At 33.5% G+C, this 135,253-nt stretch overlaps 33 protein-coding genes across 33 annotated transcripts in view; 13 read left to right on the forward strand and 20 right to left on the reverse strand.

Moving 5' to 3' along the window:
• Positions 1-943, reverse strand: part of Tsp_07718 (hypothetical protein) — a 1,094-nt gene extending 151 nt beyond the window's left edge. The window contains 6 exon segments of the mRNA XM_003381099.1: positions 259-297; positions 425-499; positions 548-592; positions 690-818; positions 839-927; positions 938-943. Coding sequence (XP_003381147.1) covers positions 259-297; positions 425-499; positions 548-592; positions 690-818; positions 839-927; positions 938-943 — 383 coding nt within the window.
• A 139-nt stretch (positions 944-1,082) lies between these two features.
• Tsp_07717 (conserved hypothetical protein) lies at positions 1,083-1,627 on the forward strand. The gene is made up of 2 exons (XM_003381100.1): positions 1,083-1,203; positions 1,269-1,627. The coding sequence occupies exons 1-2, from the start codon at positions 1,083-1,085 to the stop codon at positions 1,625-1,627; spliced, it is 480 nt and encodes a 159-aa protein (XP_003381148.1).
• Positions 1,628-6,857: 5,230 nt separating this feature from the next.
• Positions 6,858-8,228, reverse strand: Tsp_07716 (conserved hypothetical protein). The gene is made up of 5 exons (XM_003381101.1): positions 8,210-8,228; positions 8,083-8,109; positions 7,829-7,903; positions 7,529-7,611; positions 6,858-6,989 (listed from the first exon to the last, which is right to left on the reverse strand). The coding sequence occupies exons 1-5, from the start codon at positions 8,226-8,228 to the stop codon at positions 6,858-6,860; spliced, it is 336 nt and encodes a 111-aa protein (XP_003381149.1).
• A 38-nt stretch (positions 8,229-8,266) lies between these two features.
• Positions 8,267-9,030, reverse strand: Tsp_07715 (conserved hypothetical protein). The gene is given in 5 exon segments (XM_003381102.1): positions 8,267-8,385; positions 8,404-8,567; positions 8,611-8,758; positions 8,845-8,875; positions 9,001-9,030. 5 exon segments carry the CDS (start codon positions 9,028-9,030, stop codon positions 8,267-8,269), a joined length of 492 nt encoding a protein of 163 aa, XP_003381150.1.
• An 831-nt stretch (positions 9,031-9,861) lies between these two features.
• On the reverse strand, positions 9,862-10,453 carry Tsp_07714 (conserved hypothetical protein). Its single transcript, XM_003381103.1, has 3 exons — positions 10,262-10,453; positions 10,104-10,194; positions 9,862-9,983 (listed from the first exon to the last, which is right to left on the reverse strand). The coding sequence occupies exons 1-3, from the start codon at positions 10,451-10,453 to the stop codon at positions 9,862-9,864; spliced, it is 405 nt and encodes a 134-aa protein (XP_003381151.1).
• A 150-nt stretch (positions 10,454-10,603) lies between these two features.
• On the reverse strand, positions 10,604-11,467 carry Tsp_07713 (hypothetical protein). Its single transcript, XM_003381104.1, has 4 exons — positions 11,461-11,467; positions 11,120-11,204; positions 10,936-11,078; positions 10,604-10,737 (listed from the first exon to the last, which is right to left on the reverse strand). The coding sequence occupies exons 1-4, from the start codon at positions 11,465-11,467 to the stop codon at positions 10,604-10,606; spliced, it is 369 nt and encodes a 122-aa protein (XP_003381152.1).
• Positions 11,468-13,476: 2,009 nt separating this feature from the next.
• On the reverse strand, positions 13,477-26,136 carry Tsp_07712 (putative beige/BEACH domain protein). Its single transcript, XM_003381105.1, has 41 exons — positions 25,930-26,136; positions 25,761-25,866; positions 25,570-25,686; positions 25,342-25,497; positions 23,309-25,257; positions 23,104-23,270; positions 22,953-23,026; positions 22,704-22,894; positions 22,572-22,629; positions 22,385-22,497; positions 22,142-22,308; positions 21,680-22,085; positions 21,413-21,617; positions 20,924-21,348; positions 20,686-20,859; positions 20,385-20,609; positions 20,075-20,273; positions 19,932-20,003; positions 19,776-19,863; positions 19,596-19,714; positions 19,349-19,497; positions 19,109-19,293; positions 18,885-19,038; positions 18,719-18,810; positions 18,335-18,654; positions 17,411-18,270; positions 17,180-17,336; positions 16,503-16,977; positions 16,297-16,425; positions 16,168-16,234; positions 15,960-16,101; positions 15,751-15,891; positions 15,254-15,675; positions 14,978-15,188; positions 14,717-14,898; positions 14,461-14,568; positions 14,214-14,368; positions 14,033-14,139; positions 13,820-13,973; positions 13,694-13,765; positions 13,477-13,621 (listed from the first exon to the last, which is right to left on the reverse strand). The coding sequence occupies exons 1-41, from the start codon at positions 26,134-26,136 to the stop codon at positions 13,477-13,479; spliced, it is 9,645 nt and encodes a 3,214-aa protein (XP_003381153.1).
• Positions 26,137-26,674: 538 nt separating this feature from the next.
• Positions 26,675-28,291, forward strand: Tsp_07711 (u4/U6.U5 tri-snRNP-associated protein 2). The gene has a single exon (XM_003381106.1). It carries the CDS (start codon positions 26,675-26,677, stop codon positions 28,289-28,291), a length of 1,617 nt encoding a protein of 538 aa, XP_003381154.1.
• Positions 28,292-31,695: 3,404 nt separating this feature from the next.
• Tsp_07710 (prestin) lies at positions 31,696-34,562 on the reverse strand. Its single transcript, XM_003381107.1, has 10 exons — positions 34,454-34,562; positions 34,213-34,301; positions 33,774-34,152; positions 33,621-33,703; positions 33,207-33,306; positions 32,585-32,636; positions 32,175-32,379; positions 32,050-32,104; positions 31,858-31,978; positions 31,696-31,771 (listed from the first exon to the last, which is right to left on the reverse strand). The coding sequence occupies exons 1-10, from the start codon at positions 34,560-34,562 to the stop codon at positions 31,696-31,698; spliced, it is 1,269 nt and encodes a 422-aa protein (XP_003381155.1).
• Positions 34,563-36,197: 1,635 nt separating this feature from the next.
• On the reverse strand, positions 36,198-36,761 carry Tsp_07709 (conserved hypothetical protein). The gene has a single exon (XM_003381108.1). The coding sequence runs from the start codon at positions 36,759-36,761 to the stop codon at positions 36,198-36,200; it is 564 nt and encodes a 187-aa protein (XP_003381156.1).
• A 2,087-nt stretch (positions 36,762-38,848) lies between these two features.
• Tsp_07708 (oxoglutarate dehydrogenase) lies at positions 38,849-45,723 on the reverse strand. Its single transcript, XM_003381109.1, is given in 17 exon segments — positions 38,849-38,953; positions 39,090-39,132; positions 40,918-41,344; positions 42,097-42,160; positions 42,382-42,490; positions 42,552-42,706; positions 42,775-43,011; positions 43,089-43,214; positions 43,269-43,407; positions 43,502-43,635; positions 43,695-44,044; positions 44,120-44,222; positions 44,301-44,453; positions 44,529-44,762; positions 44,775-45,298; positions 45,388-45,532; positions 45,598-45,723. 17 exon segments carry the CDS (start codon positions 45,721-45,723, stop codon positions 38,849-38,851), a joined length of 3,174 nt encoding a protein of 1,057 aa, XP_003381157.1.
• A 598-nt stretch (positions 45,724-46,321) lies between these two features.
• Positions 46,322-47,338, reverse strand: Tsp_07707 (conserved hypothetical protein). Its single transcript, XM_003381110.1, has 4 exons — positions 47,120-47,338; positions 46,885-47,046; positions 46,689-46,822; positions 46,322-46,370 (listed from the first exon to the last, which is right to left on the reverse strand). The coding sequence occupies exons 1-4, from the start codon at positions 47,336-47,338 to the stop codon at positions 46,322-46,324; spliced, it is 564 nt and encodes a 187-aa protein (XP_003381158.1).
• Positions 47,339-50,012: 2,674 nt separating this feature from the next.
• Positions 50,013-51,964, forward strand: Tsp_07706 (phosphatidate cytidylyltransferase, photoreceptor-specific). Its single transcript, XM_003381111.1, has 8 exons — positions 50,013-50,126; positions 50,207-50,383; positions 50,444-50,563; positions 50,615-50,697; positions 50,772-50,928; positions 50,997-51,149; positions 51,218-51,453; positions 51,512-51,964. The coding sequence occupies exons 1-8, from the start codon at positions 50,013-50,015 to the stop codon at positions 51,642-51,644; spliced, it is 1,173 nt and encodes a 390-aa protein (XP_003381159.1). The 3' UTR covers positions 51,645-51,964.
• On the reverse strand, positions 51,838-53,348 carry Tsp_07705 (splicing factor 3A subunit 2). The gene is made up of 7 exons (XM_003381112.1): positions 53,294-53,348; positions 52,896-53,023; positions 52,722-52,840; positions 52,547-52,659; positions 52,227-52,486; positions 51,987-52,165; positions 51,838-51,919 (listed from the first exon to the last, which is right to left on the reverse strand). Exons 1-7 carry the CDS (start codon positions 53,346-53,348, stop codon positions 51,838-51,840), a joined length of 936 nt encoding a protein of 311 aa, XP_003381160.1.
• A 500-nt stretch (positions 53,349-53,848) lies between these two features.
• On the forward strand, positions 53,849-58,816 carry Tsp_07704 (putative SacI y domain protein). Its single transcript, XM_003381113.1, is given in 21 exon segments — positions 53,849-53,975; positions 54,026-54,118; positions 54,179-54,333; positions 54,392-54,450; positions 54,897-55,122; positions 55,192-55,337; positions 55,398-55,519; positions 55,562-55,721; positions 55,813-56,047; positions 56,150-56,306; positions 56,349-56,360; positions 56,378-56,557; positions 56,626-56,716; positions 56,778-56,833; positions 56,870-56,918; positions 56,993-57,185; positions 57,244-57,402; positions 57,459-57,670; positions 57,782-58,064; positions 58,139-58,280; positions 58,749-58,816. The coding sequence occupies 21 exon segments, from the start codon at positions 53,849-53,851 to the stop codon at positions 58,814-58,816; spliced, it is 2,925 nt and encodes a 974-aa protein (XP_003381161.1).
• An 825-nt stretch (positions 58,817-59,641) lies between these two features.
• Tsp_07703 (conserved hypothetical protein) lies at positions 59,642-60,454 on the reverse strand. Its single transcript, XM_003381114.1, has 2 exons — positions 59,941-60,454; positions 59,642-59,871 (listed from the first exon to the last, which is right to left on the reverse strand). The coding sequence occupies exons 1-2, from the start codon at positions 60,452-60,454 to the stop codon at positions 59,642-59,644; spliced, it is 744 nt and encodes a 247-aa protein (XP_003381162.1).
• A 2,362-nt stretch (positions 60,455-62,816) lies between these two features.
• Tsp_07702 (hypothetical protein) lies at positions 62,817-63,851 on the reverse strand. Its single transcript, XM_003381115.1, has 3 exons — positions 63,842-63,851; positions 63,499-63,608; positions 62,817-62,996 (listed from the first exon to the last, which is right to left on the reverse strand). Exons 1-3 carry the CDS (start codon positions 63,849-63,851, stop codon positions 62,817-62,819), a joined length of 300 nt encoding a protein of 99 aa, XP_003381163.1.
• Positions 63,852-65,453: 1,602 nt separating this feature from the next.
• Tsp_07701 (hypothetical protein) lies at positions 65,454-66,314 on the reverse strand. The gene is made up of 4 exons (XM_003381116.1): positions 66,276-66,314; positions 66,102-66,214; positions 65,782-65,953; positions 65,454-65,756 (listed from the first exon to the last, which is right to left on the reverse strand). The coding sequence occupies exons 1-4, from the start codon at positions 66,312-66,314 to the stop codon at positions 65,454-65,456; spliced, it is 627 nt and encodes a 208-aa protein (XP_003381164.1).
• A 2,954-nt stretch (positions 66,315-69,268) lies between these two features.
• Tsp_07700 (carboxypeptidase E) lies at positions 69,269-70,648 on the forward strand. Its single transcript, XM_003381117.1, has 6 exons — positions 69,269-69,485; positions 69,656-69,852; positions 69,912-70,067; positions 70,135-70,298; positions 70,351-70,487; positions 70,536-70,648. The coding sequence occupies exons 1-6, from the start codon at positions 69,269-69,271 to the stop codon at positions 70,646-70,648; spliced, it is 984 nt and encodes a 327-aa protein (XP_003381165.1).
• A 1,380-nt stretch (positions 70,649-72,028) lies between these two features.
• On the reverse strand, positions 72,029-76,935 carry Tsp_07699 (metabotropic glutamate receptor 2). The gene is made up of 11 exons (XM_003381118.1): positions 76,381-76,935; positions 76,072-76,288; positions 75,097-75,230; positions 74,856-75,006; positions 74,669-74,782; positions 74,452-74,580; positions 74,183-74,300; positions 73,149-74,073; positions 72,605-72,780; positions 72,456-72,544; positions 72,029-72,417 (listed from the first exon to the last, which is right to left on the reverse strand). The coding sequence occupies exons 1-11, from the start codon at positions 76,933-76,935 to the stop codon at positions 72,029-72,031; spliced, it is 2,997 nt and encodes a 998-aa protein (XP_003381166.1).
• A 165-nt stretch (positions 76,936-77,100) lies between these two features.
• Tsp_07698 (conserved hypothetical protein) lies at positions 77,101-77,711 on the forward strand. The gene is made up of 3 exons (XM_003381119.1): positions 77,101-77,216; positions 77,240-77,376; positions 77,644-77,711. Exons 1-3 carry the CDS (start codon positions 77,101-77,103, stop codon positions 77,709-77,711), a joined length of 321 nt encoding a protein of 106 aa, XP_003381167.1.
• Positions 77,712-79,867: 2,156 nt separating this feature from the next.
• On the forward strand, positions 79,868-80,329 carry Tsp_07697 (hypothetical protein). The gene is made up of 3 exons (XM_003381120.1): positions 79,868-79,911; positions 79,997-80,105; positions 80,174-80,329. The coding sequence occupies exons 1-3, from the start codon at positions 79,868-79,870 to the stop codon at positions 80,327-80,329; spliced, it is 309 nt and encodes a 102-aa protein (XP_003381168.1).
• Positions 80,330-86,949: 6,620 nt separating this feature from the next.
• On the forward strand, positions 86,950-87,321 carry Tsp_07696 (histone H2B, gonadal). Its single transcript, XM_003381121.1, has one exon. It carries the CDS (start codon positions 86,950-86,952, stop codon positions 87,319-87,321), a length of 372 nt encoding a protein of 123 aa, XP_003381169.1.
• A 2,547-nt stretch (positions 87,322-89,868) lies between these two features.
• Positions 89,869-91,372, reverse strand: Tsp_07695 (protein Wnt-4a). Its single transcript, XM_003381122.1, has 7 exons — positions 91,354-91,372; positions 91,220-91,288; positions 90,611-90,891; positions 90,412-90,552; positions 90,159-90,341; positions 89,995-90,107; positions 89,869-89,899 (listed from the first exon to the last, which is right to left on the reverse strand). Exons 1-7 carry the CDS (start codon positions 91,370-91,372, stop codon positions 89,869-89,871), a joined length of 837 nt encoding a protein of 278 aa, XP_003381170.1.
• A 4,818-nt stretch (positions 91,373-96,190) lies between these two features.
• Positions 96,191-97,978, reverse strand: Tsp_07694 (NADPH-dependent diflavin oxidoreductase 1). The gene has a single exon (XM_003381123.1). It carries the CDS (start codon positions 97,976-97,978, stop codon positions 96,191-96,193), a length of 1,788 nt encoding a protein of 595 aa, XP_003381171.1.
• Positions 97,979-98,514: 536 nt separating this feature from the next.
• Tsp_07693 (coatomer subunit gamma-2) lies at positions 98,515-103,005 on the forward strand. Its single transcript, XM_003381124.1, has 19 exons — positions 98,515-98,544; positions 98,852-98,974; positions 99,032-99,264; positions 99,370-99,445; positions 99,622-99,714; positions 99,786-99,872; positions 100,036-100,152; positions 100,224-100,264; positions 100,334-100,538; positions 100,599-100,883; positions 100,948-101,026; positions 101,087-101,251; positions 101,363-101,539; positions 101,608-101,742; positions 101,827-102,041; positions 102,143-102,314; positions 102,419-102,501; positions 102,571-102,709; positions 102,770-103,005. The coding sequence occupies exons 1-19, from the start codon at positions 98,515-98,517 to the stop codon at positions 103,003-103,005; spliced, it is 2,691 nt and encodes an 896-aa protein (XP_003381172.1).
• Positions 103,006-103,360: 355 nt separating this feature from the next.
• Tsp_07692 (conserved hypothetical protein) lies at positions 103,361-103,813 on the forward strand. Its single transcript, XM_003381125.1, has 2 exons — positions 103,361-103,530; positions 103,594-103,813. Exons 1-2 carry the CDS (start codon positions 103,361-103,363, stop codon positions 103,811-103,813), a joined length of 390 nt encoding a protein of 129 aa, XP_003381173.1.
• An 844-nt stretch (positions 103,814-104,657) lies between these two features.
• Positions 104,658-105,017, reverse strand: Tsp_07691 (conserved hypothetical protein). Its single transcript, XM_003381126.1, has one exon. It carries the CDS (start codon positions 105,015-105,017, stop codon positions 104,658-104,660), a length of 360 nt encoding a protein of 119 aa, XP_003381174.1.
• A 3,446-nt stretch (positions 105,018-108,463) lies between these two features.
• Positions 108,464-109,069, reverse strand: Tsp_07690 (putative vesicle transport protein SFT2A (SFT2 domain-containing protein 1)). The gene is made up of 4 exons (XM_003381127.1): positions 109,007-109,069; positions 108,845-108,931; positions 108,691-108,770; positions 108,464-108,545 (listed from the first exon to the last, which is right to left on the reverse strand). The coding sequence occupies exons 1-4, from the start codon at positions 109,067-109,069 to the stop codon at positions 108,464-108,466; spliced, it is 312 nt and encodes a 103-aa protein (XP_003381175.1).
• An 11,355-nt stretch (positions 109,070-120,424) lies between these two features.
• Positions 120,425-121,460, forward strand: Tsp_07689 (conserved hypothetical protein). Its single transcript, XM_003381128.1, has 4 exons — positions 120,425-120,440; positions 120,481-120,590; positions 121,042-121,176; positions 121,404-121,460. The coding sequence occupies exons 1-4, from the start codon at positions 120,425-120,427 to the stop codon at positions 121,458-121,460; spliced, it is 318 nt and encodes a 105-aa protein (XP_003381176.1).
• A 4,660-nt stretch (positions 121,461-126,120) lies between these two features.
• Tsp_07688 (neuromedin-K receptor) lies at positions 126,121-126,595 on the forward strand. Its single transcript, XM_003381129.1, has 2 exons — positions 126,121-126,459; positions 126,494-126,595. Exons 1-2 carry the CDS (start codon positions 126,121-126,123, stop codon positions 126,593-126,595), a joined length of 441 nt encoding a protein of 146 aa, XP_003381177.1.
• A 4,274-nt stretch (positions 126,596-130,869) lies between these two features.
• On the forward strand, positions 130,870-132,514 carry Tsp_07687 (neuromedin-K receptor). The gene is made up of 4 exons (XM_003381130.1): positions 130,870-131,075; positions 131,142-131,286; positions 131,378-131,574; positions 132,244-132,514. The coding sequence occupies exons 1-4, from the start codon at positions 130,870-130,872 to the stop codon at positions 132,512-132,514; spliced, it is 819 nt and encodes a 272-aa protein (XP_003381178.1).
• A 1,160-nt stretch (positions 132,515-133,674) lies between these two features.
• Tsp_07686 (putative globin) lies at positions 133,675-134,517 on the reverse strand. The gene is made up of 2 exons (XM_003381131.1): positions 134,203-134,517; positions 133,675-133,965 (listed from the first exon to the last, which is right to left on the reverse strand). Exons 1-2 carry the CDS (start codon positions 134,515-134,517, stop codon positions 133,675-133,677), a joined length of 606 nt encoding a protein of 201 aa, XP_003381179.1.
• Between the last annotated feature and the right edge of the window lie 736 nt (positions 134,518-135,253).

The raw sequence follows: 135,253 nt of genomic DNA on the forward strand, positions 1-135,253 counted from the left end.
TTTACATAATTCGATACTTACATATTCTCCAATTACCTCACTACTTAACTACGCTTTCCCGTACTCCATTCAGCGTAGAGTTTCACCTCATACTTACCTTTACCTCTCCGCTACGATATATACTTACCTGCACAACTTACCTTTTCATTTTACTCACCTGCACCCTACGTTATCGTACTTACCTGCAATCCAATTACCTGTACGCAATCACATATATCCGCTTCGACTCTACTTACCTGCATTACTTTGTCCACTTACCTTGATGCTACGTACCAGTACTTTACGCTATCTCTACTGCTCTAAATGAAGAATTTAATATAAACATGCCATGATTCTAAAATTCAGTTGAATATAGTTATATACCAAATTACAGCCATATAGAAAGTAAAATTGAAGACGAATAATTATTGAAGATAATAAATACGTTATTCGATGGAGATCATTCAAGATGCGGCTCTCGTCTTCACAGTTACGCACTAGAACATTAAAGACAATTATCCTACAAAAAATAATGCAATTCTTCCTTACCTTGCGTGACCTTCCTTACATCAGAACCGTATTAAACGCAATTTGAGAGTGCCATCGGCTGCGACTAAAAAATTCATAAATTGCTATCAGGAACAAAATGCTGGGATGTACATCGACATACCTGTTCTATTCATTTAGCGTATTTCATTGCTGTCATAAACAATATCGAATTCCTTCTTTGTGAATTTGTGATAAGCAAAGGCACACTGGGACGGCTAGGAAGCGCCTTTACGTCCATGTGAACACGGGTTGCAAACGGTACAAGATTCATGGGATGACGTAATCCACAGCTATTATAAACAAAAACTACTTACTAATTTTTGTCATATCACATGGGAAGCGCACTGACGAAAGATCTATACGGGCACCAGCGCTACTCGACTGTCTCAACGTAGTCTGCTAGAATTACAATCATTTATTTCTTTCAAACTCTTATGATAAGTGAAACCACAGTAGTACCAATGATGAACGTCACTGCGTCAACTTCAACTCAGAGGGCCATCAGAAGAAACATCGAATTCGCTTGATGTTAATGTAATGCTGTCATGGATAAAATGTGTACACTTTACGTATCCAACTGCAATCAGGAGCAAGTTAAATACTTACGGATGTTTGTGATGCCACATTTAGAACAAACTGATGTGAACACGACTAAGCACGGTGTCCAGAGCGAAAGTAATTTGAAAACAGTTCAGCTAATGATGTTATATGTTATTATAAATATTCATATTCATATTCAGATACATATTCAAATTCAATCCATGTAACACTCGCATCTTCCAGCTATCTAATTAATCAAAATCAATACTTACTGATGAACGATACTATTTGTGAAAAGCAAAGGCACACTGGGACGGCTAGGAAATGCCTTTACGTCCATGCGAACACGGGTTGCAACGGTACAAGCTTTTCATCCACAACTATTATAAACAAAAGCTACTCACTAATTTTTGTCATATCACACTGGAAACGCTCTGACAGCAACAAGCACCAATACGTTGTCAGGATTTGTACAAACGCTGCTCGACTGACTCAGGGAATCTGCTACAATTACAATCCAATCCTTCTTACTTTTATGATAAGTGAAACCACACTATAACAACTGCGAAACGTCACCGCACAAAAACACTGTACGATCCAACTGCAATCAGGAGCAAATTCAATACTTACTGATGTTTGTGATGCCAAATATTGAACGAAATGATGTGAACATGACGTATCACGTTACCCAGAGCAAAAGGAACACCATAAAAACTCAGCTAATGACGTAATCTGTAATTACAGAAGTTACCTAATTATACCTATATCTAATACGCCTATCGTCTTGCTATCTAATTAAACAAATTCTACAATTACTGTTTTTTGTCATATGGTTTTTGAACGCTAGGTCATCAACTCCAACAACCACTGTTCAACAGCTTTTACCAGTCTTTACTGATAATAGATTGCATCTGCACATTTTCAAAATTTTCAAATTGCAAGGCAAATGTAATTTTCAATTCTAAAAAGAATTGAATCAAAGGCACATAATCTATGATATCATATACATGATAATTTAATATTAATGCTGCAGTTAGAATGAAAGCAATGCGGCGCTAATAGCACTGCAACCTTCAACCTAAATTTAACAGAAAAATAAAAGTAAAAAGCAAGGCATATTCATCATGATGCATAGTTACCATATTCAGTAAGTTTTCAGATAGTTTGTTTCACATTCATTGATATGAATATCAAATAATGTCAATTCTGAAAGTAAATTATATCACAAAATAAAAAACAAAGAATTCCTTCTTCATCAGCATCTGATGTACCTGAAAGTCAGCAATAACACCAATAGAAAAGAAACCCGTCAGTTTCCATTCACCATATATGTAAAGTAACATGCATGGCATACCACCACCAAAATATCAAATCCAACTTACCAGTTATTCAATATTCATGGATGGTGTTGAAAAGCGGAATTATAGTTGACCACGTGCTAGATTGATAGCATTGCAGTGAACTGAATAACCTAATGTAATCGAAGTTCTCTGATTAGATGTATAATGCTAAGTAAATTATGCAAATGACTATTTACTTTGCTTCACGAAGAACAACCTAATTTTCCATCAGTAATAGCGCAGTAAAATAAACATTATGAGCAACATTATGAAACGAGACGATGAAATTTATTACGTTTCTATTTACACACTTCATATTACTACTACGTAATATGGTATTGTTATGCAAATATTTCCCCTAAAGTTACCTAAAAGGAAATATTATTAACATGAAGCATCGCAGACTACTAAAAATAAACGGAAATGCTATCACTGCGTATTTATGCATGTTGTGTAATTTAGTTGCTTGAAAGTACAAGGTGATTCAATAATTTATATTTTAACAATGTTTTTCATCTAATCAAAATTATATGGATAATAAAAAATAGCTTCCACTGAAAATAGTTTCGAAAATAAAATACGTTTTCAGATTTATGGAAAATTAAACAGTTGACATGAAATTTTATGATGATAACTGCGACAGAAATTATATAATATACAATTCATCTCAGGACAGAATTTAACAAGTGCGCAGCGTAGACATCATGATGGTAAGCGGCTGCACCAGTGGGCATGCCACTTGAAAGCTTATTTACTATTAAAATTTTGTTTTAACTAAACTTTTGTTTACACCTTATGATGATTTATAGTAAGACTGGAAACTTGATTGAGCACTGCATCAGCGCGCCGCATGCAATGTGAGATAATCCTAGATGCAGAAATTAAGTAACTCAACGATTTGCAATGAATTCAAGAAACTTATGCGGGTGACAATTCTGTATTGGATTTTATGAAAAGAATAAAACAAAAGAATCACGAGTAGCCTGGATTTGGTTATATTGTTAGTCGACAACAATTATGAGAAATTAGATTTATATGAATGAGATGAAAACAGCTAAGTGCTGTTCATTCAGCTCGAAATAGGGGTTGGGCAGAATTTTCATTTTAATGCGATCTCTGTTCAGCTTAGTATTATTACGAGCTCAATAATGGGGATCATTAGAAAGGAAAGGAGGGCGGGACAGCATAGCAGGAAGGAATGAGGGAGAAGATGAAGGATGGAGGAGGTGGAAGTTGTCATATGCGTTCTTCTACTCAATCTCCACGTATAATATTCAGGCATTGCTTCATTTATCAATACTGACAACATTTATGGGCATTGAGTTATTCTCTCAAAGACAGAAAATAGGTGCATCTGTATAAGTCAGTGCTATTGGCGGTACAATGACATAATAGAAACTTTAAGGAGTCATTTCATAAATGAAGGGAACGTTACTGCCATTCTGAAAGTATCAAAGGTGGTAGTATAAAAGTGTTCTCTAGCTAACAGCAGCTTTCTTATGTCATGCTAAAACAATCCTGTGCACGATTTGAGTAGTGACAAGCATTTAGGGGCGCGAATGTGCGACTGCAGTATCCCGGTGACAGACATTTCCTTTAAACAACTGGGCAAGTATGTTACCTTAGCAATAAACATTACAGTGGCCAGTAAAGATAATGCGGGAGGGGTTCAACTGCTATGTCAGAGTACTACTTTACAAATGGATTTGTAAGGACTATTGAAAATTATAGCAAAATATACCATTAGTACTATTATATAATGGCTTGGCCGTAATAAAGTCTCGAATATTATTTGAACATCATTACTGAAAAACAACGCGCTAGTTTCCATTCAAAAAGACTAAAATCAAACAACTACGAAAAGCTTAAAAAGCGCGCATGTTTAGTGCAGTGTGCCAAGAGAAAGAAAGAAAACATTGTATGAAAAATAGCAAATATATGAAAATTCATACCTGTCAGCAGACCTGTCAGAGATAACGTCGAATGTAATGTCGAAGGGATAAAGCAAACGTAGATGCATACATTTTGTAACTGATATTCGTGATTTCTTCATATTTTTAGTCTAACAATCACAACGTAATTGTTGCAGTGAAGCATCGAAATGGCCAAATAACGCAATGCAGTAAGTAAATAGACCGCCCTTCAGTAGCGAACATTAATACTATAATGCAGTTCTCTCAATAAACAGAAATTTATATAAGGAACACTGCTACTGCATTTGAATAGCACAAAGTGCACGTAGCAGAATGCCAACGGCAGTGTTTACCATCACATTAGCATAAAGTTATTCTGCTGACCTAGAAAAGCATGTATGCTTTGAAAACGTATAATAACAATGTAATGAGCCAACACCAAAGATTATAATAATCAAAGCCACTATCTATCACAAATAATATTATGGCGTAAATTAAAGAAGTATAAAATAGTGTCTTACGTAAATGGGGCTGTACTGGCACGATAATAATATGTCGCAATATTCAGCAAAATTCATTCATTAATTTAAAGGAACTGATTGTTTAGTGAACATTTCAATCAGACTTTGATCAACCACTTTGAAAAGAAGAAAAATGAATGCCTATAACAGAAGAATGGCAAAACATAACATTTACTTAAAACACAAGCATAATGAATTGATAATTTAATATAATGTACATGCTGGGTTGAAGTACTAAAAATTGTGCATCACGGTTGCCACTTTAGTCAGTGTGGAACCGGCAACATTGTTATCTTATATGCATGGACAAAATACAGAAGCAAATTATTAAAAATTTATAGATTTTGCCCCCTTACACTTTACATCGTGCACTAATGCACATTCATTTACTGATTCCAATGAAAAATATTCTGCAACGGTTTGAAAAAACATCATCAATTTTTCTAAAATAGCAAAAGTTGTTGCATCTGAAAATTCAGACATCGAAGAAGTATCATTTTTGTAGAATTCATTTGATTCAATTAAATTTATAAAACATGGTGAAACCTGACGGCACAATTCCTCCTAGTGAATTCGTCATAAAAGTGATGTTGGTGAATTGGGTTGTAAATGCATGGACAAAATACAGAAGCAAATTATTAAAATTTCTACCTCTTGGCTTCATACTCACTGCCAGTGTAAATGAATTACAACTTCAACCTGCAGTGGAATGAGCATCGTGCCGTCTCTACTGACAATTTCATGAAAGTGCTTATATTCCGATATTTTATTTCCAGCAATAATTCGTTTATAATATATTTATTTGCCTTTTAATAATTTTAATACCTTAATACACTGCTGCTAAACGTAAGCATGAAATTCAACACAAAATATGTCTTCTGCGTAAAGCATAATGTAGTTATGTCAAACTATTATAAATTTAATATCTATTTTGAGATATATTATGATGTCATTCAATTAAAAAATCTAACTTACAAAAATAATTACATTTTCATCATTTGGAAAAACTATTTTGAAGAGTTGCATAACGTGATTTGCCATTTTGAATAAAACTGATGACGCTTGTCAGACGCCCTTTCAAAACGTCTTCCATTCTAATGTTGCTGAAAATCCCCCACCTATAAATATTTGAATTCAACCTCACAAGAAGATTCACAAGTTAAAGCTGCAAAACAAAAAACCGGCAAGACTACGCGTGAAAATTTGCATGCAAATTCTGGTTAACAAGTACAACGCTTACTTAAAATTGCATTCAGCAAACCTGACCTTCGCGTCCGTTGATTTGAAATTACGTTAACAGCAATATATGAGATACAAGTTCACAATATTTATGATTCTATTGCTCTTCACATGCAGATACTATTGAATAGGCCAAATAAAGCAAATCAAATGAAGTTATAAATTTAGTTTCAAATCTGATCAAATATGTATCATAACTATCAGGCGTCGCTCGTTAACATGCAAATTTTTATATCAAATTGCCTTGCCTTGAAAATACTGTTTATTATATTTGTGATGTAATTTTGCATTTCTTTAATTTCAATATAGCTAACTGTATCTTGCTACAATGCTTCATTTGAAAATGATCAAAATGATATGACTGTACAATTTGTATATGGAGAATTGATATGGAGAAGAATATTTTCACATATGAATTTATTAATAAATATGTGGGAATTGTTTTATTGGATAATATAGTTTTATTTTTTGCAATTAGAAAATGCATTTCATGTTATGAAATAATTTGAATTAGTGAAAAAATAGAATAAGTTAAAAAAGTAAGGATCATATTTGCAAAAAAAAGTGGAATAGAAAATCTGATAGGATTGATTAAAGAAGTGATTGGAGAAAAGTTTACAAGCTTGAATTGATAAACTAGCAGGTGCGTCTTTTGTAGTGAAGTTGAAGAGAAGTCGATCGAGCACGATAGTTTGCGCTTGCTTGAACAGTGTTGCTGAGAAACATTCTCAAACAGTGGCTCAATTCACGGATTAAGAAAAATATGTTTACAGAGGTCAATGCTGATCATTGCTTAGAAGCCGACATCTAGTCAACCAGAAGCTGAGTAGAGTAGAAAAATAATCTTCTCTAGCCGAATCAGGTGAACTTGTTTGCCCGCCCCATAGGTGATCACTCAGGTCGAGATACTTTTTCGTTTAATTAAATTTAATCCTCTTCTACACGTATCGTCAGAGACAGAAAAACACGCAGCATTCACATTCAGATACGGACTAATGTACAACTAAATTGTAAAACGTTTGTTCTTGATTAGAAGCAAATTTTTTTTTAAATTTATTCCTTCACATTTTAAAATTTTACTTGAAAAATTACTTTCATTGTGCACCCACCACTACTACGCTGAATCACTGCTGAAGCAAAAAGCTTACTTATCAATTACGCAGTACAATTATTATAAATTGGAAAACAAATCACAGTAATGTTTTTAATAACAGTTGTAGATTTAAATAAATAAATTTTAATTTACAAAATTTTTAGTTTTTTTAAATGTAACAAATTCTTTAAAATAAATATTTAAAAGTGCAAGAACAGCTTTCATTTTGTTCAAAGCTTATGCTATACTGTATGTGGTGAATGCAATAATACATGGTGTATTATTATCAACTTATGATGAACAGTACAATAACATAACAAAATTTTTTTGAAAGGAAAAGAGAAATTCATTTACTTGAAAATTTGAAGCGTTGATAAAACATTGAGAACACAAATACTCTCTTGTAGGTAAAGAAGTAGCACTTTGACAACTTGATCCTGAAATATAAATAAATATCAGTGAGAGATTTGAGGTACAATTCACTGAATTAATTTTCTGTTTCTGAACAAATAAAGTAACTTTCTAACAGACTAATAGGGAGAACTGCATGCTAATTAGGTTAACTGTGAAAGTGGTACATGTAATTAAAGTAATTACAACGAAATTATGCGAGTTCATAAAGGAGAACAACAATTAGTACAATATGTAAATAACCACCACCACGAGAAGAAAATGTATCACTTTCATTTGTTGTTAAAAGTGGGGCAAAAATGTGGCGATATAATTTTGCTAGAATTAATATTTATCAAGAAATATGAACTAGCTGAAATAAATTATTCATGGTTGTTTTTTTTACAGCTAAAAAAGAAAAATCCAACTAATAACATCTGTACTCCTCTGCTAACTTTTTTCCATCTCAGTTGACTAGACACTTAATTGTCAATTAAATCTTTGCAGATGAAACTAACCGAAAAATTTGCATTCAAAGATATGATCTAAAAAAACATTTCAACGATAATAACCGAATTAGACCCTGAAACAACAGAATCATTGTCAGTCAATCATCTTTTAACGAGAAGAATAAATACTTTTTACTTATTGTTCTTTTTTCCATTTCTTAATTATACTTCAGCATATTTGGGCATGGATTGGTCAAAAAAGGTACTTTGAAGCTGGTGCAATCTGAGAACGCAGCTTGTGACCGCTTGTTTGGCCAACAACAATCCCGCTGTAATGGTTTAATGAACTTTCGGTCGGCAAGCGCGTCACGGCTGGAATTCTGCACTAACTTGTGCAAAGCAATTCGACCGACCCTGGCAATGACAATGAGCGGTGGACAAACGAGCTCATCACGGTTCCATTATACGTACAATACAATTGATTGTGCGCACCGCATCCGATACTGAACAGCTGCCAATCGCAGCCGAAGTGGGCAGCAACAAATGTCACGTTACTTGTACAATGAAAAGCAACTAATGGTCAACTTTTTGCATAACCTTTGCCATGAAGCTGATATTGGCGGTCCGAATGGCCGGCCAACAGGCGGTCGAACAACGGGGAGTCTGTCCACTTGCCATTTTGACCATCGTGCACCTGAAAATTTGGCATCCGTTTTCACGCCCAATAAAACGATGGTCAAGGGTTCTCAAAATACAAAGCTCAATGTGGCTGCGTAAATCCGTTGAACAAGTAGCACAACCGTACAATAATGTTATTCTATGTTTTCACACCTACTTTACCAAATCCACTTTTACCCACCAACTTCAAATGTATAGTTTCAATTATTGGGAAACTACATACATACACACACACATATATATATATATACATATACATAGAATGAAGGAAAGCCGTGCGAGCACAATTTAAAAGAAACAAAAACTAACAACACAACGAATATACCAATGCAGATTCATTTTAGTTTCATCTGGTTGGCATATGAGAGAAGAAAAACAAAAAAAAAATTATACCTGCTTGTTAAAATTCTCAGAAAATAGCTCTTGGATAAACATGCAAGTTTCACAAACCTCAGGCTAGAAGTTTTAAATAGAATTTCCATGACATGTGAATGAAGTAGACAGCGGCTAACGAGCTTTTTGAATAGCTAGAGGCGATTTGGAAGTTGAAATTTCGTCAATGATTTCCAACTTGATTGAGAATTTTTACAAATTCCATTATTCATTCATTCAGTTTTCCCGAACATGACGGAAGTCGGTCTGTGTGTATCAACTACGTTCAGTATTATTTGTTTGCTCTATTTTATAATATTTGTTGAAGATTTCAACATTCTGAACAAACAAACGTCATCTATCACACCAATCAGTGTTACTTTCATTTTATTGTTTCTTTTCACAAATTCAACCAACATTCAGAAAAGTGGTGAATCATTCATTCATTCATTCTCTGTTCTTTTATAGATAATTTTCCATTTTCAAACATTACATAAATTCTCTACAATAAACAAAATCCCATGAAATGCTTTAAAATGTTATAGTGTTTTATTAAGAAACAAAATTTGCTCGAATTATTACAAGATTATCAAATTACAAGACAAGTTTTGCTTTTCCAAATCTTTAATTGATAAATAAATAAATAAATATGAATATGGATATATTCGGATATTTTTCAACGGTAATACAACGGCAAAGTTATACAAAAAAATTGAATTTGTTCAATCACAACAGCATTAACAATTGTAGTTGCTGCTGCTGTTACTATTGTTGTTGTTGTTGAAAATAAGATAAAAATCATTCAGAACAGCCGGGTTGAGTCACAACACCAGCAAGCGTTTCCAATTTATGTCTGATCTCCTCAGGAACAGTGTAGTGCTTCAAATGTGTTCGTACAATGTGATTCAACACTGGCACATCTATAATTAATATATATATGCAAGAAAGAATATACAAACGTATAAAGAAAAAAAATGCAAACTAATGTAAACATAAATTAGTCTTTCCAACCGTGCAAACAAACAAACACATATACGTACCTTGAACCTGTAACCCATTGTTTAAGAGCTTTTCCAAAATTTTTGCATGCAATAAATCAATGTATTGCACAGCATCTTTGAGAACTCTCTCCTGTTGAATGGAATAAAATTGTATTTACTGAAAGTAAATTACAAAAAAAGTCAAAAAAACAAATCACCTCAGAAACACGACGTCGTCTGTTGACGCGCTTCGATATTAGCTGATCGAGTTTGCACATTTCTGCCTGTCTTACATGATAGTTGCACAGATTTTTCGAACCACTATTGCACTGGCATCGAAAATATACCTCAACTTCCATTTGCTCTTCTACAGAACACTGGTCGACGGTCATAGTCAAGCTAGCCCGCATTGAAACGTCAAATGAACAGCCAACTGGGTTCAGGAAGCAGACGTTCAGATCAGTTCAAAAATCAGCCAATCAAATTGTTCCGTCACATCCGATTGGATTGGAATCGCGTAGTGGAAAGTGATCACCTTTTCAAGTGACAATTTGCAGTTGTCACGAACTGCCATAACTAGCCAATAATAAGTAGCCGATCTGGGTAGTTAAATAGTCCACAAAAATATTATCGCCATAATTTTTTGTTCTGGTTATGCTGAGGTTCTCCACGCTTCTTCTTTTCACCGTTTCCGCTGAAAATCTTTTTTCCATCTTTTGCCCAGGCTTACATCCGTATGTTTTTCCTTTTGATACTTTTCACAGTTGCTATGTGTGAAATAAGATAAGCTAGAGTTATCTGGTCAACAAGCTGCGAACAATTTTGATAAATGGCACAACTCTGACCGGCCACCAAGAAATTGAACAACAACAACAACAAACCTTTCAGATACCGTGTTTATGCCTAGAATAAATGGCGGCAAATGTGCTTGGGAAAACACGCGTCTGTTTCAAACTGATCGACCAAAGCGTGCCAAACAACAGCAAGTGTTGGTGAACAATTAAAACTTCAATACCGCGCCTATTTTTCTGGAAGCTGCAAAGAAAAAGATATCATCTTCTTTACCATCTACTCACCCTTGCCTACTTGTTTGACACGGCCGTTCAATCTTCAAACACCTACCTCTCTTTACACTTGTTTCACACAACCAAACACCTTTCACTATAAAATGATTAAGATAATTTTTTTAATTGGAAAACATTTTTCCAATTTTTTTCAACAAATAACATTGATATTCATCACTTACTTTGCAAATAAATGTTCTTCAAAAGCACAATAATGAAATTTTACCTACTATTTGTATACGGATATTTATTTTTTTTCATCACACTAATAATGTTGTTCAGAACAAAAGTAAAAAGGTTCAAAGATGATTAAATCATTTGAATTCAATAAATATTCATTTTTTTCATTTTACCAGTCATTCATTTATTGATATATTCCAAATGGAGTGTGCAATTTGAAAAGACACTTTAAAGTAAGAATTAGAAAAAGATACTCATCGTCGAGTGTTGTTGAACTGTGAAAAATACAACGATGACAAAATTTTACAATGAATTTTCTAAAACAGAAAAAAAACTATAGTTCAGATAGATAGATTTCTTCTGCTTGAAAAGTATATATATATATATATATATATATATACTGCTTTGGTTGTTGTTTGAAAACATTAGCAATGGTATTTTTAGGAACGTAAATTTTTATTTCTCATCCATTTGAATGATGATAAATAGAATACAGTTGTCGAAGACGTTCAACGTTTGTGGTCCGGATAATTTGTAAATGGTTGAAACATGGCAACAAATGTGCTAGTTGCTTCGGCGAGGACAGAACACAGCTTTCATGTGAAGCAGCAAATGATAGATGACGGACAGACGCGGTGCAGTGAAACTTTCTCAACAAAGGCGGAAACGAAAGAAAAAATGAGAAGGGAAACAAGGAAAGAAAAAAGTTAAATGCTCGACCAAACTCTGTTGCTAAGCTATATACAACACGGCTAGCTAGCAAATGTTAGCTAGCAAGCCAATATTGTGAAGTTCAACTGAGGATAGTGGTAGTGGTAGCAATGGAAGAAGAAGCAACAACAGCAACAGCAACAGCAGCAGTAGTGGTGCCAGTTTGTATAGAACCGTCAGCAGATAGAAGATCACGTTGCAATTTTGGAATGGCCGATCGTCACCTGTCGCTTACGCATTTACACCTCCCCAATTTGTTGCCTCCGCGGTTCGTGTCCTTAAACTTCCGCGTATCGACCTATTCGCGGTGTTAAATTTCCTCCCACTATCACAGCAGACTGAAGGTCGCGAAAACGCCATCTTAATTATTTTTCACCTCTACCCAATCAATAATATACATATATATATATATATATATATTCGTGCTGTATGCTGTTTTCGTTAATTTTCTATATTCTCCTCCCTCCTGTCTCTATCTTTTTCACATTCGCTGATCAAAGTTGCAAAATTTGCTGGCCAAGAAAACACGAGCTCACAATGTGTTCAGCTGTTCATGCTTTTAGTAGACAAAAACAAATTAAATAAATGGAAACAGCTTTCAAACAAATGGAATAAATAAATGCTTTTCGTTGCAAAAAAGAAAAAGAAATAGTGAAAATGAAAATTTCAAATTTAGCCAAATGCCAGACAGGCAGGCAGACAATTTGATGCATATCAGCAGCGTGCGATGCTTGTTGCCATTTTCAAATTTGCTACTTTCACTAATCGCACAGACACAGTGGCACCGGATAAAAGCACCAAGTGGAAGACAAAAATTAAATTTGTTTCTGCCGCTTGAATTGAAGATTGAAAGAATTTTGAAACATTTCCTCCACCATTGGAACAAGAAAACTTTTCAACTTTATAAAAGACGGAAATTGTAATTACCTTTAGAAAATTGCCAATGACCGGAAATGAAGCAATAAAAGTAATATATTTGAGAAAAAAAAGAAGCAAATTTTAATCGATTTACATAGGATAGCAGCTTTGAAAATGTTTGCTTTAAATCTATTTGAAAAAAGAATTAATTCATTTGGCAAATTTTCCCTCACCTGTTGATCTTCAGCAAACAAACGCAAAATTATTAAACATATATTCAAATATATTATAGATACACACAATTTGTTTCCTGTTGATTTTCATTTCAATCTGATTAGCACCGATTTAATTTACATACAAAATGTCCAATTCAACTGCACATCAAATTGTATATACCCAAATTTTTTTTCTAAAAACAAAATTTAACCAAAGCAGTCAACTAGCCTGTGGTAAGCACTACACACTAGCAGAAACTTTGCTTTTTACGTCAATAAAAAAATGTACACAAATTATGATAGAAAATAAAAATGAAAAAAAAAGAAAGAAAACATCATTACTAGTACAGTAGTGGTAGTAGCAGTAGTATTAAGTGAATGAATGAATGAATAAATTCGTGAAAATTAAGTGATTCTCAAAGCTCTTGACAGACGTTCCTTGAAATGGTTGGTAGCTGATTTTGCCGTATCAGCGTTTTTGTCCCAACAAATGATAGTGTTGTCGTTGAGCAAAGCTACCAGCTGAGAACAATTACAAGTATAAGCCAAACTGAAAACCACAACAACTTCGACAATACAAATGTAACAGAAAACTTAAAATTGCTGCTCGAATCAATTTTACCTGATCACTGGCCGTAATATTTCGTCACTGCGGAGTTCTTGAATCAACGACAACTTCCATCGATCCCAAATTCTATTTCAATATTAATTAAATTAAAATAAATAATAAAGTTGATTACTTGATTACTTGATGACGCCGTTTTGCAATCCCGCAGCGATGCAATTAATTGACACACCTTCAGCCAGAGTGGACAACGCCAGACTGCAAATGGTCACACTCGAATGAACTCGACCAACAAGACGACCGTTGACAGTGTGCAGTATCAGTTCACTTCCAACATCTGACAAAAATATGAAACTACCAACTTTAAAACATGCATTGAAAAAAAACAACACATACCTTCATCAGAAACTGACACAATGTCACACGAGCTACTGCTGCCGGAACTTATTGCACACAACGACAGCTTACCTTCGTGTCCTGTGAGTTTTCTGACGAAACAGAGTCTGTAAAATAAAAATGCATCAAATGATGAAAAAAAAAAGAAAATTTTTCTTATTATTCTTCTTGAATCTTCAACCTGTTCAAATCCCAGACGAACAATTCGCCGGCGGCAGATCCGCTTACGATAATTCCATGCTCAGTCGACTGGGCTACTGTGGATACGGACGCCGAATGACCGTACAACGTTTTCAACACTGTGCAATTTGCTTGCAAATTCTGCGACTGTAAATGCTATAATAAATGAACTGAAATTTCAAACGAACCAAACAACAACAACAACAACAACTTTTAGAACTAACATTGTCGTTTCAGCCTTTTCTTACCTTTACATTTGGAAAACAGTTCCACTTTAAACGAACAACGATCAACGTGCCCAAGTCGGTACCGAAGCAGAATACGGTCGTTTCGACAAAAGACGAATATGCAGTTACCTGTTTGAATTATTTTACAGTATGTTTTTGTTATAAGCAAGTAATGCAACAGAACAGAGCTGAATTGAATTGAATGAAAATATTTGCTATTAAAGCGTGAATTATTGAAGAATGCGTGCAAATGTTGCAATCAAGTGTTAAAATGTACCTGAAAATCATAAGCGAGCATCAGGTCGTTCAATTCGGATAAGTCGGATTCAGAAATGTGCCCGGCTGAAGTTGGCAAATGTTCAGATTTCAGTTTTATAACACAGTCGGCAAAGTCGAAACGCAGCGATACAATCGAAACCAGCGTACGAAAACGAACCTGCTGACGAACACTGGAGAAAACTAAAGAGAATGGAAAAGAAGATTTTGATTGCAAATTCAAATTCGACAAAAATCAAAATCATCAAATGCTTACAAGTACGATTGGGGTATAATTTGCAGGGGTAAACTGCGACAAGTGCCATTTTGTCGGGTACCAAAACCATATTGCCACATGGAAGAATGAAAACATGCGCCAACTGGGATGGTGCATCAATAACAACAGTTGGTGCGCAAATTAACCGTGGTGCCTGACCTTCCGGGGAACCTACATAATTACCCCACCGTAAACCTCGAGCTGGACAAAACGAGTACTGAAAAACCAAAAAAAACCAATGAATTGCATTTTTTGCACACATAATATGCATAATTTATTTACTTCTGACGTCGGTGGTGGTCTTGGAGCCGCTGCTGAAGCAGTGGTGCTATTGGAATCATAGTTGCTTGAAATCATGCGCGGGGGGTGTGGCTTGGTGAAAAGTTGCAAAGGGAGTTGGCCGAACGTTTTCACCATCGCGTGCAAAGCACTCGAGGAAATTTCATCGCCAAGTTCTTCAAAACGAACATTCTTCCACGATGTGCACGGATGATAGACGTTGAACGCTTCAACGGCCGCCTGACCGCTCTGTCTGTAGCCGAAAATCAGATCGATCCAATGAGACAAACGTTTCGAAACTGCGTCTGATTCAAGCGCTTGGCGATGAATCAAAACAAACAGTCGAGGATCTTTCTCTGGACACCAATTTGGCATAATTACATCATGTACCCGTTCACCATTGTGCCGTATTCCCAAATTGAAATCTATAAATAAATAAATAAATACAAAGTGGAAATGATGATTATTGTTTTTGTTTATCGGATGTTTTTGTTGCTAACTTTGCGTATTGATGAACATTTCGGGTAGAGTAAAAAATTCAGGTATCAATTCTTTGTTGTCACCTCGCCAATCCCAACTGGCCATGTTCCACGTAGTGTTGATGCTGTGAAATAGTCGATCAGGCATATCAAAAGTGTTATCTGAGAAGTAATATAAGAAAAACACTATTTATGAGAGAAAAGAAAACGAATAATACAACAAAAAGAACCGTGATATTCAAGCGCCAAATTGCTGAACGGCGGTACACGGATCATGTAGTACAATACTACACCGCTGTTGGAATACAACGCACTGAAATGATATGGTTCACTCAACGGGACATTTTGATCCAATGATGCGCTCGACAAAGCCTGAAATGAACAAAAATATCATTTCACTAATGGAAATGACAGGGACAAATGGACAAATTTTCTCACCTCATATCGTTCACTGTAATAAGTTCGACTTTTACTGTTCTGTACGGCCACCGGCAAACTCAAATCCCTTACAAATATTTATTTATTTACATTTTTTTTGTTTCTAGGAGAAAAAAAATTCATAGATACCTGTACAAAGTAGGTTGCTTCAAATCAATGGTGTAGTTGAGGTAATCGTTCAAAATGAACGGAAACACCGGATACTGAGTAATGTCGTTGAAAGTACGACCGGCCAATTCATTCAACGTTATTATATAGCTTAACAAAGAACGAATATGAAAATTGGAAAATGCCCAAAAAATATTTTTGCAATAATAATAATATTCTCTCCTCACTCGAAATTGGTCATCCGACCAGATCGCCACGCTTCTGTGAACGTGGACAACATTTGCAAAGATGCTTGTTGTTGAAGTGAAGGAGAAAACGTTTTCAAATGACCGACAGCTTCAGCTCGATTTGGCGGTGAATCGAACACGAACAAGCACGATTCGAGCGTGTCAAAGAACATCTCCACCGCAGAGTCGGCGGCGTGGAAGCGCAAGCAGTTCAACGAAATCAACTGTGAATAATTCCAACTGGTGGAAACCTTCTTGTTGAGAGGGATACGTTTTTGCACTGTGCAACAGTTGTTGCTGAGGAAGTGGATTTTGTCACGATAGAGCAACAATGTGCCAGTTGCTTCGAAAAACAACGTCACCATGATTGTGTTAAATGAATGCAATGCACCACCTTCGGTATTGAAGGGCAACAACGTCGACGTGGCGAATAACTTATCCAACCAAAAAGAAGAACAACTCTTTATCGACGACCCTTAACAGATATATATATATATACATATGATAACAAACAAGTAGTGAATGATTGTCAATGCTTCTCATTCCCCCCCCCCCCCCCCATTTGACCCCTCCTTTTTTCAAATTTTAATTTGTCCCATAAATTTCAATTTAAAATTAACATATTGTGACGGTAAAAAATAGCCAAACCTAGTAAGCAAATTAAATTTATAGTATACCAGTTTCTTGTGATCGGTAAAATTCACTGTCGTTGTCCATAACGTCGGGCGTGAATCGTACTCGACTGTATCCCGGCAAATGCAACGGATCAAGAAACCAACGGTTTGGCCACTTTTTCGGTGAATAAAAAATTCCTTGTGGATGACACAAACTTTTCTTAAAAAGGAAAAAAAAACTAAAGTACGTGTATAATAAATAATTCAATTTTCAAAATTCAAAATTTTAATCACTTCGATAAATCTCCAATGCCAGAGGACATTTTCAGCAATACGATTCGATTTGTGCTCAAATGACGCATATTCGGAAGCGATAATGTCGTGCATGTAAACGGTAAAACGATTCACATCCGAAGCTTCTTCATTGGTGCTGTGCAGTCTAGCCTGAGTTCCTTGCAAAACACGCTTATTCCGTTCAAACATACCGGACACCCAGTTGCACGTGAGATGGTAAAATTTCTTCAAACTAGACTTGGCCGGTGCAAGTTCGATCTTGCACTGACCAGAAGATGAAAGTTTGCTGGACATTGGGGACGCTTGTAAAAAATCCAACCGAAGAAACGCTGCCAGTGTGGCTTTGTCGGCTTCGGTCAGCGTTGTGCAGACGCTGAAATCGCAAAAAATATGCAACAGCAAATCTCGATATTCAGGTAGGGTCGACAAGAAAGATTTGAGCACTTCGCGTGCTTTCGGGTTCCGTTGGAGCTGCTCGACCATGACAAACCGTCTGGAACAGTCGCAACAATTTCCGGCCGTTTGTCGAAAATTTCCATGCAGTCGATCCCACAGTTGTCTGAAGGTGAGCAAAATTGACGGATGCACAAGGAAGACGAACAAATTTTTCACCAAAGCAAAAATTGCCAGTCGCTTCTTGGGTCCATTAGGTGGATCTTTGGTCAACAGAAAGCTGTCCGGTATCAGATCGATCAAAAAGCTAAAGTAGCATTGGAAAAGAAGAAGTTCTTCGTCGTTGTCGGGTCCAACGTTGGGCGGCATGAACAATATGAAATTGTTGCACAATTCCAAACATTCGACGAGACGATCTTCGAGTCGACTGGCCATGATTTCCGACTCGCCTGCTTCACCACTGCTACCTGCAAGCATCGCAAACAATACAACATACAGCCAACAGCAAAATGCTTTTATATTTATCCTTACGACGATGACGACGACAACTGGTCGAACTTTTCCGACATTCCCACCGTTTCAGCCACGACACTTGTCGATACGTGGTCAACAGTTCACCGAGCAAATTTACCAGCTCATCCCGGATGAGCTTTTGCTTCGCAACTTTGCCACCAACATACAGTTGCAGATCGGCCAACATGAGCAATTCCAAAAAGCCCACCGCGGCGCTTTTGAACACCTGCTCTTCAGCTGACAGAAGCGCTTTGCGAAACATGCTAACGGCAAATCGTCGCCAAGCTCCACGAACGTCCACCATAACCTGCTGTTGTCGGTCTTCGTCTTTCTCAACACTGTTCAAGTGGTATAAAAAACAAATATGTAAATTTAATTTAATCTAAAATTCAATCCTCTAACTTTAAACGAGACAATTTCATCAAAGCTGCTACTAAACAATCGGTCAAACCAACACGCCAAAGTGTGCTGGCAATTTGATCATTTTTCGAAATCTAAAAAAAAAATTTTTAATTTGTCTGAACAATAAATAATTATGTATTATGAATAATCGAACCAACCAACCAACCTCAGTGAGCAAGTCGATCAATCTGTTGAAAGTTGTGCAGTCGACGATTGAACATTCGAGCTGAGCGACGAGAACGGACAACGCTTCCGTTTGAAATTCATCAATGGTCATTAAATTCGAAATGTGGTCTTGAAACAACTGCTGATCGTCGAATCTGAAGCACAAATACCAACAAATCAGCAGCAATATATGCAAATTTGTAAAATAATTTCCATCCAAAATACTTGTTGTTGTTGTTGTTGGAAAAATAGCTTGTTTGTCCACCAAGCACCAACTGCAACAGACTGTTGATCACTGTAATCGAAGTTGGAAGTTGATAAAGTTGATTTCTCAACAAATCAAAACCTCTGGCATTGAGAAATTGTTCCTTTTGATCATCACTGAACCAGTGCAATGCAACGGCGAGAAGCTGGAAAATTTAAATTGTCAAAATAAATCAAAGAAAACAATTTCAAATATTCCACTTCGACTAAATAGCCGACAGTTTGCTGGTCGACTTGTTGTCTCAGCATCACAATCAAATATTCCCAATGGATGTCACAATTTGGAACATTGGTCAACTGTTCACCCTTTTCTATATTGTTCATGTGAGCGATCAACAAATGAAGGATCTCTAAAAAAACAATTGAATTTTATAAATAAACAGTAAAAGTACAATAATAATAATAATAATTGTGTATTTGTTTTGTACTTTGTAAAAATATTTCTTACCACATTTCAAGCGAACAAATGCAGGAAATGTTTCGATGCCTTTGGATGAAGGTCGAAGCGAAGGTTCTATTAATTCAAAGAACATTTTCCCAGCAGAAGCAAACAGTTGATATTTTGAACTATAAAATTAATTTAAAAAAATAAAAATATAAAATGATAAGCAAAAATTAATCAACTTACAATACATCACTTATGGTAGTGTTGTGTAATTGCTTGGTAATGCTAGCTGCATCATACAAGTGCATGCTGCTCATGAATCCGCAATCATCTGTTCACAAAGTAAACAGTGTACAAATAGCCGAAACAAACAACATCACACACACACACACAAAATACCTTTGATCAGCAATTCATTTTCACATTCATCCCTAATTTTCAACAAACCATTCACAAAAGTTTCAATCAATGCTGAAAAAAAACAGTAAAAAAAAGACAACTATAGCAAAAAGTATTATTCTTGTTGTAACGGATTCATTTACATAAATTGATCCAAGTGAACGCATTGCAAAATGGATATTGAACAGTGACGCGTGATGCATCGTGACAATAGAATAGAAATTCAATCACGACGGACACTTCGGTGAACCAAATTCCAGCACTAAGCACTGCTTGTACAACACGTGTAATTGCACTTATTAGAGAAGATGGAAAATCTTTTCCAGTAATTCGGATGTAGATCTTAAAATAAAAAAAATTAACAATTAACAAACAGAATAAAAAGAAGAAGAAGAAGAAGAAGAAGAGTGTTATTTTCACAAAGATAAAATTTGCAAATTGTAAAAATATTACACAAATCAAATTCAACAGTCGTTTGATGAGGGAAAATTGATTGCAAATGGTGACATTTTCTGAGCTAGCTTCGAGCAAGTTAGCAAGCAACTGAAGAGCTTCCGCAAACTGTTCCAACCCATTACGCCACAGTTGGAAGGATGTTAACATTTGGAATAGAATTTCCACTTCACATATCAACGGACATCCAGAATGAGAACAACTAACGCAGAGATCAAAAAGAGTCTACAAAAGCAAAAAAAAAACTGGTGAGAAATGAAAAACTGAATTATTCATTTTTCAACCAACTAAACAAACAAACCTTCACAAAATCAGAACCAACCGGAAATTGGCTTTCACCCGTAAAATAGCTAAGCATTGCTGGACCGAGCATTTTCACAAATTCATCACGCCAAATCGGATTCCTCTGCACGCAGAGGACAAGAAAACGCAACGCAAAACTTCTGCTTTGTTCATCGATCGGTTTGTGAAGCACCTGAATAAAATCAACAATGATAACAAAAAAGAAATGCATATTCACAAAAAACATATAAACAAACAGGACAATCGATGATCACCTGAATAACAAGATAAAGCAAAATCATTGCTGATCCGCAGGATTGCAAAAAGTTGTACAATTGTGTTGATCCGCTTGGATCGACAATGTCGATCAGCAACGTCTGCTGCTGTCTGTCACTTAGAGTGGTGTCGTCGTGATCAACAACGACATTACACAGGCAATTCAACGCATACCGTTTGCTGGGATATGCGCAAAATTGAATCATCTTCTGACCGGTCATTACCGCAACTAAACGTTCGGACAGTCGAATCAGCGCATCCTCATCGTCGAAAAGAGAATATAATTTTCTCTTCGATGAACAATACAAATTCAAATTCAACAGTTCACCATTTTCATTCAACGCTAAATTACATCTACGCGGACCAAGCTCATACAACAGTGTACAATAATTGTCAGAAAGACATTCTACAAAATCAAAATATTAATGTATTGCATGAATAAAATATTTTTAAAAAAAACAATTAGAAACCATTAAAAACATTTATGCTGGCAACGTGTCCGAAAAGTCGAAACAATTTTCTACGGCTGAATAAAGCGATGGCATAATGACGAAATGCATCAGTACCATCTTCTACGCCTTGTTCTTCTTGTTCTTCTTCTTCATCATCATCATCTTCTTCTTCTGCATTCCAGTGTGTTTCTCGACGAAATATTCTGCTATCATTAAAATTTAGCTATAAAAGACAACACACAAAAAATGACAAACACATATGTATAACAATGAACGAATGAATACTTGAATGAACAATTTTTGATTCGCATATCTCATTTGTAGAAACAACAAACACCAACGATCCGCATGCAATGAACCACATTTATAAGAGACAACTTGTTGACCGTTGAAATTCAAGCTGAGAATCAATTCCAAACCTGGCAAGCCGACATTCACTGAACAGAGCAATTTAGCATTGCCAATGGAAACAATATGCGCTTGTTCACGTCTTTTGCAGGCTTGGTTGAAAAAATTTCCAACGCTACCACAACGCAACCAAATGCCGACCGACAAACCTTGGCGCATGTTGGCCCTTTTCACGTATTTTTTCAAATTGATCATCACCGGTGCGGATGTTTTCATACGGATCATTCGTAACATTGAAGTATAATAAGAAGAACAAGTCGAATTAAACGACAAATCCAACAATCTATAAATGAAAATAAAACATAATTTTCCCCATTATCATACTAAAAGAAAAAAAACTGTTGTCCACTTGACTTTTTTTCACAAGCAACAGCCAATGCAGATGCCGTAGTTGAACAAGATGAATGACTGTGGTCGTCTGGCCATGGAAAATTTAAAGGCAAAAGATATTTCGGATCGAATTTACATTCTTGCAAACTTTGGTCCAATATTCGAAGTAATGTCAGCTGATCAGTAGAATAAGTAAAAATTAATAAAACAAACAAACAAACAAACAAACATATATGCACAGTAATTAATTACAACAGTATGTGATCCGTATTGATCAGCAAGTTGAAAAGCTAGTCGAAGCCCGTTGTGGTCATTGGTGGATAAAAAAATCGTCAACATAGCTTCCAATATTGGTGAAACATGTTCTGAAAAAGATCGAAACAAAAACTTCATGTTCATTTAAATGGAAAAAAACATTTAAACAATTTCTCAAAACTACCGCATGTCCAGCATTGGGGAATAGTTTTCAAAATTGTCGTGAAATTTTCAATTGAAGTCTAAAAAAATGCATAACAATTATTATAATTTTTTTTAAAAACAAATACAAAATAACAATATCCGTTTTATTTACCGGATGTTCGAGTAGAGTTTTCATCATCGTCGGGTAACGAACGCAATAACGCTGTAGGCGTTGGAAAAATTTCCCCACATTTTCAATGCCACGTTTCAACAGACCGGCAACTATGATAATTGACCACTGGCCAATGGCTAGTGAATATTTTTCAATTGAATACGAATTTCCAACAGTTTGCAGTGCTGTTTCTGCAAATTGAATTTTTCATCACAAAATTGTTGAACAGAAACATTAGAAAAAAAGAACCTTTCGCAGATGAATAAGATACACAACTGTACGCAGCTACATCTTCTTCACTTTGCGTACTCATGTCCGAAGAACTGAAAATTAATGATTAATTGTTTAAAGTGAAAAAAAAATATTTTTTTTCATTTAATTTCGTTTCTTTTGCCTGTACCTCCCCGAGTCGACTTTTATTGGATCGAGTAAATTTCCAGATTCAGCTAATTGAACAGCAACAAATGTTCGCAAAAGTATCTCGGCGACTGCCAATAAATTGTTGGGATTTCGTTCCGCTAAATCTCCCATCAATTGATTCCTCACTCGACAAAAAAATGTGTTAGCCTATCAGAAAAAAAACAAATTAAATAATAAAGTAAAACCATGAATACAATGGATCGGTTTACAATTTTCGAATCAGCCGGTGTAATGGAAGCGCAAAATCCGACCGTAATGTAAAGGAGATGTTCAACGTAGGAGAAAAATGTCGCATCCAAGTCGAGCCGACGACGAGTCGAATAGTGAATAACCGATGCAACAAGACCGTGGATTAATTCCACACCGCCACGTTGGCAAAATGAGACGGCAAAGTGGGGCAGGGGCCAAAGTCTGGAACAGAGATACGTGAGACGGGCCGGGGCGCTCCAGAATGTCACTCGGTCGTTGCAGTTGTCCATAGCCAGCAGACGAACGTCGCTGATCACCAAATTCAACACCCGGATCGTCTGCATCAGTATCCGATCAGAAATGGAAACCAAATGGGGTTCTTGAACGTGACGTTCGACTCGAGCAGCTTCGATCAGCAATTCGGCACTGACCAAATCGAGCTCGATCTCACGAAGATGCGATTCGAACAGTTCGAAATGTTCCACCAGAGTGGGATAATTTGAGGCGGTTATTGTCGTCGAACAGAGTCTGTACAACGCCCTGACCAGTCGAACTGGGAAATTGTCGGTCCGGCATGCGTTTAACAGCTGAGGCAGAGCAAAGCCGGCGAACAATTGAGCCTTGTAGTCCGAAGTGAGCTTGCTAGCCGCTTCGGTGAGCAGGTTCAACAAAGGCAACTGTTCGCACAAGTTGAGCTGGTCGAACAATTGACCAAACGAGCTGGCCAAATCGAAACGTTCACAGTCGTTCCACAAAGTGTTGTTGGACCGCTGCTTGAGCAGTTTGCCGAATATGCACCGCCTCAACATGCGACGATCAACTGCGGAACCGCACCGTGGAAGCATTTCGACCAGCAAATCCAAATAGCGCACCACACCAGAGCAAGAGCACGACTGGAATTCGAACAACGCCCGGATCATGTGGAAACGGTCGTCAGGGGTGTTGTCTCGAGTTCGACGAACCAATTCGAACATGATCTCCTCGATTCGGAGAATTACACAACAACTGCCGACCGCAGTGATGCAGTCGGTAGATTCTTCGGCCACCGTCAACAGACCACAGGAGATGTGCTTGGACTTCGAACACCAGCCCTGGTGTTGGGTGAGTCGATTCAACTTGAGCAGACGGTCGACAATGGCCACCAACGCGTCGCGAAAATAGCGGTTCCAAGCGTCTAAGCTGGACAGCAAACGTGGAACGTCAGACGACACCACTTGCGACGGTATGTCGAGCAACATCCGACTGCTCAAACTGCTGTCGATCAGGTCGACCAACGCCGGCATACGGTCGCCAAGGTGGCGTTGGGCGGACATTTGGAAAATCAGAATCAACAAATTGTCCACCACTGCACGGCAAGCTGTAAAAATCACATCCGACAGCAGTTCACTTTGATCAGCGGCTGTCGACGGGATGCAATTGTGCAACTGATCGACCACAATACACTGCAACAATTTCCACACGAAATTGTTCACTTGTTGAGCAATTCGAATCGACGGAAAATAATAATCCCCGCTAACCGGCATCCAGCTGATCAGCTTGCAAACGAACCGCACAAGCCACAGATAACCGTCCATATGGTGCAATTCAGACAATACACCGCACGACTGAAGAATCCACTCTGTACAATCATGAATAATTGTCAACAAAATCGCATCCTCTGCCGAACACCAGTTTATGCATCTAGCCAGCAGGTTCAACAGAATACAACAAGCCGTCTGCTTGTCCAACTGGTCAAACGAACACGACTGAAACTGTCTACATTGCCTTCTCAGCTGCCGACCAATTATATTCGTCAAATCGGCTGCGTGGAATATTACACTGCTGTCCCAGAGAAAACCATCCGAATCTTCGACGAACCAATACCAAAGGTTCGTTTCCAAACATGGCTGACTGGACGAATCATGCTTCGTCCTCGACATACGACTATGTGGTGGTCCTCCTGACTCTGAAAACAAAATCCAGTAAAAATAACCCCAAAACCGAAAGAAATCAATCATCATCTATCTATCTATCTATCTACACTCCTTACCACTGACATCACCGGAACTGGTGGATGTGCAATACAACGGTTTCCAAATGTTGCTTTGTCGTTCGTTTGAAAAATTGCTGTCATCCAAACACATTCGACGAGAACGTTTCCACTTGACGTATGCTCGTCTTTCTTTGATAAAAAAATTCGACTTCTCTGTGATGTTGGAAAAAAAAATTTACATATATATATTAATTGATCATGTTTAATTTTAGACAAATTTATTACTACTGTCTTCAGCTGTACGTCTCACGACAGAACTGTAATCTAAAAGTTTTCGCTTCTGTTCAAGCAAATCCTGATCACCGGCGTAGTGGAACAACAAGTTCAACAATTTCAAATTTGCTGCAATAAAAATTTTCAATCATATTCTTCTTGCAAAACAAATTATGAAAACAATTATTATTTATTTCCTTTACCTTCTGATAAAGGTTCAGAAAAAGTAACCGATTCATCTTCATCAATTAACAATGTTTTTATTACATTCCAAACAATTTCGGCCATGCTATTCGGTTTCTGCACATTCTGAAATCAGAAATTTCAAAAAAAAATAAACAATATGATAATTTTAAAAAAATCACAACTTACTTTCCACTTGCAAAGGCTAAGCACGCAGCACAGTGGCAAATAATCTTCATTCAGAACAGGCCATGCTTGTCGACTAGTAAGTATCCCTTCGTTCAAAACGTACAAATATTCTTCGAACTTTTCCACTAAGAACTGACAAAGGTACGGTTGTGAGATGGCCACTTTTTTCAAAAATGCATTTTCAAATGTCGTGAATTGATCGGACATTTTTCATAAATAACGATACTGTATATCTGAAAGCAGAAAAATAATAACAACAACAATAACTACTACTGCTACTACGATTCATGTCATGTGAACAAACTGCCCAGTTGTAAATTAATACAAAGCACACCAATATGGCTATATTTATATCATGTGATATAATCGACGTATCAGTTTTTAAAATAAACAACACTTCACTCGGCATAGTAAAATGAAATTCAAAATCACGCTTTTCACAAAACCATAAATCCAATGCAATATTATGACAAATTGAATGAAAGATGCAAAAAATTTCATTTTTCTACATCATTTTCAATATTACACAAAAAAAGCAGACGCGCACAGAAGTATATTTTCTATCATTTGATTTACTTTTACAATTAGTTGAATTTAAATTTTCACTAATATAAATTAAAGTTTTTTCTCAGTTGAAAAAATTATTAATTTAATTTATCATTATAATATATTCAAATAATTCACTTTCAACCATTGAAACTTGATTCTTATTTATCCTACTGTAACAGAGCTGCAGTTTTCAACAATGAGCGATACATATCACCACAAAAATTCTCCAGAAGAAGAAGAAGAAAATGGACCAGTGAAAAAGAAGTTCAAAGTAGAAGTTTCAGCTGAAAAGTTGAATGTTTCGAAAAATCCTGATCATGTGAATGAAGTGGACAATCATGTGGATGAAGAAGAATCAACGTTAACGTTGCCCAGTGAGCCACAGTTGAATCTCAGTCGTTCTTGTCCATATTTAGATTCAATAAATCGTCAAGTTTTGGATTTCGATTTTGAAAAATTGTGCTCCGTTTCGCTGTCCCACTTGAATGTCTACGCTTGCCTAGTATGCGGTAAGTATTTCCAAGGACGTGGAAACAATACCCACGCTTATACGCACAGTGTGGATATTGGACATCGGGTGTTTTTAAATCTGCAGACGCTTCGCTTTTACTGCTTACCGGACAATTATGAAATTATCGATTCTTCTCTGGACGATATTAAATATGTGCTCAAACCAACGTATTCGCCGGAGCACATCAGCACTTTGTCGAGCAATACGAAACTGAGTCGCGCTTTTGACGGCACTACCTATTATCCAGGCATGGTTGGTTTGAACATCATCAAAGCCAACGATTACATGAATGTCATTTTGCAAGCGCTTGCGCATGTTCCTCCACTGCGCGACTATTTCCTCTGTGAAGACAACTACAAAAATGTCAAACGACCTCCTGGTGATAAAATGGTACTGTTGTATCAACGTTTTGGTGAATTGATCAGAAAAATGTGGAACCCGAGGAATTTCAAAGCGCACGTCTCACCTCACGAGATGTTACAAGCGGTCGTGCTTTGCAGCAACAAGCGCTTCCAAATCACCGAACAGGGCGATGCAATCGACGTGCTTTCTTGGCTGTTGAATGCACTGCACGTTTCACTGAATGGAACCAACAGGACCGACTCCAGTATTATTTACCGGACTTTTCGTGGCAAAATGCGTACATTCAAGCGCCAAGTGCTGCCAGTCGACGCTAACGAAGAAGAACGTACTCGTCTGTTGCTAACCGAAGAGTACCAAGAACGAGTGCAAAATCTGCCATTCCTATTCCTGACTCTCGACCTACCGCCAGCACCACTTTATAGGGATGAATTTTTTCAAAACATCATACCCCAAGTTCCACTGGCCGCACTGTTGGCCAAGTTCAACGGCATCACAGAGAAAGAGTACAAAACGTACAATGAAAATATTATGAAGCGTTTTGAAATAACTCACCTACCGCCCTATTTAATCATGTTTGTCAAACGTTTCACGAAAAATCATTTTTATGTGGAAAAAAATCCCACTATTGTCAACTTTCCAATTCGCAATGTCGATTTGTACGACTATCTGTCTGAAGACGGGAAGAAACGGCATCCATATACCACTTACGACATGATTGCGAATATTGTTCATGACGGAAAGCCGGATCCTGGAGAAGGCTCTTACAGGATACAATTGGTTCACAAAGGGACCGGGAAATGGTTCGAATTGGAAGATTTGCATGTCAAAGAAATTCTGCCACAAATGATCACACTCACCGAATCCTACATTCAAGTATGGGAGATGAATTTCGAAAAGACCAGAGATCAACGCAGCGGCGAAGAGACTATGGAAGAATGATTCATGTGCTGTTGCTTTAATATTTTTTTATTGGATAGATTAAGTAAATTTTAAATTTCATTTCAAACAACTCTTGACCTCTACCCAATTGCACCGCTTTAACAAATGGTTGAAATGTGCAAATTATTCGCTTAAGTAGTGCATGTCAAAATTCAAATATACACTAGAAAAGTAGCCATTTTGTAGAGATGGAAATTTGAAGGCATAAAAGTAATTATTAGGGTAATTTAGGATAAAAAATTATTTATCACAGTTTAAAACAGATGATATATGTCTGTGTGTAAGGGGAAGATTCAAGTTCAGGATTTTCGTCGCGAAAAAATTCTCTTCAACGAACTATTATTCAACTGTCTCAAAATATTGATGGAAATGTTTTACAAAATTAAATATAGCATATTTAAAAAATATTTCAACTTTGAAAAATTAAAAACAAATTGTTTACTTACATAGTCAGTTTTCAAATACAATTCTCAATGCAAAATTACAATAAGTTAAAATAAGTCACGTACACAAGTTATCTATGCACTTTCATTTTCTACAGTACAAATATGTTAAATGAAGGTGCATATTGTATTAAATTATTCATTGTACTTAAAAATTTACTTTAGTGCTTTCAATTTGAAAAAATACAATGCTACAGAAGATTCATTCAACTCACTAAGCCGATTCCGTCAATGATTAAATTATATACATTAATCAAGATGTTAGAAAAGTTGAAATTATGCACGACAACGTATGAATTCTGATTTAAATTTGAAAGAAAAATTTTATTCAAATTATTTTACAATTTTTCAGTCAATTTTGTAAAATTGCTCAAAACAGAAGAATAAATCGTCTTTTTTTGTTAGTAATCTTTTTATAAAAAATACAATCATGCAAATGCATCGATTTTAACAAAAAATTTGTAAATAAAAAATTTGCATTGACTGATAATTTTATTACTTTCAAAACGCTGTGGTTTTATTACATAAACATTCATTTTTTGAACACAGTACTAGATGTAAAGCAAGTTTAAATTATCTTACTGTATTAAACAAGTGTCACTGTTTAAAATTTAAAAGTGAAACCTGTATAACTTGAAACTTTTATCACTTGCGTATTCTTGTATTAGTTAGTAAAACCTGCGTCGAACGAATGCGTCATGCTGATGCATTAATTTCAAGCTTGTGCATTTTGAACCGATTTTATCCAAGTGAACCGCATGGTATTTGTGGCGTTATTTTGCGCCTATTATTCATGTTGTTCATTCATGTGTGAACCTGTGTTCAGGATACGGTAGTTCTGATACTCTTTTTACATACATTTTTTACTGCTGCTGCCTGCCACCCTTGTTATTCGACGTAAAAGTTTATTGATGAATCGTTCAAAAAAAGTCGAGTTCTTAATGAACTGACTCTAGGGGAGAAAAGGGACGTTTTGGAGAAATTGCGCACAGGGAAAATGTCGATGTGAAAAGTTGCGTCTGAATATGGTATTGCTTTATCAACTGTCAGCAACATACGGATAAATGAAGCTCAAATTCTATCTCAATTAGATGGCAGTTTGTCGAAGTCAAGATGTCGGAGAATGCGCAAAACGGTCAATGCAAAGAAGTTTCAGTTTTTCGTTCGCTGTCGAGCCAAATTGATACCAATATCTGGACAATTGCTTCAAACGAATGCAATCGACATTGCTAGAAAGATGGGCATAAAGCAATGGTTGGCTGGAATCATTTACGCGTCGCCATATAATATAAAATTTTGCATGACTTCCGGTGAAGCAGCTAACAGGTCGAACCGAGTATAATTGAACTTAATGTACACGAATGCACGGAAGAAACTGCTGATCAAACTTTAATCGAAGAGTTGCTTTCAAAATCGAATGCCAACAAAGATGTGTTATCTGTAAAAGTTGAGGATCCCCTTAAGGAGAAATTGACCTATTCGGAAGCAATAACAATCAAAGATATTCGTTTCAAGAGCACCCTGATCTAGCGCCAACACTTCTAAATATTGCAACCATGCTGTTAGAAATGGAAGCATAAAAGCGCATGAAACGCAGCTATCAATCTAGTATTTTCGATTATTTAACAGCTGACGACAAATAAAAGAGTTGCCTATTCGTTCGTTAATTTTTAACGAATTGGCTATTATGAAAAGTAAAACCGTTATTTTGCGGCTAAACCATTGTAAGTTGCAAACTTCTCTGCACGGAGGATGTTCAACTGACACAGGTTTTACTGTACATATATACACTGTACATGAATTTACAGAGTTGAATATTTGAACAATGGTCGCAGAACAGCCGCGCGTCGGTAAGTCTGCAGAACAATTTACCTTTTGATTTCATCATTTGCAATATTTACTATTCTTATTCTTATAAGTACATTCGAATGAAACACTGCTATCAAATAGCAAACTGATAAGTGAATGCCAATTATTTGCACTGTTTATGCTAATTTTGTATTATAGTAAATTTGCAATATAATTCGCAATTAGTGAACGACAAAGCTTGACAAACATTATCATGCAATTAGCAAATTATCACTCTGCATTGTAAAATTTGTTACAAATGTTTATCGACACTTATAATTGAACCAATTTTTTTAAATCTCTACAAAGTAATAATACCAATAATGATGAATACTTGAAAATTGTTTAGAAATAAATTAGAATAAAATTTTACATTTCATACTTACTTGGCTTGATGTATCTTTCGAGAATTTGTTGCAAAGTTCCGGATAAAAAGCAGTGATTTGAGAATAGTGAATTTCAAATATGCAAATCAAAAATAGAAAAGCAACACTGGCAAAATGCATGCGACAAATAGTGACGCTCATTTCCGAAGTAAAATGAAAGAAGACGCGCAATTAATTAATAATGGAACATTTATTTTTACGAAAGATAACAATCATTGTTTGCACAACTTATCACATACATCATCGTGCAGCAATAATTTTCAACACAGAAGATAAGATATAATTTTGTTTATAAAATTTTAATTGCATTCAATCGCTATTTTTCATTATAACCTATAATATCTAATCTAATCTAATCTAAAGTTTCCAATATTTTTAATAAATAGCTAAAGGTATTCAACTAAATTTAATACTTTTTCTCCACGCAAATGCTGAAATATAATTAATTTTACAGAAAAATATATGCGCTGACAAATAATACGCTGTTTTCTTTAATTTCAGTGGACTAATTTTACAATGAACATAACAATCACTGTTTGCTTAAAAATATAAATTCATTCAAGCTAAAATTTATTATAAACTGAAAAAAAGACAAATGTACAGTTGATATAAATAACCTCATATACATATATATATAATAGGTATGTATGTTTATAAGATAATTATTGCGCCTTATTATTATTATTAATATTATTATTAATGCTGGGGTAGATCAGCAAAAGGTTGACTACAGTTTCACTGTATCATCGACTGAGCTTTCTGTAATTGCGTTCACAAGACGTTCCATTTCCACCAATGAACGACTAAATTATAAAACACAACACATAACATATTAAATATAATATGAAACCATTTGCATTGAAAAATAATAATAAATAAATAAACTCACGATGAATGAATGCGATCTAATTTCAGCGCAGCTAAAACGGCGTCGTGCAATGTGACAAAAACATACTCTTTTGGTACAACATCGAAAAAGTTCGCTTTGAATAATATACGTCGAACTGATGCTAAAATGGTAAATGAAATATTTCAATAAAAAAAGCATTTAAATGGAGAGAGAGAGAAAAGTTTTTCCTACGATTGCAATTGGCAAAAAATACAGTAATGCCGAGTTCATGCATCTCATTGTAAACCTGAAAAATAAAGACAGAATAAAAATGCATATGCAAATGGAAATTAAAATACGAAAAGCAAAAGACCTACCTGCTTCATCACATTGACACCCATCAGATCCACATAACTGAATCCTGAACAATCGATGACGATGTGATGCAATTCAATTTCAGGCATTGCTGCTGTTTCAGAGTTGTTCTTCTTATCTGGAGAAGCATTTTTGCCAGCTGCAGCACTTTGTTGCTTTTGTTTGTAACGTTCTATGTCAATTCCACATCGTTTGTACAATTTCGGTCTGAAGTGTTCAACGTTTGCATAGTATAGAGGTGCAGTAAAATGGAACACCCGGATTCCAGGGATAACATGCACCTAATAAATAAATTAAGAAATAATAATAATGAGTGAATGAATGATCGATAGATAACTGTTGCATTATAATAAATTGCAAGAAATCAAAACGAAAAGAAAAACTTTGCTTTTACTTTGTTATATTTAGTTACTTCACCGTATATATCAGAGTGTTCGACAGTGCCAAGTTCTTGAACAGTTGGACTGAAAAAAGTGGAATAAAGTGAAAATCAATTCTCCTCGCTTATTTTCATACAACAACTATTGCTCACCATTGCGTACGATAAATGACAGTAAAAAATGCGTACAAAATGCTCACAGCCAAACCGTACGTTACATCAATCAATACAACCGCGAGAAACGTAACCAAATAGATAGACTAAACATAGAGAAAAATTTGATTATTTTTTTAAACAAACAATAAATGAAAACTAAATATGTAAATTATAATATTACGAATTCAATTTTGCACGTTTTCCACAACGGCTTCAAGTCTTTCAATTGTCTGAGCATAAAAAAGCAAGCTACGACAATCATCGATGCCAAACAGAACTTAACGAAACAACAGCATATGTAGAGAAAATTTTGTTTTCTTCTTTTTGAAACTTTTCTACTTACCACTGGCAATTGTTCCAAATATGGTGCAATGAAAAGTATAGTAATGACGACAATCAACGTTCCAATAATGGCCGCTAACTTAACGTGTGAAAATCAACGAATAAAATTAATAAAACAGCAAACAAAAAATTATTATTATTACTTGACTCGTTCCACCTGCTCCTTCGTAGACCAAAATTCGTGATAGTGAATTGCCAGCCGGCCAACTTTGAAACACTGCACCAATGCAGTTCATTCCACCGTAGGCGAAAAATTCCTACGAATAAAATTTGTAGGAATTGTTTGAAAATTTGCATTGAAAAAAAAACATCAAAATCAAATATACCTGATAGGGATTGATTTTGTAATTGTGCTTTTTTGCGTACAATTTGCAAAGTGAAACGCTCAACGAATAGGCAACGATGGCCAAAATGAGCACATCTATTACGAGCTTTTGCATCAGATCAAAACGTGGAATCACGGGTGTTGGAAAACTGTGAATGTTATGCAAATATGTACATTTTTTTCATGAATGTTAAATAAAGAAGAATAAAACGAAAAAGAGCACAGAAAACATCCTGCACCACTTACCCGGCTGGAATGTTGCCGACAACGCGCAGCTTGTACGTCTTTTGCAAATCTGCATAATACGATACCACCGTACCAACGATAACCTGAAGAAGCAGAGAAGTGGAAAAAATTTTTTGCATAAAAAAACATGATCTAAAAGTGATCATTGCTTACAACGACCAATTCGCTTGGTAGTGGTACACGCAATTTTTGTTTCACAATCGGATCGATGAGCAGTTTGACGACGAGCAGAAAAACGATACACACCGTCGAGCCGACAAACGTTGCCCAGTTGGTCCGGTGGATGATGGAGAAAAATTCCACATAAGTCTACAATGCAAGTGTCCGCGGATAGGCTGTAGTCAGTGGCAAAGTGCAAGTTACCTACCGCAATCAGCTGGCCAGGTCCATGATGACCAGATACTGTGAGGCCGAACAGCGCAGGAAATTGGGATGTGAACACGTGAACCGCGATGCCGGTGGTAAAGCCACCAACCAGCTGGTCGGACAAGTATACAGAAACGAAGCCCAATCTCAGCACACCCATCATGAGCTAATCAATTATGATCTCGATTGTATGATGATGATAATTTTTTTTCAAAAAAACAATTACCAGAAACAAGCCTTCCAACATCGCAGCCGAAACTGCAATATCCAATGCAGTATAATCAACCGGCTCTGACACAACGGTATCATTATTGCCTGGCAAAGGCAAATGTTTGTCAATCATGGTACCCATCAACAGGCTAGATGTAGCCTCTCCACCTTAACAGATCAGGACAGACAAAGTCAAACAAAGAAGAAGAAGAAGAAGAAGAAGAAAGAATGTTCTGGTAAAGAAAAGAAAATCCCACCTATGGATGCATGTCTGGATGTTCCAATGATCGCGTATATCAAAGTTGGTATGAAGTTGATGTATAGTCCATGAATTGGACTGACCCGAGCAAGTCGAGCAAATGCCATACCTGCACAAAATGAATATAAATTAAAGAAAAGAAATGTTGGGTTGTTAGATGAAGTTTCACCTTGTGGAACAGACATCACCCCTACAGTAATACCCGCGAGCAGGTCTGATACAAAATAACGTTTCCATTCGTATTTGGGAAGCCATTGAAATATCGGGAAGAAAGTGTAAAAAATGCCAAGAAGACGTTCACGATTGCAGTAAAAATTTTTTCGAACCTTCTCTTTGACACGTTCTGACAAGCTGACTGTGTTGTTCTCCTCGCAACCGTAGTGATCTTCAAAATGGTGCTATAATAAAATAAAATTAAAAAAAAATATGTCGTTAAATTCGTTATACTGTCCACATCATGCTTAACAATACAAAATATTTTGCGTAAAAACCTCTCCCCACCTACCCCCGCTCTTCCCCAAGTGAAAAATTGTGCAAACAATCAGAAATTGAAATTGTGATAAACAATCCGCTTCAAACTACCATACAATGCCTGCATGCATTTTGATTTTGATATTTGACCGATGAACAAATTTCACAAATTATCAAATAAATATGCGCGCTCGTCCAGGATGCGTGTAATAGTTCTGTCACAGCGAATGAAAATTCCATTACCAGTGGCATGAATTTTTGCGTGTCAAATATGCAAAAGGGAATTTTGAATTGAAAATTTAAATTTAAAGAGAAAAGTTCCATTGAAAAAAAAAATTCAAAATTCACAAACGGAAATACCAATTTGTAAAAAAGCTCATTTCATCTATAATTTCGTCAATCAATTCTAAATTAGAAAATATATTTTTTTCAGCTAATTGAAGTTGAGTTAACAAAAAATAACCGCTGTGATATTAAAATTAAAAAGAGCAAAAAGTAATCTAGTTTCCAACACACGATTTCAGAAAGATCAAAACAATAATTAATATAAAATTTCCTCCAATGCTAATTTGGATTCTTTTCTGTTCCATATTTTTTCACTTCTTTGAAATTTATTGTAGAAAAATTTTAGTTATTATAGATGATAAAAAAACAAATGATACAAAACAACAGCTTTTCCACGTCTGTGTTCGATCACTGCTTCTTGTTGAAGATGAATAAGAGTAAAAATTGCCAGTCGATCATCACAACAACCTGAACGCATTATTGCCCCGAAGCAGAACAATGTTCACAGCACTAATAACATATATGTATATATATGATGCATTATTGCCCTTGATTGACATTTGATTAAAATTGATTGAAAATTTTCGATTAAATTTTCCTTCTTCAATTTTAAATATTATAAAAGTTGGTCGATCAAAAAAAAAAGAATTATATATGTTTCATGATCAGAGAGTATTTTATTACTATTATTATCATTAGTAGTATTCGTTTTGCTTTTTTCACATATAACTATATTCGTGGTAAAAACTGGCCCTATTGCTTTTTTCACAATCATTCATTCACATAGCCGGTTTAAAATATTCAAACTTCAAATGGCAGATTTTACAACAACAAAAAGAATTTAATAAACGAATGAAAATTGCAGCAAGCAAGCAAATTTGATAGGTGAACAAAAATAAATGATAATTCATAAAAGTTATATTCATTTGTTATTATTATTATTATAAAACCGCATGTCAAGTGTTTTTCATCATCATGTCATCCATCTACACCAAATTAGTGATGACACAAGCAAATAATGTCAAACATGTCGTGAGAATGGCAAAACATGAGAAAATGAGAAGAAAAGTGCATAAAAAGCATGTCAAAAGGTGGGAAAGTAATGTCACAGCTACCAAGTGGAGATAGAAAAAAAAATCCCCGAAGAAACATGCACTTATCACTACATCTCCAGCAGCGTGTAACATCTTCATTACACAATGAGGAAGAACGACAACTGCGGATGTTTGAATTTGCATATTTTTCGGTGGGATATTTGCGTGATTTGAAAAGAAAACAAAACTTACCAAACTGTATACTGGACGATCGACGACCACTTTACGTCCTTGGTGATGAAGATGAAGTTGGCTGGATAGTTGCGTGACGCCGGACAATTTGCGTTTGAAAAATGTCACCAAATTGTTCGCCTTGTGGTTTGCAGCACTGTTCTGCATGCCATTCGACTGATGCGACGGAGAAGATGGATCTTCGGCATCACTATTGTTGTTGTTGTCGTGTGGTGGCGTATGTTGATGATTTTCATCATTGTTGAAGCCTGCATTGTCGGGCATCGTATATTTTGGACGAAAGACAAAAATCGAAAAAGCTCAGCAACAAAAATTTGTCTCAATTGAATTCCAGTAGAAAGCTGCTTGTTTTTTGAAATGAAAAAATGAATAAGACGACAACAACGAAGAAGAAGATGTTGATGATGATGATGATGTGAAAAAGTCAACTGGTTGTGATCAACCGCTTCTAAAAATTCCAACAATATAATCACTGACCAGAGAGAATGCAACAGAAATTGAATTAAAATTAAAGAAAAAGCAAATATTTTTTAAATTGCAAACGAATAAAACTCGCATTTCGAGGATGCAATTGAAAAATGACGCGTTGCAGATTGCAAAACCAAAAACAAAAAACAATACATGCATATTCTTAGCAACAGCTGCAAATAGCAAAACAAATCTTTGGTTTGCTTGTTTTGGCTAATCTCTACAAAACAGAACAACTAATTTTAATAATAAGAAGAGCCAACTGATGAATGGGAGAAGATTTGCATATATATATATATATATATATATATATATACGGCCACCGTTAAATATGACAAACCGTCTTCGACGCTTGATCGTTTGTAAAATTGAATAGCTAGAGTAGCAGACGTTGTTGGCAAAAGCAGGTTGGCCGGATCCAGTCGGTCGCTCGGCGTGAGCTCAACAATTTTTCATCGCGAATTATTTGTCACAGCACTTTGCTATTGCTACAACAATTAACTACTCAAGCGCCTCTAGCGGTCATAAATGCATATACACACATACAGATGCGTATTATTAAAAAAAGTCGAACAATTGTACAAAAAATTACATAATTTTGAAAAAACAAAAACATAAACTTTCTTCCATTCAATAGTAAAATCTGTTTTACTGTAATAATTTGAAGTTACCAAAAAAAAAGAGTGCCATTCATCAGTTGATCACTGCACAATATACCATGTACAAAATCTAATAGGCTTCATTGTTACTTTCACTTGAAACAACAAATTTGAACAACTGAACTTATTTCTTTTGAATAAGAAAGAATTATATGAATCAAGTGAATAAGAAAAAATGAAAATGATGAAATTTGAAAAACAACAATTTATGACAATCATTTTCGAAAACATGGAATATTTAGTTGTAATATGATGAACGAATAAATTCCGTCCCTGCATCAAACAGGTTCATCAAGGTTGAAAATCATCCAGGTGGAAAACAACTGACAGTTTTATTAAATACTTGAAAATTCAAGACAACAACACTATTATCACTACAGCTGCTGCTATAACAACTGCTTCTACTGCATACTTGAATTTCTTTCAACAATTCTTAATGTAAAATCTCTTTTTTTTTCTTCGAATTATTCTCCACATTCAAAGTGTTGATTTAACAAGCAGTTTTGAATCAAAATAAATAATACCCTCCACCTCCTCCTCTTCCTCCTCTTATTATAATACCATGGTGATTGAAAATAAAAATAAAAATCATATTATTATTCAGAAATTTTGAATAAATCTAAACAAACAATCGTGAAACTGTATAAGCATGATTAAGATGCTGATATGGTAAAAGTGAAAGAGAAATTCAACTGCTAACATAATAAAAATTTCAACTTTTCCAATTTATACTACATCAACAGGTTAGAAAATTATTATTAATTATTTTCGACAACAACAACAAAAAATACCAATAAATATAAACAAGATATTGAATAAAGCAGCTCAATTCAAACATGTGACATTAAACTGAATGACGTGTCAAGCCTCTTCTGTCTGACACGTTTATTTTGGAACAAAAGCGACAAATCTTTTGAAATGAAAGAATTTTGAACAGTGTTTTGTTTTACAAGAAAAAAACCAGTTTTTCCCAATAAATCATAGTCACAATAAGGCGGAAATAAAAAAAATCATCGTAATAAAAAAAATAAAAGAAAAAAAATTTTTTTAATAATAATCACCAAGCTTAAAACATTACCGAATACAATATTTGATAATTCAGTTGAACAAACAATGAATATCAATTTCCTGTACTGTGAAACAAAAAATTTATTACAATTGATCAGAGCTTTTGTTTTCTTTTTTTTGAAAATATCAAATATGTCAAGAGATTTCCTCTTTCTCTCATGGAACATCAGTTGAACATTCACTAGCCGAAAGAACAAAAGAGAAACTTGGTATTAATTGTGGAAAATTTTCACTACTTTTCAGACGATAAAAACCGAAATACTGTCATAATTTTATCATCAAAAAACACCAAGAAAACGTAAGCAAAAATTCAAATAATAAAATCGTCCGCAATCGTCAATAATTAAAAATTAATTTACATTTAAAAAGAAAATTGACGAATCATTTTTGAAACAACATCATGTGGCACAGTTTGATTATAATGAAACGGAAAGACTTTTCTGCAAATTAAAACCAAATAATTTTTACAAATTTGAACAATTGAACATCACATTCACAAACTGTACATTGTCATGCACAAGATGCAATTAATTGTTTCTTTTTTGTACCGTAATCACACTCATATCACATGATAAATAATTTAAGTGAATTTTTTTGTTTTTCCATTTTTATTTTTCACATTTCATTCGTGTCATTAATTGGAAAATTTCCTATGAAAATAATAATTTAATAATAAATATTAGCTTAGCTCTTCCAAATAGAAAGCATCTAAATTCCAACAAAACAGACAAAATTGCCCAAACTCGAAATCTTGAATTTGTTTACCTTGCTGCCCGAATTTTACCAGTATAACATTCACATTTTGAATATAATATTTGATTTGTAATGAATAAAAATTCATTTTTTATTTAAAAAATACACAAAAAAATTATTACTATACAGCTTAGAAATTTTTCTGCTCAAATATTCTACGCATACAGCTTGTGAAATAACAGTACAAAAATTAGAAATAATTTACCATAATTCATTACGTACTATTTTCAATTCTCATGAATATAAATTTGTAAAATAAACCAAGCACAAGTCAGAGATCAATAAATTATATAATTAATAAAGCACAACATCACGGTGCAAGTAGGAAAATAAATTACAAAAAAAACCATGCCAACAATGCTAAACTTGAAAATTGTAACAATAAAACTATCATCTGCAGAAAATTACAAAAAATAAATACAACATATACCAAATATTTGCTGTGTAATTTAAAGCAAGAACTGACGTCACAATCAAACTAATTTTAGGATAATTTACATTTAATTGGCAATTTGAAAAAATACTAGTTGCTAGCATGGAAAGTTTAACAAAAATAATTAAATCATTCATAAATATTTAAATTGAAAGTGATAATTATGAATACAGATATTCAGTAATGTATCATCTACATTCAGTAATAAGCTTAAAATAAGCGAATGTTGTCAAAAGTTACATTTTCAATTAAACGATTGAAATAACTAGTACATATTAAGGTTCCAGAAAGGTGAAACTGGTGAAATAATTTCACTCTCAATTTATGCAGATACAAAAATTTTTAAGTGATGAAACAACTTTTCACCAGTTTCAAAATTATGCATGTAAAACAGCGCTACTTAATATACTGAATTAAATAATGTTAAAAAAGCTGATATATATACAATTGACATTGACAATTAAAATTCACTTACCACAAATTTTTTCATGATGGTTTTTGCATTCAATAGGCAACAATTGTTTTGTCTTCAAAATTTTATCCTTGAAAAATTTAATTATAAACATAAAATATTATACAAAAAAATCAATCGCATTTAGTGATACAAATTAACCAAATTCTACTATTTACTTTTCAAAACATTTTACAGTAAAAAATCTCATAATAAAATTATCACTTAAAAAGTTTTGAATAAAAAAAAATATTAGAACTTATGCGAGTTATGCTAAATTTTACTGTATCACCATTTAAACGATCAGTTTTGTGTAAGATTGCTTTTTTAAACAAACTGAACTGATACTGTAAAGATTTCGAAAGAGAAATAAATTTGACAAATTACATGTCAAGTAATCAAAAATAAAAAGTTAATTACGATCAATGATCTTGTTCAGTTGTCATTTTTCATATTACAGTTTTATACATAACACTGTTATAGAGCATATCAGGAGAAAAATTTTACAATTGTAGTCAAATGGAAAGAAAACTTACTGCTAAAGAAGAAACGAAGAAGTTCAGTTAAGCCATATAAAACGATTTTAACGTATTCATAATCATAGAACTATCCGATAAGGATGCTTTTGGTAAATCTTTAATCAGATTGTTACGATGATAATTCAAAGTTGCTTTTGCACATGCTCTGATGCTTCCACCAATGAAAAGGCATTTGAGAATTGCCGGAATTCGAGAAATTTGGCGAACAAACGGTGTAGATGTGATTAAAGTTTGCAAATGGGCGTCCAGAACACGAATAACCACAATACCAAGTTCGTCTTCAAAAACTTTGACTTTCAAAAGATGCTTGCACTGTCCTAAACCACATTCACCAAACACACTTTTAATAGCAGCAATGACAGCTCCATAGATGGTAGAACTCGTGACTGATGAATGCGGTAGCTCAACCGATGGATCAAGAATTAGTTGAAATACACAATATCTAAACTTAGCTTTGACCATTTTGTAATGATGAACTTAAATGAAAATTGAATGATAAAATATTTTTCAAACACTTAATAGGTGTTGATTAGTAAATTTTCAATAAAAAACATTTAAATTAACATTCACAACAACTGCATTTAGAAAAAGAAAGTACAACTTCAAAATGCCTGTTGTAATAAAACGCGGTAGGCATTATAACGGATATTCAAGTATGAATATCAAAAATTCTTTTTCTTCACACAAATCAGTAAAGGTATACAACTTCTAATTTAAAGATACAAAAATTGCATTAGTATAGCTAATTAATTTTTTACACAAATTATTAAATTGTATATTACAGTAATAAAAAATATGCACAGGTATTAATATTAAATTGGAATTAAAAGTGAATTATTTTAGCATTAATTTTAACTAAGTTTAAATTTATTGTCTTAAATTTTGCCTATTCATTATTTATATTGTTTTGTAAAGCTGAATTAAATTTTTTTCCAAATTACAGTAAATGACATTTATACTGATAAAAGCATTTTTATCAATATAAAATTGTGTATTGATATTTTCAACTGAACATCTGGATGAATTTTGGAATAATTATCAAAAACATATAATAATTTTTGTGCCCTGCTTTGACGTTGAATCACGCTCCATTTTGCAAATTTTGTCAAAATATTGATTATGCAAAAAAATACTTTCCTTTAAAATGCAACAAAAGCTTTCTTGTACAAAATATCACATCGTTTACTGTTCATATTTAGTTCGTTTTCCTTTATCCAAGCGAACTTACTGAATTGAAATTGAAATGCACAACTGAAGAGATGATATAACTTGCCCGCTTGTTTCTGTTCAATCTTTAAAAGTTGAACAATAAAATTTTGCGCGCAGAAAACAATATTGAATAAGTTTTACCATATTCATCAGATCGTCTCAGAGGACTGGTAAAACAGAATTAAATAAACAGTCGGTTAGAATAAGGAAAATGGAAGAACACATAGCTTGATATATTTAAATAAATAAATAACTGTTGGCAGCATTTGGAGAAAACAATTTTTTTACCAAGTTTTCAATCTACACCCGGCATGGTCACCTCCAACGTGTCAGCAATCACTTTGTTCTGCTCTCGCATATGATGATATTTGTTGCCGGTAGCGGTCGACGCCGAAGGTGCACGTCCAGCATATCTGTTTGTTATATTTAAATAATTTCATTAATCAATCGAACAATTAATTAATTAAAACTCACTTGACTGAACGACCGTTGTTAAGAGCAGTCAACAGTCGCGGATGGACGTACAACCAAGCACCCATGTTCTTGTGCTCTTCTTGTGCCCAAATTAGTTGCGCATTTTTGTACTTTTCCGCTTGCTCTTTCACTAAATCATACGGAAAAGGACTAAGCTAAAACAGGAAGAAAAAAAACAAATTTTAATTAAAAAATATTTAAACCAATATTAACATTGATCTACCTGTTCTACTCGACAAAGAGCCACGTCAGAATCTAATTTTTTGTTATTCCGCTCCTTTTTCAATTCATAATAAAGCTTTCCTGAACAAAACACAAGCCGCTTCACTTGTTCCGGATTCTCACTAGCTGGACCATCTTCTGGAATAAGCCTTTTGAATCGAGTATTTTCCAAATAATCTTCAAATGGTGAACGAGCTTCTGGATGACGTAACAAGCTTTTCGGAGTCATCACTATCAACTAATGAACACAAAGAACAAATTAATTAATTCAATATATTAACATGAATTTTCAGTTTAAAAAATATTAAAAAATACCGGTTTACGAAACGGTAATAACATCTGTCGTCTGAGAAGATGGAAGAAATTTGCAGGGGTTGTACAATTCGCAACAATCATGTTCGTCTCCATCAACTGCCTTCCCTCGAATTCTGGACCGGGTGGCTGAAATACATTTTTTTTAATTTGTCAAAGTGGTAAAATCGACATCTATCTAACTTTCATTCGTTCTTCATCGTCGCAGCAGAGTTGCAAAAATCGTTCCAACCGTGCAGATGAATGCTCCGGACCCATTCCTTCGTAGCCATGAGGCAACAAACAAACAATGCCCGACTGACGAATCCATTTCGCTTGACCACTTAATAATAAAATTTGCAATTTAATTTATTCAAAAAATAATATCAAAACCCATTCCATTTCATCACCTGGAAATAAATTGATCAAATATACACTGCGCGTTGTTGGAAAAATCACCAAACTGCGCTTCCCAAATAACCAAGGCGTTGGGATTGGACAACGAAAAGCCGACCTCAAAACCGAGTACGCCGAATTCAGAAAGTGAACTATTGCATACAGTATATTGTGCCTAGTGGAAAAAAATTGCAATAATAAAATATTAATATTATTTTTGAAATCAAATTTCACCTGTTTCCCTGGCCAAAGTTCATTCAACGGCTCTACGGTATTTTTATCGACATTCTGGTCGTGGAGCACGTGATGACGATGGCTAAAAGTGCCACGTTCCACATCCTGACCACTAAGACGTACGTGAAAACCTTCACCAAGCAGGCTGCCAAAAGCGAACGCTTCGGCCAACGCCCAGTCACTGGTGCCGGATTGTACCATTTGCGCACGGCCACGCAAAACCCTCTCCAACCCGGAGTGCAAGCGAAAATTTTTCGGCACAGCGGAAAAAATATTACCAATATGTTGCAATACTTCTACACTAACACCAGTCGGTTTCAATTTCAAATCCACATCATAAGGGAAAAAAGCTTGAAAACAAAATTAATTAATATCAACAGATATATTTCCGCCGTTATGCGCTTTTCTGTTGTTATTCGAATTACTTTTCCAAGGCGAATCTAGCCAATCGCGATTACGAACAAACATTTCTTTCTGCGAATTCGAATATGCAGTTTCCATTATTTCAACATAATGATCCATCTCCGCCTGCAATTTTATTTTATTTTATTATCAACACTATAAAACTCTTTTATCATTAAAAAAAATAGAAATCTCTCCTTTAACCTGCACATATTCTTGATTTACTACACCGGCGTTGATCAATTTTTGAGCGTACTTGTCCATCACCGGTAGCGCTTTGGCTATTTTCTGATACATCAACGGCTGTGTGAACGATGGTTCATCTTGTTCATTGTGTCCATGCCGTCGATAGCATACCTGAAAAAAGAAAAATCCAAATAAATTTAATGTACTGATAATAATTTAAATGTTTCCATTTACTAAATCAATAACCACGTCTTTTTTGAACTTGTTCCTCCACTGAGAAGCAACAGTACAGACATGCATAACTGCTTCGGGATCGTCGGCGTTGACGTGAAATATCGGTGCATTCACAACCTTAGCTACGTCTGTACAATAAGGTGACGAACGTGAAAAACGTGGATCTGTTGTAAAGCCAATCTGTCGTGCAGAAATAAACGATATTGTCGATATGAAATATGCAAAATTGTAATTATATTTATTTACCTGATTGTTGACAATAAAATGAATAGAACCGTGACAAGTGTAGGCAGGTAGGCCGCTTATGTCGAACGTTTCATACACAATACCTTGGCCTGAAAAGGCGGCATCGCCGTGCAACAAGATGCTCATCACCTTGTCACCTCGGGCATCGTTGCGGTAGAACTGTTCGGCTCGGGTTTTGCCCTGGACCACCGGATCGACCGCTTCCAAATGGGAAGGGTTCGCCACCACGCTGATTTTAATCGGCTTACCAGAGGCACTGTTCAAACGTTCTATACAAACGCCCAGGTGATATTTCACATCGCCACTCCCTTCATCTTCTGGTTGAAGTGTGCTGAATTGGCAGAATATCGCTTCCAATTCTTGCCGGCACACGTTTGCCAGAATGTTCAACCGACCACGGTGTGGCATGCCAATGACAAACGTGTCGACGCCAAGTGCAGCGGTGCAATCGATCACCTGCTTCATTGCCGGTATCAATACCTCACAACCTTCAAGACCGAATCGTTTTTCAGCTGGCCATTTTTTGGCCAAAAATTCTTCAAATCTACAAATTTAAATTACCATTATTAATTGATAATTCAAATTTTAAAAATTCCCATCAAAAATAAAACATGCTTAGTAGAACGAATCAATCGTTTAAAAAGTCTCTTCTGCTCGTCCGGTGTCAATTCCATAATGCTGGGAGTTTCAAAATGCTTTCGAATCCACAGATACTGTTCTCGATTGCTCAAATGCATATATTCCACTCCAATATGATGACAATATATTTTCTGAAAATAAGCAAAATATTAACAACAACAAATAATTAATTTCAAATGACAATCGAAATGCTCACTTTCAATCTTTGCAATATTTCGCCTAAAGTTAACACTGAACGATCACCTCCAATGTAAGTTGTGTTCGGAAGCAGAAATTCACGATTCAAATCTTTTTCAGCTAAAACAACAAACAACAATCTCATTACTTTTCAAAAAAATTTTATCAGTAATGATTTTCATCAACACTCAACAACAACAAACATACCATGCGCAATTAAATATAACAATTATCTTTTAAAATGCATGTTAATTTCTATGTTACAGAATCAAAATTAATTGACTTTTTCAAAATGAATAATTGCAAACTAAAAAACAATTTTTATCACAAATTTAAATAAAATACCAAATCATTTTATAAATATTTTCTTTCTGTACATTTGTTCAAAATATCATGTAGAAAAAATTTTTTGAATATGTATTAAAATAAGCAAAAAAAACAAAAGTACAATGACAATTTTTAAATTTCCACTACACAGTAAGTTAAATTTGATTATTATTACTGTCAATTTGAACTATCACCAAAAAGAGCAGTATACGGAAAATATTTCAATAAATAAAGCAAGTAAATATTTCTCTTCACAAAAGCTGTTCAAAAACGCTTCGATATTTCTCATCTGCCACATAATAATAAATAAATTCAATGAGACAGACCCAATTGTGTCAGTAAAGATAATTTTAAAGTTCACTTGATAATTTATTAATTATGATCTGTTTTACACCTTTGCTACGTTTTTTGTTCCTTTAACAAAGTGTTTCTCCTTCCACTTCACCGAGAGCAATTACACCTAATCTTCAAATCAATTTTAACAAATAATTAAAATTCCATTACTGAAAAAATTGTTTTCAACAAGGTAAAACATTTGCTAACACTAAGCAAACTTGATAGAAGAAAACAAATTTAAAGCAAACTTGAAAGATATGAACCGGATGAAAAACTTTTTTCCTGAAATCGTTACGTCAGAGCAAATAATATAAAAACCAAAAATATTGTTGTTTTCTTTACAATTTCATGATATACTTACATTTTTGCAATCTCATAAATTACAATAAACAAAAAACATTAGAAATATCTGAATTTTTAAATTACTGCCTTACCTTCCATTATTACTGTTTATGAATTGATGAAATAATATTTTTACTCAAATTATAAGTTGATAACTCCAATTCCGGTGCTACCGTATCGTCCAAATCTGCTTTGTTGATGCCCAATGGATCCAAATCGGCAATGTGGTGCCCTCTAGTCTAAAAGTATAATATAAAAAGTTTTATAAAAAATAATAAATCTGAAATACTAAAATCATCACCTGATAACTTTTGATTAATTGCTGCACTTTAGCGTGATCGGATATAGTGTTAGTATCTATAGAAGCCACATGATGACTAAGTGCTGACAAAGATGGTGGAGGATAATAAGCATCGCCAGGTTGCATTCCTGCTTCGACGCTTCGAAAAAACGCATCCCAACTCTTGAAACACATTTTCAAAAATTAATAATAATAACAATAATAATAAATACTAATATCTAATACAAAACCGAACCTTGTGAACAGATTTCGGATCGTTCTTCCACGATTCAAACATCTCTTCAATATAAATGGACGAAGTGCCATTGAGGAACGGCTCGGCGGCCATTCTAGACATCGGTGCCGGAAAATTGGGCGGTGCACCATATCCAGTTGATTGACGGCGTCTAACATTGATAGCTATGCATTGCGAAAGCTGTAACAGCTGCTTAAATCTTGAAGTTCGACTTAGCATGTCTGGAAGCGAAATTTCGAATGCTCGGAAAAACCTTGAGAAGGAAAAAGAGACACCGATTATTCCTACGTCACTTCTCTTTTATGAAATCTAGACGCAAGAAATGTAAACAAGATGCAATTTACGTCGATTCGCGTCAGACAACCTAGCCAACGCTAAAGATAATTGAAGAACAATATGCACTATGAATTAAGATAATGAGCAGTAAGAAGCGAATAAACATGCAAACAATTTCTGATAAATATATATATGCATAAATATAAATACGTACATAAACATTAGATTAACATGCGTAATGTATATTACAAAAATAATTACTGTCCAATTTTCAAAGTAAAAAAATGATAATTTAATAATTCATATAAAAACATTGGAAAGAATTCACAATGCAATATATCACATTTGGAATGTAGACTTAAACTCAAATTAAGCCAAATTTTAAAGTTAAAAATATTTACATTAAATATATCTCAACTCTTCCTAATTGAAAAAAATATCGTAAAATTTTCAAATTTACAGATCATCAAGTGATAATGAGATAAAAATCTAATGAATCATACATATCAAAAGTAGAACAACAATGTATAGTTCATTTCATAGCAATTTTATTATAACTACTTACAAAGTCATTTTTTCTTGCCACAATTTACGTAACAAACAACTAGAAAAGAAAACAACTGCGCAACTTGTAAAGTAGGAGGGAATTAACGACGCATACAGTATAATTATTGATTTCAGGTTACAAATAATGTAAATCAAGAAGCAATAATAATGCTGCAAAAAGAAAGCATTTCAAAACTGCATCTATTGAAAAATATGCGTTAGCTAAGAAAATTTATTATTATTACACATGAATTTTAAAGAAAAATCATTTTTATTGGTTACACAAACATTCTATTTTGCAGAAAAGTGCATGTAAAAATTTAATATTCAAAAATCAAATTTAACTTTACTATTTTTTTATTGTGTAATTATCAGCATAAAATTTATCATTAATTGTTATTTTCGGTTTTAGTTGTTTGATTATTATGCTAAAAATACAAATTTACAATTAAAAATACCAATGACTTGATTGGATGTTGAATACAAATCCCGCGTTTTTGGTAGTTTTTTATGTGTAAAAATGCGTGAAATTAGCGATTTCACATTATGTAATGAAAATACTCATATTATTCAGCAAAAGAGTTTTTTATTTTATAAGTTTCACATCAGAAAGTGCTTCAAACTTGGCTGAATTTTATTGAAGTATTACTGTATTTTTACTCATTAATGAGATTATCAGTGAAGTGAAACGAATATTGAAACGAAAATATAATATCATTCTTATAAACTAGATTTGCAGTTGATAAGTATTTCAACGTTGTGATTTGAAATCATGAAAGAACATTTGTGTCATTATTCGTATTGTTGTGATTTGAGTCAATAATCATCACTGATTTGAAGATGCTGTTGTTTATTTCTGGTGAGAAATGTCTATGCTTGAATTTTCAGAACTTTTCTGGAGCATTTCATACTATTTCATATAGTTGAAAAATGATTGGAGAAGATGAAAATGTGCGTAAAAGGCAATTAAATGCTTCAGACGCTAAAGTTGAGCCTAACCAAGAGGTTGCTCTCTTCATTTTAATGTAGTATGTTAGTGATATTATTCTTTTAATGTTTAGAGTGATTATGACGACAAAAGTGACGGCAGTGATTGCAAGTAATTCAAATTTATTTATGTAATTGTTGTGTACTGAGAATTGTTTATTTGCATATTTAAATACATTTTAATTATCATGTTCATGTCTATGCTAAATAGTTAAAATTCAAGTATTCCGATTTTAATGCAATCCCTGTTTTAATGCAATTTTAATCCCCTGTTTTTACGCATAATTTAAATTTAAAAATTTTACCCATCCTATTTTGCAGTGCTTTGTTCTTTACCTTCATTTTTAATGCAAAGCGCTAAAAATATTGCATTTCACTTCAGCAATAATGTGTTTGTTGCGAAGTGGAAAATTGTTTTGCCTTGCGACTGCAATTGATTTTTTAGCCTTTTCTGCAGTAAAACTGACAAGAGTATCAAATTATATTTTATGCACCAGGCTGTTGACATGTTCTGCTTGACATTTTGATGCTTGATTCAAATTTGTTTTGAAATTACTCGGTTTTTTTAAATGCAATTTATGATCAAATTTAAATTGAAAACTATATTGCAATGCTGTGAATTGTTGTAGGAGAATCTTTAATTAATTTCTGGTCTTGGCATATAAAATCACTTGTAGAAAAGCGAATTTTACTGCTTCTCAAATCATTGATAGTAATATTTATGTATGTATTGACAAGTCACGCCCCTGCTTGATAATTCAGTTTGTGACATTTAAGCATTGAATTCATTGATTTCTATTAATTTGCTCGTTAGTTTTATATTGTAACTGCGAATAAGCAACAGTAATTATTGACGGAAAAAATATGTACCATACGTTCATTTTTTGATTTTCAAGTACAAAGTACAATTGCGATAAAAATGCTCAAATTTTTTAAAATTTGGTAAATAAACTTTTTTGCAGATTTGAAGATGTATGTTCGACTTCGAATTTGGTTACGTCAGAAGGCGGTGCTACATCGATGGAGCAGGCGTTGTCCGGGCTATCGGCCAGGTATTAATTAAACGAATTTCAATTCACAAAAAATGTCTGATTTTTTTAGATGGCGAAATTGGGTAATTCGAGGAGTGTTTTCATTTTTTATGCTTCTTGCATTTTCATTTGTAATCTACCTTGGTCCTTTGGCGTTGATCACAATTGTAATCTTCTTTTTTTTTAAATATGTTAAGAATATTTTTCAAGAATTAAAGTGTTATTTGGAAAAAAATTTTATTTTCAGGTGCTATTGATTCAAATCAAATGTTTCCAAGAAATCATCAGTATTGGCTATGCAATTTATCGAATGCACAAATTACCATGGTTTCGATCATTATCATGGTATTTTCTTATCGCTAGTGATTATTTTTTTTACGGCGAAGCAGTGATTGATTATTTTGGCTTATTTCTGAAACGCGATGTAAGAACGAAATATTATTTTAATTTTTTTACTTTTACTAGTGATTTTTCATTTGTATAGGAATTTCTTCGATTTCTCCTTACGAATCACAGAATGATTTCATTTTTTCTCTACTTGATTGGCTTTATTTGGTTCGTCTTGAGCTTGGTCAAACGTTACTATATGCGACAGTTTTCTTTGGTATAGAAAAAAATTAATTTTTCTGAAACTTTTTGAAATTTGTTTTTACAGTTTGCTTGGACACACGTGACATTGCTGCTGATTGTCGCGCAATCGTATTTGATCATTCAGAACATTTTTGAAGGCACCATTTGGTAACAATTATTATTATTATTATTATTATTATTATTATTATTATTATTAATTTTCTGTTAACTGTTTTCAATAGGTTCATTGTACCAGTATTGTTGATTATCTGCAACGACATGACCGCTTATTTATTTGGCTTCTTTTTCGGCCGGACTCCTCTTATCAAGTTATCGCCAAAGAAGACATGGGAAGGATTTTTGGGCGGCGCCTTTTCGACCATTATCTTCAGCTTACTGGTATGAGGATGATTATTTAATAAAAATTTACATCGTGACAGTGCTGCATTGTTTCTCGTTTTTTGTAGCTTTCTTACGTACTTCTTCAATTTCCACAGTTGGTATGCCCAGCTACTTACAATGAATTGAAAGAAACTTTCACAACAGACTGTCAAGTAGCGGCGACCTTTAAATTACAAAACTACAGTATACCGATTGCTCCAGCTTTTCTCCATTTTCTTGTAAGTTTCCAAATGCAATATATAAGTTGAGGAAAATGGGATAAATAAAATTTATTTTGTGCTTTCAGCTTCCCCGTAGCATCAATTTTCGGGCATATCCGTTCATGTTCCACAGTCTGACGATGTCGTTATTCGCATCACTGATTGGTCCATTTGGTGGTTTTTTTGCGAGCGGTTTCAAGCGGGCTTTCAAAATCAAAGATTTCGGTGCAGTGATACCTGGTCACGGTGGACTGATGGATCGTTTCGACTGTCAACTTCTGATGGGCACATTTGTGCATGTATTTATTCACACTTACGTCAGGTTGGCTTTCTCTCTCGTGCTCTCTTTTAGTTCTGAGTTTCTCTTCTTATTTTCGTAGAGTGTCGGATCCAACCAAAGTGGTGCAACGTATCATGATGCTGAACAACGATGTACAGATAGAAGTGTTTATGCTTCTTTACCAAAAGTTGTCCGCAGCTGGACTGTTAGGCAACTTCACGCTTACAGCATGATCAGCTTACAATGCGCATGTTTCGCATTACTGCACATAGCCGAATTAATTCTTGTCTGACATGAAAAGCTGTATATGCGACCAGTTGATCTCATTCAGACAGTTTACAAGGTAGAAAATTTGGTTTGCAACGTCAATTTCAGGCAAACTAAGCTAAACTTCGCTGACTAAACTATAATGCTGATTTTTTGAACTCACGTTCGCAAAAGACGTCGATTCCGTTGTTGTGTAGTGGTTCTTCGTTCAATCAATAATTTTATTCTGTGATGGTTATTTCTAATGATGTGAATATTGTGAGATTTGAAACGTGCAGTAAAAACAAACGTTCGTTACATTAAATTACATGAATCCAATAGTGAACTGATGTTGCATGCCTGGTGGAAATGTACCTGGCGCCGGAACTGGTGCCGGATGTCTGGGCGCAAAGCTCGGTGGTGGCAGACGAGTAGCTATGACCGCAGATTGCAGTTCGGCAATTCTACTATCTCGTGCTTCCACCCTGAACGCGAATTGTAAAAAAAACTAAAAATAAGACAAAAATATTTTTTTCTGTACAAAATATATATCAAATATCACACCAAACCTGTTTAGTGTCTTTGTTCCAAAGCGTCCAAAATTTCCCTTCGCCTTTGTCCACTTCACGGCTTGGAATTTTGAACGCGATCGTTTCATATGGTTCGGCAGCAAATAACAAATATTGCCAGCGCTTATCGGGCGGTTCAATTTTTTGCTCGTAGGCTGACATGAAACGGTGACGCGGAATTACACTGTCCACCGCTTCTGGATAATCAACTTGAAACAACAAACTTTGCTGACCTGTGTTTGGATCACGCTGTTTCGTTACTAAAAGCAATATGGATGAACTTCTTTTGTAACTTTACAACTATTCAATTAATAAAATACCTTTGTATCCTGGCCGCCCAATTTTGACAAATTTCTTTGGTTCAATTCTTGGCTTGTCAGGCAGAGACAAAGAGCCATTGATATCGAACGCATCTTTTGCAGCTCTTCTCGCTCTAGTAAAATAAACGCTCACTCATAAAATTTATTACCATGTTGTTACAAATCAAAAACGTACAAATTTGCTTGATGCTTCTTGCCTTGCGTATGAGCCAAATAACTGCCTTCATTGTTATGCAAAGTTAAACACAATTTACATTCATAGCCACCAAGATGATTTTTCATAAAATATGGATCCTGAAAGGTAGTTATTGTATAATTATGCAATTGAAATCTATTCTGAACGCATTACTTTGTTCAAGTCAATTGTTTCCAAAGCCAATTGCCTTAAACGCTCGCGTCGGTCTCGGTTAGCTTCCGAAAATGAAGCTACACCGCCGGTGCCGGTCTTACCACCAGCTCTGTGTTGAAAATCCATTTCTAAAATAAAATAAGAAATAAAAGCTAATTAAAATTTAGATAAACTGAAAAATTCCAGATGGCAGTGTTCAACAACTCTAATACTAAAAATCTGTGACATCTTTTTGAAAATGTGAAACAAATCAATCACGCAAATGGAGGTCAAACGCGTGATGATAAATTCAAAACTACTTTAATTTAAATAAAATAAAAATCTGCAATAAAAAACATTCAATAATGACAACCATGCAATTTAATAATATTATAAGATAGTAATGCAACGAAACATACTGTAATACAGTAATCCGCTCAAGTTTGAACCTTGTTGTTTACAGTTTATTTTCATTGCTTCAACTTATAAGCATGCCAGTTGTCAACGGATAACTGTTATTTTATTTCTTTATGATGTTTTTGCTAAAAAATTGAGATCACGATTATTTATTTTCTACACGCCATCAATTCAAATTCAACCCGATCAAAGTTTGGTAATTCATAGCATGAAATATATCTTCTTACAATTATTCATTTTAAAACTTCATTTATCTGATAGGGTAGCATTTATTTAGTACAATGAATTTTACATTTACGTTTAACTTATGCAAAGTTATCGATTCGAAACTTTATGTGTTAGAATAAGTTCACGAAACAGAAAACTACTATTACTATGAATTTTATTTTTATTTTATTGTATTAGTTTTTGATACTTTTATTTTACTGTGATGTTTAATATTTGATTACTGTGAAAGTATTGTATGATAGTAATGAAGTAGTAAAGTTAATATGATACTAGTTTACTTTACAGAACTGTACAGTTGTGGATATTTTTAAAATTATGATGCCAAAGTAATGCCATTTGGAAGAACGTACAGCGTGTATTTAAATGCTGCCGGCAAGGAAAACATCGTTTTGTTGGAAAACACACGCAACAAGGACTGCGTGCTTGGCTTTGCCAATGGTGTCGTATTATCTTTAGGTAAATGCGCAACTGATATTCTTTTTATTTAAATAAAAATAAAATTGTAGATCAAAAGAAATGGTTGATATTGAAGAGTGATTGTAATAAAATATGCGACGTGCACGCTTGTTTGGGTGTTTTATCTCTTCCTGTTGTGGAAAGTAATGCAGTATTATTTTTATTTATTAGAAATTATAATTATTAAACCCATACTTTTTTAGCTGAGGGTTCTTTCGTTCAATACTTAATCGTTGTCAAAAATGCCAGTCTAATTGGTCAACTGTTTAACTGTGAAGCGTATCGCATTACTGATGTAAACTGTTTGCCACTTTGGGGAGATTTAAACCAGAAACCCTCTGATCCTCGTATTATTCAAGTAACTGCATTTGGAAATGTTGTCGTGCATTTTTAAAATGTTTGCCTTGATGTTTTAGATTCAAAAATTACTTTCATGCGGATTATTCTTGTTTGGCTGGTCGAATGCCCAGAACGCGTTTGTCGATATTAGTTTAGCAATGCAACGTCAGTTTCTCAATAATAAAAAAGGCGATACTCGATTTCACTGGTAAGATAATGATGTCTGATGATATTCTGATTGAAAATTGATAAGCTTTATCGTGATAAACTATTTGCACTTTTATTTATTGTGTATTTTGATATGAAATAATGTGATCGACCTTTTGGTGGAAATCGATTACTTTCACATTAATAAATCTGCTTCACATAAAAAGTATCGATTATCATTGATTTTCTCGCAATTTTCAATATTGAATATGTAAACAGTTTGTAACTTTTACGATAATTTATAACTAAAAAAAAGAAAGAAAAAAGCATATTAAAAGTCTTTTATTCTAGAAATTTCATTATATAATAATTATTTTTAATGTAAGATGGGTGATTATTTAATTATGTGAAATTTTAAAAATACTTTCACGTTAGGAATTTAACTTTACGTTCGCATCTGCAACAATTTGGCATTGATGCAGAAGATTGGGTGACGCCTTGCATATGCGGCGTCATTGAAGTGAAAACCGCCTACGTTGGTCACCAACAAGCCAAAGCTTGCATAATATCCAGGATAAGCAGTGAACGGATGGGAACGCGGTTCAATGTTCGTGGTGTTAATGATTTTGGCAATGTTGCTAATTTCATCGAAACCGAACAAGTAGATTGTTTTCAAAGTCATACTTTCCTGTATTTATTGTTGTTGTTGTTATTCTATATTGATTTGCAGGTAATTTTCTATAACGACAATGTGGTATCGCACGTGCAGGTTCGCGGATCGGTGCCACTGTTTTGGGATCAGCCGGGCATTCAAGTTGGCTCGCATAAAATCAAAATCAACCGTAGCTTGGAAGCTAGTTTAGTAGCTTATGAAAAGTGAAACTGCTTGATTGTAAAGTTTTTTTTCTTTAATCTTATTTTTATTGTATGCTTTAGACATTTTCAACAGATGAAAATTTGTTATGGCAGTGCAGCAATTATTAATTTGTTGGGAACAAAAAATGATGAAAATACTCTATCCGAATCATATCAAGTAGACATTTGTTATTTTTTTTGTGGTTATTTGGGTGATTTTGAATTGGTTTAGACGATTCATTCAGATTCGACTTTTGATTCAGTTATTCCATTTATTTCGTTTGATTTGCATTCTGAAGCGAAGGGAAGCAGCAGATCTGAGTGTTTGAAAAAACTTTGGCCGAAATTAGAAACTCTCGTCAGTACTCATGGTTTTTTCCATTGCAGCGGTAGTGAACTGTTGAGGTGATAAATATTACTATTTGAATAACAATAATTTATTTGTTGTTTTATTATAATAAATTGTTTAATTTTAAATAAAACTAATGAATTTCAGGAAGCAAACAGGTGTATTAAGAGTGAATTGTTTGGATTGTTTGGATAGAACAAATTCAGTGCAGTCGTTGGTTGGCTTGAAAATATTGCAACAACAGTTAGCAGCTCTTGGCTTGTCGGACAAGGCGAATATCTGCACGCGTTTTGTGGAATTGTTCAAAGCTTGTTGGACACTGAACGGCGATCACTGCAGCAAATTGTACACTGGAACGGCTGCTCAGGAAGGAAAATCAAAGGTATACTTTAATTTTAAAATAATTTTTTTTGTTTTCATTTTAAAATAAAACTACGTTCAATTGTTGATTTTGCATTATTTGATATTATTTTTTCTATTCAAGTTCAAAGATGCATCCATTTCGGTCACTCGTACAATACAGGGAAATTTGATGGATAAATCCAAGCAGCAAGCGATGAATTTTTTGCTAAGAAATAGCAAACTTGGAACTGATACAGTTGCTCAGATCAACTGCATAGTGCCAAATAGAAATTTTCATGGTATCAATTTGAAGTTGTTTTTTATTTTTGTAATTTTTGTAGATAATCAAGTTCGTTAATTTTTTGTTTAGTGTATCCGTCGATTGGGACTTCACTGATTGAAAAAGTGGAAGAATTTGTCGATCCACTCCAGTTGCGTTTGTTCTGCGGTACGTGGAACGTCAACGGCGGACAATTGGCCAGCAGTGTGGTATTTCGAAATGAGTCCTCTCTGGCTGATTGGTTGATCAATTTGATGCCCAACTTTAACGGTAAACAGTTTCTACAATGCATGCACAAAGTGCGGTGGATAATTTGTGCATTTTATGCTTTTTGTTAGGTGACGCATCCCATCGAAAACTGTATGACATTTATGCTATTGGCTTGCAAGAGATGGTCGATTTGAACGCCTCGAATGTTCTGAACGCGAGGTATCGCGAATTTTATTCTTCATTTTTGCAGTTTTATCAAAATGTATGATAATTGTTTCAGCGTATCGTATCAGAATAGTTGGCGGGATGCATTTTTGAAAGAATTGAATTCAATAAGTCAATACGTTTTGCTTGAAACAATACAACTTGTAGGTATTTGTCTTTTTGTATTTGTTCAGCCAGAATTGCTTGTTCACATAAGGTAAAAAGTTATTGAAAAATCACACAAAGTAGAATATGAGAAAACAATCAATTATAATAATTATCACTTTCAAGGGATGTTTCTACTGCTGCGGTGAAAACAGGATTCGGAGGTACAATTGGTAACAAAGGTGGAACGGCCATCTCGTTCACGCTTGGCGCTTCTTCGCTATGCTTCATTTGTTCTCACTTCACAGCCGGCCACTCTCAAGTGCAAGAACGCAACGACGATTATGAAGGCACATGTAGACGATTGCGTTTTCCATCGGTATTTTTATAATTTAATTTTTATTCAATTCAATCTAATTTATTATTTTCCACGATAGGGATTGAATTTGTTTTCCCACGACTTTATATTTTGGTTTGGCGATTTCAACTATCGCATAGACATGGCTGGCGAGGAAGTGAAGCATTTGGTCGATTTGCGAGATTTTGACTCATTGCGTGAAGCGGATCAGCTCGTACAGCAAAAAATGGCCGGATGTGTACGTGCAGAATTAATAATTGGCTCCAGATTTTTCTTTTCAATCTTTTCGTTTAGGTATTTATTGAATTTGAAGAAGGTTTGATCAATTTTGCACCGACATATAAATATGACGCATTTTCCGACAATTACGATACATCTGAAAAGGCTCGCGTGCCCGCCTGGACGGACAGGATATTTTTTCGAAAACGGCGTCCATATTTCAAAGCCCAAGATACTTGTCAATTGCTAGTTTATTGTCGAGCTGAATTGAAAACATCCGATCACCGGTAAGATATGAAATTTAAATATATAGCCAACAGACGGTCTTGAATTTGCACTTTAAATTTTCCTCCCACGGGATACTATTTGATTTGCATATTTGTTGAATAAATAATCAGGCCAGTTGGCGCGGTGTTCAATTTGCACATTGGTCACACGAACGTGGACAAGCTGCGTAATGCGGTTGAAGATATTGTCAGCAGCATGGGTCCTCGCGACGCAACCGTCATGGTCAGTGTCCAAAGTCAACGCGACATGGTACCATTTGTCGATTCCGTCTTGGAAAAGATACGACATCTCGGCATCAAGGCATTGCTCACTAAATGCATCGGTGAGCATCTGTTTTGCACTTTTGGCAAATCTGAAGACGCGATAGCCGCTCTCAGTATGGATGGTGTCAAAGTATTTTATTTATTTATTTGAAAAATATTTTAATGGTAAAAATTTCAATTTCCTATTTCGTGTTATACACTTAGATTGGTCAGAATGTGCTCTGCGTTCGTTTGAAAACGACCGACTGGGAAACTGATTGCCAAAATGTTGTAAATCAATTATTCAATGATGATGATTTTGATAAAAATTCTAATAATTCAAGTTTGAATGACCGAAGAAATAATGGTAAGTCATCTTTTTTGTTATTTAAATTAATAATTTTCATTTATTATTGTCACTGATTTCATTTTTTAATATTATGTGCTCTATTTGGTTTGTTTATTCTTCATTATGATAATTTTGTTTCTAGTGGTTTAACAGTACTTTGCATTTTTTGTTGATAGTGTTTCTTTTTCTTCCAAAGCATGCAAGCGCAACATATTAGCACTGTGTTGGTGAAATGTAAAAAATAAAATTGCACTCTGTGCCGATTTGGACTTTTTGTTTCTCTTTTTTTAAAAAATTATTTAATCTTAGGACTATCTTGATTTTTTTTCAAATACCGTATACTTTTTGTTTGTATGTTTGTGGAATGGATACTAGCGATTGTCAGAGTACGTTTGATGTTTGACAGTGTTCGAATATAATTTCCCTTTGCATATAAGATGTGTAAAATGTAAATTGGTGCATATTGGAAAATGAGTTAATTTCTAGAAGCGGCAATGTCAAATTCAACCGCTCCGGTTCCTCAACGGCCGCCCCCGCCTAAGAGATATTCTTGATTCGTCAGAATTGTTGACTGCTTTTTGGTACTTAACTGAAATGTATCTTTTGTTCTTACGATTTATTCACTGCCCATGGTGCATAGAAAGAAAATTGATTATGAAAATTAACATAATTTTCAAATTTGTGCAATTTTTATTTAATTTGAAAAATTTTCGTAAACATACTCTCAGTTCTGCAGTTGTGATTTTTATTTTGCATTTGAATCAGATGAAGTGAGCTAAATCCAAAGGTAAAAAATTCGAATCAATTAATAAATGTCTTTTGTTTTTTTTAATTTGAAACTGGTAGAACAAGCAGTATGCTTGCCTGTGGTTGTTCAGTTTGACAGTTAAATAGGGGATTGATTTTTACAAAGAAGAAAAATATTCATTCATGATAATGTTGTTGCTGCGGTTGTTGTTGTTGTTGTTGTTGTCACTTGTTGTTGTGGTGGAATCGAATTGATGCAAATTGTGTTCACCGGGTGCGGCATGGATTGGTAGATTAAAATTCCGACCACAGCATAGCTGGTGCTGCAGAAGAGAACGATAATTTGTAAAATGCAAGCACTGAAGGCAAGCCAAAATGAATAGCCGATCTGAAAAATGATAGAAATTAATCCAGATAAGCCAGAGATTATTATTTTTGTAATGAATTATTGTAAAATTTGACTTGTATATTGCTTTCTTGTTTGTTCAATTGCGGAATCTAGTTGTGCATTATTTTATTTTGGAAAAAAATGTAAATTTCCACACCAGCAGACTGGTTTGTCAGTTTGTGTTGTGAACTTTGAAATGTTAATGGTCTGGACATGCCACATACATATTCAATTCAAAGATGAATTAAATTTTCGTATTAAAATGAGAATCGTTTTTGATAGAAATTTCATCAGCAGTTTGCAAATTTAATTTACTTGGTGTCAATGAGAACAATGGTTGCTTGGATACAGACACTATTAATATGTAAAGTAACATATTCGATGAATGTACCGTGTAATAGTCGGACGAGGTTTTACTTTGCATAATGTAAGACATGTTGTAGAAGATATTTACTGCGGTAATGCTAGCTATGGCTAAAATACAACAGTAAATAGCATATATAAATCTGCATGTATGTATATATATATAGTTTGGATACGTACTGGAGAATAAATTCAACAACGTCCATGAAATGCCGGCGAATCTTGGCTCATCAATCAAACCAGCAACGAACAAAGCAATCAGCGATAATAAACCCGAGCTGCTTATTAATCCAATTGTAGCAATATCCCATTCTAAATCAGTAAGGACAAAGTTAGTTGTAAATATATGTGTGTGTGTGTGCACTGTATTTCTCAACTGGTAAAAAAAGGAAACAAAGAACTTTCTACCCGAAGCTTCTTCAACTTTATCGCCAAATATGTGATTGGTTCCAAATTTGCATGTGCACATCCAACCGATGAAATCGATCTGTTCAATAGCGTTCAGGCGTTGTTTCCACAAACAGTCTACACACAGGCCACGTTGGAAATAAGTTTCGAATTCGGTTGTTGTATGAAGCTCTTGCCATGCAGGTGTCAACAGTGCCACGAAGAATAAGATGATTGCAAAAAGTTGCAGCACTAAGCCGAATACTTGGAATGTCAAGCGAATTGTTTTCAACTGGTACTGTTCCATTTGATATTATTCAATCAATATTGGATTGTTTGTGATTTGAAAATATTCTTCTATTTCAATTGAATTGAATTGAATAAAATTAATTTTACATTCTACACTGCTGGTATATAAATAAGTCACACGATTAAAATTTACTACAACACGAACGAAGAATTTTGAAAGCCAAAAAAAAACGACAACAGTCCAGTTTCGATAAAATCAACATGTACCACCAATTAATCAGACGGTGCAGAGAAAAAATAATTTAATGTAGAAAATTTTTTCTCTGTTTCACTTCTTTTCCACAATTCTGATTGGGCAATTTACTGATGACGTCACCAACTGTTGTTGCTTTAAATCGTTTTTGACAGTCAATTTTGGCTAAATAAATGTTTTTATTTTCTCAATCCAACAACAACTCAGTACACGACATGACAAAATGCGACATTTTCCATCGAAAGTTATTAAAATTAAAACGAGAAAAAAAGATCCACTAATCAATATTACTGTATAAATGTGGATGAATAGCCAGTTTGTAAACTTTTAAAATTATCCGTCTGTTTTATGTATTTGGCAATTCATTTTTGTCAAATAGCTCTCCATAAAAGTACAGCTAATTAAATGTCAATAAATAAATAAATACATGTTTGCGGTTATTTTTATATACATTTATGCAAAGTCGCTATGGAGATGATGATTGAAAATGCTGAATAAATGTTCTCTCTATCAATTCAATTTCTATTTTTATTCTTTTTTAAATTGATTCGCCAACACACTTCAGCTTTTCATGGAAAAGTTCAGTTCACTGTAACGTTAATTAACACTTATATATACTTTTAATGTTCTTTTTTGCGTTTTAAACTTTTTGCATTTCTCTTTAATCACGTTTGAAAATGTTTAATTTGCATTTCATTTGAAATAATTCACTGTTCATTATTGTTTTCCGATCAATATATCCGATGAAAATATGTGGAAAATTTTTTTTCATTTCAAAATATTTTCAATTAATCAACACTTTTGAATTAAATATTAATAATTTTTTTTTAATTTTTTGTCCTACTGTGAAATTTGTTGCAAAAGTCAGGTTCGACTTTTTTTCCCTCGTCATCACTGAACCAGTTTTGTTTTTTCTTTAATTATTCATTTGGCTCAGTCGGATTGTCTCTGCTCCACGGCACTGTCGTGAATGTCTGTTTCGGTCTGCTGAACATTCTACTGTTAAAATTGTGTGAGTAATTGGGCTATTTTTCTTTTATCAGTTTTAAATTATTTTTGAAATATATTTTATCTCCTTTGAACTTTAATGAAAGTGAAATTTTATTTCATAAATTTTGCTTTTCGAAGGCTGAAATGAAAACATTTTTTTCTGATCTTTCCGTTTATCAATTTAGCGAAATGCAATTGCATTTCGTTGGCGTACGAATTTCAATTTTATGAATTTTGAAGTTTCCTTTCTTTATGTACGACTGACATTATTTAAGGAAGAATTTTAACAATTGAACTTTTTAGTAAATGTAAATCTATCATGATAAGATGCATGCAGCTGTACAGCCGACTTTTTCGACCGTTATACAGTTTGGTTAACTAAATAATATCGCCGATGACCGACTACAAATGCAATTATATGCTACTACTTGCAGGTAAGTTTCTTTTTTTCCTGGCATTTTTTGGCGCGAATTTTTAAAGTACCTGAATGTTTTTACGTTTTTTCTCCTAAGTGGGTCATTTTTGTAAGTTTTTTTTTGAATTTCGATTCAAGATTAAGCAGCTGTTTTTAAATGTGAAATAACATTTCCGTGAGTTTTGGTTTTGCTGAAATATTTTATACACCAATTTCAGCTTTATTTTTTAAAATATATATATATATACTTCAGAATTCAAACAAATTTGTAAAGTTTATTTATTAGTTCATATCGTGTTGTACAGCTTTGAAAATAAATGAGGCTAATAATTCCATGTCAATTTATCGAAAATAAGTGTGGTATTTATTTTTCTTCGTTCATATTTCAAAACATTTATCTGGGTTACAGTATGTAGATTCGAATTCAAAATTGCCACGTAGAAGGTACGGTAGAAAGTAAGGTTGTTGTACTCTGAAGGACATGAACGTTTGGAGAATTGTTTGAAATTTCTCCAACACAACACTTGCAATGGCATATTAGAGATTTAAATGAAATTTACCCGAATTTTCATACTTCAATGGTACAGAAAGTGTTTTGAATAATTAATTCCAAGTAGCCAGCAAAAATGGGCAACATGCCAATGATTGTATTGTTGATCAGTTTTATTTGGATAAACCTGAAAGCTGTGGAGAGTGAGTGAGGAAGAATGAAATGAACTTTTAAAAGAATAACAAAGAAAACAGCAACAGCATCAAACACATTCAGACGGTTGTGTTGTGATGGACGTTGTTCATTTTGCTGGTTTGCCATGGTTTGTTGGTCCGTTTTTGTTGACTGTGAATCACGAATATTAATATTGCGCAGATAATGCTGCAAAACAACGCAGCAATTTGCAATATTGCACCACCAGCGGCTAGCCAAAACGAGTAGCCCAATGTTTGCTGAAATGCAGAAAAACATTGTTAATTTCATTATGTCTTTCTGCTCATCTTACAACTACAAAACAGAATGTGCATTTTTTGATATGCTTTTTACATTTTAAATATCAAATATTTTTTATCTGCGGTCAAACAGAACTTGAAATCAAAAGCTCCATGTTGAAATTGAAACATGATGATAAACAGCTAAACTATTTGATGAGATTCATTGGCAAACTGGATATTTTGCACATATTTTCAAAAGTTTGTGCAAATTGTGTGAACTTCTGATCTAGAAACGACAATCTGCAAGTGTGATCTGTTTCTATGAAAAATTAATTTATCCACAACTTGACATGCTAATTTTAGCAGACTATGTGTGGAACTAGAAATCAATTTGACAAAATAGCTATGCTGAGAATTTTATTGAGATTTTTTTTCGGCTTTTGTAATTTACATTATTTCATTTGTCTTCATTTTTTTCTTCAAAACTAGAATAGCCAAAATATGAATAATATAAATAAACCAAAACAAGCGTAGCTGTTTTGGTAGTACTATCGACAACAGGAGCTGTTGTCAGTTGACTTCTTGAGGCGGTGATTGCACTGTTTGTCAATGAGAAATGGAAATTTTGTTCTGATGATTTAATGTTGTAAAAGAATTGCAAATTTTGAAGTTAAACAAAAAGAGGAAGAAAAAGTTGAAAAATGGAAGGCTTTATTAAAAGTATTTTGATATTGAAATAGATATTCGTCGTTGTGGAACTTTTCAATTTAGTCAGTGCAAAGTTAGACAATTTACTGCTAATTCTTTTGCAAATCATGCATAGCTGATAAAGTTGTTTACGCCTGGAATTGAAAATGCATCACCACTGTTCATAAATAATATTATTAAACTGTTTGTTTGTTTGTGTTTGTCACGTGACAGGAAGTGTGGAAAACAACAATTCAAGATTATAACGTCAAATATGATGAAATATATATTATGCTGATAAAATTATTCACAAAGTGTATATAAGAAGCTGAACTGTAGAATGGTGGTTATTGGTTTGAAAAATGGCCAGTTATAAAAATGTGAGCGAGAACATTTTATAGTCGTTGAGTAAGCAAATGTAAACATGTTTGTTCTGAGATGCATTTCCAATTGAAAACAATTTCACAATTGAACTGTATTAAATTTGATAATATACAACACAGTTGGGGCAATCAAGGCCAAAAATAATATTAACAGTTTTTTATATTCTACTACAATAGAGAGAGATAGAGTTAGATGGTGTTTGTATGAAACAATTTTTTTTGTTCAAACTTTACCACACTTTGAATTATGCTTAAAATGTTTAAGGTGAATTTAGAATTAATTGTTCCAAAAATTGCTTAAAAGGTGTTCACCCCAAATATGCTGCATCGGTATGTTTAAAAATAAGGAAAGAAAAAATTCTTTTTCTGTCGTTTACGTTGACACTGAAAACGTAGTTAGTTGTTCGTGGAATTTCTTTATTTTCATTTGCTCAAACACTGAAAAGTAAGTCTACTTTGAAATTTTTGTGGGTCATGCAAAGATTGCAAACGTGGGCTAGTTTTTCTTTCAATTTTGTGCCATTCATTTCAAATAGATGTCATTTATATATATATATTGCTCTGCTGAAAGCTTGTTAGGAAAATATTTAAGAAAAAAAAATTATAATTTTGAATATCTATTTCATGCATCATTATTGAATAATGACTAAAAAAATAATAATATTGAATTAGTAGCAAGTGTGTGTGTGTGTGTTGAAAATATTCTCAGATTTATGATTAATAATATACGTATTGGATAGGTCTGTTTGTTGCTTTGTTGAACAAGTTAGCCAGTTGTCCTTTAGTGGGGTAGAATTTCCTGGTGATCATCACATCTAGCATTTGGAAGAAAGAATATCAACTTTTAAAAATATAGATATTGTCATGTTGCTTACTGAATCAAATTATAAGAAAACTGATATAAGAACATTTCGGGAGGGAAGTTTTGTCGATGATCTCAAATCACTCGCCATTTGATGAGCGGAAAAGGAAAAATCCCTCTAATCTTTCACGTGATTTACGGAATTATAATAAATATGCGACCAGAAGAGGAGAGAACAACAAAAGACGGCTTACCTCGTAACTTTCGGTCAATTCAATGACAATTCTATTCTCTACTGCCTGAGACATGCGGAAGAATACAATGATGCCGGCAGCAGTAGTAAAAGCTGAAAATGGAAATAATTTGAAAAGATGAATATATGGATATATGTATATATGAATTACCAGCAAAAGTGTTGGTGATTGCCCAGAGAACTGCACTCAGCCGAGGGCAACATATACAATAGGATATGAACAAACCGATCAAAGAGAACAACCCTCCGCCGCTGAGCAAGGATAAGGTTATAATTTGCCATGCTAAATGAGGAAAGATGAGAGAGAATAAATAATTTTTGGTTGATTTGCATTGATTCATTCATCGCACTCACTTTTCGGCGCATGGGCACTGCCCTCTTTGCCAGTTTGCTTGGCGTTGAATTTGTAAGAGCACGACCAGCCGCCCGATCCGGCAGCGTGGACAATGCCCGATCGTTGGCTTTGGACACAGTCCAACCAAAGGCCATGCTGGTGGAAAGTCTGGGATTCCATGCTGAAATAGACCTCCTGCCAGGCTGGGGTGAGCAGTGCGGTCAGGATGAGTCCAATGGCGACCAGTTGGAACAACGAACCGATCACTTGAACAGTGATCCGCATAGCATTCAACCAGCTTGCCATATTGACGACGACACTAATGATTGAACCAATAAAATTACCAGTTGTGATTTTTCTGTTTTGCTTTTCTTATATCTCGGTTGTTGTTGTTGTTGTTGAACGGAAGCAAAAACAAAACAACAAGGCAGTAAACAAAGCTTATTAGGATGTATACCGAGTTGTATAAGCTGTGAAAATTTGCAAATCACTCGCTTGTTGTTGATCGTTGCACAGCTGGTTGAAGTTCAACAAAATGATGCTTATTCAAGTACCCCAAGTGGGGGGAAAAATAAGTTGGCGGGCAGAGATCACTGAGAACAATTTTTGAAAATCGTTTCAACAACAGCTGTGAAGCTCGCTGCTTGCTACGATGACGAACAACCGGCCGACTGAGACTGCTGCGACCAGTTTGCGTTTCTCATTTATCACTTGATTTTTCCAAACTGCTTCTGCTTCAGCTTCTTCGACAACTGCTCCTTCTATCAAACTGCTCGACTAATAACAAACAATATTAAAACTATACTATACTATACTATATTATACTATCTGTATATACGCTCGCATTGGAATATAGTCGACTGCAGATGGGTCGCATTTTTATCATAATAAGTCCGAGTTTGAAAGTCGCCCACACTGTACATTTTTCGACCAATCACACGAGGCGATGACTCATTCACGACAAGGAAAAAAAATAAAATCAACAATACTCACCTTGCCAGTGATATGCACCTTGTCAAAACCGGTTACTGAATCAGCACAACAACAAACAAAATGGAAAATTTTCCCACCGGCGATGAATCATTCACACTGATGAAATTATTGTTTCTTTGTTTATTTTTTTTATTTAATGCAAAAATATTTTCTCTCCCTCTCTTTCTCCAAAACAACAAACCACCAACTTCACTCGTCATTGATTCATTGTAAATATTTCGTCATGGATATTTTTTGTTGTTGTTGTTGTTGTTGTACATGGTCGAAAATTTCTAATAATTGACAAGCCAAAAAAAAGAAAACAAATATTCTATTTATTTATTTAAATTATATTTTAATATATTGTTTATTTGTTGAAAATTTTTGCTCAATTCAAGGTTACTTCAAGGAAAAAAAGGTTGTTTATTCATTCACAAGTTTAGTCAAGTTTTCGTTCAAATGTGTTCAACATTCATTTAACAATATTTGTGATAATTTAAATTATTCAAAATTTTACAAATATCAGTTTTGATAACAAAATTCATTTTTTGAAATGAAATTATTATACTTCTCGTTTGATTTTTGACAAAATATATAAAAAGTTGTTGTTTGTTTATTTTTGATTCATCATTTTTACAAATATACACAACCAATTTGTTCTTTCTATTCGTCTTTCCATGATAGTTGAAATCAATTTCACTTTTCAACTTTGCCCAATGATCGTTTGATTGATCGTTTGATGTCATGAAAATTATTCATTTGCAAAAAGTAAATATTCTAAATCGGGTTGAATAAACAATTTTTCGGTGGAAAATTGTCCAAATTTAAGATACAATTTGCCAATGATTAATTTTTGCCAACAATTTTCAAATTGCTGCCTAAAATCATTTTGTTTATTTGTTTGTTTGTTTGTTTGTTTATTTTTGTCGACATTTGTGATTTCACGCAAGACCGACTAAATTCCACTGCGCGAACGTCTTTGTTGTCAATTGATGATAATTATAAATTTCGTTCGTTCGACAAAAAGATTGATTGTTTTTATTCGATCATAACAAATGTGAATATTGATTGGAATTCATAAATTTTTGAAAATTTGCTTTGCAAAATTTTTATTTTTTCATTTTGCATATTGACACTTGAACACACTTTAATGCATGTGAAATGAAAACTTTTGAAAGGTTGTTTTACGGTATACAGTTAAATTTGAAATTGGCCATCGAATAGGAAAACGTAAAAGATTGGCGATTCGTTGACCAGTTTTATTGTCCAAACAAACGTCAGTTGTAGTCAAAAATTATACACATACAGCTTATCAAAATGTTGTTGATTAGTGATAATTATCCAAATCGGTTCAGTTTTTGTTCAGTCCATTTTAAATCATCTTTCTATGATTTGATAATCTGATCAGAACAGATATTTTTTTCTTGTTCAACAAATTCACCAGTTACAGTACATTTAAACTGCCTCGAAAGTTTAAATTCAATTGTTTACGGTGGTTGTTCAACTAACCTAAGCGTTGTTAAATCTACTCTGTGTTTGCCCGTAAGAAATCGATAATTTTCCGTTGCAGTGTCTTTATTGTCCGCTGCTTTGCATCCTCGCTGAGTTGTCAGAATTAGCTATACAAGGCTTACAGGCATATCTATATATACATATTGGCTGGCGTTAAACCAAAGTAAATTCATCAAGCACAATGGCTGTTGTCATAATTGTGTTTATCTGTTTGTTTGTTTGTTTGTTTGTTTGTCGTGGTTGATTTGAAAATTTAAAAACTAATATAATAATTAAAAAAAGAAATGAAAAACACCGTACAAAGTTGTGTTTGAAAAATAAGAATTTTCAAACTTCAGTTATGGTCAAAATTTTTCTCTTAAACTCTAAAGATTTGACAGGTTACTGCCTTTTTTTTCGCCTTTTACGAATCGACATGCAAATTTTGTCCGCTTGATGATTTTTTTAAATCAACGCTGACGTCACTGATAATACAGCGAAGATGTTGAAAAGCGATCTCCAGTGGCTTAGAAAATTTGTTGTAAAATTTATCTATCGTTCCCTCTTATTGAATCAACGTGATCGAATTTTAATATTTCTTTCTCATTCACAAAAGAAAATAGTATAAATACAAAATTATTATTATTTGCCCAAATTATAGCATATAAATTTATTTTTCAACAAGTTGCAAATTTCTTACAAGATTTTTAATTTCAAGGGAATTTCACATTAACGAGTTCAATTCAATTTTTCAAATTGTTGTTGTTGTTATTGTTGTTCACTGAACAGTTAATTAAATTTCAGCTTGTTTGGCGTGATTGAGTTGAATTTTTTTCCACGAAGATTTAAATGAATTTGAATTTTTTTTTGAATAATTTATTATTTTTTTTCAAGTTGAAATTTTAAAATGCAAATTTTTCAACGTGATAAAAAGAGAATACGACATTTCAACTTTTTCTTCTGTTCTACAGTATGAAAAGGAAAAGAACTTTTTGTCCATTAATGAAATGACCAGCGAATCGATATTGTTGACAAGAATTGATGTTGAAATGTTTGTAGACAGTGTTGGGTTTAAAAAAGAAAAAGCCTATTGCGCTTTTTTTATTTCTGATAAAGCCAAAACGCCCACGCTTTGCTATTAGCATTATTATTGCCAGTGTTGTAATGGTGCTTACTAGCTGCTGAGCTACTGCTGAGATCGATGGATGAACTTGCGTCATTTCAACAATCAATCGATTACTTCCTTTTGTCATTGTCGCGTGCTTTTCATTTTACTTCCAATTCTTTGAAAACGCTTCTTCGATTCTCAAGACGTTCACGATTTTGAATTTGTACCTTTTAGGCACCGGTTGCCAGGCGTTGAACAGCATGTTGCTGCTGTGGTTGACGTGGATTGTTCTGCTCGTCGAACCGGGATTTGGTCTGCATTTCACTTATCACAATTCTGACCAACTTGAACAAGCTCTGGACAACATCCACTCGAGATGTCCACAAATCAGTCGCGTCTATTCAATAGGCGAAAGTGTCGAAAGTCGACCACTGTCTGTTGTGGAATTTTCCCTACATCCTGGCAAGCACGAACCACGTAAGCATTTTTTGGACTTGTTTCCAATATGCTCGTTATTGATTTTTTGAAAACCCATGTTAATTTAGTGACAACGACTGATTAGTGGTTTGGTCAAAATATATATATTTGTTTTTTCATCAACTTGTTGTAAATAAATAATCAGTGAAAATTTCCGTTCATAATTTTAGTAAAGCCAGAATTCAAATATGTGGCCAACATGCATGGCAATGAAGCGATCGGACGTGAATTGCTTCTTCATCTTGCCGACTATCTCTGCGAAATGTACAATCGGAAAGATGCAGAAATTCAAAAATTGATCAACATTACAAGAATTCATCTACTTCCTAGTATGAATCCGGATGGTTTTGAAAAAGCATTAACTTTTGTAAACGCATATATATATTGTTTATGTATTTACTGTTTTCTATATTCTATTTATTGTAGAAAGGTTTGAACGATTGGGTTATCGGTAGAGAAAATGCAAATGGTGTAGATTTGAATCGCAATTTTCCCGATTTGGATAGTTTGTTATATCTGTTCGAACGTGAAGGCATTCCGTTGAATTCTCATTTGTTGCAATTCTTCTCTGACAGTGGTCCGGTAAATAAATAAAATTTTAATCAAAACTAATAATAATAATAAATATTTCCATTTCAATATTGTACAGTTGGAACCGGAAGTTCGCGCTGTCGGCAGATGGATTTTGCTTATTCCATTCGTATTGTCGGCTAATATGCACGAAGGGGATTTGGTAGCAAATTATCCGTTTGATTTGAGTCGAGATGGAACTGAACAACGCTATTCGAAAACTTCAGACGATGATGTTTTCAAGTATTCGAGAAATAAATAAACAATTATGATTTTAATTAAAATTTTTTTTCAGACATTTAGCAATGTCTTATTCAACTAAGCACGCCAATATGGCTGATCCAAACCATGAACCGTGTCCATTGGCTGGAGAAGATTTTTCACGCCGTGGCGGCATTACAAACGGAGCTCGGTGGTATTCAGTTCGTGGAGGTGAGAAAATTCCAAATAAAAAAATTTTCCAAATAAAAATATTAAAAGCAAGCCTTGTAATTATTTTCAAGGAATGCAAGATTTTAATTATTTGGCGTCGAATTGTTTTGAAATTACTCTCGAACTTGGCTGCGATAAAATGCCAGATCCGAGCAAATTGAAGCAAGCTTGGGAAGATAACAAAAATGCACTGCTTAATTTCATCTGGCAGGCAAGTGATTATTGAATTGACTAATGCAAACATGCAAATGATGATCGAATTATCTATTATGAACTTTTCAGGTTCACATCGGTGTTAAAGGCTTAATCAAAGATAAAAAATCAGGAGAGCCAATTGCATTTGCAAATGTTTACGTGGTGAACATTACCAACGCGAACAGTCCCGTATTCATTGAACACAGTGTCAAATCCGGTATGCAGTTTTGTAATTTGTATTATTTTTTATTAATTTTTGTCATTTTTTTAGCAGTCGATGGTGATTATTGGCGTCTCCTAACGCCAGGAACGTACAATATTACCGTTTTGGCTGAAGGCTATTTGTCCAACACTAAAACTGTAAAAGTGATCAACGGCAAACATACCGAAGCAGTCAGACTTGACTTTTACTTGACACCTGTGGAATATGGTGAGCAACAACGAATCCAAGATTCTGATCTCCAGTTTATTCCTCTCCAAGGGGATACAAATTTTCCGAGTGTAAGAATTCTTTTTTTTTCTGTTATTTGTCTTGTCTTGTCATATGTATGTCTTATATATGTATATATTATATTCATCTATATTTGTCTGCTTTTACAACAATTGTCTAGTGTTGTGTTGTGGTCGTGGTGGTTCTTGTCGAAAAATTTTCCCTATCATCATCATCATCATCATTCGAATGATGCAAACGTAGCAATTGCTTAATTACTGAACACTTTATAGGAATACTTCACTGGTAATGATCGTTATGTTGTAAGTGACGACTCTGATGTGGATGATGTAGAGGAAGGATTGAAAATGTATTAATAATCTTCCTCTTTCTCTTCAATTAAAAAAGTTTTACAGTTTTTTCATCTTTCAAATTGCAATTATCGTCTGTGTTGTGTCAATTTTGTTGTCTGTTGTCAACTTTTCGTACAAGTAATGTGACCTAACAGCTAACCGTGCACGGACGGATAAGCCACCAGCAGCAGTGGATATTATGGTTTATCTTGCTACTTGTGCCGTTTCAAAATTGCATCATGATCACACGAAACTATTTATAACATTTATGCTATTCCTTGAATAAATGAAACAAATGTTCAACAGCAGCAATTATGATCATTATCATTAATAATACTGTTGTTGTTTATCACGAATCCCAAATCAAGGAGGAGAGAATTTATTTGCTCACTGTTCACGGCAAGAAAAAGCATAATTTTTTATATTTTCAAATTCAACTTTTATGAGATTTTCCCCTTTTGTTTGCTTGTTTCACAACAGCAGTCAGGTTGAGGTAGTCAGTCGTTGGTTTTTGTTCTTTGAATACAGATTTGAGCAGAAGAAGAAGAAAAAGAAGAAGCGCCTCAAACGGTGGTTCCATCTTTGGCGGTCACTTGCCGCAGACGTTGGATCAATTGTTCAGCTCGGTCAGGCGTAAGCCAGAGCGACTGGGATTTAGAGACCGCCGACGGCGACGTGTCCGGCGATTCATCTCCATAATAATCCACCGTTGTGGGCAGGGCGCTGCCGGCCGATGACATTCTCGACTGCAGCGTTTCGGATGGAATTTCGGAAGAAATTTCGTCGGCGAACGTGTTGACGCAGTTGTGCTGAAAAGCTTTGCTGCTGGTCCGGCGGCCCTTTATCAACGGTTCCTGTACCCTGTCCACGCTGGATTGTTCGTCCGGGTCGGTCTGACTGGAGTCGTTCTTCATCTCGTAGGATCGTGAAGTTTCTTCAAAAAAGCACAACCCTATATTGATGGAATTTGTGGATATTTTTACCGCTTACCCGGACACTGGGATATGCTGTTTTTCACGCCGACGACGAGACGTTCGTTCGACTTCAGTCGTCTCAAATTGTACGGCAGGGCGCTTGTTCTGAAATGACCCGGAGAAATTTTTATTCAATTGGACAAATAATGCAAAATGCCAACATACTGCATGGTGAAAATGTGATCACGCATCATGCCGACCGTTCGGTAGCTGTGCTTGGCGTTGTTGAACGTATTTTTCTGCGGTTGAAATAGAACAATGTACACTTTTGGTGCGAAGAAGCAGCACAACGCTACAGTACCACTGAGGCTTATGCACATGCACAAACTGGTCGTTTGGATCTGCAATAATTAATTCATTGGGGGTGGTGGTGGAAGAAATGAAATAAATTTCAAAATAATTTAAATGAAAAATTAACAACAAGTAATAGATAATAAGCTTTGAATGGAAATATTGAGTAGATCTTTTTTTTATCAATTCCATTGAGTTGAGTCGAGAAAGGTTTATGCAAATTAACGTCACCAGTTGCGTTGCTTTTGTTTGTTTATCGTTATCGGGAATTTTCTTGCAAAATTAACAAGTAGAATTGATCACCGCTTCTGTGTTTGTCCACAAATCCACTTTGCACTCATTTGAAAACGTACCTCATTGCTCACTTATTATTATTATTATTATTGCTGATATTTTTTAAAAAGAAAATTTTTCTCACCTTAAAATTTTGATTCGTCCCAAAATAAATTGGTATGAAAGCTAACCAGATGATGCACGTTGCATACATGGTGAAACCGATATATTTGGTTTCGTTGAAATTTTCGGGAATTTTTCTAGTCTTGAACGCGTAAACAGTGCAAAGTATAATTAACAATACATTGTAGATCATCGACAACGGAAACGTCACTGTTGCGCCTTTGCACGAACGGATGGCGGTCATTCGATCCGGATATAAAATCACCGTATCCGGTGACTCTGCAATCAGCCATATCAAGGCGGTGAAAATGTACACCGTGACGATTATCAGACAAATGACAATCTGTGCCATTGGGCTCAAGAAGCGTATACTTTTCATCTGCTGGACGGCGCTGTTGAAGATTCTTGCCAAGCGCAGGGTTTTCGTAAATATGGAAGCGTAAATTATGCACGAACAAAGCCCAATACCCATACGAAGTATGCCGCAGGTAATTTTGCTCGGTGGGTTCAGCATTGGGTAGGTTATTAAATATGAGCAAAAGATGCCGATCAGCATCACGTAGCATAGTTCTCTTCCAGAAGCTTTTATGGCGGGCGTGTTGTTGTACTTGATGAACATGTACACGACAAAGCACGTAGCCGCGATTCCGACCGCGCTGAACGTGGCCGGCACCACTGCCCACCAGGTATCCCATTCGATAATCTGCGGTACCATTGGTAAGCATTGGTTTTTGAACGAGTTTGGCAAAAATCCCACGTCGCACGGCAAGCAGCTCGTCGAATTCGGCATAATTGAAGTCTGCGTATTGCAAGGCAAGCATGTCCAACAGCAAGATCCAGTTGGCGTTGTGCGAAATTCATCCTCTTTGCAAGGATCACTGCACGTCGAAGTTGGTATCAATCCACGTGGAAATCCTTCACGCAATAACGACAAGTTCAACGTAAGTCTAAATTTGCATTCTTTATTTTATCATTTATTTATTTGGTCGTTGCATTTTTATTCTCTTCATTGGCTGCACTTTTCAATTATAATTGCAAAAGTAATTTTTCACATACTTTCCTGTCCATTCTCCAACCGGGACGTAGTATTTATATAAACCTTGGAACTGATATATGTTGTACCGTGCGCGTCGATCTCCTTTACTATCCAATACCAGTTGATCACCTTGTGGACCTAGGAAAAAGATTCAATTATTTCACCGGCAAATCATGTTACAAGAGGTTTTATTTATTTGTCATTTTAATGAAATACTTTATACCGATAAATGGGAAGTTTCGAATGTAGTGCAAAAGCGTTTTGCCGTCAATTTTTTTCGAAATCTTACAATGATGAAACGACACATTGCCACAGGTATTTGAAATCATATTGTGCAATGCATTTGCAAGCAAATAGACTGCCTCAATTACATATGGAACATAGTCCTCTTGCACGTGTTCTTTGCCAAGTGATCGAGCTGTAAATATAATTCATCTCGTAACTTTTTCAGTTGATTGCTTTTTTTTATTCATAAACGGTTATTCATAATTTTTTTCTCTACAAACCTCGGCATGCTTGAGATGTGATCGAACAGTTGAAACGATTTTCCCAAAATTCATGAAACCAAACATTGCGCGTGTAATTGTTGGGATCCAATGAAATGAAATATCTGTCGAAATCTTCAAAGCAACAACAACAGCAGTGCAATTGTTTGTTTATTTGAAAAATAACACCTTGTATTTGCGCTCTTACCTTTGACTACGTATGTTTTTTGTTGAATTGTTATTGCACCGAGCACTGATGACGGATTATAGACTAATATAGATCGTTTGGTACCCCAGTTGTCACTGCCAACCCAAGCAAAACGGCTAATCAGTCCTAGTTTAACAACCGATAGGGTAATCTGCAAATTGTCGAGTTGTATAAATTTTTGTTTCAACTTCAGGTCTGCACAATTTGCTATAACAATCAGTAGTAGTTTAGTATAATGTACCTTTTTGATATTGTCTTCATGGCAGAATAGAACCACACCAACAGATCGTTCTTCGCTCAAACGTGTGATCATCTTTGTGAAATCTTCATCACGATAATGGCGTCTGATTTTTTCATATGCGGATATACAAATTCCTGAAAGCAATGGAATAATGTATTATTATAGTTTTTTTTTGTTTCCTCCCTATCGACGACGATGAGCTAAGTAAATGGGGCTTGGGGGAGGTGTGTGTGTGTGGGGGGGGAAGCACTTGTCAATTTTACTTTAATTAACTTTAATGCGTAAAATAATTTTCATTGTTGCGGGGGTTGGTTGTATTTGAAAGACTGACTGTCTACGAGAGAGAGTTGGATCAATCGATGTTCAAGTTACTTCGCTTCACTGACATATAGTTGAATTTTGCACTCTCCAACAGGCTCTGTCTGAACTTTTCGAATTTGCGTAACAAATGACTTTTTCCACTATACCATGTAATGCAATCGCACTTTTTCAATTCACTCAGCTCATCATTTATTTTTTCATCATCATCTTCAAGCACCGTCGTATTCAACAAAATGGAAGTTATTTAAAAAAGGTTTTCTAACAAACTAATAACAATTGAAATTGTATCAATTATATTTTATAATTGGTGGAGAGGAAATGATTTTGATATTTTCTTTGAGAAAATAAACCTATGATTAATACATACTTGACAATAAATAGTACAGTATCTATTGGACTAAGGAGGAATGTGAAAGTTATTTTATTTTTTGTCCAAAAACTCAATTGTACATGTTTTTCGTGAAAATTGAAGATTCTATTGTTCATTTTCATAGTGAAATGTTTAGCTTAAATTCAACTACATCTTCAATCATTATTTTACCTTATTTGAAAATGACTTTATTATTTAAATTATGATCTTGCACAGAATAAGTCGATTGGTAAGCGTAGGTAACAATAGTAATAGTAGTAATAGTAGTAGCAGTAGTAGCATACCCCTTTTTGAAGCGATAAGTTGAAACGCTTCGAATGCCGGTTCACCGTAACTACCCTCATCGGCGATTACTGCGACAAAATTCCACTCCAATGCTTGTACAACATCGACAATTGCTTCAGCTTGGAAATTGTCCGGTGGCACGACTCTTGAAAAATAGCCAAACCGTGATTTGTCACTCAGTTCCACAGAAGTGGATGAATAGCTGATTTGAGGAATCTGTGAATAGAGGAAAAATTTAAAGAAAAATATTCATATAAATAAATTTGGATTAAATACACATAATAGACAACAGAGAAAGAGATATATACGTGGAAAAGTCGAAGCACGTTGGCAATCATAGCCGAAACTTGACTAGATGCGGCACCGATTACGGCCACTATCGGTTTTGGAGCTTGTTGATTGGTGTTCAAATAGTCGGAGCAGGTATACTTTTTGGCAATGTCTGCGGCGAACGTTTCTCGAACCAGCTCGAGGGTCTGCTCGAGTGCGTGTGTATCCTGATGGCAGGTGTCCAGTATGTAGACACCGAGTCGGATTCCGGGCAACAATTTGGGATCGCTGTTAATTTGATCGACCGCGTACAGCATCGCCTCCATACGTTGAATTCCTTTTTCAAGTTTGATTTCACCGCAGTGCAATCCGGCCGAAGAACCGTCTTCGTGTATTGGAAACAGACCACCGATCATCACGTCGCCGGCCAGTTTGATTTGCTTCAAATCGTTCGACTTGTGGACGTGAACTTCGTCCGCTGCTGCTGACTTGCTAGTCGGTCGCCACTGGTATCCCGGCATCTGACTACTGTGGACCACCAGTGGCAGCAGCAGCAGAGAATTGACGACAAACGGAAGCCACTTGGGGCTCATTTACAAAACCAAGGGGTTTTCATCATTTTCGATCGTCTCATTCGCTTCTTTTTGGCTCCCTTGAACAAACAATAATTGCTGGCTTTATCGGTTTGCTTTTGCTTTGATCTGCGGTCGGTTCCGGTTTTTTTTAATATTATGATTATCAAATGGTGTGTGGTGAAAATGCAATGCCAGCAAAAATGCCCAAATGAACCAAAGCAACACAACGACAACGTTGAACCAAAGAATGAACAAGGGAAAATTGCAATAACGGCCAGACAGAGAGAGAAAGAGAGCAGGTCAATTTGGTTAATTTTTTAAGTGGAGCTCAAAAGTTGGCTCATTGTTCGCGCTTATTTACGGCCCACACCTTTGCTTGTCTGAATTCCGAGGATCAATCGATACGCTGCGTTGCGTTTGTCAACCAACGGGTCGTCTCAGCCAAACCTTTGTGCAAAGGTTTTTAAGCGTTCATCGTTGCTAAAATGAAATACTGCTTGATTTTGCCGTTTGTTCAAAGTTTGTTATTTTCTTTTACTTTATATTCTTTTTACATATTTTATCTGATCTGATCTGATCTGATCTACTACAAGCAAGCAGTGCAAAATGAAAGCTGCACGCATCATCTCTATGCATGAAACTGAACTGTGTATGTATGTATGTATTTGTGTGTGTGTGAGGCAACTAATTTGTTGTGAAATGTCTAATTGCGCTTTAATTATTCAGTCGGAGCAGTTGAAAGCAGCAACCAATTGATTCCAACTCCTTCAACTAACAACAACATATCGACATGACAAAGAAAAACACTGGCCATTTCCTTTCAGCACAAACTGAAACTGAAACGGTGGTATGCAGTACCGAGACCAGAGGGGGACAGAGATATTTGAATTCGATGAAAACTGACAAATGGAATATTAATTCTTCGCTAAATCCTGTTACACAGACTGACTAATAATAATTGTTCATGCATGAATATGGGTATTGTTTTGGGCCAATTATATTCGAATGAGAATTATTGAAAATTCTCTTCGACAGCATAAAAATTATTGTTTGATGCAAAATTTGGCATATTTTCCACCGCTACTTGTAGTTCAAATTTCTTTCGTGAAATTTATCATTTCAGAAATGGAAACAAAAACAAAATTAACATGGATGGGATATACAATTCTCTTTATGAAATGGCTTTACTAATTGACTGTTTCAGTAAGATTTTCTTGGTATTTTTTTTTAAACGATTGGCAAATCATCGATTAGTTTCCACGTATGCATTAATAATGAATGCAATATTAGCATGCATATTATTCTGCAGAAAGGAAGAAATTTTTCAAATTACCCGAATTTTAAACAACAAATTCCAATGTGAAACCTTTTAGAAAATGTTGCTTATTTCTCTCTGCTACTACTGGTGAAGCTACTTACTTTTTCCACTGGTTCCCTTTACTAGGAAGAAATGTTCTCTTTTTTTCCATGTTCTCCATTTTTATTTACACGGTTTAAGTTTACATTATTTTTCATCATTGCGTATTGCATTTTGGTCTGTTAAAGCGAAATGATCATCAAATTATATGGAATCAATAATAATAATAATAATACAGGCAAATTTTATTCATCTTTTATTAAAATACACTGTTTGTTGTTTATTTGAAAATGTAGGATTTATTGAGCATATTTTATTTGGTTTCAGTTTAAAAAATAAATTATTACATTGTAAAATGTTCATCATTAATGTCGTATTAAGTAAAATTAATCATTTTTACAGTTTTCACTTAATCGTCCATAGATGTATGCATGCATGCATGCATGCATGATAATGATAATGATGATAATAACAACAATAATAATGATAATAATTTTCGTTCACTGCCTTCAAAACAGCAAAATACGAATATCAAATGTATCATTTGGAAGAACTGAAATTTGACACAACGGCTTAATAACGTGAGACAAGCTTGCTGTTAGAGCTTAACAACAACTATAATGCGTCACAGAGTTTAAATAAGCTAGCTACACTTGGAAAATATTTCGACAACAAGATGATTACATTCAATTTGTCGTTTGCTCTGCTTTGCGTGATAAAACATCTAATGTGTATATAAATTGTTGGCATGTCAACCATTTAAGTGACAGGTTCTAGATACCCGCCGAGGTTTTCATATTGTCATCAATTTAGAGATTTAAAAATTCTCGTAAACATCAATTTGTATGCAGGCGATTATTGCGACCAACTGAACGAACGCATTTGGCCAAACACCTTGAACAACAAACGTTGAATAGAATTAATTGTAACCGGCGTTAAGCACTGAATCTACTTGTTTATTATTTTTTGAATATTGAAAAAGAGGAAAACTTCTAACATTTTTTATTGTTAATAAATTAATTACGGTAGTTGAATTTCAATCGTGAATTCCTTTTTATCATTTTATTCAGCAAAATCTATTTCAATAATCAACAATTTATGGGTAGAGTTGAAAAGATGAAAGGTTTTTTTTCTTTGAATATTACTTTCAATGAATACTGTGCTAATCGAAACACGTTGTATTGTGTCTTCTTTTATGTGATTTATACAATAGCGTGTAGTATAGTAGCATGCATTGTCTGTTTATTCTAAGAATCAAATGATGAAAAAGGTCGATTATCGAAGAAATCTTATCAAAAATTTTCCTTTCTGAACTTTTAACATTGCTATTTGATGTTTCATCACTGGAAGTAGAATATTCATTCGATAATCATGATTCATGAAATGAATGTAAATTGCAAATTTTGTAGTTGAAAAACTTTGACTGCTCAATTTTGAATGACATCAAATGAAATTTGAATTATATGATATCACAGTGTTTTCTAATTAACCATTTGATTTGTTTTGTACTTTTTGAAAATTATTCTATGTGTGGTTGAAATGCGAAACTGTGTTATTATCAGACTGACTAAATTATAACATTGATGAAATGAAATGGGAAAGCTGAATAGGACAATGCGTAGTAGAGATGTTGTAGTGTTATAGTGAAATTATGCAATTTTGAAAAATAAAGTACAAATGAATGAAGTATCCTTATCGAAAGAATAAATAATGCTGATTAAGCGCTTACCACGTACCTTGCGCGGATGGGTGTTCTGAAAGCCGTGAAAATGATGATGCATTGATGACAATGCGAATTCATCGGATTGTCATTAGTGAAGCGATGCATTGCGTATGTCAGATGTCAACTTTCTTTTGATATGTGTGAAGCAGAAATTGAAAGATAATAAGCCAAGATAGAGGTGGATGTTGATAGGAGGTGCAGTAGACGTTGTGAACACTTTGATGACATGTGTCGAAAATTTTCTGATAACTTATAAAGCGTTGAGAAATGATGTTTCATCTTGGGGTCGTTTTTCAACGCCTGCATGCGGTAGATATCTGCCAACCACGTGAAACAGACCTCTACCCACAACTTGTGTCTAATGAAACCGGCGTCGTCTGATGTTGTTTTTCATTGTCATATCTCAGAGAATAATGAATCTAATAAGAAGGCGTGGCCAATATTAGTGAAGTGGAAAATCAAATCGTTGAAATGACTGGGGTTTGTTAGTTTCCTTTCTCTTTTTCCTCTTTCATCCACATGATATGTAAATGTTACGTGTGACAAAGAAAGAGTACACAGTTTTTCAACTGCATGACAACTTTGTTTTCAAATCAAAAAATAGTTTGTTCTGCTTCTTGTTGATCAGCCAATTGCTGCTGCTCTTTTATTTAAAAATTAATACGATTGTTCACTGCGAAACGATTGGTTTAACAAGCTTTAGTGCAAACATTGCTTTCTATTATTATTATTATTATTATTATTATTACTGTTGTTTTGTTGTTGGTTTACTTTTTTCATTACTATACTGAAGTGAATAGTGATTAAGATTATTAAGATATTTATTGCAAGGCATGTATTTCGAATGGAATAATTGAAAATCAAGTTCATACTAGTGTGAATTGTTCTATTTGTGTGTGTGTGTGTGGATAATATACCAAATGAACGTCGTATTGAAGTGTTGAAATTGTGTTCTATTATTTAATTAATTCGCTTTATGAACAGTTTGAAACAATCTTCTCACGCTTCGGTGCAGCTAATTTGACCATTCTCAATAATGTTATTGCTGTTTTACTGATTTTCAGAAAAAAAATATGCCAACTTAGTGTTTGACTTGAACTGAATTGACAAGAATAGGAAAAATGTAGGCAATTTTGTCAATTTTGAAATCGGTTCACAAGATATTTGTCTTATTGTGCAGATATTGCAATGTTCGTTGAAAAGCTTTTCCATTTCTGACTCTAGCTGTGAATTTAGACCTCAATCCAAAACAACAATACACACCCTGGTCAGTAGTGAAACGTGGCAATCGTTGTGGGGTTCATTATTATTTGCATGAATGCATATCACGGGGTTGTTAATTTTAAAAAATAGGGAAATTAAATTCAATTTCAATAGAAATTTCCCTTTTGAAATTAACAGTGAAATCAGGATGATAAATGAAAAATGTATTTTTTTTCAATTTTTTGAAATTGCATTTTCCACATCATATTTGCTCGCTTTTTACAAACGTTAAGTACAAGTTAGTCAAGAATTGTTACAGCAGTTGAAAATTTCATTTTAATAACGGAATAGGAAATTTTTTCCAAGCTTTTCAAATATTAAACGATCTCTGTGCGCTTGTATCAAGTGATTTCTGATTCCACATTCTCAAAAGTTCGCTTTGTGCTATCAGAAGAAAATCGAAAGTTCCCATGGCAAAAGTTTATAATTTCTTTGCGTAGTGGGAATGATATGTTGTTTGCAAAACCGAAGTTATGTGCATTATTTATATTTATGCATATGAATTATTGCATCACAAAATGGTTTTTTGTTCCTCTTTCAACTTTGCACAAATCACGCACCGATGATTTCGGATTGCTCATTTCAATTCATGCATACGTATGGTCGTTGATTTTCATATTCAATAAATTCAACTTTAATATTAATCCATTACCTTTAAAGATTACAAAATGCAAAATTCAGCATTGAAAAAATTTTAATTATTGATCTAAATTGTATGGCTGAGTTTGTATTTTGCATTTTTTTCTCGTTCTACTTTGACAATATTCAACCAACTAAATCGGTTTGCAAAAAAAGTTTTAGTTTTGCAAAAAAATGAAAAGAAAAATATTCCATTCAGTAACTTACAGGCTATGCAGGCGAGAATTTCCCACTGACGGACGGCCATGCGGTGTAGGCTTTATTCACCATCTGCTTTCTGCTCTTTTGGATCGAAAATTGTCGCGGTTTCGAACTTTCTTCAGCTTAGCGCATAAACACTTATCATTTACCAAGTGGCTTTCTACCCTTTATTTGACCTGCAGTTTGGAAATTTGACGTTCTCTAAAGCCTTGAAGGCTCAAAAAGAACTGACCACTTGCAGTTGTTTATTGATCACTGCTGACGTGTATTCTTTGGTTGTTATTTGGTGGGATAGGATTTTGAAATGTCCATTTAAGCAGAAGATGATCGCAGAGCAGCGAAAATTTCCTTATTTCTTCAAACAAATAATTTTCTTTTTCACCGTTCTTATTATTATCATTATTATTATTATCAATCATCATTATTAGTTATCTCATCTGAAGATGGTCATAGCAAAATCAGTGAGGAAAGCAAACGCTTTTCATCTCGATAAACTTTCTCTAATCTACGTCAACATCTTCGCCTGATTCTTGATTGTTTTGATGGCATCTCTAACGGTGGTGGCTGATGATAATTTGATTAGAGTTATCGTTAATTGAATTTATCTTTGTTAAAAATGTCTACATACATTTCACGGCTATTCCACACCAGCTAAGAGGCTTAGGCTTATGTGAACGCACAAATTATAAAATTCAAAATTTATACAATTCTTTCTTTTTTTCTTTTTTGTTTTAACAATTTGGTTTATTATTTATTTCATTTAACGTTGATTCATTTTTCTGTAAAATTAATAAATTACGGATATTGAATTGAACAGTGAGTGCATGCTTTTTTTTACACCTGCTACTATCACACCTCAACTATTGAAAACTTTTTTATTATCAATTTTCTCAGTGGTTACTTATTGCTTGCTTTCTTTTCTTTGCCTTGTGTAAGTAATATCAGCAAACTGAAGCGATATTGAACACAATTTTTTCCATATCTTTACATTATTTTCGTTGTTTGTTTGTTTGTTAAAAAATGATAATGATGGTGGTGGTCAAGTAAGCAAGTGATGATGCTTGTTTGAAATTATTGATAATGGCATTTTTATTTTTTATTGATGATTGAATTGAAAGTGACACATCTTCATTTACTTGAAGAAAACTGGGAATTGACCAATATTTACATAAATATGTTTATATAAAGTGGGTGCAGATTGGCTTGATTTGCTATTTCAAACAGTCAATTTCAATTATTAAATAAATAATTGCAAAACTAAAGCAATTAATAAGAGATACCTTTTATTCTTTTTCTTTTCTACAAATAATTACATTTCAATTGCAAACATCATTTTGCATGTGGCGTACAAAATTTAGTCGAAACAATTGAGCTACTACATGCACAACTGAACTAAAACACAGTGACAGCTTACTCAAATTTGATCTGACACACCGTTTATTATTATTATTATTATCGAATTTCTGACGAGTCGGATTTCTGTTTTAAAAAGCAAAGTTTTGTTACAACCACGCGCATATCTGTTTATCCATTCTGCATCCCATTACTACCCATTACAAGAAAATTCCACAATTGTCTATCTCGGCTATTGATCATCCTCATTTAAACGGATATTTGGTGCACAACCAGTCTCAACGTTGTTGCGAATTGTTCACGCAGAAATGCTCCGACGTTGTGAAACAGATAGAATTCAACGGACGTTTCATACATGTTCTCCTCGTTTCGCTTATTACTTCTAATTGCTTGCTGTTCATTTATTAAACGCTTTAAACAGTATTGACACGCCAAAATTGGATAGCAACATTCGCAGGTGCTGTTACATCGCTCTTGTCTTGTTGTCATCATCATCATCACATGTGCAAAATATCACCCAACAGCGATTTTCATATTATTTCGAATCGCATTTGCATTTCGAACACGATTTCTAATCCCCTTTTCTATGCTACTTTTCAGTTTCTATAATCAATCATGAAATTTTACTTTCTGTTAACACTTTGAGTGGAATCGACTGAAAAGTACCCTTTCAACTGTTGTATACACGTGTGGATATTTATTTCACACATAGCTGGAACCTGAGTGAGATCTATATATAATGTATATTAAATAAGCGATTTGAATTTTCTCTTCAAATGGAATAATTCATATTGAAGATTTAGTCATAGAAGAGACAAAAATTGGCAATGCAAATTTAACAAGAACAAAAAAACTAAAAAGTAAACTGTGCAGTTGTTTACTTGTAAACATTTGTAAATAGTTATTTGATTACTCTTCAACAATTCAGTTATTCAGTTCGCTAACGATAATCCATATCGAATCCTTTTTATTAATTTTACTGAATTACTGCGTAATTACGAATGATCAAGGTTGTTATCATTGTAGAAATAGTTTTGTTTTTTTTTGCAAAAAACTTTATTCAACTCAACTTCTGTTTTGTTTCAAATCAATCAACCACTTTCAATATCAAACAAGAAATTATGCATGTTTCAACGGTTTTCAAGTTAAAATTGGCATATTTAATAAAAACAGTCGAAGCAGGACGTTTTGCAAATGAGAAGTTTCAAATTTTGTTTCCTCAAATGATGATGATTATGTTGTTGTGTTGCAGTTTTTTTGCACGGAATTAAAGTGAAGTTTTAAACTCAACTATGGAAAAATCGCTTGCTTCCACTAATCGACAATACACGAACAAAAATAATAATTCTCTCATACATGAGTGGTACATATTTTTGAAGTTGTTTTGCAAAAATTTTTTCGATTTTTGGATTGTTTTTCAAATTTATGCATTTTTGAGCTATCAAAAATGTTATTCTTGCAAATGCAGCAAAACAAACAATTTTCTGCAAAACAACCTGCAAACAATATTCGAACAAGCGGAAGTCAGTTGCAATGGAGGAATTTTTCATTTAAAGTATAAATTTAAAATTCCATTGATGTACGATCTCGTCAGGCAATATGCACATTGTGAATTAATATAATATGAGCAATGGGTGTGCTGTTGTTGGTGTTGTTGGTTTTTTAAACTTATCTTAATGACTGCCAATTGATGCTGCTTAATTTTATCCATAAAAATGGATTTGTTGTTTATTTTTCTTCACATTTTGCGTGCAATTTGTCACCACACATGCCGATCACTTGCATGATAATGCGTAAATTTTATTATATCACATTGTTGGCATTATCACATCGGAAAAACGTGTGCTGTTCAGTGTTGATGTAGAAATAGTACTGCCGACAATGAGATTATATGAACTTCATTGTCATTCGACATTGTCCTTGTTGTTAACAAATAATATTCGTTTCAAACCGACAATGCTGCTATTTTTATTAATTTGATTTGTAATTTTTGAAATTTGATTCATTTATAATGAAAATAAAGTTGAACAACTGAATGAATAATTAATTATTTAGATTAAGTTAGTTTCTACTTTTCTCTTTCAATTTTGTCAATAATTAGTTGATCATTGGAAACGATTTATTTTTGCAGTTGTTTTCCTAAGACTTTAATGTAATTTAATAAAATTGATTGTTGCTATTTTCATCACAGAAAGGAATCATTGTTGACAAATGAAACGGCAAATATACATATCCAATATTGGCGTTTCTTTTTTTTGCTTTCTCGTTTATTTTCAACAGTTGAACAGTGCGCAGAATTTTGTTTTTTTGGGAACAAGTGCCAAGCATATTGTACGGTTCGATCTTCTATGCTAATGATGCTTTGAATTCAGCTATATACTAAGTTTGTATTGCATAGCAGCGTTTTTGTTGGATTTGTTCAGTTTTTTTTCTAATATGAATCCATCCTCAGTTTGACATTGTTACTTCACAACAGCAGATGCTTTCTTGGAAAATTGAATTTTCACTATGTGCATGCATCCATAGGGAACGAAAATTTCTTGCAAGCAATCTACCAACTGTGCAAGCGGTTAGACAATTAATTGATGCAGTACCACCTTGATAATTAGATGAAACATTTCTGATAGAAAACTTTTGCTTAGTGATTTTCAAAACTGATTAATTGCTGGCAAATATTTTATTAACACACACATTACCGCTGCGATAGGAACGTTTCTCATGTTATTCATGTCATTCGATTCCAGTAATGTGATTAATAATAGTTGTCGAATATGACATTACGTTCCCATCTGTTGAAAGCTAGGGAAATGATTGATAATCGGTTAAATGGTCAAGCAAAAGTACAATGTGCAATGAGTTGCTAGAAAATGAGTAGCACAACACGTATGCGATGAAGCTGTTGAGTGAATGTTGAAATATAAAATATAATCAGAAAATTTCCATTTACAAAAATAAACTGGCATGGGATAACAGCCTTCATTTTATTTTAGCTTCATCTATTTTATTTTTCATCAGAATTATCTCTAACCAGCTATTTTTAGCCCTGAAAAAATTAATCTTAATTATCTGTCTACTGTAGATATTTTAACTGTGTGATGAAAATTATTTAGTCATTTATTTATTTAGCAGTAGTATTGTAATAACTAAAGATTATTCCTTTTTTTCAATAAACTTTTCTTCATCAGTTTATAATAATCATCTTTTATAGTCTTGAAAAATTCACAAAATGAAATACAGTAAACTGCAATATTGATTAGATAGAAATGATTACTAAAAAGTTGTTCAATTAAATGTGTGTGTTTCAAATAAACCCTGCAAATTCATTAGATATTGGTCATGTATTTTTTTCCCAAATCAAAACTGTAGATTCTTTTAATTGCTTTTTTGATTAAACCTGAGCATCAGTTTGGTAGGCTGTAAGCGTAGCATGGCGTATACGTAGGTTGTTTTTCGTGGCTTGTTCGCTTGTTTTGCTTCTCTCTCCGCGTTGAACGTCATGGCTCCGAAAGTTCCTGCGAAAGGCGTAAAGAAAGCTGGGAAAGCGCAAAAAGTTACCAAAGCTGGCGATAGAAAGCGTAAAAGATCCCGTAAGGAATCATTTGCTAGTTACATCTATAAAGTTTTGAAACAAGTTCATCCTGACACTGGCATTAGCAGTAAAGCTATGTCTATAATGAACAGTTTTGTTAATGACATTTTTGATCGTATTGCGGCTGAATCATCCCGGTTGGCGCACTACAATCACCGCAGCACAATCAGTTCTAGAGAAATTCAGACTGCAGTGCGTCTGTTGTTGCCTGGAGAATTGAGCAAACATGCTGTCAGCGAAGGCACTAAAGCTGTCACAAAATATACCAGCGCGAAATAATTTTTTGACCAGTGCATTTTTTGGCGTCAACACACCTGTGTGATTTCCCGGAGTTGGATGTATCATGTGCTTTTAAATAAATTCCTCTCTTTTTTCCTATACATGTAATCATCACAAATACATATATATAATATACATATGCATGTATGGGAAATAATTGTTTTCTCATTCATTTACCGTCTGTAATGTCATATATCTTAGTTTGATATGAGTTTGCTTGAATGTCCACATTATTATGAGTTAATGTTTGTGGTATCGGTTGGGAATGAATAAAAGTTCGAAGCAAAGTTTTTGTTTACTGTCTGTCACCAAATGGTCTGTGTTTCTTTGATGAAGTCATTCAATTGTAGTGCTTTTGATCATTTCTTACACTGTCAACATCACTTGAATAGCACGATAAATTTTTAACAACATTAATTGATTCACGTTGTTTGCATAATATTTTTTAAATTATGTAGTGTATATTTACTTTGTTTGTTCTGAAAGCCAGTATTCTGTGTGCGCAATTCGTAATATTTTAGCGTTTCGATTCCATCCCGTGAAATGGTACTTTAAAATGCATAATTGTTTTGTTCATTTTTTGAAATAGATCCCATAATTCGAATTCATCTTTTTGTGACTGATCTCTGAAAATTGCGTTTTATATTCTGTGAAATTTATTTTTTAATAGATATCGAAGAAAGAAATAGTAGTTAGTATAATTCAAATTGTACATTTCACACAGCGTAAACAAGATCAGCGGAAATCAAATTTTCTGCTCGTGATTCGGGAAGCGAGTCTAATTTGCTTGTCTGAAAAAACTTGCTCGCTTGTTTGTGTAGATGAAAGTTGCAAGAGTCGAATGTATTTAGCACGCGACATTTCAAACTTTAACCATTGAATTTCATATTACGATTTATCGATTGGTCCTAACACTAATTTCATTTCTCATAGAAACTGCTTCTACTGGTACAATGTTGCGGTTATTATTGATTTTCATTTTGAAGAACAAAACGTAGTTCTATTCCATCATATTTGCATATATATGAATAGAAAGATTGAGCTTAGTTTTGTCGATTGCGATATATTTATTTTCATGTTTATAATTTGAGGGAACATTTTAAATGTAACCGCGCAAAGAATTTCTGAAATTACGATTTTTATTGCTGATATTTATCTACTTTTTTTGCATTCTACAGTAATAAAAAATCAAGTACAACTTGGCGATGAATAGAGCGAGAATGTGAAAGAAAATAATGTAGCGTTATTTTTTCTGTTATATATACTTTTCAAGTATGTATATAACATACAGCATATACGTCAGTTATGTTATATGAACTGTTCTCGAGGGTAGCCAATCTATCTAGATAAGATAAGACTGATAAATTTCATCTAGGGTTTTAATAGCAACAAAGTGTACACTGCTTTTTATTTTTGTTGAAGAATTCGTTTTTAATGAATTGAACTGTACAGAACGATACAGAGCTTCGGCGATGTATACCAAAATTAATCAAAAACCCTGTAAAGTTGCATTTTGAAAAAAAACAAAAAACAATTCCTTGGCAGCTGGTTGTTTTTGATTAACATCAATTACAGATAGCTAAAGCGGAATTTTATCCCGGCAGCCGGCTGCAGGCACGGTTTCGCTTCTTACTCAGCTGCTCTGTCAACTGTGTAGAAAATCACGACTAGGGTAAATGCTGTGCGTACGATTGTGCGCTGGTGGTTTAGCTTTACATGTATGCACGTCAACTATTTCAGTGCACATTTGGCATTCCACTCTGCAGCACCAAATGAATTTACACTAAAAGAAAAAACTTTTAATTAATAAAAATAACAATGCATATTTTTAAAAAAATTTATATGATAAATTTGAATTAATTTTTTATTATATTTTCCATTTTTATTTCAGCATTACTGCAGTGTACGGATTTGTGTATAATAATATAGCTAACTGAGTAGCAACTTTATTTCATCATGTCGACGTGTAACATTTCGATTATCATTATAATGAAGACCACATTGTTTGGGTAGTTTTACTAAAATCTGCATAGTACATGCTAATTCAAACAGTCGTTACCTGAAAATTTCTTAAGCAAATTTGCAAACTGAGATAATAGTGTTTTCTTTTTTCTATTACAAATTTGCAGTGATTACCTATCTAATATATCAGGGCGAAAAGTAAATTAGCTCATTTTCAGATCAAACTTAGCTTGTATGTATGTATATATATAGAGTAGTATGAAGCTGAAAATTGGAAAACTAGCAAGAAGTTCCATTTAAATACGTTGAAATGAGCTATGCTTTATTCGGTGCATTTTGTGGACTAATTAATTTTAAAAACTGGTTTCATCGTTATTAATATTTTTTGGCGTTTCAACAGGTCGGGTCAGGAGAAATAAATCTGATTATTTGAAGTGCTGCTACAAATATTCGCATGCGCGTACACACACAGCAACTACAACTGGGTAATGCATGCAGGTCAGATAAAGTCATTAACATACCGGAAATGCTTTACCTGTACTACCTATCACAGATTGAGGTTAATCTTTTAGTCAGCAGTTTCATTTATTCATAAAAATAAGGTAGTAATTTGCAACTGATAAATTAATGAAATTTACATGCCGTTTAATATTTTTGTTTTTGAATTGGAATAAATTGTAAATATTAAAAATTAATAAAAAGCGAACATACGTTGCACTTGTAATAACGTCGAACACTGGTGGTGTCGTAGCCGCGTCCACAGCACATAATATCACAACCATCCTGGCCTGTGGATGTTCTATTGCACTGACGTCCTGCCGTGCCTAGAGAACCTGTAAAACAGATAAAGTGTAAATTGAAATTAGAGCGAAAACAAATGCTGAGATTTTGCCTGTTCGAATATCCGCTTCGCAGTAGTCAGGCGACGGTTCGAAATAAACAAGCTCAGCTCGGTTGATGCGTTTGCGTTGGAATAGTGCCGCTTTGGGCCCATATAAAAAATCATACCGTCGATGGTCAGCCGGTATTAGCCCTTCTCCGTTCGGATTAACCGTAACCTAGGATTGAAAATTTTCAACCGGAAAGGGAAGGGTAATTTATCAACAGACTCATCGATTCCTTTTTTACCTGAAGTGCTTCGTGATATTTGTCCGCCAAATCGGCACCAATGATGCTCAGATGTGGCAAAGCACGCCAACACGTACGTGTGGCGCAAGATCCAGATACACCATGACATTTGCACTGGATTTTTAAATTTCTTTTAACAGCCTTGTAAATAAATTAATAAAGAAAAATCGACATTTTCTCGACATCTAAGTCTGCATACCTTGCGGCCAGCTCGATTGTTGTGTAAATTCATCAGAGCACGGCCATCACGGGATCGTCGGTCTTTGGAATCGATGAACTTTCTTGCAAAACTTATAGCATAAGGCAGATTATCTGAACAACCACCCCAGCTAAATTCACCTTGTGAATCTTGACCACGACCAACGCGGCGCCTATCGCATGAACAATCGCTGATCTGGCTTGTACTGCAACTTCTCGCTATGGAATGCACCACACTCGCGGTTGAAATCGAATATACAAACGCCGCTTCTCGACTCCCCACTGCAAAGCAGAATAATTGAAATTGAGATTGCTTAAATTCAGCTTAGATCACTTGGAAATCAAAGGAGATGGTTTTAAAATTTCAGAAGAAGAAGAAACAATTTCCGCCGCTCAGTTAATTAATCGTAGATTGAAATATTGCTAATTGTGGAAGAAAAGAAAATTTCCTTTTCTATCACATGCAACCAGCTTAGCTAGCACTTTTTTTCCTAAAATCGTTGCTCTTTTCCAGTTGATTGTTTTTCACTACCGGTGACAGAATAATTGCTTTATTGCATTGCTGCAAAGGTCGGTATTTTTTGCGCGATTGTTACGAAACAAAGGCAACCGAACGTCCTGGGTGGCTGCTTTTGAAGCTCACCGTCTAATTGACTCAAGTTTCGGGTCAAAAGGTCAGCTAATAAAAGAAGTTAAGTGAAAAAATTGACAAATAAAGCTTCTGAACAAGCCGACTTTTATTACTTTGCATTCTCTTTCTCATTTTTCATTATTCTCCACTTTTGTACGGCAGCCGCACATTATCTCTTCTTGATTCTGGAATAATTGTGACATTTCAGTATTTATTTGTGTCGAAAGGTGAATGTGGGAAACGGTTGAGGATTTATTTCAATTTTTTCCCCATCTTTCAAATCGTACAACAAACATACACTACGTATAATTTCGTATGCATTAATGATTTCCTTTTATCATGTACCCTCGGGCAATTTGATCGCAGCAATCGTTATTCTGCATGCTCTTAATTTTGTAATTTAAATGAATAGCAAAAGATCAAGCTACTTTCAGCAAACAAATAAAGCGAACGAGGAGATGAAAATAAGCGTTTCACTTTTGTCAAAGCAAACAACAAATAGCAATAAATTGCTAAGGAAACTACCACATGCAGACCAGTTTATACAGCCCTTTGAATTCAAAGCATAATAATAAGCGGCCTGAATGTGTTTTGTGTCGTCGGATAAAGGTGTAAAATAAACGAATGGAAAAAAATTGAACACCAAATACTAACAAAGTGCAAAGTTGAAATTATTCCATATTATTACTTTGTAAATGTCATTACAGCTTGATGTATTTATTATAATAATTGTGAAAATGGAACTTTTGAAACGAGACAAAATTTTATTGTTGAAACGTATATATGTAAATGACGCTTAAGAGATCAACTGATTCTGTATCCTTTTTTTTAATTAAGAGTTTGGGGGGAGGGTTAGATTAGAAAGTAATGTAAAGAGAGAAAAATATATAATACACTACTTACATTTGAGCATAATTCGACCAAATCCCCCTCCTTCAACTGTGGTGCAATTCCATCTGTATCCGGCAAATTGGGTTTGACATTCTGCTACACCTCGACGTATACCATCTGAAATGGCTTTCATCACATCTGGATGAAGTTGGCATAGTCGTCGTTGGCGACGCCCTAGGCCAGGTATGAGGTCGCACAAGGCTGGACTGGAGCCGCTCACAGCTGACATTTGCATTTGTGACATGAGCCTGAAATAAGGTGATAAGTGAGAAAGTTTTAAAAAAATTCATCGATGATCATTAAGCTATCAATACCACCAAGCGCTAGCTTGTGCCAGACAGCCGGTGCAGAGGAGACTGATGATGAGCAAACGTAACCATTTGACCATGGCCGGTGAGGACAGCACCGATGAGTCGGACATGAGTCGAATCCACATGGACGAACGACGACAGCCTGCTCAGAGGGTGAACACTGCGTTCAAGACAGTACGCTAAATAATGATTGGATACCAAACAGACCGCCGTCAGTGCTGATTGGCCAAAGGCACCGATGGCGCCTGTCCGGCGAAATTGGTCGTAAAAGGCGGCGGCCAGGCGGCTGCTTTTGTCCGTTTGGTTTTAGAAAGCATGCCATGGAGTCGTAATGGGCGACATAAATCACGTGCCGTGGTCGAGGGCACCATTTGTGGCACGTATCCTGCGTCTTTTTTTCCATTTCTTTTACGACGGTCTTTGTCAATTTTGCAAGCCCGCGCAGATGGCCTCCAGGATGCTAAACAGAGAGTATTCGCTATTTTGACTGGATTTTAAGAGTTTTTAAATTTTAAGACTTCCAATTTTCTTCTTCTTTGTCTTTTTCATTTTCTTCACTGCACTTCATCTATCAGTCCTAATTATTACTCCGCTTATTAGTAATATTTCTATTTTTATTTATCCTATTGTTGTTTCAAATTTGGATTCAATGTTTCTTTGTTTCTTTCTTTCTTTCTGAACATGTAAAATCCAAAGCATGAATGCTTCGTTGGTGGTAAGCATCGGCCCGGTGAAGGTCGACTTGAAATTTCAGCTTCTGACAAGCTGTCAGACAACGTGGCGCCGGTGAATTGCTTTACGACTAGCTGGAAAAGGGCCGCCGCTTCGGCTAGGTCGCCCGAAAATTGGAGGTCGTTCGACACTGACTTTTCCGACAAAGACCTTTCAGACATGCTGGCGTAGTATCTTGCACGCATTTATTGACCTGGATGACAAAAAAAGTCGAGCCAAAAAGGAATAACTGCCTTTCCGCATTTGGCAGAGGGGGAGAAAAAGCAAACCTGCCAAGCTCAACGGGAGACTCGACCTTGTCTAGTGGAGTTTGTTTTTTTGTGTGTGTTTTTTTTCCCGAAAGCTTTTTTGTTCATTTTACCGGTCCGTGTTTTAATAATTTCGCTTGTCCATCTACTTTTGGGCATGTGAATTTAATTTAGCATATGTAAATTTTCAAATATATTTTCTAAGCTTGTGATCAATGCAAATGAACAACACCCCGTTCGCCCGCAAAGTGAAAAAATATCGCACAAATAGGAATTTATTTAGGCAAATTTTGTTCAAATACTCTTTTCAATTATCATCGTGTGGTTTTGATTTTGACGATTGAAATTTATCGGAAAGGAAGTTTTAAATTTTCACAGACAACAGAAATTGTATTCAGCAATTCAACTTCCGCTTTGGCTGAAAAGGGCAATAATTATTGAACTGTATTATTAGAATTAATTTGAGAATTAGAAAATATTAATTTATTAATTGAATTAGTTTGTTTATTATATTTAAATTCTATTCAAAAATGACAACAATTATCAAAATAAAAGAGGGATCAAAATGATTGTCAGTATTGTCGTTTTTTCTACAGTACTTTTGATGTGAAATTATTTTTTTTGTTTTGTTTTTTCGTTGCAATGGAAATTGATGATGGGAAAATTTGTGAATGTTCAAAGTTGAAAATTAGTGTTGTGTAAAAATAGTTGAATTGTGTTAATGATGAGTTGGGATGTTGAAATTAGCTTCATTTTTAGCAAACTGCAGTGCAATAGCAATTTGTGATTTGGAGAAAACTTGAAAATATAAATAATTTGTGCAAATATTTGTATTGTGTTTAAGATTCGCTTTTCAAGTGTTGTCTAGCGTTGATTTTGAATTTTAATACTTCAATATTCCCATTTGGTCATTTGGCAAACGCAACGGAAAAGTTACTTTTCTCAAATCAACAAAAAAGCAAATGCTAAAGTTATTATCTTTCGATAAAAATTTTTTACATGAAGTAAAAAATATTTTGAATAAATTCTTTTTGCTCAGTTAATAATTTGAAGTAGCGGAAAAGATTGTTCAGCTGCATAGATAGCAGCAGCTGTTGATGTGAAATATCCATTTCACATGGGGTCATTTTTGCATTGTGCTTTAATAATAGAAAAAAAGTGACAAATCATCATAATCATCACTGCTGGGTACTTTGTGTTTTTTCTTCTTTTCTTTCTATTTTTATTTATTATTATTTATGATTTCCTATTGCTCTTGTATAACAAATAGGCTGCTTGATCAGTTGAGAGCTGTGTCGTTTGATTATTGTCGTCAATTATTATTATTATCTGCACAACTTTGCCATTTCTTTTTTTTCACGTGACAATTTAATATCCACCTCTTCCTGGTAATTTTTCTTTCAATCTCAGGTTGTAATTTTTAATTTTTCAAAATAGGTTCTGTTTTCTTGAATGAAAAATCAGTTTGCAACTTTTTTTTGAATGAAATCAGAAAAGCTGCTACGTATAAGCACATACACACACACACAAGCACGTATTACGTCATTTTTATTTTCAAATGTTGATCCAAGTCCTTGTTGGGTAATTTGGCTTTTATTTGCAAACATATGCAGAGATGTGACCTGTTTTGAATAAGAAAATATTTTTGCTAAATTTGACGCTGAGGCTGTTGTTGTCCAAGCAGTTTGCTGTTTGCTTGGATGCAGTTGATGGATAGTTTGGTGAAATTATTGTTGTGATGAGCAAGCTGCATTTGCCAGTTTTGTTGGAAAAGAAGCGAAGAAAATGCGGGCCGGATAAATAGCGTCGTATTATTATTAATATTATTATATTTGACTAATGTGCCGTAGCCAAACTGCCGGCAAAATGTGCAATGAATGGTTTTATCGTTTTGTCGATTGTGTCGCGTTGTTTACTTCCGTTCGAATCACCAACAGAGCGGAGGCAAGCCGCTTTTGCTTTGTGCTTCGCATTGGATGTTCTTGGCCGGCCGTGTATGACGAGTGTTGTATAGCGCTTTTGTGTTGCTGACAATTTCATCCCGTGGGTGTAGCGCACAAAAAAACTCTTTACCAATTTAAATCCAGTTTAAAGTGTAAAGAAAAACGAGAACCATCTTCACTTTTCAACGTATTTTCTTGTTTAATGGTGTTTCATTGCTTACAGTACTGACCAATGGAGAAGAAAACAAAAATTAATTATTCAAATTATTCTGCATTCAAACAATTCAACAAATGTTCAACTTTATGTTAAAATTCAAAAAGAACTTCCTGTTAAAAATTTGCATAACATGCACAATTTATCAATTTGTATAATTTGATTTCATTTCAATAGATTATTTGTGGAGGAAGTAATATTTATTTTTCATCATTACTTTCTCACTTTTTTGTTTAAACAAACAAGAAATTCAATCATACCTGTATTTGCACTCAGTGAATCATTCAATTCGTATTTATTATATATATATTCACCTGTGTACAATTTTAACTTATTTACACAATTGCAAAAAATTTTCTCTTATTCAATTTTTTTCATTTTCAGTAATACTGTTGCTGTTCAAACTGATTAACAAATGTAAATTTTTCCATTGTCTTTCATTTCAACATCAATATTGCTAGTTGTTGGTGTATTAGTAGTATAATTTTCACACTGTTCGTTCGTAAACAAACAAACAATCCACCAAGCGAAGAGACACTAAAGAGAAGGTAGTCTGAAAAAACAATTTTAATATATATCCTTGAAAAAAGTGAACTTATGAATGCACATTTTCAAGACCACACTTCCTGTTGCAATTGTTTACTGGTGACCATTTTTTTCAAATAAGCATCTGCTTTTTCTTCGCTCATCGAGCCTTCTTCGACGAGTATCTGCTTCAAGGTTTCGATTACTTGAGTCGGCATGGAATTAGCATTGCCACAGATGTAAACAATAGCGTCTTTCTCAGTTAAAAGTTTGTAAATGGTCGGCGCTTGTTGACGTAGAAGATGTTGAACGTAGATTTTTTCCCTCTGATCTCTGGAAAAAGCAGTATACAAGCGAATATGGCCAGATTTTGCCATAGTTTCAAACTCTTTTTCGAATAAATAATCTTTCAGTCGATGTCGACAACCAAAAAATAACACATTTGTCGTATCGATCTTTCTCGCCAGTCGATATCGTAGAAAGCTTCGCAAAGCGGCCACGCCTGTACCAGGTCCGATCAGTATTGTCGGCCGATCTGCGGCTGGAAACACCAAAGATCCGTGCTTGATGGTGACCGACAGTCGATGACCAGCATGCAAACGTTTAAGCCAATTGGAACATAGACCGAGTCGATCAGAGGAGATTTGGGTTCGGTAACGAACCACCGCGACCACAATTTCCACTTGTCGATCGAGCTGAGCAGAAGAGCAGATGCTAAATGGGCGTGGCTTAATTTCACCCAACAAATCGAACCAGTATTCCAACGGCACGTTGCGAGCCGTTTCTGGAAATTCGGATAATACCTCAACAACAGTACGCCTTGGACGATTGCAATAATTGTACAAATCGTCAATACCATCCGGCGAGGCGAACGATTGTAATTTTTCCCTGTGCAATTCAGTGGCGGCAAATAGTGAGAAGAGTTTGAAAAAATTGCACCCCGGCACTGCTTGCAAATCGAAAACGTTCGAAATCAAATGACGAAATGTCAGCACCGGGGAGATGCGCTGCAAAGTTTCCAAAATTGGCGTACCAGGGAAAGCTGGCTGCAAGTAGAATGGACGATCCAAATGTTCCATTTGAACCGTGTCGTGAAAGAGTTGGACACTTTCGTCCAAATTAGCTGGTCTAACCCAAACCACATCACCGGGCAAGTAGGCAACTGATGGTTTCAATTCAAACGATATTAGCCTGACATCTTGGAAATGATCTTCGGCGGTGATGCGTCGATTTTCCACAACTTCAGCTTCCACCGGCTGGCTCTGCTCGTCACGTTGGGATTTTTCACACATTTCCCCCACACAACGGCACTGATCCTGCCATATAATGTTGAATCGATTCTGCAAAGATGTTTCCGCTTCGGTCGGTTGATGAACATTCGGATACAGTTGGTGGAATTCAGTCCAGAAATTCTTTTTCCAAACACTCACCACACTTTCATAGCCCAACGGATGTTGATCGTCTGCCAAGCCAACGTCCAACAATCCCTTCGCACCGAGCTGAATCAGACGAGCGTGCAGCTTGCGAGCAGCATAGTTGAAATTGCTGTATTTCGAATCGCCCAGTCCAAGCACCGCCACTGTCCACGAGTTCAAAAAATCCGCACTCAAATGCCGATTTAGCAACGACCGCCAAAATTTTTTCATATTATCCGGCGGATCACCTTGACCGGTGGTCGAGCAGACGAAAAGAACAGTCTGTTTCACTTTTGCACTGGCGGACAAGTCGTAATCGTCCATTGTACCTAGATGCAAGCTAACATCCCTGCGCAGTACCGCCTGGCGCCATATCCACACCGCGACGTCTTCAGCATTTCCAGTCTGGCTGCCATACAGGATCGAAAGCCGTGGCAGATCTTCTTCATCAGATGGCATTTTGCAACTTTCGGCAGTGGAATTTGAAAAGATGCAAAAAATTTTCCTCTTATTTGAAAAACAATAATAAGAATAATTATTAATACAAAATTCATCGAAACATCTTTTTTGTCACACACCAGTTTGGCTTTTTTTACTGTGGCCGTTCAACATCAACATTAACGAAAACGAGTGGGATTCATTTCAATTCAGTATTTAAAATATTACAGGGAAACAATTATTGGAAAAAATCAAAATGAATTTCATTTAAATTGTCAGGCAAGGTGAAAAATTCAACTGTCTTCCCATCTACAGTCAAAGTTAATCAAGTGTTATTCGAGTGATACAGTATGTAAAGAATTATTCTTTGTTTTTTTTGCACGAGATTTTGTGAAAAATATTTTTAACTTGTGAAAATTAACATATTTAGATATTTTAATTGTTTTATTCAAAATTTTAAAAGTACAATAGAGGTTACAAACTTGCTTTTCTTTGAGAACTGTACTAATACACACAGCGAACGTGTTCATTTTGTCTGTATGAAAGTACTGGTTGAAATGTCGTCTACAATTTCACTGATGCGCAAGGTTTTGTTCTTTATTATACAAATTATTTTTATTCACTATTATGAAATTTGTTTTTCTTTTGTCCATTTACATATTGAGAAAGTTTATTTTCTATTTACGGTTATGTTATTATGGTTTTTTCTTGTGTTTGGGTTCGGTGTTTTATCTTTTATTTGATAGTATTTATTAAATTAGCTGAAATTTAAATCAGAATTACACGAAAACAAATTATATCAGTTAATTATGCAATTTTTTTAAATTCAGTTGAAATAATGTTAATTCAGTGAGTTTTTCTATTTTTGAATGTATTTTTGATATTTAGTAAAAGGTAAATTCTGGTGTTTGTTGTTTAAAAACAATGTTGGCTTTGAAAAAAGACAAAAAAGACGAAGAGTCTCATTCAGGTGCTTATTTTACAAGCAACTGTGATAGAACAACCGTTCTTCAAGAGGTTCGCGGTTTCACTTTTGCTTTTGTTTGAAGAGAATTTGTTTAATATCCAATTCAGGCTAGACAGTTTAATGAAACACCGATAAATGCACGCAAGTGTTGTACAACGTTGACGAAATTGCTCTATCTTATCAGTCAAGGGGAGCAGCTAAGTCGAAAAGAAGCGACGGATGCATTTTTTTCAATAACCAAATTATGGCAGTCAAATGATGTAGTACTTCGGCGACTTGTATATTTAACAATCAAAGAACTTGCCTCCCTTGCTGACGACGTTATAATTGTGACAAGCAGGTAAATATTCCATATTTATTTTGTATTCAATTTTGCATAAGGAAAACAAAAAAAATCTTGAGTGACTGTTATGATTGTTATGCCAAATGTAATAAAATATTGTAGTTTGACAAAAGATATGACTGGTAAAGAAGACATTTACCGCGCTTCGGCCATACGTGCTTTATGCAAAGTTACTGATGTAAGATGCTTTATTTATCTATTATTCTTATTTAATAATTAGATGGTAATTTATTTGTAAAAAATTTTTTTCAGTTTTATTTAAATTATAATTTGAGAAATATTAACTGTGCTTATTTATTATTTTTCATGTATATTTTTGTTTTGTTTATCAATGTTATTTTTTTCTGCTCGTAGAGTACAATGCTGCAAGCTATTGAACGTTATATGAAACAGGCTATTGTCGATCGCATTCCTGCCGTTGCCAGTGCGGCTCTCGTTTCAACTTTAGTAAGATGCATTACAGTAATCAATTTACCGTATTCTTTTGAATTAAAAATTTTTTTTTAATTCTTGTGCAGTATTTGATGAAAAAAAATCCTGATTGCATTCGAAGATGGACTAGCGAAATTCAAGAAGCGACAAATTCCGATAATCCAATGATTCAGGTATGGATTTGTAAATTCAATAAAAGCTGATAAAAGATTGGTGGATTGACATTTTATTTATTTATTTATTTAAACATTTTATTTTTGCTTTTTCTTTGTTTATTGTTGTTTACTTCTGAAAATTGTGTGTGATTTTCAATGATTGTTTTCAATGGTCGTTTAGTTTCACGGTTTGGCTGTTTATTATGAAATGCGGAAAAATGATCGACTATCCGTTGTGCAATTGGTTCAGAAATACAGCAAGCAGTGCTCAAGATCTGCATTTGCATTATGTTATTTGGTATTGTTGTTATTTTAGATGATTTTTATTTTCTTGATTTTGTTTCAGTTTTGTATATATATTTTTTCCAGATACGCATAGCGTTGAAATTGATAGAAGAAGACGAAAAAGGGTGTGTGAGATTATTGGTTTTTTTTATCATTGCATTATTATTATTATTATTGTTGGTTTAATTTTAAAGTAGAGACACTGGTACATTGTTGGATTTTGTGGAATCGTGTTTACGTCACAAGTCGGAAATAGTTGTATACGAAGCTGCATCGGCTTTGCTTCGTCTGCCGAATATCACGAGCAAAGAATTGTCGTCGGCCATATCCGTATTGCAATTGTTTTGTTCCTCTTCGAAAGCAGCATTGCGGTTCGCAGCCGTTAGAACATTAAGTTCGGTAAGTTGTACCAGTTGTTTGTTTGTTTGCTTGCTTGCTTGTTGATTTTATTGTGTTCAGGTAGCCGGAATTTATCCAGCTGCGGTTGCGGCTTGTAATGTTGATTTGGAGCAGCTGATATCGGATCAGAATAGAAGCATCGCTACGTTGGCTATAACCACATTGTTGAAAACCGGCGCCGAAAGTTCCGTGGATCGTTTGATGAAGCAGATCAGCAGTTTTGTATCCGAAATAAGCGACGAATTCAAAGTTGTAGTGATTGACGCGGTTCGGTCACTTTGTGTTCGTTATCCCAAAAAGAGCACCGTACTTTTATCATTTTTGTCAAACATGCTTCGAGACGAAGTGAGCAATTTAATTTTTAAAAAAATGTTTAATGTTGAAAAAAATGCTGTTTTTTTTATTACAGGGAGGATTTTTGTATAAAAAAGCCATTATTGATACGATTGTTTGGATAATTGAAGAAAATGACGAAGCCAAAGAGCCAGGTAAAAAGAGATTCTACGAGGCGGAAGCAGTGGATAATTTGAATTTTATCTCTTCTGCAGGTTTGGTGTATTTGTGCGAATTTATTGAAGACTGTGAGCACGTGACTTTGGCGACGAAAGTGCTGAACTTGCTCGGTAAAGAAGGTCCCAAGTGTTCCAATCCCAGAAAATATATCCGATTCATATTCAATCGTGTCCTTCTGGAACCGCCCCCTGTTCGAGCAGGTAATACTAATAATAATCCGTATGAAAAGAAGAATATTATGATACGTTTTTTTTTCTCCACTACTTTAGTGATAATTAAAATAATAATTTTGTTTTGTTCTGTTCTGTTAGTTGCTGTGACAGCGATGGCAAAATTTGGTGTATGCCAATCTCTGCGTGCGGACGTTGTCACTTTGTTGCAGCGATGCTTGCTAGATTCTGACGACGAAGTGCGTGATCGGGCTACATTTTATTCTGTATTATTTTCCACGAACAATTTGAAACTTTACAACGAATTAATTACCGGCAGTAATATATATATATAAACATTTTTTATATAATTTTTTTCAAATTATAATAAATTTATTCAATCCTAGATTTGAATGTTTCACCGTCGTTGTTGGTTCGCGCGTTGAGAGAATATTGTTCTTCTTCTTCACCAAAATTCGAACCGTTCAATTTGAACTCAGTTCCACAAAGTCCACTACCAATCGGTGTTCAGCGGAAGCCGAGTAATGTTTCTTTTTTTTTAAATATTGTTTATTTGTTTGTTTGTTTTTGCATTTCAACAAATGCAACAATGCTTTTGATGACAGGCTTGACTGTTGATGTCGTGCCAGCTTCGGTGAAGCCGGAGAAAGGGATCAAGAGTCGGGAGGAGAATTACGAAGAACAGTTGCATCAAATTGAGCAATTTGCCAAATTTGGACGACTGTTCAAATCGTCGGCGCCGTTAGAGTTGACCGATGCCGAAGTGGAAATTACCGTATCTTGTGTGCAGCACATGTTTTTGGAACATATTGTCTTCCAGGTGAGGCGGAGTTTTGAAATTGGAAAATATGTTGTGAAAAAAAAAATTAATATGTGCAAATTTATCCTCCCTTCTCCCACTTCCATTTATATTTTCTGTAGTTCGAATGTTCGAACACTTTGAATGATCAGATATTGTCGAACGTCGTGGTTCACGTGAAGCCTTCTTCCAAACGGTGGAAACAAGTGACGGAAATTCCGTGCGAAATTATACGAAACAATGATTCCGGCTTCACGTACGTCGCTTTTCAATTGCCTAGAGATGCTGATCTACGTAAGCAGTGAAAAATGTTTGACAATTTTATTTTTCCACTAAATTATTTCTACTTTTTGTTTTGCTCATTTTACAATCTGTGTGAAATGTGGTTGTTTCTTCAGTCCCTGCGACGTTCAGCTGCGTGATGAATTGTACGATTAAAGACAGCGAAGATGATATTACTGATTATGCAGACGAATATCCAGTAAATTTTTATTATTTTGTTGAATCATTATCAGTTTTATATTAAATCGTATTTTTTCTCTATACTCAGCTGGAAGATTTGGAATTGGGCGTAAATATGCAAGTGAAACCAATGATGAAGATGAATTTCAATGCCATATGGGAAGATTTGGATGGAAATGCCGAAGTTGCGTGCACATATTCTCTACCCGGATATGGCTCTATTCAAGGTTGGAATTTTTAAACATTTAATTAAATTAATCGATTTATTAAATTTATTTATTCTATAGACGCCATTGATAAAATATTGGATTGTTTGGGCATGGCACCTTGCGACCGTTCGGAAAAAGCGTCGAAAAATAAAGGCGCTCATGTTCTACTGATGGCCGGCATGTTTCGAACTGGATCCATGTTAGCTGCGCAGGCTAAATTGGCACTGGCGCCGAGCGGTATTATCAACGTGAATTTGTCAGTTCGGTCGGAAGATGAATTAGCCGTTGGTGTAATTGTTTCGGCATTCGGCTAATCAACTTGCTTTGCATTTGCTATATTTTCATTTGTTCAAGTGATTATCTATTGTGTAACATTGTTATTTTTTACATTACAATTTCAGTGATGGAAATTTTACTTTTGTTATTTGTTAATTTTTATTTTATTTTTCAATTATCGATTGTAAACTTGAATTGGGCATAGATTCAAACAATAATTAAAACAAAAATAATTAATCTTTTGCAATTTGAGAATTCAGCGGTCCATTTTCCGTTTGCTTATTTTGTTGCATATAGTTAGTTGCTTGATGGTGTGATGTTTTTTTTGTCGTTTTCAAAAAGTGTTTTGCAGTTATAGCCATGTTTAAGTCCGTGCTTTTGTGCTTTATTTGCATGTCCGTTTGTTTGATCCCATTGGGAGATGCGGGCGACAAATGCGTTAGCGGTCGTGGGAAATTGATTTGCAAGCGAAATCCCAAAGCGGTGGACACAACCGAAATTCGACTTTGGGACAAAGACGGTAGTACTGTGTTGGGCATGTTTGATCCGGATGATTTGATGGGGTAAGTAAATAAGCGGACATTTATTATTCAAATTTGTTGTTGTTTATTACAGTATCATTTTAGTATTGGTGTTCCTGAAGACGACGGTCGATTTGTTATTGATGGATGCGCCAGCGACCGGGACTGGCTTCCATTTTGGAAGAATGATCCAGATCCGTATCTGGAAATCAGGCACACTTGCCGATTGTCTTACGGCGAAACGTTCCACATTGAAGGACCATTGATCAAGTTTCTGCCCGACAATACTGATTTTGGTGTGATTGATCTTGACGTGCCATACTGACTGACTGACTGATATACTGTTTGCGAAAATTTTTCACGCATTCTCTGCTGCTACAACCTACTACATACCTACAACAAACAGCTCGTTGCTTCTTGCCTTTATCACTGCTTTTTTATCATCGACATTTTTTTAACTTTATAAAAACAATAATCTCTTCTATGTGATGTGATGCGTGTTTGTGATATCACAATATGCAGATTAAGTAAATTTTTTATCTGATCTTCATCTATTGTGTGTGTTTGTTTGAATTGTTCAAAAATTGAACGAATACTGGAAATAATTGTATCCAGGAAATAGTATTTTTTTTGTTTTTTTTTCAACTCTAAAAATGCGAACAATGTGCATGAATTGGAATTTATTATTTGCTATTTCAAAAAAAGAAGATGTTTTTTTGGGGGGATTATTTTCTTTTTTCATTAATAATTGTAGGCAGTTTTCAACAGCACCACTGTATTATGTATGTATAATAATTGAATTGAATAGCCAATGACCGACGTTGAGAAAGAATTGATCGGTGACCTTGAATTTTGTCCAATAGGAGCAGATAATGGCAGGTAAGTAAGCAGAAGCAGATTGTTGCTTCAATAATAATGTTTGCTCGATAAAAAAAATTTGCATTTCAAAAGCTCGCAGGCTATATAATATTATTATTATTATTTACTTGGTGTCAAGGATTGGGCAAATTTGTTACCAATTTCTTCGGTTTCATTTCCTCTCGTCACGTCTCGTCTCGTCTCTCTCTCCCATTGTAGCTTGATCGTTGTTTTCAAAATATTAATATCAAATGTAAGCTGTGATCTTTTTATTATTTATTTCTTATCAATTTTTGAAATAAGATTTATTATCATACTGCTGCTGCTGCTTTTGTTTTTGCTTTTGCTTTTGCTTTTGCTGCTGATGCTGATGCAGATGCTAATGCTGATGATGATGATGATGACGATGATGTTGTTTGTGGTTTAGTAATAGAGTAGCAGTAGCAGTAGCAGTAGGGGGGGAGGGTTGAGAAAAGGGTTGGCGATTGGCCGATGCTTTTGGTGATTATGATGCCGTTGCTGTTGCTTCGATAACGCGGCTGCGATGATAACATTAACTGCTGCTTAGACGCACACAACAAACATACACAGAGACACATACGCACACTTTTCACTCTTCTCACATACACACAAACAAACGTTTGTTGTTGTTGTTGTTGTTCAAGCTCCATTGCTTTATGCTAAAGAAAACTTTTAACCCTCTGTTTTGGTGATTATTTGGCGCGTGTGCATGCTTTTTTTACACACACACACAATTCAAATTGGTTCATTTATTTTTTTTCGTTTTTATCATTTCAGATTCATAACATAAATAATAAACTTTACAATAATAATTGCTATTACAAAAATGGCTTCCGCTTATTATGTTCAATCGAATCCCGACGATCAAGTGAATCGTTGTCTAGCTTCTCAGACTGGTCTCACGTTGAGGCAAGTGGAATTTTTGAGGCGTGAATTTTCCAAGCATGGTCGAAATCCAATGCCAGAAATGTTGGAAATATTGGCAGTGGAAAATGGCTTCGAAGAGAACAAAGTTAAAGTACGTGATTTTTTTTCCATTTTCTTATTCTTCTTTCAAATTAATTATCTTCAATTTTTCACGCCGACGTTCGTTTTTATTTTTTGTATTTAATTATTTTCCCCCTGCTCAATTCAATTTATAACTAATTTATTGGTAGTATTATTAATTTCGGTTCGATTGGTATTGTGACATTTCAAACGATCACGTTATTTGAACGTTTTTTTAATTCACTGCATAATGCAAATTTCAATTCTGTTTTTAATCCTACACGCTAGCCCGAACAGCGACGGGCTTTTTCTCCCAGTTAGCTGGATTTTCAGTTTCACAAGTTGTGCAAAATCTTTTCAAAGCTTTTCGGAACATAATCTATCCTTTGTGGTCGATTTGGTTGCATTTGCACGGTGCTGTGTGAATTTTGCTTTGAACAACAAGCAGCAACTTTGAGCAATCAGATGCTGCTGCTACTGATGATGATCATCATCATCAACTGAAGTGTGAAGAAATGCTTTTATTTTTCAAACTTCTTTGTTGGAATGAAATTTGTCTTGCTTATACGAAAATAGAAATAGAATTATGCATTCACATCACTTTCCTCTTTTCCCTTCACACACACACACACACGTGTATATGCTGCTAATCGGGAAGATTAATTTGTTCTAGTCATAGTGAAGTTTTTCAACTTTTCACATTTGTATACAGCAATAGCAATTTATTTTATGCTTTATTTTTGCTTATTTCTTGCTTCACTTTTGCACCACATGTTTTGTTATTATGCAAAATGCATTCATTGATATGCACGCAGCATGATGCGCATGCGCACATGTGGATGATTGGAAGAAGAATTTGAACTGATTTCTTTATTTATTTGTTTATTCTCATATTGAAATTTCCATATTCAACGTCAATCTGCAGTTTCAGCACCAATTATTCTTTAATTCAACAATTTTGATACTTTTTTATTTATTTACTTCTTTTCCGGCTTTATTTATTCACTACCTTTATACACGTTGTTTACCGCTGTATGCGACGCTTATTGTGAAATAATTTGTTGGCCAACAGCTGTTTGGAAAAACAAGAATTGACGACCTTCTGTGTTATTTGTAGATGAACAATTTTTCTTATAACAGCAAACTAAAATCAACGACAATATTTTTAAATGAAGGTTATTTCATATATTGTTGATGTGTTTATTATTAGCCGTCGGCAGATTGCAGATGACGTTTCACGTTTCAAAATGACATTGAACAGCAGACAGTTCATCATTTTTCAGATGCTCACCAGCAGCTCAGTTCTTCTCTTTTTACAAAGCAAAAAATTCAATGCCAATGCTTTTTTCCATTTTACCGTCGTAAACTTTTCGTACTGTATTTTTTAATCATTTTCAGGTTGACTGTTTTTTTTTGTGAATTATTTTGGCAACTTCTATTCCGGTCGTTGCACTTACTTTTCAAATATGCCAATAATAGTGTATAAATGAACACTTTGAATTTTCTGGATTAAGATGTGACATATTTTTTTCTTTTTTTTTCACAATGGGAATGAGATCTTTGTTACAAATAGAAAAACGTGAAAAGATTGATTGAATGAAAAAAATTTAGACAACGTTGTTCTTCATGAAAGTGCCAAATAACCGATGAACAAAAAAAATATTATTCACGAAATGTAAAGCGGACGTCGGCTGAAAAAAATATTACGTTACTTAAAATATATCTTCTTTTTTTTAGAATTTGTTCAACTTACACATCGCACATGTTCGAAGAACGGATGGAATTCATTCCAAATAAAAAATGAAGGAATTTTTTTCTTTAAATACTTTATTCTCTTTTTTTTGGAAATGAATGAAGCTGTTGCTACTCCTATTACTCTACCATGTGATCGCACCGCTATTCAATTAATCATTCAATAATATATATATATAATGTGAGTTAAATTAACAATTTATTATTTTTCATTTCGTTCTTATTATTATCTTCCCCGCCCGGTGACTGATTAATTTCACTGCTTAATTTTTGAAAAGGATTTTATTTGTGAAATTTTACTTTCCAAGCAAGCTAAAATAAATATCCAAATATTGGATGAAAAATTGAAATTAAAATAGTTGTTCAGCTTGACAGGGCAACTAGTAACATCTACAGTGTAGATAAAGTTGTGGACGGATTGTTTGTTTTGTCTCCGGCTGTAGCGAAAAGGAAGTCGGATTCTCAGTTGTACGTATGTGATTGGTAAATTATTTATCAGACGCACGTTTGCAAGCAACTTTTCACGGCGGATCTGTGAAAAAATTATGCTTATAGAATACGAATGAATAATAACAATGTGCAGCGTGACAGCCTACCTCGCGTATGGAATATACGACAAAGAGTACCAAGTCATCGCCAGATATTGGAAGAACACAAACAGAAGACACAGGGCACCTTTCTTCCACTTGAAAGTAACAATCAGTTATTGTTGTGTTCATTAATTTTTTTTCAAAATAGCAAAATGCCTCACGTAGAATGCAGAAAACAAGGTTAAAATTATCATCAACGTTACAACCACTGTCGAAATCAATCTAGTTGGGTCGACCATCTTTTTCAACTGCTTCACCGGACCCATCAAGAAGCATGTACTGAAATGAAAAAGCAAAAATAAGAAATGGATGGATTTTATTTTGCGGACTATTTCTATTTCAAAATTATTTTCTATTCTGCTTTTGTTCTATTCTCATTTACATAATCAATACATGTTCCATTTACGTGACACACTGCTGAAAGGCTGTCACTTGGCCACCAAAGCAGTCAGTTGCAATCTAATCTGGCATTTCTTTTTCTAGCCTTCTTCAGCTAACCCCTCCCCCTCCCTCTCTCATTCTCTATCTTTGCCCACGCACGTATTACTCAAATCAAATCATTGATCAAAGAGAGAGAGATGAGAGAGAGAGCTAATTAGCCTGCTAACAAAGCAGCAAGCATCATGTGACAAAAAAATCATCAGAGGTGAAGAAGCAAAAGAAAAAAAAATAATTGTAGTCAATTTTTCAAACTTTCAAAGATTAACTTGGAATAACAGTAAAATTCCAGCTGTGAGCAGCTATGAAAATATAATCAGTACACAAGTTCAACGAAACCGAGCAGAAACAATGCAAACTAGCTTAGCCGGCGAGAATGTTGTGACGTTCGTTCTTACCGCCCGCGAATATCTATTATATTTATTATTATTTAGCAAACAAAAAATACAGCAAAACACTTCAATTCCAAACCACCGCCCAATATTTAAATATTTAAATAAAAAAATTTTTCAACTTTCAATAAGTAGAAAAATTGACATCATCAATCAACTACTACCTTGCCATTGACATCACACTTCCAATGGAAAATAAAATTGAAAACATGACAAAATTTCGAAAGAATATACTGACGGAACCCTGGAATAACAAAATACAAATTCATCATCAAATCAGCGTTATCTTGATTCAACAAAAAGCATCATGTGACAAACCATAACCGATAAGAAGATTCCAAAAAGGAAACAAAATAAGAAGCACTTGATGCGGGTGCTCCAGCTCAAAGTATTACCATTGGTTACCTGGAAAATAATAAAAAAATACCATCGTTGAGTAATAATTGAAAAAAAAAATTCCAATAATCCTCTTCCATTTACATCACTGATAATATCTTCTTCTTCTTCATCGTTGGAAGAGAATATTCTTGTCAAAAAACGCATCTGAAAATTATTGTAAAAATTATTTACAGTAATTCATTTCTTTAAATGAAGTTTTGAGAAAAAAATATAAATTGGTGGCAGCAATGAAATTGATAATACCACCAGCAGGAACGTCAAGCTAAAGCTGTTTGTTGCAAAGGTGAGTGGCACAGAGCGACTGCGAACAACGTGGTACGATAAAATTATATCACTTTTCAAAAATGATGCAACAAAATACAAAGATACGCTGCTCTCATTTTTTCACTCATTCTCTCACTTGCAAACTTTAAAATCAATAAATAATAACAAATTAAGTGAAAAGAAATTATTATTTCAATAATCAATAGAAAAAAAAATTAATTAAATGCGTTACAACAGTTCGAGAAATCTACCAATATCAAAGCGTCAATTGATCGCTGACCTTACAACTTGAAAGCGTTCGTTGGTGCTAACCCAATAAAATCAATAACTGTTTACACAATATACTGCACAATATTCCCAGTGCACGCAATTTGAATATGATCATCTAATCAAACTGAAAATCAAGTATATCGTAACGTGTGAAAGTTGTGATTAATATTGAATTAATTACATTTGCATTTGGTCACTGTGCTTCTATCTCTCATTCTATTTATCTATCAGTGCAACTTGTTACAAAAACATTCAATATGCAAATATTGCACTCTTTTATCTATTTACTGAATGAAATGCATTTCCAATTATTTATGTAAAAAGGTAGGTAATTGCCTTGAAATTATGTCGGTCATACAACAGTATACAGAAATGGCATATTACCGGTTCCCTTTATTGAATCTCCAAAAATACACGCGGGACAACTAGTAAATTACAGTAAATAATGAAATTCAAGGTTAATTTTTTATCGTTCATTTCTTATCAGTTGATCAATGGACAGTTTCAAATACTTTATAAATTGTGTTTCTACATCATTCGGCTTCTTTCATCAACTGTAATGTAAATATGCGCAATTTGGTTTTCTTCCTCTAATTCATACCCTCATTATTAACACAGAATTGAACATTGAATTTTTTCTTTTCTCCTACATACACATTTTAACTGATTTATTTGCTATTTACTTTTCACATATTTAACTTCTTCTGCTTTGCACTTCATTACGAAAATTAAAATTATTATAATTATTTTTTAAATGCTTTTACAACACATGTAAGCGGCCATTATTATTTTGTTACAAGTCGATGCGAACAAAACCAATGAGAGCTCTACTATTATACACTATTCTTTCGGCTGCTTTCTTTACACACTGTTTAAATATTACAAATTATAAATTTACTTGAATAATATAATGCTGCACTTTTGTTTTTAGAATGTTGGTCTACACGTTTGCTTGATTTTTCTTATTCAATCGCCAAACTTATTAATGTGGCGTTTTTGTTTGTTATCAAAAAATTTGTTAATAGTTTAGCGAAAAAGAACAACAATACGCAAATTTTTAGAAAAATTTTACTTTTTCATAATTGATTGTGCTGCAAATGATGAAGAATGAAAATAGAAGTGAAGAATTATTTGTCCTTTCAATTTTCGCTACCTGTGAATGTGATGGATGAGTTTGATTGAAATCGGTATGTTTTATTGCTGTGGCGCTGCATCGTTTTCACTTTTAGCATCGCTGCAATTAACTTCAGGCTGAAATATGCTTTTAACGTGTTAAAATGATTAGAAGGTTTAACATTTTCCTTTGATACATTTTCTGCCATCATTTTCATATCAGCTTTTGAAAAAATTTGCTTCACTGGCTGATTCAAACATTCAGACCAATAAAACAGCGTTGCTGCTGCTGTTTCACAACAACCGCAAGAAAAGCTTGTACATTATTTCCTTTTCTCTGTCACTTCCTTTTTGCATCATTTTGCAAACAACAAATCCAAGTATGTATTGTTAAATGCTATTTTTTGTTTTATTCACTGAACTTTTAAACAAAAAGAAGATTATTCAAAAATTCACTGTCCAATAAACAAAAACTTTGCTCATTCGTCATTTTGATTTGCATTTGTTTTCCAAATTTGCATACACCTACTTCAATATTGCTTATTAAAACGTTGCTCTGATGATTAAATAGAATCATTATAAACTGCAGTTGTTAATCGTATAGCTGCAGCGTGTTTCTAGCTCAAGACAAAGGCACAAATGGTAAGTTAAAAATGAACTTCTTGTGCAATTCTTTTTATCATTTTATTGCGTTGTATGAATAAGATGATTTTCTGCTTAATATCCAACAACAGTTATTGTTTTATTATATTTATTTAAATAAATGAATTGAATCAAATTCAGTCAGTTACTGATTAAACGTATTTGCTGTTGTACTTTTTGAAAAGTAAAATTTCATTATTGTGAAAATCGGCTTAAATGTAAAAATGTACTTTCTACTTTTTGATTCGAATTTGGCAGTATTTAATAGATATGTAAAATATTTCTATTTTTAATTAATATTTTGTTGAAAATTATGGAAACACGCTCGCATTTTGTCCATTGGCACATTTTGTTTCATACTGCTCGACAATGAATTGAGGTTGTGTGCTTTGTGTGAATAAATTTAAAAAATTTGAATTTTTCATGTCAGCACATGACATATTATTCCAAACATTCGCAACATTTCTTACTTTTGGCAAATTTATCAATTATTTAATAGCTGATATGCGCGCAGCTGAAGCGTCAATTCAATAAACTGCCCTCTTCATTTGATTGTAAGATAAAAAGCTTTTCTCGACCACGATTACAGTTTGTTGGGCAGTTTGACACCAGATGCAATTTTTCAATTTTTGCAATTTGTCTTCAAATTGTCTGGCCAAGAGCCGATCTTTATCTACGCTTTCAAATGGGCGAATGTTCAAAATTAGCAAACAGCTTTCGAAGCCAATATTCGTATAAACAGATCTCGCATTTGCACACTTATCACTTTGACAATCATTTTCAATATTCCAAATTAACATGAACTTAATTGATTGATTTCAATTTCAAAAATTTTTATTCTACTAAAAATCTTACCCATAATTAATAAAAGTAATTATATCTCAAGTTGAAAGTGGCAAGAGTTGAAGAATTTTTTAATTTTCCATACTATGTATTATTGGATTTTATTGTAATGTTCATGTTTTTCTTTCACATATCAAATGAAGTTTTCTGCAATATTTTTACCATTTTTTGCCATTTTTAAAGTGAAAAAAATTTTCAAACAAAAATGTATTATGCACAAAAGTTTCAAAAAGTTGACATATTATTTAAACTTGTTGTTTTATCGAAACATCGAGGCGTATCAATTTTAAATTTGCATACTGATGTAAAATATTGCATACAAATTTTGTCTGAAAGTTGTTATGAATTTTATTCATTTCTAATCTGCAGATATTGAACTAGTTTGCATTTCAGATAATGATATAGAACAAATTTTGTAGTAAATTGAATCGATATTGAAATAATGAACTTTGTTCAAAGTTGATGCACATTTGTTCAGCGTCTTGTAATTTTTTAAATTACTGTTTGCTATTTTCTTAGGAGATGATATTCATGCTTGAGCAACTGATTTGAAGAATGTTTCAAAGAACGTCAATAACTAATTTTACATACTGGGGTTGGATTTCATTTTTCAGTTGAATTAAATTCTTCAAATTGATTTTGAATTCGCTTAAAATTAGAAGCCGAAGTTTATCATTTTTCTCAAACTAAGCTCTAAGCATGACAGTTGTTTTACATTAGATGAATTCACAGCCGAACTCTGGTTTAATGAAAAAGAAATAATGCACTGATTATGATAATTTTCACAAATGGAGAATTTGCAATAATTTAAGCAGAACTATTTGGCTTCTAAACAGCACCACCTTCAAAATTCAATTAGCCTTATCTGTGATAGCTTTTCCAACAGTATTTTCTTACATTGGCAGTTGATATGTTTATTTGTTAAATTTTCATATATTATTCATATTTGTAGTACTGTAAGTATGAGTTCAGTTGATGAAAAATGTTTAATGCTAGTTCAGCTGGAATATCAATCAACAAATATGAAATCAATACCTTCCAAAAAATTACTAGTGAATAATGATATTGAATTAATAATGATTTGCTGATGATTTTGTTTAAAGTTGAAAAACTGACAATCTTTTGTCACGTTAAAATACAACTCCACTTTGGATAGTTTTGTCGACGAGTGAAAAGGATTCCGATTTCCAAAAGCTATTTTATTCCAATTTCATTAAGATAAAGCAAAGCAGACATTGTGTAAAGTAGTCATTGTCGAAGAATTTCATTTAAAGTGCTTCAAATAATCGAAGCAAAAATGAGCATCCATTCCAATGAAATGGTCGCTTTTTCAACAAGCAGATGGAAAGTTTCTCATTCAACAGTTCTGAACATCGTTGCTCAACAGAAAATGGCAGCATTTTCAAGCAAACAACCCCAATATGAATTTAAATGCATCAATCCTGTTTGCAACAAATTCGCTTTCACTTTGCACTCTTTAGCCCAGATATTTCTTGAATATATTCTAAAATGCTGCGAAATCTATTCATATGTTTCATTTTATATTGGTTTTTTTCAACAGTTTTTCAATTCGTTCTATGCATGAAGTGGTGAATAATTGGAGGCAGTTGTTTCGAATGTTTTTAATTTTGTTAATTGAAAAGACGTTCCAAAAGAATGACAGCATACATGAATCTTCTGAAACTTGTAAATTACTAATTATTCATTTGTTTCAAACAGGTAAGGGATCTTCAAATAGATGGTATTTTTTTCACTAAAACAGATTTAACATTTATAATTTAAAAGTTTATTTTTTATTTATGGATACTGTTGTGTTTATTTTTTTGCTGATAAAATATGGCTGTTGTTCAATCCAAATTATTAAAATTTGTAAGTTCGAAAATTGTGATTGACATTTGCATGAAATAGCACTTTAATATTTTGATAATAATTTTGCATTAAATGCAATAGAGCTAGTTTATCATTTGAAACTGCCATTGACTGAAGACAATCACTATATCTGTTTATTTGCATATAGAATCTACACCAAATCGTTTTACGACGTAAACATTACTCTGCTCTATTTAAGTTCTGATTATTCATTCAACTTTTGGAATATAGTCCTATTGCATGTTTTAAAAGATAGACATTTTTTAATGCCAAAAATTATTCGAAGTCATTTTTGTAAGAACATCTGTTAAGGAATGCGCGTAAAAATGGCTTGCTTTAAGTTTTAAATTCAGCGCACTTAGTTTATTTGATTTTACCTGTACTTGTGTAACTTAACATGGTATATTTGGCTTGATCAGCCGTGGTTGCTTTTGTTATTTGGTGTTATCACTTTAAGATTAGACAGTGTTGTTGGTGATAATTTTTATCTGTAAAACATCATACATCCAACTCGCTCAAAACTGCGCTTAACATGGCCTATGCTTATTTATAGAAAATCAAAATGATCACCAAGTGCGTTAAAATTCCATTTTAAACTAATACCAGTATCATTTACTATAAGCTTGGGAAAAATGAATCGTTTCATGAAGCTTTTATTTCATTCAGAGAAGCAGAAATATAAATTAATTAATAATTAATTCGTACTGTTTTATTAATGGAAATTGTTAAATGAATTTTCACTGAAAAGATTGACAATGCGACTGTTTCTAATCACTGTAAAATATATTAAATTTCCTAATATTGTTAAGTAGTATCTTCTTTGACAAATGAATAAATCAAATGTATATTTTATAATGAGACAATTTCTTTTCATTACAATTCGCTTTTGTATTAAAAAATTTGATTAGAAAATAATTATTGAATGCTTTGAATTTATATTCATGTTATTATATTGAAAATATTCAAAACCTAAAAATGCTATGATATTGTTCGTGTGTGAATATGTTATCTTTTGCTATACAACATTGGATGATCAGAAGGGAACAGTGAAAGAGAGTGTTAATGGAATTTGATAGTCGTATTACTTATTGGTAATTAACATATTTATATAATAAAAAATGAAAAAAAACTAACAATCACAACGACGATAACAACAACAACAGAGCATTCTTTGCGTAAAAGCTTGTGATTGAACGCAAATGATATCCCTGAGGTTATTGGAAACTGGTCGGAAAATGGCGCTCAATTTATAGCAAGAATAATGCAACAGGAGGCTTGATCGAGCTGAATTGTTTTCCAATTGAACATAATTAAATGATTGTTTCAATTCAAACGCAGAAAGCGTCTTAAAGGAGAAATGAGCAATCATCAGGGACCTTTCAAGTGGAAAATCCACAATTGCATGAGCGTCTATCGTTATTATTGAAGGTTCCCATCAAAGTGACAAAGCAAATAGTATTTGTCAGCTTTATTGTCTGAACATTGTCATTGTATTACAATCTGTTGTTTTGTGGCAACTTTTGTTCTAATATTGCAAGCACAAGAAAATATCCAACTTAAATGTTCAGAAATATCCGTAAAAGATGGAACCTTTTCCGCTAATTGCTTTTTCTTTTTAGAAATCTTTTCAATCATCTTTCTTTCTCCTTCCTCCCTCCCTTTCTCCCTCTTTCTTTCTCTCTTTCTTCCTTTTATACACCTACAAATGGACAGCTGAAATAAAGCTCGACTGTATTTATTTATTCATTAATTATAATAATCCAATTCACAGTTGGAGCAAATTCATTTGATTACTTGAAATTGTATGCCAATCATAACCTACGTGGTGAGTGTTTGTTTTCTTCTACTTGTATTGAACTGTTAAAGAATTGGAACAATTTTTAAAATATAATTTAAAATTAAACAGTTAATCACAAATTTATAAACAATCCAATATTTGAAATACATCTGTATTACAATATTATTACAAATAACAATTCACCTAAGCTATATGTGGCTAACAATTAATTTCTTTTTCCAATTTATATAATATATTCATTATTGGGATTTATTTATTTTGTAAAGTTGTTTGTTTTATTCAGCTTATTGTGATTGCAGACCATATGCGTTTCAATTTTCAGATTTTTCATCTATATTTCAAGTAGATTTTGTGATTATTAAAACAAAATATTTTTCAGCAATAATTCTAAAATAGAAGATGGAAATTTTTTAATATTATTTTTGTTTTTTGATAACAAATACATTACTATTTTACTTTACTTGTTATCATTTAATTTTTAAGATACGCAGCACTGGAAAAATTATAGAGAAGTATTTTTTTGTAATAATGAGCTCATATATAAACTGCATCAACAAAGTTGTAATGAATTGTACGACCGAAACATTTGTATGATGTTTATGATAAATTTAAATATAGCATTTACATTTTACTTGAATGCTTACATTAATGGGTAATTAAATTATTTCGCTTTTTGATTTGCATATAAATGAAAATTTTAAATTTGACATAAACCTATTAAGCGGTTGATATTTTTTAATGGAATTTTGTAATTTACATTTTCTTTCCTTTCATTTATTTTAACTATGTGTATAAGTGTTTCAAAACTACATTCAGCAGTTTTAAACAGCTGAAAATATTATTTTGCTTTTTATTGTGGAATTTGAATAATTTTCTTCAAGTTTCATTAAAATGTTGCTTGTATAATTTTAAACGTCCGGCTTTTGTTAAGTTTTTCCATGTCGTGATATTTGCTTCTGTCATATTGTCAAAGAGAAATTAGCTGATAATATTGTAAACGTCAGTTTTTGTTAGAGAACTTACAGCACAAAATAAGCTACAAAAATTTTATCATACATTTTTGCTAGATATCTATCTAAAAACTTTAATATTTCAGTTTGCAATTAAAAATCAAAATATGTGATATTTTGACATGAACACGTAGCGAGCAGTTGAGTTTCAATTTCAGTGATATTACATGAAATTTTATCCCATAATTTTTTTTGCAAACATTTTAAACAGCTCTAAAAAAACACCTGCTTTGTTGTTATGTTAATTAATTGATACTTTTCAGTTTTGCATATGAAAATTGAAATACTTTTTGAAAGAAGCAATCTTTTCAAAAGTGTCAATATAAATAATAATATAATTTATGAATTTACAAATAAATTACTTGCAAATTAAGTTTGAAATATAAATGGTTCAATTGTATCATTTCAATAGAAGCAAATATGAGCTCAATTGGCAGTATAATTTGCACATTTATGGATATAACTGGCTGAATTAGTTGGAAGTGTCAGGGACAAATGTTCTAAAAAGCAGGTCAAAAGCTGAAGTGTCTAAAATTGATCAGGGAAATCAATAAATCATAAGTGAAAAGTTTTAATAAAAGTTTTATTTTTCACATATTCAAGTTTCGATTGCTTTGTTGTTTTGAAGTATTTTATTTGGCCAATCCAATAATAGAATTATTTCATTTTTATTGAACTAACGTCTTTGAGACATGGATTGACATGGATGAGATCCTGATGAGGCTACCAGCTAAATGTCCAATTCTTGATTAGTCAAATTTTGCATTTTGCCAAATCAAAATCTTTCAGATAAGACCATCAACAGTAGATCAGAAGAAGGAAGCTCTGCATTCTGTTGTTCAAAAGCATTTTCTAAATCTAATAAGTGAAATAAATGACTTCGATTTGATCTTATCTCGGCCAGATATTTGTACAATATAGTATAATGTTTTTTTGAACAAAAATGTTGCCACTTTACGAAGTTACAATTTTTTTTTCTCCAAAATAAGCAAAAGACGGTGATGTTCACCTTTATTTTTTTTCTTATATCGTAATGCGTATTATTTATTTTATTCTCATTTCTTTAAAAAACTCTTTTTTATTTCTTATATCTCTTATCAGTAGTTATAATGAAGTTATTACTTGTTCTTACTTTGCAATTACAGCAATATTAACATTATAATAACAATATATTTATATTTAATTAATTAAAATTACTATATATTTTTTTTGATTTCTTATATTATGAATATGCAAAGTGTATATTTTTTCAATTTCAACAATTACGTATCCTCAAATTGTGTCCTAAGTATTTATGCGTTATGATGCTTTTCATTAACGAGATAAACTCTTTTTTATCAATTCAATTAACATTGATCGTTTTCAGCAAATTTAGAAACGTTGTTTTTTAGTTTTCGTTCTGCTGTTGACACTGCTGCTTTTACGGCGACCATTCAGTACAGTATATCTGTTATTTAACTTTTCAAACATGCATTTGCTTGTTTTAATAAGTCAGCTTTCAAAATTGCATATAAATTTCAATTTCAATTATTAAACTGTGCTAGTTTTACATTTTGTCAGTTTGCAACTGTATTCAAAAAGTGGGGATGATGATGATGATGATTTTCTGATTTTCAAGTAATATTATTGATTGCTAATATAAGTTATTTATTCATTGTGGCATCTATTAGAAGACGATTCATTTAATGACATTCTTAAGCGAGGCGGACTGTACGGAGAAGCTTCATTTACTAATGATTCATTAAAATAGTTTAAATATTTTCCCTTAACTCAACAAAAGGTGCAAAAAATTAAGAAATAATTTCAATTATTTTTTTCTGTTGGCATTTTATTACTATTTTATTGAAAACATTGCCAACAATGAAAAAAGCAATCACTGAACACTGAAGGCAACAAATCATTATTGATGAAACAATTAACTGAAATTTGTTGATAGCTTAAAATTTAAGTTTGAAAAATCATTTGCTTTCATAATGGAAACGAATCATTCATTGACAGCGTTTCTTTTCACTTGGAGCTTTTTCAATATGTTTCAATAGAAAAATTCAGAAGATTGATAATGATGCATTTGATGGTGAGGAAAAAAGCTATACGAATATATATCACTCTTTTTTTTGGGAGGGAGATGGAGGAATTTATTTCAACATATGCTTAATTTTTTGCTGATAAAAATTTTGCCGACAAAAACATCATTTCTAACAATTTTACACAATTGAAAAAATCTAAACAGTTTATTTTTCTGTTTTGGGGTATAATTTACATTGAATTATTCATGCTTGCATTTATTATCGGATTGGAATTGTTCTTAAAATGGAAGTGTTTACTCTAAATTTGCATGATAATTTTGCTAACTATCATTAAATATTATTTATCGGTAGATGTAAAATATTTGTAAAAGAACAATGAAATTTAAATCAATACGATTTGTAGAACGAATTATGACGTAAAACTAGAGATTGAAAAATGAATTCACTCACATAAGCTTATTCATTTATTTTTCATCAAAATAATTTAAATATTGTTGTTGTTGTTGTTAATGTGATGAATGAAGTTATTTTGGCATGCAGTTTTCTACATTTGAACGCTTAAAATTGAATAATACGGGAGCATAGTGCAGTGTAAATTATTTTCAGCGTCTGCCACGATTTACTTATAGATTGCAGTTGTTCATTATTCTTGTAGCACAGGTTGAATAAAGTAAATCACTCATACAAAGCGTTTGAATTACACTAACTCTATTGTGTAAAAATCTTTTCTAATATATACTTTATATAAATTCTATGCTGCTTAATTGATTTTGAAGCACCTACAGAATCACTTGCTTCATGTAGAATTTTTCTTACCGTAATTGTGACTGCTGAAGTTTTTAAAGTAAAAGTTTACCAATATGACGTTTACTAAGCAAGTAGAAATAATTTCGAATAATGTAAAATTAGATGTTTAATACAATCAATCGTATGTAATTTTACGTTTTTGCATATGTATCCAATAAGAAACAATACGCTGATCTATGCAAATATGCTAATTGTTGTTGTAGTGGAAAATTTAACAAGTGAAAGAAAAAGATGAAGAGAAAACACAGCATGTTTTGCTTTTTCTTTTTAATTATGACGTTTTACTTTTAAGTTTGGTTGTGGTATAATTTACAATCAAAAAATCTTTAACGAAGCTGAGAGTGTCCAGGGCAAAATGATTTGCTCAGACCGTTTTCTTCACCAACTTGGCAACTTTTTACCTCGAACAGCTTCATCTGAACGATGCTGAATCGATGCAAATAAGATTGGTTGAGTCAAATAAAGCCCATTATTCATCCAAAGCAACTCTTTAAATTCGTCCATTGGACTTTATACTGGGCTTTTGGCTCGAATAATTATTGTTGGTTCAGCTTCAATGGGTAAGAGGAATCATAATTAGCCAACTATGGTCAGCTGTTAATGGCACTGGACTAATAACGACCTTAATAATAAGAATTCCATAAATGAAATAATTTTTGACTTATTTTTTTCATAAACGCAAGTATATAAACGGCTTCATTTTTGCATATTATTCATTGTAAAAATTGGGAATCATTTTTCAAACTTTGAAGACGTTATGCTTCATTTCTAATTCATAAGCAAGTTATTTTATGATTTACTACTACAAAATGCCTAAACAAAATAAGTTTGTTCGTTTTGAGACGAGGATATAAATATGTATAGTTGTATCAGTATGTATATGTAATTATTTCTTTAATAATTCAAATTTAGTAAGCCAAAGTTTGCGGTTAAGATTAGCTGCTATGCAGCAACTTGTTGATGTGAAGACAAATTTGTGTTTATTTAACAGCACATTTATTTTCCGTTATCGACCTCCATCTGTGAGATAACAAGGTAGATAATATGAAATGATTTATAATGCTATCTTCAACGACTACTTGGCTATCTTCTGATATGAATTACTAAAGTTCTAGTCTAATTTTTTTCTGTTGTGTTATTGTTGTTATTAAAATTTTTAATTAAATTATAATTTCAATCATTTTTAATTATCATTTCATGTCCATTGTCCATTTTCAATTGCATTCTAGTATGTATTTTTGCATTTGAAATTTTGCAAATGCAGCAAGTAGTAGGCGGGAAAGTGAAATAGCAGTTTTTAAAATCTCAGGATTATTTGTAAAATTGTTGTAAAGGTGTAATAGTAGTGGAATTGTTTCATTTTTTTTTGGAAGTTTAAATCTTAATTACGTGGGAAATGCTGCTGTTTCTCCACTATATAAACAATAAGACAAAACATCGACAATGAAAAATTTGCGTGACTGCTATTTTCAGTTGGCGGTGTCAAATAAATGGCGATTCCAACAAATCAATATGTCAACATGCACATTTTTCTATTATCTGGATTTCGGCAAACCAATGATGTTCAAAGCACGTCATTTCAAGCTTCGCTCATCATGTTCATTGCACGTCATGTTCACTAGTTATTCTGTGGATTTTTTTTTCGAAATAAATTTTAATTCTCAAGATAATTTAAATCTTTTAGTAAAGAAAATCTGTTACTTTTTTTCACCTTCTTACTGTTACTTATCTTTAAAATGCGTTAAGAAACATCTTTTTACAGTAAATTTCATCGACAATCTTTCACGGTAAGAGCACAGTGTTTGTTTGTTTATTTATTTGCAAATTTCTTACAGTTAACTCTTTATCTTACAACAATGAGACCGATTTATGTTGACTGTGAAATTGATTAATATTCAAAATATTCTTTTTCACAATATAGCCTTTTTTGAAAAATTTATCACCTAATAATATGCTGTGATAATTTCACAAATAGCAATCTTATCACACTCACCAAATGTTTTACTTAATTATTGAAATCATTTTAAAAACCATCACCAAGTTTATTTCTCATTTATTTAATACAAATATCTTTATAATATATTTTTACTTTTATTAATATTTTACTATTTTTAATATTATTTTTTTACACAAATCATGTTCGAGAATATAATAATATATTCATGTATCTATACAATGCAACAGTACGTTAGACTAAGAATCCATATTACGTGGATTGGGTTAAGAACAAAACATGGAATTTTAAATGAATACAATTGTATTGTATTTTGTTCAGTAGAAAGTAATTTTAATGATAAAATGTCATTTTGGCATAAATATAAATTTTATACATGCATTTTTTAAATAAGCTGACAAATTGGCGCTTCTTAAAATTGAAACTATCTGTTGAGAACTCTGTATGATAAAATAACTTTAAATATACTGTTAATTTCTACTATAAATGTGGGGAGTCGTGATTGTTTTTACTTCTAACATTCTGATAAATATGTGAAATTGAATGGTGTCAGCAGAGCGACAAATTAATTCCGCGAGTAAAAGTTAAGTCCATATAAAAAGAATGAAATTCTTCTACTTTTCTTCTTTTTAATTTCCTGCAATACTGTTTAATCTTTTGATAAGTAACGTTTTCTTTTAATGAAATGACACAATGCAAACGTTGTAGTATTTTAGATATGCTTTTAAGGAAATGAAAATATTTACCGTTTTACTGTCATTTACCAGAATAAACATTTGATAATATAATATTTCATTGTTATTGTTGTTAGAAAATTCTTTCAATTTTTACTGAAATATTCTCTGTTGTATGTTTTATTTTTGGCGATGAAGCATGCCTTTTAAAATTGCAATACTGTAGTAGTAGATGAAATATGCAATTGATTAGATGATCATATTTAGTGGTTTTGATGAAAAAAAAACTAAAAACAGTTTTATTTAACAATCATTTTTATCAGTTTACTTTGAAATTTTTTGAAAAGTTATGATAATATCAGATATACCAGTGAAAATGGAATTCATTTTCCTTGGTAATGATCAGCAGCCATCAATCAAATTTGCTTCGTCAAGACACACAATACATGCTGGCAACCAAAAACTGCAATGCTTATGTTTATCCTTAGCTGTATCAGTGATATTGACTATTATTTTTCAATTTATTCGTTTCATCTCATGTTTGCACTCTTTTATGCAGAAAAGTTGCTTTTTGTTGAACATTTATTGGATAAAATGAAGGAAAGTAAAATAAAAACGACCAATCAAATAAAACATGCAACCATTTTTAAAATCACGTTTTTGCATTATGTCACATATGCCTTGTAATTATTTACTTTGCTTGGAGACTATACTTTGAGTGAATTGTTAAAATGTTTTTGCTTTTGTTAAGAAATATTACTTAGTGTTGTACTAAATCAAGCTAAACTGTAACAGTAAAAATTAAGACAGTTCTACTTGTAAAATTCACAGCATTTCACAGTCAATTCAGCGTCAATTGATTGTTTATTAAAACGAAGCATATTTTATTAATGCATAGATTTTGAAATTTTATTTCAAGCATTGAAATACCATTCAAGCGTCAATTATATTGATTATTTGAAGCAAATTAGCAGCAAATCACAAGTTAATTAATTTATTATCATGAATAATTGTGTTGGAATTGTATTTAGCTGTGAAAATCTTTTTTGCTATAATATGAATGATATTTCAATATAACATTTACACACACACACACACACATATATATATGTGTGTGTGTGTATATCAACACTTTATTGATCTTTCATCTTATTTAAAGTAAATTTAAATATACTCTAATAAATGTACTTTAATTATTTATTATTAGCAATTAAGTTATCTTCTGTCATCAAAGAATAATAATTAATCTTTCAAAAATAAATTAACTATACAATTTATTACGCATTTTAGCGGTTGGATTTGCATTTTCATTTCTGTTTCTGTTGCTTTTTCTACTGTTTTTATTTTTATTGGCAAAATAAATGTATAAGTTGAAATTTATTTATCTATTAAAGTACAATTTAAAGAAATTGTCTAATGTTTATATGATTTTTTATATTTTGTTCATTTCTTTTATTATTCAAATGGATAAAAGTAGTTGATATGTTCTTTCGGGTGATGTTCTTTTGTTCTTTTAGTCATGAGAAAGTAAATTACTGCAGGACAGATTTTTATGCATGATAAATTGATCAAGTAAATAGATGTTATTAAAAGTATTATTTATATATAATTGATTAAGGAATTTTTGTGATTGATTCAGTCCAACTTAAATTGTTAACGAATGCTTATCTTTTAAAATGCTTTACAAATAAAAAAATGTAACTTACAGAAATATAGCAGTTTTCTTATTAATCTTGAAATTTCCTGTTTTATGTATCCTCTTTTGGAAAAACGATTAGCATTTGCTTCAAACTGTTGTGTGTGCACTATATTTGCTTTGACTTTTCAGTTGAGTTAAATTGAAATTCATCTATGATTTATAATACTTATATTGAATAAACAAAAAAAACAATTTTCATTATATATTTCTGAATAATTTAGTGGGCTTTGAGGAGAAGTTCATTGTATTTTTTACCAAGTATTTATTAGTTTTGATTTGCGATTGTTTCTTCAACGCTGTTGGATGAATAATAATTGTTAAATTTGAATCGATGAATCAAGTCAAGAAGTTTGTCGTCATCTTATGGTTGAAAGTTTATTCTCTGATCACGGTTATTTTCTGTTACCATTATGAGTACTTTGTTTAAGTTACAGATGCCCTGAACGATAGCTTTGCTACTTAAGCTGATTTCCAATCAGAAGCACTTTGTGCTTTCAGTTAGCTGCTACGTCGAAGAAATCAAAACAGGCAAAGTTTGCTGAGTAGCCTAAGCAAGAATTTACAGCTTTTTGTCTAACAAATTCAAATTGTTAATGAATTTTTAAAAACTACTTAATAATTTTTCATTTTATTGGCTAGCTGAGATGCGGTTTCTAGTGTTTTTACCTTGTCAATCAACTTTAGCCGCACTAATACAGTAACCGTTCTTATTTTAATTAATTTGCGTTATCATTGCAAACTGTCTCTTTCCATTTTCTGTATATGTTGAAAATATTTTGCATCAGTAATTATTTCAGTTTAACATTCATTTTACCATTGAAAGCAAAGAAAATATTTTTCATGAAAATATGCTTCAAATTATACTATAATCTTTACTTCGAGCAGCATCATTTTAGTCATTCATCTATTCAGCAATAAAAATATGAAAAAAGTTGAATATGAAAATAAATTATCAAATAAATCTAATATTTAGATGCCTAGCAGATATTATTTGTTTTGAAATTCTCCTATTCAGAGAAAATATTTACGACTGTCGAATGTACAAATGACTTTTACAATGGCGTGACAGTTTAATGACAATTTCGAATTATTTCATTAGTAACAATTTTCCTTTGTTTATGCTGATTGATAAGACGTAATATGCTCAGGATTTCTTCAACACTGAACTTTTATGATTCACTTTCTTGCCTATTAATTCGATATATTTACAGATCAATAAGTTTTTCTTTTTACTACATTTCTTTTTCACGTAATTGCATTAAAAAAACATAATTTAATTCTTCATCATCATCAGCGTTTAATCGACAAAGCGTTATTTGAATTTGAGTTAATTTTTGAAAAAAAGCGTTTTCAGCTACTTTTTATGGGCATTTTTATTGACTATAAAGAGTGGAAGATTTCTGTATTTGAAGTGGTCAATGGGATTCGGATTTTGTTAACCGCTTCGAATTGGCTCTATTCAAATGCGCGCTTCATTCTTATTTTGATTTTGGATGATGATGATGAGCCAGGCCACTGGGAACTAGCAATGACAAACACTTTCATTTGGCATAAAGCTCAAAGCTGTGGCTGATCACAGCTTGATTGACCAAGCTAAAATCGCACGGCTGTGACGTGAAAATTTCTGCGTTTTTTTTCTATCTATCTTTTTTTTTGTTTGACGTTTGGTTTATGACAACGCATTTCCAAGATGATTTCGACGATTTTTTCGGATGTAGCTGTTTTACTGGGTCAGAAGATCAGCGAGAAGAAATAATTCTGTCTAACTAAGTGCATGCTTAATATAATAGAAAATAAATGCACGCGTGTATTGATCTTGATTCAGTCAGGGTAGCCTTGCAAAGCTGAAGTGCTGAATCCACGAAGGAGCAGCCATAAGATTTTGTCGCTGCTTGCCGCATTAGACAGGCACATTGTGCTTGTCAACTGTTCAAAATTAAATACCGCTTAAGATTGGCTTAATTCTGTTTACCGTTCTGTTGCGAGTATTCCATTGTTCCAGCGTTCGCGCTGCCATCGGTCGCGATTGATGGTAGCTAAAGGCTGGTTGGTTATCTTTTATTGGTCCAGCTTGCTCCACTATATTCCAGTGATGATGATGATGATGATGATGATCTTGCCCGTTTGGCTGCAATGGGCAAATGATGACACAAAACATGATGAAATCATTTATGAATAACTTATTCAGTATTTGTTTTCTTTCTTTCTTTCAGAGAATGTGATCAATGGAAGTGAACCTGAAAAACGAATCCTTGGTTAGCGTTAGCAATGTGACCTCAACATTGTTGAGCGCTTGCTTCGATTTATCGTTGAATTCCAGTCACTTCATAGATGAATGGAATCATGATCTAATGAACGAGTTGATGACGAATCGTGGATGCAGCTGCCAAGATATTGTTGAGACAAACGGTCTTCACAATTTGTTTTGTGCAATTCGATCTTTGGAACACTCTTGGCTAGTGCAAGTTGTTTATATTATTCTTTTTGGCTTGATCATCACTATGGCTATTGGTGGCAATTCAATCGTCATATGGATTGTCCTAGCGCACAAGCAGATGCGTACAGTTACCAACTACTTTCTGCTAAATTTAGCTTTAGCCGATGCCAGTATCTCGCTGTTCAACGTCTGCTTCAACTTTGTCTACATACTCTACTACAACTGGTGGTTTGGCGATCTTTACTGCTATTTCAGTAATTTGATGGGCGTTGCTCCTACATGCGCCAGTGTTTTCACTTTGATGAGCATGAGTGTAGACAGGTAAATATTTATTTCATTTTATAATTCTTTTTTGTTTCTTTTGTTTGTTTGTTTGTTTGCCATTATCTCATCACGTTTTAGTATGTGGTAATTTAATATTTAACTTTGTAATTTTGAAATGCTTCTGTGAATTTCAATTTCTAGTAATCAGTCAGTTGTTTGTTGCTTGAGCAGTTAAATTTAGTGATGATTTAGTGGTGAATTTTTTCTGAACTTTCACTTAGTTTGGTAAATTTCAACGACTGCATTCAACATTGCAATCATATATGTATCGCGTTGTTGTTTATACAGCTGAGGTCATAGTTGATCACTTTGCTGTTCATTTATCGAGGCAAAACATTCATGCTTTCAGTGGGGAAACTGATTAATTTACTGAAGAAATTTACATACATACATATGCAAGTGCAGATAATTCATCCTTTAATTAGCATGCGTTTGGGTCTACGGTGTGCAAATAAAGTGAAAATGAAAATGGCACAATTCCATATTCATTTTCACACGGTTTTCGTAAAACAGTGATCAAGCAATATCTTTTGCATTGTTTTAATTGTTTTCTTTTCTTTGCCTCCATTGCTTTTGCACAGACAGCAACAACTCTTGTCAGTAATTCTTTGTGCAAAAATTTTCAAATGCCAACAATTTTGAAAAGTATCAAATTTTTTTTTCATTCATTAGCTGTTTCATTCAGTTGTTATTTTTATTTTTTGATCAGAAGTGATTTTAAAAATAAATATACAAAACTTTCTCAACCTTACTTTTAATTATGTTTTAATTACTGTAATTATTTTGTCATGCTCTTTAATGTTTCGTGTTGGACATTTATTTACTGCACCCGTATTTGCAGAGTTAAATTATAAAATTGGAAAAGATGAAAATAAATTGAAGATTAAAATAAAAATTAAGCGGCTTTTGTCAAAATAGAATGGTGAAATTATTATTATTATTCATAAACTTGTGAATTCATATTTCCATTATCACATTTGTTTGTTTGTGTGCTTTTTCAACGGTTGGTTCTCTTTTTGTTTGATTTATAGTTTTTCAAAAAAATAGCAAACAATAATTTATCTGTCCAATTCAAAGCAATTCTGAATGGTGAAAATGCGCGGGATATATTTATTTATTGGTTTGGAAAACTCATTTTAGTGAAAAGTGATCCCTGATCAATGTTCTTCTTAAGACAAAGTACACTTGAGGGGTACAATTTCACATCAAAGCTTTAAATGAAATGGGAATGATTGTGAAATTGAGATTGGAAATTCGATTTTTGAAATTTTCAATTGATAAGGCTAAATAAAATAAGTTTTTACAATGCAACTTTTTCTTTTTTATTAAACTTTTTCTTAAAGCATCTGGTGTAGTAGGAACAATTTGTTGATCGAAGTGTCGTTTTTTCTTTTAATTTTAAACCTGGAAACAATGTTGATTTGCTCAACTGATCAAACGGCATTAAATAATGAAACATTTTTTTATATTTATTTGTACACTTATATTTCTTTTTTCAATTTTTATTATTTGTAGTAATGTGGGCATGTTTATTTTTTTTTATTGCAGCATTGTTTTACGCTGATACTGCTTTAATTAAGCTAGTGCACATCCGATTAGCTATAAATAGCTTAACAGAGCTGCTTTTCAACAGTTTTTCAATTTCTAAGAATAGTTTTTTTAAAATTTATTTCATTAAAGTAACAACAATTGCCACATTTCAAATTTGCAATAAATGAATTTTATTTTCATTGATGACATGAACAATTAAAATTTTCAAATCAACTGCATAATTTCACATTTATTTTAAACCATTTTCTAAAATCCAATAGTAGCCAGTGCAGTGTTATCGGAATTTTATTCAACATCAAAGCATTCAGCAAAATAATAATATCTATTGATTTGCATAACATTTGCAGTTTGATATAATTTTTCAGATGAAAATTGTGAAATTTTACTTACAGCATTGTTATAATAGTAAAAAAAAAGATTTCTTTCATTATTATCATGTATCATGAAAAAAATATTTGTTAGATTAGTTTATTATATACTTTTTTATTTTTTGATGCACTAGTTTTCAAAAAAAAATTGTATTTTATTTTGTAATTCATGCATACATGTATGTATATATATGTATATGCAGGTTTTTTCTTTTTAAAATATTGCATGCTTGCATTGAAAGAATGACATTGAAACAATTTAATATTCAGCAAGAGCTAAAGTGAAATGGATATAGTGATGTTGCAGGAATGCTGCTGTGGCTATCACAAAATTTTGAATTTCCATCACTTGAAATTATGAATAATAGTATTTTTTGAACTTTTGCAACAGTTGTAAACTGTGAAGTGTAAAATAAGACAATCCGGTGGAAATAATCAGATCAAGAAGATGCATCACATTTCACACTTGAAAGCGACAAACATTTAACAAGCCTGGCGAGCTGTAAAAGATGTATGCAAACGATTAAACGTACCATTTGCAGAGGTCCCTCTTATTTTTCTTGAATTTAAAATTTTTAACAATCAATCGACAAGTGTACAAAGGCTGTTAAAATTGTTCTAAATAATGCACATGCCAATTACAATCGATATCATCGTGGTGTCTTTTAGTGAACAATTAAGCAATATTTAAAAGGCTTTATTTTTGAATAATTTCCCAACACGTGTTAAAGTTCAAAACTTTTTTGTCTGTATGCATGCAACACGATCAGTTTCAGTGAATGATATTAACCACTAGTAGCTAGCATAAATATCTTTACTGTAGATGTAACCCATATTCTAATTTGAACTGATCTTCTTAATATTTTTTTTCTTTGATTTTTTTTGAGTAATATCATCTGAGATGTTTAACACTTTTGGAGTGATGAAGATTATAAATGTTTGTTTGAGAAAAAACATCTAACTTCCCTTCAGCTTAATTGACTGCATTGTCGTTTTACAGAGCGGCATTAGGCATATGTGCTTGTTCGATACTTTATCTTCTGAACTTTAATTAGTGTTATTTTAAGGGCAATTTGTAAAGAAAAGACTTTCCTTTTAGTGCAAATATACTACGTCATTGAAATGTTGCAAAAAAGTGGTTTCAAAGGGGGGAACAGTGTTGAAAATTGTATCAATGCAAATAATATGTTATATTTGAAAAATAAAATTCAGAAGTTTGTTATATTTCCTTGTTATAAAACATTTTTGCTAGTCAAAAAAAATTTTTTTTTCAACTGAAATAATTTTCCTGTTCGAATTAACTCAATTAACTTGGTGAAGCGAACTGATTTGAAAATTGATTGTATATAATCAGTGAAAGATCAAGTTTCTTCATTCTACAACTAGCAACAATTGAGCGTAATTGAAAACGCAGCTTTTGTCAGCTGCATCACTGCAAGGGGACGTATTTTTTGCTATTGTGGGGGAAGGAGGGGGGGGGAAATTTTGTCTTTCAATTTCTTTCTACAATCTAAATTCTGATATTCTACCTGATTTTTCTTTTTTCTGTACTGTAGATTTTTTCAATTTTTTAAAATTCATTTTTTTAATAATCATAAAATATGACTGTAATTGAACTATTTCTACTTTGTGCATTTTTTCGAATATTTTATTTTTTTCGCCTTATAATTTCAGTAAGTTCGAAAGTCAAATAGTACGATGTTCAAGTGTAGTGATAGCTGAAAATTTATTATCCAATGTCAACTTTGTAAAGCTACATCAAATGTTAATTATTCAACTGAAAGTAGTTCAATTAAGTTTTTCAAATATTTTCACATAGAAATGTACAAAATGTTTTACATTGCTCATTAAATAAGTTTTGCTATAAACGATAAAGTGTACAAATCCAGCTGCTGCTTGTATGTTCATATATTTATTAAAATTTCTGCTTGTACTAATGGAATTCTGCCCATCATCGTTTGGTATGGTTCTTCGCAAAATGAAATTATGTTATTGAAATGTCTAATGCGAACTACATTCAATTCATACCAGCTTGTTGTGCAATTGTTGTGCCTTAATCTTATTCAATATCTTAAGAAATAGTTTTATTTTTGAATAATCTTTAATTTTCTACTCGCTATCGTTCACAACACATATAAATATTCATTTTGAATTATGACTAAAAATATTGATATTTATTCATTAATATTTAAATATAAAAAAATATATCTTGTAGTGTATATTTTAAATTGAATTGTTTTTTTTTCTTGTAAATCTTTTAAGAAAATATATTTTTCTTCAGGTACGTTGCTATAATGAATCCACTGAGAAAACGCATGTCACGCCACAAAACGATAGCAACAATTGTTGTCATTTGGATTGCTGCCTTCCTATGCGCTTTGCCAATGTTTCTTCATTCTTACACGAAAAAGTTCTTCTTTGAAAATGGTGACAAGCGATCTGTTTGTTATGCGGACAATTATCCCGACGGTGACGCAAAAACAAGTGCTCAGTTTAAAATGTAAAATCCGCAAATGCCAGTATGACTTTTTTCTAATGTTGCTAGAATATATGGAATTTATTTCAGTTACAATTATTTTTTACTGTTCATAACTTACATCCTTCCTCTTGGAGTTTTGTCATTTACGTTTATTCGCATGGCACGAGTTCTTTGGGGTGGCAAAACGATCGGTGAACATCGACAAGAAAGTCAAATTTGCGCCAAACGAAAAGTGCGAACATATCGTGCTTTATTTTTTCTAATATAAAGACTGTTGTGAAAACTGAGTTGAATTTTGAACAATTTTATTTTAAAATTTTCAGGTTGTAAAAATGCTTACTGTGGTCGGCTCATTGTTTATGGTTTGCTGGTTGCCGTATCACATTTACTTCACTTTTTTGATGCCGCTGTTTGCCGAGATGGATTTTCTCACTGCTCAACATGTATACATGAGCATGTACTGGTTGGCGATGAGTAGTACAGTGGTCAATCCGATCATCTATTGTTGGATGAATTCAAGGTTAGCACGTTTCATATGAATAAGTACAATTTTATTATTTCAATACGCAAGCCATTTAGCACTCAGTTCTGAAACGGCTCGCTTGTTCACATGGCGCAGTAATGCATCGATTAGAACATGTGAGCAGTGCCTTTGAGCAATCTCTGTTGAATTTCAGGCGCTTCTATTGCTATTATTGCACACAAGATTGAAAATTCACTCTATTCACTGATCCACTTGTCTTTTTCGATTACATTTTCCAAATATGTTTTTAAAATATCTCTTCATTTTTTTGATCATATCGTTTGCTTACTGATTTTCAAGTTTCAATTAACACAATGCAAGTTTTTTGGTAAGATTTACAAAATTGAAATTCATCCGAAAAACATTCTGCAAACACTCACTCACTCACTCACTCACTGTTTCCAATTTACTTCTGCATCCATTATTGTACGCTAATCAGAGGTAGACAACGAAGATGTAAATAGAAGAAGTTTTCTTTTAAATAAATATGAAAGCATAACGAGAACATACAAAAATTTGTATGAAATTTCAATTAAAGAATACAGTATAGTGTGAATGTAGACAATGTAATATGAGCATATTTAAAATTGCACATCGTTCATTTCAGTTTTCTTATTATATATTATTGTTTTAATGTTTCAACTGACTGATGATATTTGATTTCAGATTTCGCACTGGTTTTCGGTATATATTTCGATGGCTTCCTTGTGTGCAGATGACAAAAGGGGATTATTTGTTGAGCGAGTTGAATGAGAAGAGTCATTTGACTCGACGGTTGAAAAATTGCTCAAGATCAGGCGTATATAACGGTTCGCTTTTGCTTGCTTGTGGAAAAGACAGACGAACAGTGACAAGGAAAATATTCGAAACCAACGACTGCACCAGCTCTACTGCTGCTTGTCCATACAGATCGCCCCCGTTGGCCAGCTACAAGTGAATCTAGTGCATTTGATGAACTGCTGTTTCCGGTGGGCTTGATTTTTTTTTGGCTTTTTCTTGAAATCGCTCGTTTTTCTTCTCGTCAACATTTGCACCAATCGTTTCTACACAACTCCGCTCACTTTTAACCAAATATGCCTGATTTTTCATTTATTATTAATAACAAAAATTAATTACCCTTTTAGCGTGCTATCAATCCTCTGCTTGACTACTGAACAGTGAAAATAAATTTTAATCACTATTATTCATTTAATCATACTTTGCTTGCTACTTGCTAAGCAAGGCAAAATTGCCTATCTTTGAAAAGGGATTTTTTTGTTTCTACATTTTTTCCCTACTAACCAACCAATTAGACTTCTTAATAATGCAAATTTAACCATCAACGCTGCACTTGGCATAGGTGTAATTGTCATCATGCAAAGGATATTATTATCATTTCGTACTTATACGATTTGATTTGGTTCCATTTCCAAGCAACGGAATGTGTGTCACAATGTTCAGTACACTAATTTTAAGCTTACATCGAGCGGGCATATTTAATTGTTTATTTTATTTGAATAGTTCGTTTTAGAAGCCTACTTATTACAGCTGAAACATCCGTATGTATGCAAGTTGTTTGATTGTTACGCTGTTTGTTAGTTCATTTGTTGTTTTGAAAAAATTATCAGTTTCAAAAAATCAAATTATTTTTTTATCTTTTTACAAATTATTCTTACTCGCAGAAATTTCAAAATTTTTATTAAAATTATTCAAAAATGCCTACGGTTCTATCATTGATCACTCTTGCATAATGCACCCAACAGCAGCGTGCGTAATTTTAGCATATTCATGCTCTTCTAACTTTTATTAATAAGTGGAGGTTATGAATTTTCACCTTTATGCAAATTTTTTGCAATAAACGTCAAGCAATATTTGTGATAAATATAATTGAAAATGTGCAATTTGACATTTGCAGCATTCGAATAGGTAACAATTTATTCTGCATCTCTCCAGGTAAGTGTGTGTGAAGAAGGCAGACGTTTAAATATGGAATTTTAATTTTAAACCACTGAGTGAAGTAAATTACAATTAATTTGTAACAGTAAATGAAATGTAGAAATGGAAAAAATAATAGATAGAGACTGTTTCTTCAGTAATTTACCAATAATGTTAGTTACTTCAATGTTCTTCTTCTTCATTTGTAGTCATTTGTTTCACGTATCCAAGTTGAACACATTCCAACAGATAGATGATAAGTTTCATCCAAGATCGACTTGCAAGGCGACGTTGGCAAATATTCAGTGGAAGTTCACGAATCAAATTCACCAAAGTTTCTCCAAATACAATCCAATATTCAGGTCTGAAGCCACGACTGTTGAAAAACCAATGCTGCGCTCCGAGCGTTACTAACGACTGTGTCAAGGTATCACTTTTGTTTGATAAATCCACAATAAGAAGTTCAATTATATCCTGGAAAATTTTCAATCTTTCAAATTCAAAATTAACAAATAGCTGCAATTCAATTGTGCATTTGTCTCAATTCAATATTCATTAATAGGAAGAGTCTCTGTGTACGAATTATTTCTTCTTATTCTACTATTTGCATACATAAATTCTTCTAATAGATTAGAATAGATTGTCGAATGACAAATAGTTTTAAATTAATGATTCAAAATGGTGTAAATGCTCAGTGTTAAAAATTCTTACTTGAAAAATGACCGTATGCCTGCTCATTCTTGAATCGCCGAGTGCACTTTCATCAGCCTTTTTCTGCAAGCCGAATAATTCTTTCACTTGTGGACATTTGGAGAAAATTTTTCGAAAAATTTCCGTGCCAACTTGGTTACTGTAGCGCTTTTTCAGCTTTTCCCATGTATAATGTGCAATGCTCATCTCTTGTGGGGAGAATTCTGGTTGAATAATTTGAATTTCCAATTCGGCTGCATCGTATTTTCTTGTATAGTCGATCAAAGAGGATTGAAAATTTGATCCAGTCTTTTGATAGCACAGCGAAGCACCCATGACTCTTGTTAGTTCTGTCTAGTCTACTCTATAACGAATGATTTTGTTCATAGGCACCGTTTCTAAGCGCCAAAGCGATTTGCTCATTTAACCGTGATGTGTTTTTATTTAATCTTCAATGTATTTGCTTTTCTTTCTTTTAAAGAAAGAAACAAAACAGACATACCGTATGAAAATATCCATCTATCATACTGTGTTTCATATTCGATTTATCAGAGAGAAATACAGCAACACAAATCAAAAGTGACAGTCCAAAATTGAAATATTATTTTTATTTATTTTCTCTATTCAACTGCTCTCTATGAATGAATGCCTTGATCAGAATTATCATGATTATGTAGTTTTAATTTTTTTTTCCAAATAATTTATTTTATGACAATTTTTTCTTATCATATTACTTATCTCAGTTGCTAGTAATATCTGAATTTTACCATTTATGCCAAGTTCTGTCAGTCAATAATAGTTCTGTTTCTTTATCATTTTGCATGCAGCCGATTTGAATATACTGACTGTGATACATTTGATCAAACACTGCGTATTGGGTTGAATAGATGACTGAATTGGCTAACTTAAAATGCATAGTAATATATATTCACTTGAAAACGTATAATTGCTAATAGGCAAATGCTTTGCATTCAAAGTTAACTGAAAATTAAATCTACTCAACAACTGCTGACTATAATTTTAAAATTTATTGAAAAAAGTGAAAAATTCATATCTATTAGGGATGATGTAC

The sequence above is a fragment of the Trichinella spiralis genome, assembly GCF_000181795.1.
Source record: "Trichinella spiralis strain ISS 195 chromosome Unknown Scfld2, whole genome shotgun sequence".
In the NCBI taxonomy this organism is placed as follows: Eukaryota; Metazoa; Nematoda; class Enoplea; order Trichinellida; family Trichinellidae; genus Trichinella; species Trichinella spiralis.

Bases quoted from the DNA above. Each gene is read 5' to 3' on its own strand.
- Tsp_07717 (XM_003381100.1), top strand. From the start codon at position 1,083: ATGTGTACACTTTACGTATCCAACTGCAATCAGGAGCAAGTTAAATAC. The intron at 1,204-1,268 runs GTAATTTGAAAA...ATTCATATTCAG, and splicing joins GCACGGTGTCCAGAGCGAAA to ATACATATTCAAATTCAATC.
- Tsp_07716 (XM_003381101.1), bottom strand. The intron at 7,904-8,082 runs GTTAGTTTCATC...TATTAATTCTAG, and splicing joins CTTTGAATGCAAATTTTTCG to CAAAATTATATCGCCACATT. The intron at 6,990-7,528 runs GTAAATGAATTT...TAAACGAAAAAG, and splicing joins TCAACGCTTCAAATTTTCAA to TATCTCGACCTGAGTGATCA.
- Tsp_07715 (XM_003381102.1), bottom strand. From the start codon at position 9,030: ATGAATCTGCATTGGTATATTCGTTGTGTT. The intron at 8,759-8,844 runs GTGTGAAAACAT...TTGTATTTTGAG, and splicing joins AAGTGGATTTGGTAAAGTAG to AACCCTTGACCATCGTTTTA. The intron at 8,568-8,610 runs GTTATGCAAAAA...TCATTGTACAAG, and splicing joins ATATCAGCTTCATGGCAAAG to TAACGTGACATTTGTTGCTG.
- Tsp_07714 (XM_003381103.1), bottom strand. From the start codon at position 10,453: ATGCGGGCTAGCTTGACTATGACCGTCGACCAGTGTTCTGTAGAAGAG. The intron at 10,195-10,261 runs GTGATTTGTTTT...TCCATTCAACAG, and splicing joins GACGACGTCGTGTTTCTGAG to GAGAGAGTTCTCAAAGATGC. The intron at 9,984-10,103 runs GTACGTATATGT...TATTAATTATAG, and splicing joins CAATGGGTTACAGGTTCAAG to ATGTGCCAGTGTTGAATCAC.
- Tsp_07713 (XM_003381104.1), bottom strand. The intron at 11,079-11,119 runs GTGAGTAGATGG...TTTTCTTTGCAG, and splicing joins TGTCAAACAAGTAGGCAAGG to CTTCCAGAAAAATAGGCGCG. The intron at 10,738-10,935 runs GTATCTGAAAGG...AAAGATTTTCAG, and splicing joins TTATTCTAGGCATAAACACG to CGGAAACGGTGAAAAGAAGA.
- Tsp_07712 (XM_003381105.1), bottom strand. From the start codon at position 26,136: ATGTCCGATCAATTCACGACATTTGAAAATGCATTTTTGAAAAAAGTG. The intron at 23,027-23,103 runs GTACAGGCAAAA...ATTAATTTTCAG, and splicing joins ATAAAAGTCGACTCGGGGAG to TTCTTCGGACATGAGTACGC. The intron at 16,978-17,179 runs GTATACTATAAA...ATATCTGTTAAG, and splicing joins TTACCGATCACAAGAAACTG to GGTCGTCGATAAAGAGTTGT.
- Tsp_07711 (XM_003381106.1), top strand. From the start codon at position 26,675: ATGAGCGATACATATCACCACAAAAATTCTCCAGAAGAAGAAGAAGAA.
- Tsp_07710 (XM_003381107.1), bottom strand. From the start codon at position 34,562: ATGGCATTTGCTCGACTTGCTCGGGTCAGTCCAATTCATGGACTATAC. The intron at 33,307-33,620 runs GTAAGTGGTGCA...TTTTATTCGTAG, and splicing joins GTCGGCAACATTCCAGCCGG to GAATTTTTCGCCTACGGTGG. The intron at 31,772-31,857 runs GTGAGTTTATTT...TTTATAATTTAG, and splicing joins TTAGATCGCATTCATTCATC to TCGTTCATTGGTGGAAATGG.
- Tsp_07709 (XM_003381108.1), bottom strand. From the start codon at position 36,761: ATGCCCGACAATGCAGGCTTCAACAATGATGAAAATCATCAACATACG.
- Tsp_07708 (XM_003381109.1), bottom strand. From the start codon at position 45,723: ATGAGATTGTTGTTTGTTGTTTTAGCTGAAAAAGATTTGAATCGTGAA. The intron at 43,215-43,268 runs GTTAGATAGATG...AATGTATTTCAG, and splicing joins ACGATGAAGAACGAATGAAA to CCACCCGGTCCAGAATTCGA. The intron at 41,345-42,096 runs GTAAGTTCGCTT...TTTTCATTTAAG, and splicing joins TGCATTTCAATTTCAATTCA to TTCATCATTACAAAATGGTC.
- Tsp_07707 (XM_003381110.1), bottom strand. From the start codon at position 47,338: ATGCTAAGTCGAACTTCAAGATTTAAGCAGCTGTTACAGCTTTCGCAA. The intron at 46,823-46,884 runs GTGATGATTTTA...TTATACTTTTAG, and splicing joins AATTAATCAAAAGTTATCAG to ACTAGAGGGCACCACATTGC. The intron at 46,371-46,688 runs GTAATAATGGAA...ATTGATTTGAAG, and splicing joins ATTTCATCAATTCATAAACA to ATTAGGTGTAATTGCTCTCG.
- Tsp_07706 (XM_003381111.1), top strand. From the start codon at position 50,013: ATGTCTGATTTTTTTAGATGGCGAAATTGGGTAATTCGAGGAGTGTTT. The intron at 50,384-50,443 runs GTAAGAACGAAA...TCATTTGTATAG, and splicing joins GCTTATTTCTGAAACGCGAT to GAATTTCTTCGATTTCTCCT. The intron at 51,454-51,511 runs GTTGGCTTTCTC...TTATTTTCGTAG, and splicing joins TTTATTCACACTTACGTCAG to AGTGTCGGATCCAACCAAAG.
- Tsp_07705 (XM_003381112.1), bottom strand. From the start codon at position 53,348: ATGAAAATAAACTGTAAACAACAAGGTTCAAACTTGAGCGGATTACTG. The intron at 52,166-52,226 runs GTTTGGTGTGAT...TCTTATTTTTAG, and splicing joins GGAACAAAGACACTAAACAG to TTTTTTTTACAATTCGCGTT. The intron at 51,920-51,986 runs GTAATTTAATGT...TCACATCATTAG, and splicing joins CAGTTCACTATTGGATTCAT to AAATAACCATCACAGAATAA.
- Tsp_07704 (XM_003381113.1), top strand. From the start codon at position 53,849: ATGCCATTTGGAAGAACGTACAGCGTGTATTTAAATGCTGCCGGCAAG. The intron at 55,520-55,561 runs GTTATTTGGGTG...CGATTCATTCAG, and splicing joins CATTTGTTATTTTTTTTGTG to ATTCGACTTTTGATTCAGTT. The intron at 56,919-56,992 runs GTAAAAAGTTAT...ATCACTTTCAAG, and splicing joins GAATTGCTTGTTCACATAAG to GGATGTTTCTACTGCTGCGG.
- Tsp_07703 (XM_003381114.1), bottom strand. From the start codon at position 60,454: ATGGAACAGTACCAGTTGAAAACAATTCGCTTGACATTCCAAGTATTC. The intron at 59,872-59,940 runs GTACGTATCCAA...GTTGTATTTTAG, and splicing joins GTTGTTGAATTTATTCTCCA to CCATAGCTAGCATTACCGCA.
- Tsp_07702 (XM_003381115.1), bottom strand. The intron at 62,997-63,498 runs GTTTATTTATAT...TCTGCATTTCAG, and splicing joins AAACAGCTACGCTTGTTTTG to CAAACATTGGGCTACTCGTT.
- Tsp_07701 (XM_003381116.1), bottom strand. From the start codon at position 66,314: ATGCGACCCATCTGCAGTCGACTATATTCCAATGCGAGC. The intron at 65,954-66,101 runs GTTGTTCGTCAT...AACTTCAACCAG, and splicing joins GCAGCAGTCTCAGTCGGCCG to CTGTGCAACGATCAACAACA. The intron at 65,757-65,781 runs GTAATTTTATTG...TTCAATCATTAG, and splicing joins AAACAGAAAAATCACAACTG to TGTCGTCGTCAATATGGCAA.
- Tsp_07700 (XM_003381117.1), top strand. From the start codon at position 69,269: ATGTTGCTGCTGTGGTTGACGTGGATTGTTCTGCTCGTCGAACCGGGA. The intron at 69,486-69,655 runs GTAAGCATTTTT...TCATAATTTTAG, and splicing joins TCCTGGCAAGCACGAACCAC to TAAAGCCAGAATTCAAATAT. The intron at 69,853-69,911 runs GTAAACGCATAT...TATTTATTGTAG, and splicing joins TTGAAAAAGCATTAACTTTT to AAAGGTTTGAACGATTGGGT.
- Tsp_07699 (XM_003381118.1), bottom strand. From the start codon at position 76,935: ATGAGCCCCAAGTGGCTTCCGTTTGTCGTCAATTCTCTGCTGCTGCTG. The intron at 74,074-74,182 runs GTATGTGAAAAA...ATGCAAATTTAG, and splicing joins GTTGGAGAATGGACAGGAAA to ACTTACGTTGAACTTGTCGT. The intron at 72,781-73,148 runs GTGAGAAAAATT...TAATTATTGCAG, and splicing joins GGACGAATCAAAATTTTAAG to ATCCAAACGACCAGTTTGTG.
- Tsp_07698 (XM_003381119.1), top strand. From the start codon at position 77,101: ATGCAATGCCAGCAAAAATGCCCAAATGAACCAAAGCAACACAACGAC. The intron at 77,377-77,643 runs GTTTTTAAGCGT...TTAATTATTCAG, and splicing joins AGCCAAACCTTTGTGCAAAG to TCGGAGCAGTTGAAAGCAGC.
- Tsp_07697 (XM_003381120.1), top strand. From the start codon at position 79,868: ATGGGAAAGCTGAATAGGACAATGCGTAGTAGAGATGTTGTAGT. The intron at 79,912-79,996 runs GTTATAGTGAAA...ATGCTGATTAAG, and splicing joins CGTAGTAGAGATGTTGTAGT to CGCTTACCACGTACCTTGCG. The intron at 80,106-80,173 runs GTATGTCAGATG...AAGCCAAGATAG, and splicing joins TTAGTGAAGCGATGCATTGC to AGGTGGATGTTGATAGGAGG.
- Tsp_07696 (XM_003381121.1), top strand. From the start codon at position 86,950: ATGGCTCCGAAAGTTCCTGCGAAAGGCGTAAAGAAAGCTGGGAAAGCG.
- Tsp_07695 (XM_003381122.1), bottom strand. The intron at 90,892-91,219 runs GTTGCCTTTGTT...TCTGCTTTGCAG, and splicing joins GCAGCCACCCAGGACGTTCG to TGGGGAGTCGAGAAGCGGCG. The intron at 90,108-90,158 runs GTTTTCGCTCTA...CAGGTTCTCTAG, and splicing joins CAGGCAAAATCTCAGCATTT to GCACGGCAGGACGTCAGTGC.
- Tsp_07694 (XM_003381123.1), bottom strand. From the start codon at position 97,978: ATGCCATCTGATGAAGAAGATCTGCCACGGCTTTCGATCCTGTATGGC.
- Tsp_07693 (XM_003381124.1), top strand. From the start codon at position 98,515: ATGTCGTCTACAATTTCACTGATGCGCAAG. The intron at 99,446-99,621 runs GTAAGATGCTTT...TTCTGCTCGTAG, and splicing joins CTTTATGCAAAGTTACTGAT to AGTACAATGCTGCAAGCTAT. The intron at 100,539-100,598 runs GTAAGTTGTACC...TATTGTGTTCAG, and splicing joins CCGTTAGAACATTAAGTTCG to GTAGCCGGAATTTATCCAGC.
- Tsp_07692 (XM_003381125.1), top strand. From the start codon at position 103,361: ATGTCCGTTTGTTTGATCCCATTGGGAGATGCGGGCGACAAATGCGTT. The intron at 103,531-103,593 runs GTAAGTAAATAA...GTATCATTTTAG, and splicing joins GATCCGGATGATTTGATGGG to TATTGGTGTTCCTGAAGACG.
- Tsp_07691 (XM_003381126.1), bottom strand. From the start codon at position 105,017: ATGGAGCTTGAACAACAACAACAACAACAAACGTTTGTTTGTGTGTAT.
- Tsp_07690 (XM_003381127.1), bottom strand. From the start codon at position 109,069: ATGCGTTTTTTGACAAGAATATTCTCTTCCAACGATGAAGAAGAAGAA. The intron at 108,932-109,006 runs GTAAATGGAAGA...ATTATTTTCCAG, and splicing joins AAGAAGATATTATCAGTGAT to GTAACCAATGGTAATACTTT. The intron at 108,771-108,844 runs GTTTGTCACATG...TTGTTATTCCAG, and splicing joins GAATCTTCTTATCGGTTATG to GGTTCCGTCAGTATATTCTT.
- Tsp_07689 (XM_003381128.1), top strand. The intron at 120,591-121,041 runs GTGAGATAACAA...TGCTATTTTCAG, and splicing joins TCCGTTATCGACCTCCATCT to TTGGCGGTGTCAAATAAATG. The intron at 121,177-121,403 runs GTCATGTTCACT...AATTTCTTACAG, and splicing joins GCTCATCATGTTCATTGCAC to TTAACTCTTTATCTTACAAC.
- Tsp_07688 (XM_003381129.1), top strand. From the start codon at position 126,121: ATGGAAGTGAACCTGAAAAACGAATCCTTGGTTAGCGTTAGCAATGTG. The intron at 126,460-126,493 runs GTTACCAACTAC...ATTTAGCTTTAG, and splicing joins CGCACAAGCAGATGCGTACA to CCGATGCCAGTATCTCGCTG.
- Tsp_07687 (XM_003381130.1), top strand. From the start codon at position 130,870: ATGAATCCACTGAGAAAACGCATGTCACGCCACAAAACGATAGCAACA. The intron at 131,287-131,377 runs GTGCGAACATAT...TAAAATTTTCAG, and splicing joins AAATTTGCGCCAAACGAAAA to GTTGTAAAAATGCTTACTGT. The intron at 131,575-132,243 runs GTTAGCACGTTT...ATTTGATTTCAG, and splicing joins TATTGTTGGATGAATTCAAG to ATTTCGCACTGGTTTTCGGT.
- Tsp_07686 (XM_003381131.1), bottom strand. From the start codon at position 134,517: ATGGGTGCTTCGCTGTGCTATCAAAAGACTGGATCAAATTTTCAATCC. The intron at 133,966-134,202 runs GTAAGAATTTTT...AAAATTTTCCAG, and splicing joins GGCATACGGTCATTTTTCAA to GATATAATTGAACTTCTTAT.